This window comes from Phalacrocorax aristotelis, chromosome 1, assembly GCF_949628215.1.
Source record: "Phalacrocorax aristotelis chromosome 1, bGulAri2.1, whole genome shotgun sequence".
NCBI classification, from domain to species: Eukaryota; Metazoa; Chordata; class Aves; order Suliformes; family Phalacrocoracidae; genus Phalacrocorax; species Phalacrocorax aristotelis.
In genome coordinates, this window is record NC_134276.1 from 163,848,142 (window position 1) to 163,969,653 (window position 121,512).

The 121,512-nt window shown below is 40.0% G+C and overlaps 3 protein-coding genes and 1 non-coding gene across 11 annotated transcripts; all 4 read right to left on the reverse strand.

Moving 5' to 3' along the window:
* Positions 1 to 4,935: 4,935 nt before the first annotated feature.
* Positions 4,936 to 40,268, reverse strand: LUC7L2 (LUC7 like 2, pre-mRNA splicing factor). Of its 4 annotated transcripts, none has more exons than XM_075078764.1 (11): positions 39,840 to 40,190; positions 31,538 to 31,608; positions 29,784 to 29,878; positions 19,255 to 19,353; positions 18,278 to 18,388; positions 17,493 to 17,636; positions 16,270 to 16,446; positions 14,000 to 14,091; positions 13,081 to 13,110; positions 11,966 to 12,160; positions 4,936 to 5,849 (listed from the first exon to the last, which is right to left on the reverse strand). In XM_075078764.1, the coding sequence occupies exons 4-11, from the start codon at positions 19,348 to 19,350 to the stop codon at positions 5,657 to 5,659; spliced, it is 1,038 nt and encodes a 345-aa protein (XP_074934865.1). In that variant the 5' UTR covers positions 19,351 to 19,353; positions 29,784 to 29,878; positions 31,538 to 31,608; positions 39,840 to 40,190; the 3' UTR covers positions 4,936 to 5,656. The 4 variants fall into 4 exon arrangements, with proteins under 4 accessions (XP_074934865.1, XP_074934871.1, XP_074934856.1 ...); XM_075078770.1 differs by lacking the exon at positions 39,840 to 40,190 and adding an exon at positions 39,298 to 39,671; XM_075078755.1 differs by lacking the exon at positions 31,538 to 31,608 and having other exon boundaries at positions 39,840 to 40,268.
* Positions 40,269 to 43,080: 2,812 nt separating this feature from the next.
* FMC1 (formation of mitochondrial complex V assembly factor 1) lies at positions 43,081 to 43,710 on the reverse strand. The gene is made up of 2 exons (XM_075078792.1): positions 43,477 to 43,710; positions 43,081 to 43,328 (listed from the first exon to the last, which is right to left on the reverse strand). The coding sequence occupies exons 1-2, from the start codon at positions 43,612 to 43,614 to the stop codon at positions 43,134 to 43,136; spliced, it is 333 nt and encodes a 110-aa protein (XP_074934893.1). The 5' UTR covers positions 43,615 to 43,710; the 3' UTR covers positions 43,081 to 43,133.
* A 351-nt stretch (positions 43,711 to 44,061) lies between these two features.
* TRNAR-CCU (transfer RNA arginine (anticodon CCU)) lies at positions 44,062 to 44,134 on the reverse strand. The gene has a single exon. It is a non-coding gene; the product is annotated as a tRNA-Arg (tRNA).
* Positions 44,135 to 52,833: 8,699 nt separating this feature from the next.
* UBN2 (ubinuclein 2) lies at positions 52,834 to 102,355 on the reverse strand. Of its 5 annotated transcripts, none has more exons than XM_075078815.1 (17): positions 101,853 to 102,355; positions 97,126 to 97,215; positions 91,510 to 91,611; positions 79,704 to 79,841; positions 78,502 to 78,614; positions 77,114 to 77,612; positions 73,551 to 73,621; positions 72,722 to 72,851; positions 71,314 to 71,432; positions 70,500 to 70,613; positions 68,993 to 69,136; positions 64,861 to 64,911; positions 63,524 to 63,566; positions 61,289 to 62,827; positions 56,001 to 56,247; positions 55,138 to 55,227; positions 52,834 to 53,909 (listed from the first exon to the last, which is right to left on the reverse strand). In XM_075078815.1, exons 1-17 carry the CDS (start codon positions 102,315 to 102,317, stop codon positions 53,860 to 53,862), a joined length of 4,005 nt encoding a protein of 1,334 aa, XP_074934916.1. In that variant the 5' UTR covers positions 102,318 to 102,355; the 3' UTR covers positions 52,834 to 53,859. The 5 variants fall into 5 exon arrangements, with proteins under 5 accessions (XP_074934916.1, XP_074934906.1, XP_074934925.1 ...); XM_075078805.1 differs by having other exon boundaries at positions 97,126 to 97,218; XM_075078824.1 differs by lacking the exon at positions 101,853 to 102,355 and adding an exon at positions 101,323 to 101,685 and having other exon boundaries at positions 97,126 to 97,218.
* Between the last annotated feature and the right edge of the window lie 19,157 nt (positions 102,356 to 121,512).

Sequence of the window (121,512 nt, forward strand, 5' to 3'; positions counted from 1 at the left end):
GTTATACTGGTCAGATTGCACATGGTTGGTATCAAACAAGCCTCAGACACATAGGAATTTTTTTTTCTTTTTCCTGGTGAGCCAGCAGCATCCTAGACTGAATCATTTGCTTACTCAGTGGACAACAGAAACAGCAGCCTCGCTGTACTGCAAGAATATTTTGTATGCTTGCCTTGGAGATCCCAGGCTTCTGCTTCTGATGTCCCTGAAAGCATTTCCCCAGGAGAAAGCACTGCTGTGGTGGCTCTCTCTCAGGCAGCACCACAGTGCTTTACCTTCCCCCTGCACAACCATATGGGAGCAGACGACTCAGAGGCATGCTGCTGGTGATGCCGGTGCTGCTGACCTCCATCCACCCTTCCCAGGCTGCCCACCAAGGACACCTGGCAGCTGGTAACCACTGCCGTCAGGCAGAGCAGGCTGATCCCAACATCGCACTGAAACATACATTAGCGTGGGCCACCAGCAGAGCTTTGCACGGAGTTACAAGCAGAGGCAGAATTTTAGGACAAGGAAGACAATGGCTGTGAAACATTGGAACTAACATCTGGATTACTGTCCCACCCTCCGTCAAGGCAGCAGTTGCCCCCACCTGTTGGAAATCAGCAGTTCTTTACTCCCATTGCTGTGTTGCAAACCAGTTTGAGTTTAGGAAGATGGCAGCATTTTAATAAGTTACAGTAGTTTGATGCAAAGTCCCCAACCCGGTTGTCATCTTCTAGCGATGGATACGCAGAGGCTCAAGCAGGCCTTTGACGTGGGTGGTGCCCAACAGCTCCTGCTGAGAAAGTTTGCAGCCCCTCTGAGCCAGCCCCCGGAACACGTCTAACCTTTGTGCTCCTGAGCATCCCCATCAATACTTTACTACAGTCAGCATTTGCCAGATCATTTAAGCCTGGGGAAGGACTGTACAGCCGCAGCACTTCCTACTATCTGTCAGGCCCTTTTTGACCTTGCTCGTGGCCAGCCCTGCTTTGTTGCTAGCTAATCCCAGCTCCCCACTGTTGCATTTTCTAGGATGCTGCTTGCCTGTGGTGTGCTGTGCAGCACCACTGAGGGCCTGGGGAAGAGGTTTGGGGCCACGGTTTGGGACTGTGGTTTCCCCAGCAACAGGAGGTGAACAGCCAGAGCCAGGAGCAACAAGTCATGAGAGGATTTTCCAGTTGCCCCGCTGACTGTCCACTATGTGCCTGCAGAAGGGAATGCAGGGATAAAGAGGAGAGCCTCTTTATCAAAGAGACAAAGAAACAAACATTTCTTCCTCTCTTCCCCTGTGTTTCCAGCTGCTGGAAACCCCTGCCCCGCAGTCCACTGCTTCCCAGTTTTGCAGGCTACAGTAAAAGCCAGATCTCTGGGTCTTACTGAAAAGAATTAAAGAATTGCATGAGCAGTAACAATGTAAGAATTTATTAAGAAGCAAACAGAAAAAAATTGATCAAAGCAAAAAAACAAAGACCAAGAACCATACAGGACTGAATGAAGATCGCATTAACACTTTTTATAAGCCACTGCATCAGGAGAAACTAACCTCTACTGTTTTCTGAACAAAGGACAACTCTACTGAGAAAGGTGGGATGTGAAACGTGGGATAGAGAATAGTAAACTGGGCGGAGGGGGGCTACCAGGTGCTGCCGACCCTTACGCAACACAGTGCACACTGCCATCACCTCTGGCACGTAGCTATTCTGCATTTACACTTTGTTAAATGCTGGCTGCAACTGCGATCTGCTTGAGTTCGTAACAGTCGTGCAGGAGACAGCACATGCTGCTGATTCGTCTTCAGCACCACAGGATCTTCTTGTTCCTACAGCTGAAACCATTCCCTCGGTTGTACCCACCCATGCCTTTAGCTGTCTTGTGCTGGCCCCAGGTGTCTTAAGGCAAGTCGCTATCATTTTTCCCTTCAGCTAAATAGATAATGCCTGCTCCAAGGCTAGTTAAGGTTCGCATAATTATTCATTTGCATTGGCTTACGCCATTGGGTCACCTATTTTCTCCCACTGCCGTGGAGCAGAGTGGAAGGTGCCTCAAAGGCACAAACTGGTGCAAGATAGATTGGACAGAGAGAAGGGCTCCGGGGCTAGGGTTTGCACTGTAGCAAGAGACGGATCAATCCCAGATTGGCTATGTGATGGAAGGCAAGGGCACAGATAGGAACAGCCTCCTCTGCCAGCTTTGCTGGCAAGTCTGATGCTGGGTAACGCGATACGGCTGCACTAGGCCAGGCACCTCTCTGCTTGGAAATGTCACCGCTTCACTGTATGGTTCCTCCTGCTCCAACAGGAAAAGCAACTCACGTACGCTCAGGAGAGGACCTCATTTCTGGTAGCGTGCCATCCTCCAGCTGCTTACCGTCTTAATGTTCTTCTGTTTTACACTCCCCTGACTAATTCAGACCCAGAGCTTTCGGAGAATAATGCTTGCAGGCTGGCTGCATTTCAAACAGCAGATAAATGAAATAATCTACCCTTTTTGCTCAATTTGTACACCTGCAGTCTGATAAAAATTGCTATGGAGGTACCACAATGTCAGCAAAACTTCACAGAGATGCTCAGCTACAGCTCCCTCAGGAGCTCCATCCCCTTTCCCAGGCCACAGTAAGCCTCCTTAAGGGAGAGGGAAGGTATTTTCCTCAAATAGGAAGGGCCTCAAGGTCTCTCAGCACTCAGGCCCCCTAAGGGACCTACAGACCTGCAAGAACTCTTGGCAAAGTAGTAGCAGCACAGACCACTGCACAGCATGCCCCAGGGACCCCCTGTGGGTCTAGCACCCCCCCACCTCCAGCTCTCTCAATTGCTTAAGAATCAATGGTTGAAAAAACAACTGAAGGGAGAAAAGCCGGACAACCAGGCTTGGTGTGGGAAGTCGTAAGCAGGGTGGACAGATGATACTTTGTGTGATCCAGGCCTGTAGGACATACTTGATCCAGGTTTGATCTTCTGAATGAGCTCACCCTTGTATTTATGATCTGGTTCTAGACAAGAAATCAGATTTAACAATTGCGGAACCATTTACTGAGAACTGGGAAATTAAAGACCACAAGTACTGAAGCCCCCACTATTTGATTGGCATCAAAGCTTTTTCCCTTATATGATGCAGCAGAGATGGACAGAGATTTATTTTCCCCAGACCCCTTTCTTAGTTATTTTGACCATGCAAATCGATGTCAGTCAATACCGCTCTTCAGCAGCTGAGCAGGAAACACACAGGTGATGAATGTCTCAGTTCCACCTTCCTGGAAATTAAAATAGCTTGGTTCTGGTGGAAGGGTGGAAGATCCTTACTTAGGCACAACTAATAAAGGAGTCTCCCTTCCTCATAGATGTTCCAGATCTCTTGCATCAGAAGAAGGGTTTCATCAATCACCTTAATTCAGTTCTCTTCCTAACTGCACTCCAGTCCTCATTCCAGGCATGAATTTCTACATGTAATTTGTATGATTTTATCAGGATACTGGGGTAAGACTTACCTTCTCCCTGTTTAACACTGGTGTGGTACTTGGATACTATGAAGCTCAGCACCCCACAAAACCCTATAAATAAGGAAAGGCCCCAATCCAATCCTCATAACTGAATTTAAGAGCCATTTGTAAAACCAATGGCATGTTATCCAGAATTTGCTAGTAAGAAGTCTAAGCAGTGTTTTGTCACAGTATGCAGATTCCCACCCCCCACCCCCATACCCAATTTCTAGTTGCTGGCTGCAGGGGGAGACAGGTTCTCAGTATTTCTGGAATACTTTTACTCCAGAAAGGAATTCCAAAGGAGTTAGCAATAGACTCACTGTCAATTCTGCTATGCAAGATGCATCTAGAAGTGACTGTTCACCTTTTGTCACAGCACTAGAATTCCATTAACAAAGGTGTGACAACAGACATTAGCAAGCGCTTATACAGTGTGCTCACACCGGAGGGACAAACGCTGGTAACACACATTCATTGCGCAGCTGGGCCACGCAGGAAACTAAAGCATTCCCAATAAGGAAGCTCATTTTCAGATTTCAAATGGGTCAATAATAATAATTAAAGTGTTCAGTCGGCCATCATTATTACAGAATTTTTTTAGGAGCCTAAAATGACATGAATTCTGAAGTGAAGGGTATGTGCTATGTTGAATACAAGTCCTTGCTGCGACGCAAAGGTCCTGTTCTAGCCTTTACTGCCACCCAAATACTGCTGAAATATCCACTGTGTTAGAATTATCACCCATGTATGTTCTGACCATACTGAAGAAGCTACAGAAAAGACACTGAGGAAAAATGCACACAGTGAATTTATAGTGATATTACACACCCACGATGAGCGGGCCTACAGAGGCACTTGGACTAGGGAGATAGAGGAGAGTCCACAGAACCTCTGAGAACGCCAATAAATCATTACAAACGCTGCTCTTACACATCACTGTTAAGCAACTCAGTGATGCTACCTCAAGGAGAACTTACCAATCTCTAAATTCCTCTGTGTGAGGGCAGGGCATATTTTAATAATTTATATGCCCAAAGCACTTTCGATCCGACAGGACTGACAGCAATCCTGTTATGTTAAGGCAGTTGCGCCTAAATGAAATACTGCTTTTTGAAATTGAAGTCATTAAGGAGTTAGTGGTTGTGCCATGATCATTATGATTCCACATGTTTCTGGCTTTCAAGATCTTAGGACAATCAGGATTGCAATCTGAGAGACTGCTTCTCCTAGAGCACACGTGCGTGTTTAAAACTCTTAATAACTAAATGCTAGTTTTTAAAGGACTGAACTGCTAAGTAACCACCTTAAGAGACCAGTATATCTTTAAGTTATTGGACAATGTGGTTTCTTTTTTTTATTTTTTTTATTTTTTTTGTTCTTAGTTTTTGTTTGTTGTTGCTGGTTTTTTGTTTGTTTTTAATACAATTAAGGATGTGCCGTTTACACCCCACAAGAAAAAGCAGAAAGAGTCCTTATGGAAAAAAACAAATATATTGAACACATACCAATTAAATGGTACAGATATGGGACTGGCTTTGATTTCAAAATTTAAGTAGAAATAAAAAAGATTTAATGCAACAGCTGTTCAATTTCCAAGACTAAATAGGCACTGTAAAAAGACATTTCCGCTTTCTCCAGCACACATTCCTGTCTAAATGCTCCCACTGTAATCAACTCCTAAGTTCCCAAACAAAAAAAAAAGTCACTGGGAACAAAACCTTAAAGTTAATATCCATCCATCCACCCACCCTCTTACAAAAAAGCAAACAAAACCCCCCCAAAAAATACAACCTTTCAATGCTGCTGTTTTGACTGGAGCAGAATTGGAGAATTTATAAAGGTTCAAAAGCACCCAAGGCAAGTAGTACAATATAATTTGTTCACTAACTTGTATTGGAAAGGAGATTAAAAACATTGAGATCTGCATCTTGGTACATAAAACTGTTGTCCTGAATAAAGAGCGATCTTTCAGAAAAGCTTTACAACTTGGTGGAAGTCCAGGACCCAGCTTTAGGCATCATTAATTGATGGGGTTTAATTCTGACTTGGTTATAACCACTTTTATATACTGTACATCTACCCTAGTTGGATCAGTGTCTGGAACTGCTCACTGGTGTCCCTTTGAACAACTGTAAACTAAACCATAGTATGCAACTCCATAGGAAGCTAGAAATCAGGTGAATATACAGCCAGTTATATCTCCCCTGCTTCACGCTCTTCTGAGCTCCTCGGGTCTTCCGATCGGCCATTAGCACTTTCATAAGAACGTTTCTTGTCTTTGAAATCGCGCGGTGACCTCTCTCTTGAGCTTCTATCTTTATCACGTGATGTTCTATCACGATCTCTTGAGCGTTCTTTGTCTCTGGAAGACCTTTCTTTTGAGGATCTGAAAAGTGCAGTGAATTTGAGAATTCAAGTCAGTCATGATTCTGTAGCTATCAAACAGCATTTTGATTTTACATTTTCCTTGTTTTTCCAACTAACTTTAGATTTATATATATATATAGGATTGTATGAGAAGACGTCAGAAATCATTCTCTTTTCTCCCTTTCCTACTTCCAATTTCAAAACACAAGTATTGATAGAGGCAGATTTTAATCTACAGTTGTTACAGACCCAGATTAAGGTCAACGTGCTTCCCTCTTATTTTCAACCTCCACTCTGAAGCTTGCATTAACAGAAGTTTAACTGAAATTTCTCATCTATCTATAGTCTCTAGCTTAAGAAAGTCTAGCCTATCTCAGACATAAATTACAAACTTTAAAAATATGTTTAAAAATGGGAGTTTGATTAAAAGCAGGGGGAAAGTAACTTGCATAATTCTGGAATGAGACTATTACATGCAAATAAAAAACAAATCTGGAATCTGTGCTACAATTAATTCTTCTAGCAAAACCTATCCCTTGTGTGATTCTGCAGTGTTAGGGTGGTGTTATTTTAAGATACTTTACTCTGATGGCATCTTCAAAACCTTTACAATGGAGCCAGAGAAAAGCTGTTCTGTTAAACAATCTGCATAGTTTTAAATTAAATGAGCTACCTGTATTGGAAAAAACCTGGATTAGACACCCTCCTCTATATTCCCTCACAGAGTGCACCTAAGCCTGTTGCTGAAAAACATCACATATTCATTTTAAGATGTACTGCAATTGTAAAAGGATCTAATACATACTTTCACAGAAAAATCTTAACAGCATGCTATAAAGCTAGCCACTAATTTCTTAATTGAAAAAATGGTGCACTGGACAGTGAGACGGTACTGTTTCCACTTACAGAAAGTTACTCTCATCACTTCAAAGCTGAAGTCCTGCACTAATTTCCTTTTCTAAGCTTACAAAGAAATGACCTTTCATTTTAGTTCCTCAGCTGGCAAGAATACTTTCCCTACAATGTATTCTATTGGAAGACAGTATTTGCGAACACTGGGATCCACAGGCACTGCTCCTATTCCACAAACCACACGCCAGACAAGAAGAGAAGCTACATGTAACACTGGAGTTAGTATAGTTGTTCCACAAGTAGCTTGCGCTCCAAGTCCCCTGCAGAAGTAACAATGCTTCCAAGCTGATTGACTCAGGCTAACTCTAGTAACTAATCCTAGAACAGGCAGGCAGATAGGACGTGATGCCATCCACAGCTTTGGCTTTTCATTCAACACACTTTTGGGGGAATGCAAGATGCATTTGTCCAGCTGTCCCACCCCTCTACAGGCGATTCTCTAATCAGCTGACAAGAAGGAAGACTGGCTTTAATCAATCACAGAATAGTGATGTGAAAGTCACTTTAGCAAGCAGCATTACTGCCAGAAGGCTTAGAACTAAAATACTATTCCTGCCTTTCTCAAGGGCAAGGTATAGCCTTTAGAATTAGAACCTCTACTAGATTTGTATTATCTAGAACGCTCAGAAAGCATTACTTCCTAATTGATCAAGTGGATTCTTCAGCAGAAACCACCCACATCACCAGGTATGTGGGCAGCATCCACACTGTTACATTCACCAACTATGAATCGTGTTATAATACATGATACTGGTTCCAAGACAGTATCTGCGGATGCCTGCATTGGGCCTGAGGACAGAAAAAACTAGTAAATAGCCTGGGACAAAAATCCTAGGGCAGCCTTGGCAGTCTAGGAAAATCCTAGAGCAGCCACTCAGATCTATGAAAGCAGAGAAAGATGTGGCTACAGTTTCAAACCTTCCAAGGGGTAAGATGCTTGACTAAATGGGCCGGTGCTTTTCCTGGCTTTTAACTTGAAATAAACACAAACAAAAACAAACAAAAAACCCCACACAAAACAGAAAACCAGGAAAACAAAGTCTGTACTTCTCTACCACAGCAGAGAATTAGCATAGGCCTAAAATACCCTGTTGTCAACCAGGATCTGAAGGATATTTAGAAAAAAAAAAATAATCTAAATACTGAAAGTGGGATCTACCTCACCCAGCTTTAAATGTCTGCAGCATAGACATCTACGCTAATCAGCCAGATTTCCTTAACAGCCAGCAGAATAAATAGATACTTTAAGACCTGATTTGTCTCATCTTAAAATAGACAAAAAATTATGTCAGATAAGTCTGTAATACAACTCATGAGATTTACATCTGACCTAGTCATCTAAAGCCAGGTGAAATGAAGCCCCATGTTATGACTTCAGGTACTCTATTTATCCATACAATGTCTATATGGGAGTACATTAGCCCTTGTCACATGAATTCTTGCAATCAGGCTCAAGCATACTGACACAACCGTTTCTAAATTTACCCACATTTAGCTCTGCTGTCATGAATGATCTTACTGAGTATGCATCCCAAAATCTAACTGCAAATATTCAGTTCCCCACTGCAAATCAAGAACAACTAATTAGGTATTTTGTTTCTAATGAGATGAAAGATGATTCGTTTTAGTTATTTGGAACCTAGAGCTAACAGTGAGGAAAAGCAGGACCTGCTCTTGATAAGCCAGTAATCCAAGCCTGGGCAGACCTAGAGTTCCTATTACCTTAGGTACATTGCTGTTATTACCAGATGCTCTCCCATTATCTTGGATTTTCTACTATTGCCGGATACTTTGTATACATTCAGTTGTTGCGCCCACAGAGTGTGGGGGTCCGCTCCTTATACTGATGAATTTGAAACGAGATCCCAGCCATCAAGAGATTTAAATCTATCCACAGGGTGAATGATGATACAGATTAAAGAAAACATGTTTTTCAGACAAATTTAGGAATTTGTAGAATTTATCTCAGATATAGACATGATAAACATCCCTTTACTTTCACAGAATGGTAGGGGTTGGAAGGGACCTCTGGAGATCATCTTGTCCAACCCCCCTCCTTGAGCAGGCACACCTAGAGCAGGGGGCACAGGAATGCATCCGGGTGGGTTTTGAATGTCTCCAGGGAAGGAGACTCCACAACCTCCCTGGGCAGCCTGTTCCATTGTTACCTGTCACCCACACAGTAAAGAAGTTTGTTCCACCTCAATATGAGAAAAAAGAAGTATCTTTCAGAACAAAAGTATCTGAGAGGTGGCAGGTTTTCATTTTATGTGAAAGGCTTTTTGGAAAATACTTTCTGAAGAGAGGTGGACAGGGAAACAAGAAGGAATTGCATGGTTTGCTGCAAACACCACCCAGCATGTTTCCCTGTGATAATGCTGTTATACAGAACAAAATGGGAAAATGACTTCCAGGAGAAGCACATCAAGAATTTCTCCAGTAAGGAGTCTAATTGTCTAGTATGCTTACATGTTGAAGCCATAATGGATGCTATCAAAACTGAAAAAACCCAGACACATGAACAGCTTTTATAGCAGGATTCAGCAGCCTACAATAACTGTATCTTACAGTACTTTAACCAAGCCCTTGCCCCCCCACCAAAAAAAGAAAAAAAAAAAAAATCACACTGAAGGCTTTAGGTTAACATAAAATGATGCAACTCTTCCCACATCGCAACCACCACTTCACACTTCCCTTAAGGCCCTAGAAGTAGTGACACTATGGGTTGCCACTGCTGCAGCTTTCACCTGTCTTTCTATTGCTTCTGCTCTTCTGCAAGAGTTTGGCAAAAGCACCATGCTCCCCAGATCTCAATTTATTTGGTTATTAAAACCAAAAGGCTATGACTCCTTCCTGAAGAATTTAACTTGCTGGAATGTGTCTTTTATTTTCCAGAGTATTCTTGGCCAGAATTCCTTGGACACCTGAACGTTTCAAGCTTAAGGAAGACATGCTTAAATAGAAGCATTTCACATCAGAATTTTAAGAAATTCCTCAAAAAAAGCCAATCCCAAAACAAAACAACCACACACACAAAAAAAGTCCCAAACACCAACCCCAAACTTTTAAAAATAGGATTTGGCAACAAGTACTCCCCTGGACTAGAAAAAGAGTTCTTAGGAGACACAGATGTATAATATATTTGAGTCTGCAAGTTCAGGTTTATTCTGGTTACTGGCATTAACAGTGATATGGTATTCAACAGAAAGGCTTCTCCCACATTCATGTGAAAAGCAGCTCTAAAGGCTAGAAGGGCATCTCTAAAAAGGAGGTATCCAGCCTGGCTGGAAGTTCAATAGCTGTCCTGGTCCCAGTGTGGCAAGATCATAGCTGAAAGATTCCTTTGGTCTCTTGAAAACACAATACATGTACTTTAAGACCAAAAATTTTGCTTGACCTCAGAGAAATAAGAGGTAAGACCTGCTAATGATGGCACAGAAATTTCTTCCCTCAAGTTAACAGTAATGCAAAACTCTTATTTGTACCAAGGATTCTTCCAACCGAGGTGTGTTTGGTTCCTTCAGGGCAGGGACGGACATCAGGAGAAATATTTCCAGTACTGAATATCGTATGGTTGAAATCTTGTGCCCTGAAGCACATTACATTTTTTTTAACTCATCCACACAAAACAAAGCCTGAAGGGCTTATCCTTTTACAGCATCTTGCAAAAGGACACTGACTTCATCTTCAAATTGCCTTGTGCTTTCACTTTTGGCAGTGAAACTGACATGTTTACTGCTGTATGGAGAGCACCAATGGTGCACACTATTTTCTTGTTCTTACATATTTCTCTGCCAACCTACAGAAGACAATGCATCATTTGCATTGCGTATATCGTATTGGAGAGTTTGAACAACTACAGTGAGAATCCTGGAACAATCAATCAGTATAGTTTTCTTTGAAGGACTGAAATTGAGCCTTGCACATTGAAGGATTAAAGGCAATTTGAGCATAAGCTCTATACATTGGTTCATCCAAGTTAACAAATGTGTTGATTCAAAGGAAAATGTCTATTCTAAGACTTAAAACCTACAGGTTTGAAGATTTGCTGATCTGCCATTGTGAGTGCCTTGAAGAGGCATGCTCTTTAGGATAACTGTGATGACAGGCTACAATCAAGATGGAAATTGCTGAGTCTGAAACGTTGACTTTAGGACATTAAAGAACACCCTGAAGAATTTTAAATACCAGACATTACTGATTGTATCAACTAGAGTGCTGGACATTTAAGTTTTATACATCTGCAGCAGAAAGAAGGAAAAGACAACCTGAATCAACCGTATCATCTTCTTTGCTCTGTTACAGAGCACAATGGGACTAGAGTCACCTACCTACTCCAGGAAGAAAGAAGTCCATTTTTAGGACAAAGAGACGACAGATACTTGAACATACTCAACACATATTTCTCCATCCTTGGTGATTTAAATCCTAAGATAATTCGAATTATATACCCCTGCATGTGCAGCCACTTCAAAACCAGATCTTTTCTCTTCTTGTAAGTCAACAGTCTGCCACGGTTTTAAGGCCTGCACTTAACTCAACGCCACAGTGGCTGAGCTGTACAAGAAAGGAACCCTGCTTATGTGCCGACCTCCCTTCCAGATGCCTTGTGTAATTCCAACACTCTTCTAAATTACACTTACCTCACTCATCTAAAATAAGCCAGCAAAACCTGAGGAGCAGACAGCAATCGAGACATTCAAAAGCAACAGCCCCAGACTGCTCTCTGCAGTAATCCTTCATTCAGGAGTTGAGCCACTTCCCTTGCAAAGCAACATCTTCAGATGCAACGCAACAAGTTTATTTTCAGGCATATCTAAACTTGTTTTTATCTGGCCCAGTACAAAACAGATGGGGTTGAGTGCTGGGAACAGGAGCCCAAGGGAAAAAACAAATGGATAACAGTAAGACTGCTGATATCCCTGGGTTCAAATGGAGATAACTATTTGACTTTCTACACTGCAGGAAGCTGGTAGTATTATCAACTTGACGCTAATACCATATATCACTCCTCCAAAACAGAAATAATACATGACCCTATTATTTTTATTAATTAAAAAAATATCACTACTGTATGTCAAATCATAAATATGCTAAAGGTATAACTGAAATCTGAGACAGTCTCAAAATACGTTTAAATTACCAAGTGCTAAATGTAAATTTAGTGCAAAAATTCTCACCACACATCTAGGAAAAGCCATTTATTTCTAGGCTAACGTTTACCTCTTTTTGGAGCTGCGTTCTCGGCTTCTCTCCCTGGAACTATGCCTGCTTCTATGATGGCTGCGACTCCGGCTGCGGCTGTTAGAGCGAGACCTGTGACGATGGCGTTTCTCACGGGATTTGGAGCGAGTCCTTCTCTTTCGTTCCCGGGAGGCTGAGCGAGACCGATGTCTGCGGCGCTCTCGGGACCTAGATCTAGGAACGGAAAGGACTTAAACCAGACATTGCATTCACCTAGCTACTCTATCAGTGTACTTTAAATATTATGGACTCTATGCATAAGCAAATCTGTAGAGAGAATGACCTGCAGCATTCAAAGCTATTGCATTGTCCTATCACAGGCAAGCAGAGATGGGAAAGCAACATTATAAATCTTACAAACTCCTTTGACCAATGCAGACAATTTTACAGTTAATTCATGACTGTATGTATGGTGACAGCATAGCCAATTCAGACTTCTGAAAGGAATTAAAAATATGCAAAAAACCTACTTTTTCATAATTTTAAAATATTGTCTTTATGAGCCAAAGTTGCAGAACTTTGTGATGCAGTGATAGGGATCATCTGCCAGAACCTACGTATTATAGTTCTGAGAAAGCAGGACTATATCCTTCCCCATAGCTACTACAATAAAGCAAGTCTGGAAGGCTCTAAACACTGTACAAGTTAATGATTTTCTTTGATTTTATTTTTTTTTTTAAATCACTTTGCAATAATACCTCTTGTGATCTTCAACTATGTAAGTTAGGAAGAAAACTCATACTATTGATGGGTCATCTCTTGAGAAGTAACATGGTGCTTAGGATTTTAAAACCATGTGTTTTCACCAAAAGGTATGAACCACAAGCTTCTGTTCTGAAGAAAGAGTAATTCTCTGTGTTCTAAGAATTACTTGGGACAAAAAGTTGCATTGTAGTAGCCACAAAACAGACATACATGTATAAACTCAGCAGCATTACGATAAATACTGTATAAACACACAGAGATGACTATGTAACAGAATGCTTTGTCTGTAAAGATGGACATCTTAAACTAATAGTACTAGACAATCTTATGTTTCAGCTTGTGAAAGGCCAGCCTCACTGATGGTATTCCTCGTCTGGAGATATATATACCTTTTGGTATGCTTGCTGTGGGATCTCGACCTGAAATAAACGGAAAATAGTAAATCAATTTTTCTTACAGAATCTTATTATCAAATGAAGTAATTTTAGTAACTATAAACAAAACTGGTTGACCTATTATTGTATTTCTTATTTTACTAGCAATTAGTTAAAGGCCTTTTATTTGATGTTAACATCTTTTAACATATTTACCAGGAAACATATCCCTTTGACAACTGTTTTGTCTTTGTTGTCTTTTTTTTAAAAAAGTTATTAATTTTTTATTTTTTGAGCCTACCATACTACAAACCCAAAAGATACCTAATCTGCTTTTTTTATTCCCACCCCTCCCACAGAAAAAGCTTATAGTTCAAGTCAGTACTCCCTTATTTCTTGTCAGCCACATTATCAGACTGTAACAGATTTCAAAGTTTACACTGTTAACCTCTGAAGCTGACATGTCAAGAGAACTGCAGTTCAGATTCCATTCCACTCTAGCCCCACAAGGCCTGGAAGCAACTATTTCATAGAAGAACAGGGAGTTAATTTCCTCAGCCACACGTTCAACTACTTCCAGTAAGGAAGATTTCTAACATCTGTAAAGAAAATATCTAACAGATGTTAGGAACTCACATGTGTGTAAGCTGATATCTTCAGGTCTCAAAACAAGGTACCCACCTGAAAATTATGTCATTTAAAGGCCATTTGTTCAAATATGTAGACACACTTCTATCTGTAGTTTTTACAAAGGCTTTCTATGAAAATTCATTTTTTAAGAGTTAGACAAAATTCACTCAAAATCCTTTTAAGTTTCCAAGGAATGCAGACTATTGTGATTCTGCAGATTTAAAAATGTATACGAACTACATCATAGTTTTCCCATTAAACTTAAATAGGTCATTTTGTATATGCAATTAAAATAGATGCCTACCTCCTTAGTTTCTCCCTTTCTTCTCTTTCCCTCTCCTCTCTACGTTTCAGACGTTCCTGATTTCGTTTCTCCTGTTTATCAGCCACAATCCTCTAAAAGCAAAGGAATGTATTTATTAAGTTACATTTCAAAATTTCTCAGATGAAGGTGCTATAAAAATAATCTAGACAGTTAATATTCAGTTCTTTCCCTCATGTATATTCCCTTTCCCTTGTGTATATTATTTCCTCTCTCTTCCTCAGTATATATATTATTTTTTTCTCCAAGAAACAGAGGCTATTGCAGAACAGCTGCAGCAAATAGAAGGGTGTTACACGAAGACCTGAAATATGTAGAGTTATATTAGGTTTTCCATGAAGGGGAATTCAGAGCAGTAAGTCATGCCTTTAACGTGAGAGTTTCCATGCCAATCCTATCATTTTTGGCCACTGGGAAAGGTAGAAAGGAATCAAAACTGGGAGTTAATTGTTTTATCAACTCCTTCAGCTGTGACATAAAGAAATACTTAGTCTTAAAGGACTTGGTTGGGCTGATACCTAGTTTTGAGGCTACTTGTTTCTGTATTGTGAACATGAGACATATAATTAGAGAGGATGTTTCAGCTGATAGCCCCCAGATTGAACTCACTACTACTGGGGACAAGGCACGCTCAGTAGAGGGCCCTCAGATGTGGAACTCACAACTGGAGATCTGGCCAAACCCAAGTCTCGCCACCTTCTGGACATGATGCAAGAAATTCAACTCTTTGTAAAGACCTTCTTCTGAGATGTGGAATTGCCCCAGCAGCATCTTGATTAGATCTCTGAGGAGAGCTCTGAGGAAGGAGGGGATAGTTATTGTTTTCTTTTTTTGTTAGCGAAGTACTTCAAAAGATTATTTTATTGATGCTTTGGGAATGTGAAATAATCATCCATGCATTTTTTTCCGAATGGTGTAAATAATCAGTTAATTTCAATCCTTTATGTCAAATTATATCAATACTTCCTTTCACAATATCAATAATTTCACTACAAGCAAGGTTTCTTGTTCAAGTGACTCTGCATAATTTCACAGAGGGATGAGAGGAAGCACACATGATCTACTCTAGGCATCTAAGGTTTAAGTTACAGCAGCTATATTTAGGAGTCTAAATTACCATTATAGTCAATGGAAAGAGTTGGGCTTTCCACAGGGTAAGTCACAGTATCCATGCAAGACAGCTGGAATATTATGAGATATAAACCAAACCAATTTACTCACTCAGTAGCAGCATTTTCTGCTTTTAGGGCTTCAACTCATTTAGCTACTGTCTTTAGTGACTTCTACAGTTATAATTTGCATATTAAGTCAAATGGCATCTATGTCCAAAACCATATTCTAAACTTTTGGTGTTCAAGAGGATAATTCCAGTAAATCTTTCTTCCAGCACAAGATTTCTGGTCAAGACAGTGTCGTTTAGGATAATATTCCAACTGGATTTCACATCTTCAAGCTATAGAGGACATGCAACCTCCCCATAACAATTATTTTAATAGCTAGCCTGACTTCAGGATATACATCTTTTTGTATGCTGACTTTGGACAACTGCAGCCTTGCGTTGTTCGAACTTACTTAATCTATTGTCAGTTAAGCTTAAAAGCCTCTAAAAGTTACTTAAAAAACAAAAAATCTTCTTTAGTTGTTGGTACCTATAGAATGAAAGTCACCTCCTAATCTTTGTCTGGATAAAACAAATTGTTTGAGCTCCAAGCAATTCTGTAGATCTTAGTTTGAAAACTTCGCCATCTGTTATCATCCTCCCTATGTATTAGTACCAAAAATGAGGATTACAACACTATTAACACTTTAACTACCCTATTAACACTTTATCCTAATTAAATAAATAAAATTTCACTCAGGCCCACTACATGTCCTTGTATTTTCAAGAGTCTCATTACTTTTAGCTAATTACCTGGCTAGAAGTTCATTTGGCTGTCTCCTATGACTGCTAAATATGTTTCAACATCACTGTTGTTCAAAATACAGTTCTCCATTTTACAAGCAGAATCGTATTCCTTTGAACATGTGTTTTAATCGACCTCAGTGCGAAAGAGGTCATCCTATCAAATTATCCAGATAACTGATATTAAATTAGAATGTTTAGTGTTTTGTAGATTAATGAAATCCCACATTTTAAAGTAATATGAAAAAAATTCACATGCCCAAAAAGAAATATTCCATTATGGTTGCCTGGCAAATAATTAAGTAGGAGCATACACATATACGCACACAAAAATATAAGAATGATTTACCCTGAGTTCCTCAAGCTTCTCTCTTATTTCAATAAATCCTAAATGTAGTTTTCCTCCAAAGTGGTCAGCAAGTCGTCGGTCATTGTCATGGAGGCCAAGATAAGCTGAGCACACTTCACAAACCCGTAGCTTCTGCTGCTGAAAGCTGGAGGCCGGCATAGAGTTCCTGTATACTTCCTAGAAAAAAAAAACCCACATTTGCTGTTACTTCTCAATGCACAGAAATACCAGGACAACACCTTACCAAAGAGATATACTACAAATGGAAAACTGAATTAAATGTACACCAGCACATCCTTTAGTTAATTCACACTATTCATAAATCACCTGTCTCATTAAGATACAAGGCAAGTTCCTTATTTTCAAGAATGGACATATTTAAGTGCAGGACATCGGCAACTGCCTTGCTAATTAAACAAAGTGGGGTGATTACTGCCTTTACTTAAGATCATACTACTTAGAAGGATGAACAACTTTTTCATATGGAACAACAAATACACGTTAACACTACAATTACTGTATTAACATATTATGAAAATATCATACCAGTTTTAATTCTGAACCCAGTTTAAAACAGCAGTAGTTTCCTGAGAAATCTACCTGCATTTTAGATGCTAATTAAACAAGTTATCTGAGCAAAATTTACCTACAGACACTCAGATGGCAGAAAAGCAAGACTGCCAGCAACCCCTCTGGTACCATTAAAACAACTGCAGATGTTTGTTTCTATAAGTTTAAGTATCTTGGTGAAATATTATATGCAAAAGCTCCTGGTGAGCTCTGCCACCTGGACATTACAAAGATCGTTTTGACTTGCCTGATACGGAAACCCTTGACTAATTCTCTTTCACTGAAGCCTTCCAGTACATGCCACGTCAGGGCACCTCAAGGCACTGCAGGGTCGCCACAGCAAGAGCCATGAGACCTAACCACGTAAGTCAGTCCAAACACAGACACAACTGTAGTGTCCACAGACACAACTGGCCAATACAGCTAAACTAAGATAAAGTGAAAGTGAGTAGAATTTTAATAGCACAGGAGTATATTTATAAGGTAGAAACTTCAACTGTACAGGATGCCGCAAAGCAAATTCTTTAATTTTATACGAAGCAATTAGTTAATGAAACAACAGCAGATAAGACATCTTGCATTATACAGATGCCAACCAATTAAATATTGGACCCTGCTCCCTCCATCCCCCAACCCTTACACCATCAACTTACTTCTGCTTCTCTCTTCTTTACCCGAGCCTTCTCCACTTCATCCATTACTTTTTGAGATTCTTCCACATTCCCATCAGCTCCAAGCTGTTCTACTTTGGCCAGCAGTTTCCCAATTTCTTCATTCAATTCATGAACTCTTTCAGCCTTGAAAGACAAGAAAAGGCTTAACATAGGAAAAGCTTTTAATTATGGAAAACCATCTGAACTACTACTGAATAATATGCAAATTCAGTAGGATAGAATTAAACGAAACATGCGGAGATAACTTCTTCAGGAAAAGTGAAACCAAAGTTGCCTCATGTGAAAACACACAGAGAAAGGCTGAGTTACCAAGTCTATGTACCAACTCCAGAGCAGGATTTTGTTTGCAAACTTCAAGTAATTCACACTGTTGTCTATACCACAGTCTTGCAAAATTAGTATTTGTACAACCATTCCTCCTAGGAAGTGCATATATATGCCGAAAAATGATGAATTTTTCAGTTAGAAGATCCAGTGAAAAGCACATAAAATTTTGTTTACTTTATGGATGAAGTTTTGATCAAAAAGTGTAGGAATTACTAACGTTTATATGGCATGGTATCACACACAGTCAAGTTTCTTGGACTCAAAAATATAAGGTCTCTTCCCTGTGTTCTCCTCTCTGTGCTTTAAAGGTAGTTTTGGGAAGGATAAAAAAATTGTCATTATGAATTCTCAGACAGATAGCTTGCCAAAGCCTTAAGTTGGCTCCTTAGAAAAACAGACCTTCAAAGAGACTTCAGTAAGTAATTTTAGATGCTTACTTTAGCTGCAACTTCAGCACTGATCTCTTCTTGGGTTTCTGCTAGTCTCTTCTTAGCCACTTCTGTTCTCCTGTCACAGTCTGCAATAAACGACTGCAGGTGGTCCATTGCCTAAAATATCAATAAGAACACTAATCAATGCTGTCAAGAACACAAATATTTCATTAGCCTTAACACTTTCCAAGTTTTTAAACACTTAACTTTTGTAAGTTTTTACTAGTGAAACCTTTGTAAAACAATTACCTAGCAGTTTATGGTGACTAATCACACATTGATACACAAGATTTAAAAAATCATAGTCTACATCTTGTCATAGTTAAGTATTTGCAGGCATGTGGAAATAAATCCGTCTTAAGTTTTCTCCAAGTAGTAGTGAGAATTTCTAACATGCATTAAAATTCTTTGAAGGATATTCAGGTTTACCTCACCCAGCCAATACATGCAATACTGTAACTTTTTTCACTAGGGTTTTAAGCATATTAAGCATATTAACACCATCCCTCCAAACAAGAAAAAAAAAACCCAAACCTTTTTCTCCTAGTGAAGACTAACTTCCTAGGTTAGGGGTTTAAAACAGTATTACTCAAACTATGGTGTACTGAAACAGCATATGATTTGTAATCCCCAATACAAAATTACTTTCTTCAATAAGCATAGAATTTAAGATCCTCTTCAAAGCATACACAGTCTTAACACTTGCTTGCTATTTGATAACACTAAGACAGCATCCTGTCCTGTGGAAGAATGTTAACAGTTCTACCTAGAGATGACTACCAATACAAATGAAATACTTGTATGCAATTATTAAGTATGTATCTTTTATGTAACTGTGCAAGGGTTTCTCTGCCTCCTTCTGTAAAATTACTTTCCAGAAGTTTTCCTTCTGTGTGTACCAAAACTTAAACTTCTGTTACTCAGTTTATCCACCTACATACACAAATTATGCTGTCCCTCCACCTTTAAGACAAAATACATACATCAAGCTCAAAGAAGAAATCTTGATCTTTGGATGCTATTTCATAGTCTGCCCTTAATGCCAAGTCATGCACCTTCAGACATTCTCCAAGGTCCATTCTCTGAAAAGAGACAGAGGGAAAGTGATATAACTGTTCAGGAGTGTTACACAGAATGAAGTTAGCATGATTTTCTTTAACAGTCAAATGTTCTGAAGCAAATCATCTCCCCTGTATGAATGAATGGACAGTTTAATAAAGATATAAGACAATACCAGATCTTTAACAAACATGCACAAATGTGGAAATATTAGAAGCGGACAAAATGACCAGCTTATCTTATCATGATGGCTGTTTGCGTTACAGGGTATCATTAATGTCCTACAGAAATGTTGTTTTAATGAAAGTTCAAAAAGTGACTAAAAGGGGACATCTTGTATTGAATTAAAACAGCTTTGGAGAACCAAGTTCCCTGCAAATAACTGGTAATTAAATGGTCAAGTGCTTGATCTGAACTCTCTGCACACCATGATACATATTCCAGTTGTATTCATTACCTGAAAGAGCTACAACCACAGCGCCACTGTAAGTGCTACTTAAAAAAAAAGTTCTCAAAGCATTTCAAGAAAGATAGCCAAAAATCAAATCCCATCAAAACGTTTTGCAGATGAGTGAAGATGTGCTGAGTATCGGACTGTGTTCAAGAATCGGGGAAGAAAAAGTGTAGGTATTTTACTTGTAATCTAAAACCATTCTAGAATGGACAGAAAGGAAACATGAATTAAAGCAGACCACATCACTAATCTTGTGTACAACACCACTGAGAAGAGTGCCCAGAATCTTATTAGGTAACAAATGCTGGTTTTAAATTGAAATTTGCCATACTACATAGTGTAAGGAATTCTAATTCCATCTGTTTCCCTAAAAGTTTGTTTGGCGATCAAGACAGAACAATGTGCACATGACAAAAAAACAGCCCCAAAACAATAACCACCTTCCCCCCCAACAAAACAAGCAAACCCCCCAAAACAATTTGTAATGGAAACAAAATTGAACAAAACCAAGGTACCCTTTCTTCAAAAGCACAGGCTGACGTAAAAATCAGTGAAAGTGATTATTATTTGCATCACTTAAAACCAGCACAGTTTCAGTTAAGTCTGCTCTTGGCACTGCTCACTTTAAATATTTAGAAAAATTAATCCTTTCTTAACATTGAAAGCACATAATGAAAGTTGAACTCAGATGGAAAAAGCTGTTACTGTTGTAGTTTAGTAACAGTTTTAGAACCAAAACTAAAATAATTAATAACTTGTGTCGTGGGTTTTGTAAACTGCTGCAAGTCACTTGCTACCTGAGCCAAATACGTGCTTTATTTTTAAACAAAAAAACTTTAAATATAAGTAGCAATTCAAACTTTGCCTGTATAGTTAAAAAAACCAAACATCAATTGCTTTTGATTTCTCAAGTCATCAGTTAGATGTTTCAATAAATCCATTAAAGAATTTTTTACAGAAGTTGTTGGGTTTTTTCCAAATGTTAGAGACAGAAAAAAACATCGTTACAATACAGATTTTTGAACTTGTGTGAGTTTTTTAAAAACTGTAGTTATTTAAATACCACCCTTCAGCCACCATAAATCTGTTTTCTCAAAAACATTTGATTGCAATAGAGAACATCCAATTGCAGTGCTAAAGAAAAATAGTATCTTTTTCTTCTGCAACTACACAGGGCCTCAGCAATTTTGTTAACTGATGCAAATCCACAAAGACCTTGAAGCTGAGCAATGTGTCACACAGTTATTTCCAAGTCATTAGATGCTGCATTATTTAAGCTGCAGCATTCTTTCAGGAAAGTGCTTCAGTACTACGAAAGCAATATGAACAAACATTTAAAAAATTATCTGAAAATTAGATACTTAAAAAATCTCCTAAAACTGCAAAAAGCTTGTCTTTATGCTGACTTATCATTTCTACTGATAAGGTTTTTAAGATTAAACTGTAAAACTCAAGGCCAATCCTGTTTTAAGTGAAGCACTCCAGTTCTAAATGCGTAGATAAGGCTAATGACACACTTTAATAAATCCGAATACAGTGACAAAAAGCCTGAAACACATTTACCATAGCATCAGAAAAACGCTATTTTAATAAACAATCTACATAGCCTTCGAATAAATGCATGAAATAAACTTCCATCACACTAAAAAAACTAGAATTCACAGTACACTACCATGACACACCTCACTTTACATGTGGTTTATACTTTTCCATCTATTTGGACAGGATTTGCCCTCCTCAAGACAGTACATTTTCTGGTTTCTTTTCTTCTTACTGGGAATTGTAAATGCACAGTCTGAAAGAATGGTGATTACTCTGAGCCAACATTACTACTGAAAAGTTTTCTGTCCTCCCTTTACCACTGCACTGTGCCACCCCATGCTGGCACATCTGCCTGTTCAGTTGAACACAATCTGGGTACTGACTGGGTAAAACGTATCTTAGTAAACTAAAAACAGAGACAATTTTTCAGCAGTGTACCTTTGTCCAACTTGTCAGGCAGCCACACAGATGTCCTGACAATATGTAGGGGGCAATGTAATAGGGGACTTAAGCAGACAGGAGCTCTTACAGTATCGAGACACCACTTCATAAACTCTTGAATAACTTTCAGTAATATTAGTGGCATTTTGGGGGATGAAAAGGGTGTTAGAGAGATCTGTTTTTGTTAGGTGTCTCAATCAGAAGACAGGAAATTTTGGCTCCCCTTTCCTTCTTTGATCCAACAGAATGCAGCCTTATAAATACTCACGTGGCATAAGAGACAGGGAGCAAGAACCACCAGGTACAAGAGAAAAGGATTCTTTTTCATTAGCTTCACTGCTAAAGAAATTATACTGTTGTTGAAACTACTCCTGAACACAGCCTGTACTAGTCTTGGCTAATCTTTTGAAAGCATCTTTGCAGAAATATTACTACTAAATGTCTTTAAGAGGTTTATTAGCAAATCCCATTGTAAAAAGACACAAAAAATCAATTTAAAACTCTTAAACCAGTTTGCATATTATATGCAAAAATCAGGCTAGGAAGTACTTCTGCTGGTGTAAGTTATGCAACATTAGGCAAAGACAATTCATCTTGGGGATGATTCATTACTGCCTAAAGTCTATGCTGGATCAGGTTTGCTGAGGACCTTAAAATGCACAGAACAGCTCATGTTATAATTTAGCTCATATGGCTAGCTGTAGAGGGACAGCAGATAGAAATGGACAGAAAATACAGTAAGACACATTAATTTTTCGTGTGCCCACCTTGCAATTTGGTGCCATACGTGCCCTCCTCCAGAGACAAAGAACAAGCACTGGTAGTCAGCCATTTAAATATCAATAACATGCAGAAGATAGCTATGAGGGAGACTAATATTTAGACATTGAGCTACTAATGAAGGCTTAAAAATAATGCACAAAAAATGTTTTTCCACTGTCAATACATTGGCTTTTAGACAGACTTACAATAAAGTGATTTATAGAGCAGTCCTGATGAGTAAAGCAAATAAAGAAAGGTGAGAACATCCAAGTCCCCAGGCTAGACATAACCGAAGTTTACTAAATATGTGAAGCCATGCCTTGGGGCTTTTTGCAGTGGCTGTACTTTTACTGAAGATTAAAACCAGTAAATCCCTACATATTTGGTGACTCTTTCTTACAAGTAGAAGCTATTGCTGAGGATTAGTCTAGAAAATAGTCTAGGCAACCACATGCAAGGCAGGATATCAGGAGTCCTTTTGCTATTGCTGAGCTCTGCTAAAGAAACTAGTGCCTTCTACTAACAACTTCCTAGCCATTTTCTGTAACACTTTTTATTTCTCAGTTTTAGATGGGCAATTAAAGCTATTTGGTTTCCCAGAGCTGAGGTCCAGACAACTGGTCTTTCATCCCAAACAACCTCACACTGAAATTATTTAGTAATAATTTTTTTCATCCCATCCACAAAATGGATAGAATGCTTTTGGTATTAATACAGAAATATGGGTTTAGTTTAACAATGATGCATAGCTCTGCTTCAACCACATCAGGTACCAAAAAAAAAAAAAAAAGAGGATCACGAGTTAAGTATGAATAGACAAGGAAGAGCTGGCTAAGGACTTACGCAATACAGAACCTGAAGAGCATATCTGTAAAATAAACGTGCACTCAGAATTGCTGATTACAACAGCTGAAGCGGAGACTAAACTATGATGTGATGCAGTTTCTGGAACATGAAATTAAGACGGCTTTCTTTTCAGATCTTGAGCCACCTACAGCAAAATTCCCATTTTGGCACTTTGACAACTACTACACATTCCTTTGACATCAGACATTAGAGTATTGAATGTGTTCTATATGGAGTGCAAAAAGAGCACAGAAAAGCCAAAGCTACTTAAAACATGGAGGGCTGATGTTGAGCCAGGTGTCACATAGTAGTGCACACTATCAATGCTTCTAAAAACAGCACACATCTTTGGTAGGTTTTGAAAGAAGATATTCTGGGCAGTGTTTACGTAAAGAATTCGTTCTAGCTATAAAGATACCTGTACCAAATCAGTTCACATTCAGCAAGAGGGTTTTTTGTTTGCTTAGGAAGATCTAACATGACTGAAAAATTTATATTGGAGGAACCAGATCTCTCCCTTTATCAAACAGCCAAGGCAACTACTGGGGTCTGTATAAGAACACCCTTGCTACTGATTAAAAAAAGTTGCAGAGAGACTCTTTCCTGTCATCTTCCTTATTATGGAACTCACTTTTCATCTGCACTAATAATTTTGTTTCTGACACACTTCTAGACTTGTGATAAAGCCTGTCCTTTCTTGTAGGCAACACATGTTCAGAAGGGGACCCTTTAGGATGACATAATAATGCATGATTTAAGTTCTCTGACTCCACTAATGGGGAGTCCTTTTTTAGGACTTCACTAGCAAGACAGAAATGCTGAGCTAAGCTAAAAAGAGGCAGAAATCAAGTTATTAAAGTCCTTAGCAACTACTGAACATTCCAGGTATCTTCAGAAGTATACTACTTCTTTAAAGGCATCTCTCCCTTTAACCATACTCTCACTTCTGAAGACTTCAAGTCCTTTGAACAAATCTTCACTGAAAGGCAAAGCTAGCATCAGCTTATTTTTAAATATTTCAGAGTGTACTTGGTATTTGGTCTTATAGTCTGACTATATATTATATTAACATTGACATTAGATAACCATACAGAGAATAATAAAAAACCTCTTCACCTAGATAAATTAAACCCATTAAAATGGAAGATGGTACAATGGAGCACTTCACATCACCACTGGGCTGAAGGCTACAAATTGAGGTAGCTTATGCAAGCCTAATTTAATTTGATTTGCAAAGTTGAAGCAGATCACATCAAATCAGTCCTGAACTGAAAAGCTGATACCCTCCAGCAGAATGCCTACTTTTTGTAGCACAACAGCGAATAATCACACTGGCACACCTACGTTTCAGGCACTGAATCCACTGAGCCAATGGGACTACTGGCAAAGAAAATAACTCCAGATTAAAACACCTTACAAACACCTATCTGCAGATGTGTGAACGACCCAAACTTCTCTTCCACAGTAAAAGGAAATCTAGACAGTACAGTCAGTGAACCTAAATGGATTCATCCCACCTTGAGAGGGACACCTAGTGGCGGATGAATTGAATCTTTCTTGAGGCTCCACTGCCTATACCCCTTCTGACTCCAGCACGAGCTTCGACACCCAGCTTCTCAGCTGAAACCTAAATTTAGATGTCTTAATCTGAAGCTGAATTCCACCCCTAATAAGCTTAAAGTTAATCCCACATTAAAGTATATTGCTAAACCAAGGTCTCGATCAATACAGTTTTAGTCAGCAAGAGTCCTGAAGAGCTGAGTGCAATAAATTAATGAGCACCTCAGGATATGCATAACTGCAGGACTGAGCTGACAGAGCATACTTCGAGGTCTGTATAAATAAAATGCAAGAAGCAATAGTCCTCTAAAAATGCACATCAATACAAATACAAAGTTAATCCACTGAGCAGAAAGCAGTTTCTCAGCCATGGTTTGCAAGACCACATACCACATTCACATATTTGTGAACTTTTTTTCAATGGGGAAGCACAATCAAGCTAATAAAAAAAGCCGGATTGCTGCAGAAGTACTGAATTGCTTGGGCTCTTCAAAGATAGCTAGCAGGTTACTCTAAACATTCAGGACATTACTACTTTTCACCTTATTAAAAGGTATTTGCTTTAAATCTTCCCATCCTGTCATTTTCATTAGTACTCAGCTATTGATTCAGAAACATACAAAGAGAAAACATATTCTTATACATCTTGTAAAACCTGCCAAAAGACAGCACAGAGCTTACAGCCAGAGTGTTGCTTAGTAAATTTGTACCATTACAGGGGAGTTATCTGACTCCTATATATGTAGCTTCAGTCCTAATCTCATAATACAGATTTTTTTAAAAAAATTTGTAAGGCTAATGAAAAATAACTCAAGAACTATGGTTTGGGGAAAAAAACCCTAACACAAAAATACAAGCCTGATCATTGGCAGCTATTAAGGATTAAAAAAAGCTAAAGAGTGCTAACCCTTTAAGACAAATTTTAAATAAAAACTGCTAACTTTAAGGGGTAAATTATTCAGTGTCCCAGTAGTGACGGTTTACAAAGTCTTACTAATCTCTCATAATAAAATTCTCAACCTGAAATGAATGAATAAACTCTTAAACCACTGACTTATGTATGTGAACCAGTGCCCAAGCGATCATTACGAAAAAGCAGAGCACCAAAAAATGAAAAAAGGTCAGTTAAAAATAAGCTTTTGTGAGAGGCATTGTCAAAAGCAGATTCTAAACAGACACTGTTCTACAACCTTGAATGCAAAGTCATTTCTGTGATCTTACCAATTAGTTTACTATGTGCCTCCCACAAACTTCAAAACACATTTCAAATAAAAAGATAATCACAAAGCACAATAGATTTGGAATCATAATTTAATACACTGAAAGCGGATGCTATAATTTTATCTGTGTTTAAATTTTTGCTGTTGGGACTCACTGTTCTACCTATGTCTTCTGTGTAGCCCATTATTCCTGTTGCACTTAGAAGCAGACCACAAAAAATCCAAACCCATACTCTCCCTGTCTCTCCCCAAAGTGACACAAAATCATCTCCTGCAGGCACTGAGACACCTGACTGCGTGACTTCGAATTTTCAAGTCTACAAAACCAGAAACCTGGCAGCACAAACACACGTCCCTAAATAAAATGACACAAAATAGGAATATGACCAAAATCTCCTGAATTAAGTAGGTAACAATTGAAGCTCATTAGCAGACAACTAGACAAGTCTATCCAGAAAAGTAGAAGAGGAGGGTAACCGATACAGAATGAGTTGTCCTGTTGGAAACAGCAGCCAGAAAAAAAAATTTAATTTCAAAATACATCTAATTCTTACGGCTTTATACTCCTAGGTCAAATATTTAGGGTTCCTTTAAAGACAACTTTATCCTCTTAAATACAAACTTCTCTGAGGAAGCAAGACACAGAGAAGGGCAAAAGAAAGCTCAAAAAAGTAGGAAGCCATGCATTGTTGCCAGTCTAAATAACATATTTGAGTAAAACTCAAAACTTTACTAACTTGTATGGATGTTTTTTTCCTGAAATGTTAACTAAAAGATAAATCTGATCAAAGAAACTTGAGGTAAATACCTACTGCCAGTGTTCTGGAGAAGTCTAGAAATAACAGAAGACTTCATACAGTATTCTTAAGAACAAGCACACACTTCATCTAACAAGAGAAGAGATAATATATGCAGAAATTTGGACAACAAAGAGTGTCTCCAATCTTCTAAGAAAAGTATACACGCACTACTTTTATCAATACATACTGCAGCCTGGGGAACATGATTTTATTCTCAAGGGAAATAAATTCCTTGGCAGTTTTGGGTATTTGGCCATTAAGGAAAAGAACACACTAAATTAACAGAGCCTACTCATATGAGTCATTTCATTTGTCTTGCATTATCTGCGAATGTCCTCCTTGAAAGCTTTTGAAAGAGTGGGTGGACTGCAATAGCATAGAAGTCTGCATTTTGCAGCCGGGAACAGTAACGTGCAGCCCACAAGAATTACACAGATTATCTTGTGACACACACAAAAAAGGCAATTTGTGTCCAGTATTTTACTGATGATCTAGTCAACGAGGAGATTAACCTCCTAAGATGTCCCCAGAGAACTTATTATTTCAGAAGTATAAGATTCTGGATTTAAATTTAAAAAAAAAGATCACTCAATCTTTGTTACCTACGGATCTTGAACATGAAGATGCAGCAAAATTTTCCTATGAAAACTCTGGAGAAAGCTCCACAATCATCTTCCAAATCAACAATAAACTGTTCAGTCACACTACATGCTTCTTGCCCTTTTAAAAATTGTGCTATTAAGACAGATGGTCCATTTCTTCAGACCCATGACTAGGTGAACAGCGGAACATCACATGGGTCTGATAAAGTCTCTCTTTTATGAGTCCCTTTCTACTACTCCTACTAAAAGGATTAAACTAGTCACTGTTTTTTCTGGACCCAGAATTGCATCGTGGAACACATTTTGTGGTCCAATGACTAACTGCGTTATGAGGAAGGGAAAAAAGAGAGAGTAATATTCACTGATTAAGTAGCTTAGTTTAGTACTCCAAGAGGAGCAGCAGCAGAATCCAGTACAAGACAGATGAGGACTTTCAGTGAGGACCAACAAACTAGGTGCAACAGGCCCAACCTACATGCTTGGTCTGCACCGTAAGAGGCATTATCCCATGATACCTACAAATCTACAAATTTTATAGTTCTAAAGATAAACACTTCTCACTTGCTGAAGACAGCCATTCTAGAAATCTTTGCTTACAGAAATCAGATGAGAAGCTGCCAAATAACTCTTTTAACAGTTTCTTCTTGTGGATTCTGAACAATGACTTTGTAGTCACATGCTATGCTTTTATAGCATACTGTATGTGCCATATCTTCCCCCAACCATGAGCTATTTTGCTCATCACACAACCAAAACACTGGACAACATAAATAGGTGGGTGAAGAAGAATACATTCTTCCTCCCTTCCCTGCTCCCACTCCCCCCCCCCCCAATTTTGTTTGGGCAGTAATGCATAGAACAGTTAAAAATAAAAGGATAGGAAAAAGATTTAGGAAGCCAGAAAACTTATGAGAAAGCTCAACAAGTGGGCCTTTTCTATGCCGTTGCCTTTTTTATTAAGACAAATGCCAACTTCTCTAGTTCAGTTCTACTACGTATTTTGCCTCTTTTTCAAAAGTTTTATTTCTTTTTCAAAAATAGTTGTGCCTACTTTTGCAGGGACTCTTCTTAAGAGGGAAGGACAGACTAACTATTGATCTGTCAGTTCAAGAGCCAAAATTAGTAAAACAAAATTAGCATGTGCATACATGTTTGAAGCCCTTTGATCAACCAAAAATGTTACGGTTAATTTAAAAATCACAGCTAGCTGGAAAGCATATTAGAGGCCAGGTGACAGATCAATCAGTTACCAGGTCTACACATTTCAGTTTTCAATTTTGCAAGTGAACTTCATTCTGTCTTTCATTAAAGGCTCCAGTCAAGTTCGCAATTTGGAAAGCTACCGAAGTACAGCATTAAGAATGGTAGGCACACAAGACACTGCATGTCATCATACCACATCTCTCTACTGTTAATTCTTCTATCACCATGGAACATTAGGTTAAGTAATCAATGTAACGTGACTTACCTGCCTTTCGCAAAGAATAAGCTACCTTAATCAGGCTCCACAGGTAAAGCACAGGCACACTGACAAAACTACCAGCGTGCAAAGCCCCTTGTTTGCTATGCTCAGGCAGAGGAACCTCTAACTATAGAGTACACAAAAATCCGAGTCAAAAAAGTGAAGGTGTTAGTATGTCATAAGGCAATTTGAAAATCTCCACATATAATTTGTGAAAATGGCACAGTCACTGGATGTTGTACACCAAGTGTCACTATCATGCTCAATGTATCTCAGCTTCCAGAAATGAAATTATTTGAACTTTCAACTGTTTTCACTAAAATATTCGAGGAAAGATCACCTCTCTTCCCTACACAAATATTTGTGGGATAATTACTCACTGCAACATCAAGTTTTAAGAAAGTAACTTCACAGTTTATGCATAAATTATATTTCCTTTTTCTTCTACTGACTGCAACAGTACTAGCTTGAAGCCACTTTGCTACAGCACAATTCATTTAAATAACCTTATGTATTTTAGATTTTTTTGTTATAGCAAACAATGATGAATTTGTCAGTAATAATTAGCATACAGAACAGGAAACATCTAAAAAAACCCTCCATAAACCACAAATTAGTTGTTTATAAAAGTTCCTCTGAACTACCAAAAAGCACTAGATAGATACTTGCTGAAAAACATGAAATTAAAATAGATATTACTAGGAACAAATATAATTTAATTTCTCCACTCTTATCTAAATAGAACACAAGAATCAGCTACATACAGTTCCAGAGAGTACATCATGAGGGCAGCAGTTGAGAAGGTGGCTCTTGCACACTCTGTCATCACTGAACTTGATTCGCTGACGGGTCGTGTCACCTGCAATATAGAAATCAACACATTCCAGGTTAGAGATCTGGAGAAGCCAGACACGTTCTGCAGGTTACATGCAAAGCGTTAACATTGCCCTGTCACATAGTGAAGGCCTATGGAAATTAGAACTTAAAGCACTGTATGCTTCTTTGCCAAGTAACACCAAAAACAACAAATAAGTGTTTTAATGCTCTATAATGCTATTTTAAAATCCTCTCACACTTCTTCAAAAATGCAGCATGAAAAGTGCTTGAAACCAGAAAGACAGCATTAACTTAAAAATCCTTTGCTACAACAGCATTTGTTAAGTGAGCTATATAATCTTCTATCCAGATTTTGCATGAAATAGTGATGTATTTGTATGCAACAATTAGCATATAAAAGCAGCCTCATAAACCAAAATTATACACATTGAGTCTTCACTGAATCCCACCTAATACTCATTTTATGATTTTGCTCTTGGATGCTACACACCCTCCTATTTCTAATGGGAGTAGCATAAAGAGTTGGCAGAAGAATGATTTTAAATGCTTACAAACCTGAAAAAAAAGTCAAACATATGGACATAGCCTATATATAAAATTATTTTGTAGATGTTTGCATATCTCTATCATCAGCCATTTTTTTTTCCTTTTCTACATGCTGTTTGTTGGGCTGGGAATATCTTAATAGTATCTTCATCATGGCAGGTTGTAGTTCCTGCATCAGCAGAAGCATCAACCTGCCCACACACTGAGGTCCAATTGCAAGTTTAAATAATCCCATCTTGGAGCAAGACCTAAAGTCTTCAGAACAAAGTAAACAGCGGGTATTTTTGGGATGAGGGCAGGAATATGCTTTCCTTCCAGTCATAACATAAACGTCACTATTTGAGATTTGGAAGAGAGACCACTACTACTGCTCTCTTGTCATTAAGACACAGGCATGATAAATAACCCTTAATCTCTCTCAGGGTGTATCTAGTAATTTTTTTAAACCTAACAACTTGTTAAAATCTCTAATCATTGAAAACCTACTGGTGAATTACTGAAGCAAGGAGAGCTGCCAGGGTTAAAAAAAAGAGACATACAATGAGTTCAGATAGCAGCCTTTTCCATTTCATCAAATATTTTAAAAGAATATAAATATATTTTGCAGTTTAAGTTTTTTAAGGCTTCATGACCTGAAACACTGAGAATTTTTAATCTAGTAAACAATTCAAGAAGCCAAATTCATTACTGAGGTAACTACAGAGGGGAATAAAAAAACCTGTATCATCTTAGTCAAGCCTTTCTCACTATTATGTAATCAGATTTTAAAATATCAGTTCTATGCGTAAGATGCTAATATAACATTTTCAGATGGGCCAAGTTTCAGATTATTAAGCAAGCAAGTTTCCAAAACCGCTACGTGCTTAATTTGCCTGTAGGATTCAACAGTTAAAACCCGTAATCCACAAGGTGAAGACAGCTTCAAAGCAGTTCAACAATAGGTTTTCCAGAGGGTGGTCTTACTGCTTAGTTATACTTACACCACTAAAAATTTCGAGCAATCCCTTTATAATCATGCCTGCTACTGCAGTAAAGAGTTTTTTTCTTTTTAGGAGGTGGATCCATATTTTTTTAAACACATAACTGCGTTTGTTCCACATTCATTAACACATCTGAAAAGTTATTGATAACTCACGGCTCGGCGAATGCGGGGCCTTTCTGACACTCCCTTGCAGATTGATGTAGGCAGGCAAAGATACATTGAACCTTTATAAATAAAACAAGGGGCCAGATTGTTCAGTTTGTATAGAAAAATAGACTCCGCCAGCAATTTTAACACAGCATCTAGAAATACATGTTGACTGTAAAGATTCTTCTATATAAAGACAAATGAACAAAATAAAGGAAAGTATTTTTTAGAGAGACAGCTGATGGCCTAATAGCACTAACCTATCAGAGTCAAGGAGTTAGAGACCAGAAAATTGCTGAAAGACTCATGGTTCCTCAGGTAAAGTTGGCAAGTAGTATTTTCACAGACATTACCTCAACATCTAAATGTAGCTTTTTTCATACCTCTACCACAACTAGGAATGGATGCTACAGCTGCAACACAATCTTTTTTCACCTAAGTGGCTAGCATGATATTCGCAATTACCAAACTGAGATAAGACAACATAGGAAAATGGGAGAAAAAAAAAAAAAAAGGGTAGCAGAAACTGATCAATGACAACCTCAAGTAAACATTCCACGTTTACATTTTAAACACTTACACTTTCTGCACTGCGCTTCTGGTCTAGTATTTAAGAGACTTTCGGAAAGGCTCCCATACATAGAACATTCAGGTATTTACCTTTTCCCTCCTATGAAAAGGAGTTTCATACATCCGTATTTATTTCTAATCTATGCTGTTTCAGCAGGAGAGGTTTATCAAAAAGAAAAAATATCTAACAATCTTCTGTCCTAACAATGACTGAATTCTGTGTCCCTCTGGTATCTCATTCCAGAGTCTGATAGCCTCAGAAGAAAATGTTTTTATTTCTTTGTGAATTTTGTGAGGTCCAAATACCCCTAAATAGAGCAGACCTGTTGACAAGGACAGAAGATGCACTCTGCTGCTGACCTATAGATGAATCACCCCGAGCAGGTAATGGCCTGGGGTCTACATGGGTTGCCTAAGAGGTCAGAATAAGATCTACATGTCCACTATACACCTGACATTCAGCCTACAGCAAAAGAGACTTTTGCATCTCCCTTCTAAGAATTGAAATAGCATGAACAGGTGTGTTCTTAAGCCAAGGACTTCAGTGCTACATCAGATAACCAAGACGCTACCTCTCTTTGTCAAACTGTACTTAGGTTGATATACTCTTTGTATGGTCAAATAAGTGAATGCTAAGAAATGTTTCTGATTATTTTAAAAAAAGGCTTTATACATTCTGTAACAAGAAAGTAATTCATCTAGGTACCAAACAGCTGCAGTCATCTATATTTTAGAAATATCCTTAAACTTTTATAAAGGGGACACTATCACTGATGTTTCAGACCTTATTACAAATTCTATTTGAATAGGTAAATTACCTCAGAATAGTAACTTATTTAACCCTGCCTCTGAAGGGTAGCAGAGCATTCAACTACTTGATCTTTAGTACTTAGGCTCATGAAAGAAATCAAAAGAATTTACCAGAGCATTACAGGAGTCAAAATCTATTACTATAAGCCATCCCTGTGTTTCCAGTTAGATTTTCTCTACTATAAAAAAAATAAATCATAAGATTTATATGGAGATTAAAAAATTACATTTTCCTCAAGAAGCACCAGCTTTAGTTTTACTTAAAGTACCTGGCCCAAACCACATTTCTGTATGAGATTACTCTCCAGATCAATTAAGAACTTTGAAACAGAATTGAAACCATTCAAGAAAAAAAGCCAAACGTCAAGGAAATTTCTACACCTGCACATCTCATACCCTTTATAAGCATAAGGAAACTGCACACTAGAGACAAATATTAAAGAGATGACAGCAATAATGTAAACTTTCTAAAGGAAGTTTTCTAGTTCGTATTAAACATGCTGACTACAAAAGTAACATCAGTATTTAAGACCAATGCATACTGCTGATTAACGAACATCCAGAGGTTAAGATCACTTGTACTGTACAATCCGCTTTGAACTCCCAAGTCTAACCTACTAACAAGCCTCCTCAATGTCAGTTCTGTTCAGTATATTTCAATCACAAACCAGAACGAACACTTATGTGTCAACGCTCAGCATTATAACATGCTTATAACAATGGTTTATTCGATCCAGCATCTCTCACTGTCCTGATGTAACCTAATACACTACTAACAATCCCAGTGCGCTGATGAGAATTACCCTTTAAAATCCAACCGTAACCTCCAATCTCAAACTAATGGTGCAATCCATACAAAGACAACAACAGGCATTTCCATGCTGTTGACTTCCTGCATTAAGCATCAACCAAAACCGGTTAGCTTGCCACTCAAATTTTTGAAGCATGAGTCCCAATGTGTTGGCAAGGGACTCTGAAAGCTTTACTCACGAAGAGCTACCAACCGGGTGGAATACCAGGTTAAAGACTGCGTATCAAATTTCATTACCAAAGCAAGCCCTGCAAAACAAGTATTCAACATCATTATCTAATTGAGGCTTATGCAGTCACAGAAGATCCTGTTCCTGCTACACACTGAACGGGCAGCTAATTCTGATATTCTTGTCACTAACACCAGATGAGTCTTTACCATAACACATTTAGAATACACTTCTAAGCAGGATTGCTTCTGGTTTACACAATGACTGAATTAATACTTGTGAATGCAGCATATAATGAAACCATTTTTTAGCTAATGCATTACAAGTGGAACAAATACAGGAATGATTTTCTATGAGGTATGAATATGCCCATTTGTTTTTTCATAAATGCCATTTCATATAGTGTCCAAAATCCAGAGTAGAAAAATTCTTCAAGTCCTTCATTGTTCCCCTCATTTTTAAGGGCAAAAGTACCAGAACTTTTTAACAAAGGCAGCCAATACACACAATTCACTAAACATGATCTTAAAGCCTTCTGTTCACTCCTGATTGACAAATAATCTTTTCATGAAGTTTATGTGTTGCTACTCCTTTCAGATTTGGGTCTGAACTGATCAATTCAACATTTTGTGTAGGTTTTGCAGAAATTTGTGTATATGAGATACTTGTTTCTGCCTTTACTTTGCTGTTGATCCATATTTGAAAGAACAGCTCTCCAAGAAGGCTCTTTGCTCCCTAACCTGGCTCTCAGCCTGAAGCTACCCAAATGGCTAGCAGTCCTCCAGTAATGGACAACAACTTATTGAAAGCTGACTTCAAAAGCACATACCACCTTCCACCTACAAGGGTAAAGCAAAGCTGAAACCAAAAGCTATGTACCCTCAAAACACCAACCTCAACCTACCACCCATCCTTAAGTACACAGAGAACTCTTCAATAATCCTATTTGGAAACAAAGAAATTAAAAAATGTGTTACAAGTTCTGGATTAGACCTCTGTTACTATATAAAGGGTGCCAACAAACACAGGATGATTTTAAGACAAGTACAGGGGTGTCACTTCAGCTGCTCCCAAATGAGGACAGAAATCACACATCAGTAACCGCTACTAAGGATAACTGAAGTGGCTAGGGTAAAACAGAAAAACTGATTAAAATGTGAACAGATGTAAAAAGGATATTTTAAGTTTCAATGCCAGAAGATGATCTAGAACAAGGAAAGTGCTTTGCTAGTAACAGCTAAAGAACCAAATTAAGGACTCCAAACACAGTAGTTCAGCTCAAAAAGCTAGCAGGTGAAGCAAGAGGTGCTGATCAACACCTCATACATACGGTTTCTGTATATTTAAAGGCTCCAAAGATTTTTCTGCTAGTCACACAGCATAGTATTTGTTAGGATGCTTGGGAGAACATTTTCATGACCACATGTAAGTCTCCGAAGCACGTACAAATTTACCTGTCTCTTAAGAAGACTAACTTTGCTGGTTTTTCATATTTCTAGACTATAACCTAATTTTGATGTAGTGGCAATTACTAAAAAAACCCAAAACCACCACCACATTTCTTTGCAACAGTCAAGTCTTGGCAGCTTCAAGATGTTGTGTTGTTCCAGGGCCATTTGGATCTGCTCTGTGTCTGCACTACTGTCAGAAGTGATGATCCTGCTCCACCCTCTGCTTCTAACCAGTTCCTCACACTGACTCTAGCACTCATGTGGCAAGGCAGAGCAGATAACTGACCTGGCAGAAAATAAACCAGTTGAGCAAGATAAGCTAATTTAAGATAAAATGGGATCTTTACAAGCAGGCCTTTTAAAGAAAACTTAACAATCTTTTCTCATTTCAGCTATATTCTAAAATAAATAAAAAGATAAAATTCCTGGCATAGTAATATCAATAGTTAACATTTCACCCAATTTGTAAATGACTCCATTTATTTAAAAAAGTTATGAACCTATTTGTAAGGATCACTCCTTTTTCTAGAGTATAGGGATGGCAAAACCAGGGTTTACCTAAGCATACTACTAAAAAAAATGTTTAATCAATTGTTCATTTGAAAATTGTATTAAAAAAATTAAAATCACACTTTTCTACCAGCTTATTACTAATAATTCTGAGTGACAAATTCCCACAGCTGTTGTCAACAACAATAAATTCAACCTGAACTAACCTTTTAACTATTGAACATAAGTAATAATAAGTCCTTTAGTTTTATTGCTAACAGTAAAACACCAACGTGAACAAAACGTTCATATATAAGTACATAAGATTAGCACCTGGTCTTCAGCACTCCTTATTTCTCAATATTTGGGAAACCCACGTTTCAGTACTACTATAAACTATTCAGTAGTTTATATTAAAGCCTCTCTAAGTATGTCAGGTTATCAGTACTTGGAATGACATACTTCAGAGATTTTTTTCCAACCTGCAGCCATGACTATATTAAATTAGTCCAGCTTTTTACTAACATCAAAATCTAAGCCACTTTTTCCTTTAAATTTTAGCAGGGTTCACATCCAATCCAGTTTTCTACTTCTTGTCAGAAGTCTGCAAGAGAAGTTAACGTTAAGTATATTTAAAGTATTAAAAAAAAAGCCACACACTTGTTTTTACATAATGTGCTTTTCCAGGTGCATAACAGAACCATACCTGCCATTTACAGAACGACTTAATTGATTGACATTAACAATACAACTGCTTTTTAGATATCCCAGATGAATTCTAAGAACTGCAGCTCACTGGAAACGCCTAAAGAGCATCTGCCAAGTCCCTTCTGTTTGTTTCACTTCTCTGTCAGGTGTCTGCCACATGAGCAAAGGCAGGTGCAGCGCAGCAGGGCACTGGGCAAGTTTTGCCTCAACACCATATCCTAGCAGGTACCACGCAGCAGCTCATCACACATTGAGCGATGCCATGTGATTACAAGCGCATCTATCCCACTGCCAAAATTCAGCCAAGGGAGGAAGCAGGTTGCCAAAGCAAGTCACAAAGCTCTCAGTTCTCCCAGCCCGCAAGCACAGGGCCCTCTGGGAAAGGATACGGCAAGGGGCAGGCCCAGAGCCGCACACCTAGTTCGAGACAGCCACATGTTGGGCAGCTCCATCTGAAATGAGAAGGCTCCTGACCAACACAGTTTATTTTTCATAAATATTGTTACAGCCAGGGGGTATTCAAAATTAATTTGGCCAATATGTAACTGTGCTTTGTAGGTGTTCTCAGAGCTTACCAGCAGATCCATAAAAACATTTAATCCTACATCCTCTGAGCTTCTCCATTCCAGCCCCAGGGACACCAGTTATAATGTGTGCACAAAATTCCACAAATTACAGCCTACAGCTCATCTCCTAAAACCATGTTAGAGCATCTCATCATGGAATTTTCAAAAGCATTTTCAGAGGATGTTCCTGTGTGCTAGAGATGATACTATAAGCTCCAAAATAGTAATATAGACTACGTATTCAGGCACCAGCACTGGCTTTGAATTTACCTCTGAATTTGTTCTACTCCCAATAAAGAGATCAAATATTTGATCTGCCTTTTCTAATATAGGCAAGAACTTTAAACTTGCACATTCTAGGCTCCTTCAAAAACAAACAAAAAAACCCAAAAAACAAAACCCCCAACCCCCCACAACCCACCCAAAACAAAACAAAAAACCCCAAACTGTGTAAAGTATAAAATTTTGTTGATCAGGAAATTAAAAAGCTTGGTAATTTTGAGCAGCATAAAACACAAATATCACCCAAGAATGATTTATTTTTTTTTTTTAGAAACATTGTAAAGTCTATTGTGCTGCCAGGCAGAGCAAAATCAAAGGCAACAGGGACAAGTGGTGAAATGACAGCTATGATCTACCAAGAAATGAAAAAATCGCCACATGCTAATGAAAAGCTCTGTGATTTGCATATTACTAGAAATAGAGTATTTGTCACAGGTGATAGCAACATGAAAAAACCAAACGACCCTAGACCCCACTACTCTCAAGGTTAGCAGTATTTCAATGACCTTGAGCCTGGCCTTGAATTTAATAAGTACTAGCTCTGCAGAAAAGGATGATTTTCAATACCTGTGCACATTTTGATTTAAATAATGTTCCACTGGATTTTTATTTTAAAAAAACCCAACACTACAATGGCATTACACTAAGATCCTCAATTCCCCACTTAATACAATAATGGAAGCCAGTTTTGCAAGCAGTCTGTTCTTCTCATCCTTCCACATCCTGCCAGTTTCATTTAAATGCTTCCTCTCTAGCTAGTTAGTTTCTAAACAGTTCAGCACATGCTGTTTGGGAATTACAGGGTGGGTGGGAGAGGGGAATACGATTATCAATAAAATAACTGCTTTCTCACAAAGCTAAAGGAAATCTAGTCTGAAATTGCTTTTCCTGGTTTAGGTCTTAGTCACTTAGCATTAAATGACAGGTAAATGACAGGGTCTTCTCCCACCACTCAATCGAAAATACATTCCTAAATTTAAACACCCCACCCTCTTTAAACCTTCTGTGTAGTCTTAGGTAGCTCTGAGAAAGAGATCTAGATGCCAACACTGGGAAGACTTGAGTTTCACAAGCACAACGTTACTTTGCCAAGCACTTAAAGAGACATGCAGCCACAACAGGAAATATTTTAAAATCTTCTGGGGCAAGACAAAAAAAAACCACCCAAAATCAGATCCTGTACGATGACTACTCACTAACCAGCCTTGCTCTGGAAGGCAATCCCTGCAGAACAGTAATTTTCCAATGAGACTGTCACACCCCTGTTTAAGACTTAAGCACTTAGCAGAAAGCATTTGTTACATACTGTGTATGTGAAAACTAGTTACATTCATTTAAAAATTCTAGATTATACTAAGGAAAGCTGTCAGGTTACCCCAGTATCAACAGATGGCCAGCACACACAAGGTACATCCCAGTTCATACATCCTACTCAGTGCATGGGATAACAGGAAACCACTAATTCAGCACGAAGCTTCAACAAACATGTAACACATCTGCAAGAGTGAGTACAAGATGCAGAACATTTAAATAATCTCTAATTGCTGTCTACCCTCAGGTGCAGTATTCTCTTGTTTATGAATAAACTACTACACAGCAGATCAGGAGCTCCTCTTTTCTAGCGGCCCCCAAACTACCTGGACTTACAGACAACTGCCAGTTCAAACTCTCCTGCCGACCGCCACACACACTGACAAAAATTCTGAGATTTACACAGTGGTAGTCTTCAGTTCACTATGCGACTGCAGAGCGATCTGAAACCTACTATATATCTAGTATCTCTCCCTCTTGAGATTACTGCCGCTAGATGTTAAGCTTTTAGTTGACTCTTTGGGACTTGTTTGTTTTTAAACGAGTTTGCCCACTGGGGTTAACTACACTTTCTTTCAGAAAGCAAAAGCCGTACCCACCTGCTGACTGAAATGATGGTTTGGGTCAGACTTTAGACAAAACTATAATAAGACAAAAAAAAAAAAAGCCAACCCAAAAACCGAAGTGCCTGTTAGTTTGGGGGATTTTTCGGTTTGTCCCCGCCGTGGTCCGAGCCCAGCACGCTGCTGCTCCCCCAGCGGGCAACGGCGCGGGAAGGCTCCGCGGGCGCGCCTGTAACAGCGTGGTTCCGCCGGGAGCCCCGGGCACGGCGGGGAGCGGACCTTAAACCGCGGCTGAAAGGGCAGCGCGGCCTCCCGCCGCCCAGATAGCGGCTGGGAGTGGCGCCCGGCTACCCCGAGCCCCAGAGGCGGCAGCGCCGAAGGCCCCCACCCCGCCGCCGACCCACGGCCCCGGCAGGCCCCGCCTCGCGGGGGGGGGTGGGCAGGGACCGGGCCCCAGGCCTGCCAATCACGGTGACGGGCCGGCCGGCTGCCCGGTACCGCCGTGACCTCGGGAGCTCCGGCGGCTCCGCTTCGCCCACCCCTCCCCTCCCCGCCCCGGCCGGCTGGGGGGCACTTACCGTCCCGGGACGTGCCCATGAGCTGGTCCAGCATGGCGCGCATCTGGGCCTGCGCCGACATCTTGAGAGCGTGCGGGGGGCCGGCCCGGCCCGGCCGAGTCACGCCAACAGCGGCCTACAAGGCCCGAGGCCCAGCGCAGCGCTCGGCCCTCCCCCTCGCGTCACTGACGGGCCCGGGCGAAGCCGCTCCCCCGACGCCCGGGGCGGGGAGGGGTGTGAGGGGAAGCGGGCGCTGCCTCCGCCTCGCGCTCCCGGTGGAAGGCGGAGCGGGAAACCTGCCTCGCGCCGACCTCAGTGCTGCCGCTGCCGCCTCGCCTCCCCCCTCCGCTCCTCCCGCTTCCTCTCACGCCTGCCACGCGCGCGCGCGCCGGCGGTAACGGAAACCCGCGCGCACGCGCCCTGGGCCCCTCTCGTCCGCTCCCCTACGTCAGCGCGGACGAGCCTTGGCGCCCGCTGATTGGTCGCGCCCTGCGGTGTTCGTCCGGTGACGCACCGCGCGGCGAGGGTCCCTGATTGGACCGTCGAGACTTTCGCCGGGCTGGGCCGCTGGGGCGCGTTGATTGGCCGGGCGGCCCCGCTTAGCGGCTGTGACATCACGGCCTCCCTCAGCGGAGGCCTGTTCGTTGTCGGCAGCGCCCGCCGCGAGGCGCCCCTTCCAGCTGCCGGGAAGGAAAAGGCGGGCAGCGACCTGTCCGGCGGGTCTGTCCCGGGTTGTTCCCGCTCTGAGGAGGAACCCGACCGCAACGGTTTCACGAGGGTTCGTTCTAACGTGCCCAAAGCACGTGGCCGAGCTGAAAGTGACGCAAAGCAGGAGGGGGACCGGGGCTACGTAACTGACACATCCTGCAGCCCAGCAGCCCGGTCCATCTTACGCATCCACGGGGCGGGCGCCTCTTCCCTTCGCTGGGGGGACGCTCACAGAGCGACGGGAGCGAGCTGAAATTAAACAGCTGGCCGGCCGCACACATCTGGGCTGGGTAGGCGCGGGCATGAGAGGGCACAAACGTCTGAGCTAGCGCTGACGGGGCGTGCTTGTTAAAGACAATTACCTTTGCCATTTGGCTGACATTCAGCATCTTTTTAACGGCTGCGTTCTTCTCTGAAGCTGTCAAGGGCAGTCACGGTCGAATCGGTGAGAAAAGCTCCTGTAATATCCGCTTTTTAGGCAACCTCCCTTAAAACTGAAGTTACCGTTATCCGTTGCAGCTAATTCAACCTACAGAGCACCAAGACCCAGACTCAAAAAGAATATTTTCACAATTTCTAGCTATCTTAACGCCTGCATTTTGCGACTATCCCTTTCTTAACCATCCTGTTGCCACCTAGTGACCAAAAGCCGTTAGTGACGGTCACAAGGATCAATTTAATCGTCCACGACCGCGGTCGCGTTCAACTTTTATGGTTAGCTTAATACGAGTGAGAAAAGTCAACATTAAAAGCCACTAAAAAACGCACCGCCGATTATCTCGACTTGACAAGGACTTGCAGAGATGATGCAGTCCTCAGACAGGAGTCTTCTGTAACACATTTAGGAAAAGATTCCCTGCCCGGTGCTCCTCAGCTATTCAGAACATGGCCCAGCTTTGGTTTTTTTTTTCTTTTAGCATAGAAATTTACTTTTATTAGTCATTAAATTGCTTTGGATTGAAGGGGAAGTAACTGGAAGAGATACAGTCGAAGGTTAACATTTTCTCTATTTAGTACCTTAGTACGTTTAGGGAAAATCAGGAAATTTTAGTTATTATTTGTACCCACACCATACAACCTTTAGCTCTAGGTACCCTTTAAAGACCACCTATTTCTGGCCAGTTTTCAGCTTTTCCAGAACTGATTTCAGTGAGCCACTTATTATTCCTTCCAGAGCAATATACTACAGGCTTTGGGCAGAGTGAACCTTTAGTCCATATGGAAAGTAAATTGCAGAATGCAGCAGCTGCATTAAATAACTCAGAACAATAAATATATCACAGCCATTCTTAGGGTCTGATGACTTCCCGTAACTGTCACCTACTGAGCTACAAATAGGTTGGTGCTTTCCCACCTGTGATATCAACACTTTTCCAAAAAAACACTGCTGTTTAACTGGTGAGACGCTGCAAGCATTGCTAACTGGATTTTTGGCCTACAGAACCTTAAAACTTGTAGTTCACATCTCTTTACCTTACCCAAGCAGCCCAAATCTCACCAGTGTTAAGGATTTATTGTGCCCATCCACTACACTTTGGGGATTAAACTATCCCTGACTTTTAAATACAGGGGAAGGAGAAAATATAGATTTAACTGAAGTGATTCTATTTGCAGTGTTTTTCTGACAGAATACTTTGTTTCCCTGGTAGTAAAAAAACAAAACAAACAAAAAAACCCACAAAAACCCAAACCCAAACAAAAAAAACCACCACACACAACAAACAAAACAAAAAACACACACAAAAAAAACCAAAAACCAAACAAGCACTCTTTTGTTGTCCTTGCTCCTCCCCATGTAAACAAACCTCACATTTTTTAGCCATTGTAAGTCATCCTTATCACAGATTTCTTACACATCTTGCACAATTCAACTCTCTTCTGAGAGGAGAGCAGGAACAGTTCAAACCAGTATTTATTTTCTTATAAAAAGAAATTTGTTGATCCAGATTGCAAGACAAGAAAATGGCAGCGTAATTTGTGTATCTAGTGTAACTGGCAGTAATCAGTTCACTTCAGTTTTTCTGAGATTCACAGAGCACAAGAAGAGCATAGGAAGCCTACAGTCGCAGAGTCGACCGCTTAGAGACACAAAGAAACACATAATCCATTAAATCTCTTAGAATTATTACTGCTAGCTCACCACTACAGGGGAAAAAAAATCTTCAAGATGAAAAAGGTTCACGCTACTGCAGTCCTTGCCAGAATCTGCTAATGTTCCAAATAAAGGTCCTTCACTCTTGGGAGTAGAAAATTCCCCATACACACGAAGTGGCTGGAAATCCCTGCACTAGAAACAACTTCTCTTACCAGAGATTCTCAGAGGGGAGCCAACAACCCTCGCAGCTCTTCAGACAAAAGAGTTTAGCAGTGAAGGCTGTCACGTTTTCCCACTACAACCAACCTTCCCCTCATTCGGTGTAGGTTGTCTATCGTACCACGCATTCTGATTGAAGGGGGGTGTCAGGTGTGCTTAATAAACTGAGAAGATTCCTGGTTATGGCTCTTTCGCATCGCACCCACAAACTAAAATGGACAGAAAACACAACCTAAAAAATCGTAGTGTAGGATATTTATTCAGGAATAAATAGGGAACGTGACACAATCATCCTAAGCCTTCCCTCCCGGCTGCTGGGGCAACCTGAAGCCCACCAGGCCGGCGACCTCCTCAGGCGAGCGCTCCCCTTTGCCGTGGTACTCCCGGTGAAGGGCCGCGTGCTCCCGGACGCTGCGGAGCAGGCAGAGGTAGGTGGCAGCCTGGAAGTGCAGCTCCTGCTGGGCCCGGCACAGCTTCTCGCTGGTGACCTGCCGAGAGGAGGGAACATAGACCCACAGTGTTCACCTCCCCCCGCGGCCGCGGGCTCCCGCCGCCTGGCCTCGCATCGCATCGCCTCCCCCCCCCGCGGGGAGGAGGCTGGAGGGAGGGAGAGACACAGGGGAAGCCCGCGCGTACCCGGTGGGCGCGGAAGGCCGCCACGATATGCCGGTAGGCGGGCATGTCGCGATAGGAGCGGCCGGACCGCTCGTTGGCGTGGCGGAGCTCGCGCAGGAGCCCGCGTAAAGTCCGCAACGGAGAGCCCAGCGCCGCCATCTTGCACCACCTCCACAGTCTCGCCGCGGCGGCCAATAAGGAGGCGAGCGGGGTACGCGGGCTCCCACCCTCGCGGCCTCGGCCTGTTGGGTGGGGGAGGAGCCACCCGCCGCCAGGCTGCGCGCGGCGCGAGTTGGCCGTTGGGGCCGGCCGAAGGTAGCGGAGCGGGGTCACCAGGAGGCAAGCTAGGGGCTCGTCCCGCGGCGGGAAGCCGGGCTGGGCCGTGGCCCTTCCCCTCCCCGAACAGCCCACGCGTGTTTCTGAGGTCTCCGGTCTTATAACGATTTACAACTCGTTAGAACCCACGGGTCGGGGGGACGGGACACGCGCTCAGAAGCCCCAGGCGGCGGAGACCGGCGGCTCTGGAAGGGCGGCGCGTTTCGAACGTTGCTGACCCCTTGCGGGTCGCGGCCGCTCCGCCTCAGCCCGCGGGAAAAAAAAAACGCCCACCCCAGATGGGACTCGAACCCACAATCCCTGGCTTAGGAGGCCAATGCCTTATCCATTAGGCCACTGGGGCTGCCGCAAGAGGGGTGGGTCGATGCGGGTACTTCTCTGCTGACGCCGCCTCTCTCCCTTTTATGGCAGGTGTCAGAGGCCGCTGACTGGGCTCGCGAGCCGGAAGGCGCCTGCCGCGCAGCCCCCTGGGAGCGCGGGGAGGGGCCGGGGAGGGAGCGGGAGGGCTCCCTTCAGCCCCTTCAAGAGGGAGGGTCCGGGGAGTGGGCGTTGAAATAACGCACCCGAAAATGGGAGCGTTCCCTTCTTACAGTAATCTTCCTGTAGCTTTAAAGCGCTTCTCCTTGCTCGCAGTAGTGCCTGTGCCCCTGCCAACCCCCCAGAACAATGAGAAACCCAACAAAAAGCCCCAACCCTTCAAGTGAAACCTTTTTACATCTTCATTTTTGTGAGAAATCACAGAGACAAGGCTAATATGTACATTCCTCTTTATTTAATACAGCACAGACACATGACATTAAAAAAAAGTACACTCATGAAAAAAGCCTGTCGCAGTTAGGGACAGGGAACAGCTACGCCAAATTGAGTAAGGCTCCTACTGCAGAACAGGGGTCTGCTGGCAAGGTTGGATCCCAGAGCAAAGTCTGCTGCCCAAAAAAATAAAATAAAAAAATAATCTTTGCACTCCTTTCAGGAAAGCAGAAAATAAAAGGGCAAGTTCCTCTCAGAACAGGTGGAGGCAGTGTTATCTGCAAGGTTCGCAGGATACAAACCATATTACGGTGTTTGGACCAAAGCACTGATAAAATGAGAAATGCTCTCCAGCTATTCTTGCAGAGGGCCAACAGTCCTGACTGCTGAAAGATCAGACTTCTCAGGGATATCAAACCTGAGTATCCAGAAGGAGTGAAAACATCAAGTAGTCACAGAGAAGAGAGTTAAAATTAGTCTCCCTGATAGGGCTTTGCTAGCCACAACTGGGAATGTGCAGGGGAACAAACCAGCTTCCCAACTAACAAAAGACTAACAGCCATTAAACTGACCACAACAATATACACATTCGGAACTGATGCGGGCTTTTGCGGCAGCAGCTTCTTCCTTTTCCTGCTTCAGTTCAGGATCGAAATTGAGCAGGCACCAGTTCCTCTGGCAAAGAGCCTTACACACTTTTAAAAAAATTAAAATACAAAAAAGGGAGACAGGTGTATTTACAAAATCCATGGCTGGTACAGTACATCATTTTTAAGACACACTAAATGCTACAATCTTTCAGGTCCTGAGATTATTACAAAAAAAAAAAAAACCAAACCAACCAACCAACCCCAACAACTCAAAACTTGTGTTCAGGTCCAGTTTTATACGGAAACAAATCACACACTTAGAACACAGTACCCCTTGAAGTTATTGGAACACACCTCCCTAAAAATCCAAAAGAAAGTGGTGCTAACCACGCAAATGTAGCTGCATTTGGTTGTTCAGGCTTGTTGTCACAAGAGGGGAGCATTTCACAGCAGAGTTTCTCTGGAGAGCTCATCAGGTAAAAGTACACAGCTGTTGGGATCCTCTCTCCATCACTAAGCCCTATGATCTGAAATATGTGAGTATTAAAAGGAGGAAGGTGACCTTGTAACAAATTCGTGCTGGACTGAGTAAAGCATCACAGGAATCACCAACTCAAACAGGTTTGCCATCTCATAGTAACTGCACACTCCTTTGTTTGAAGCTGAGGAATGCAAAGAATTCTAGCTGTGATTTAACATTTGTTTATAACAAAACACTTGGCCAGCTGTTTGTTCTGAGCTACCTAGTGAAAAGCGGAAAATACTTTGTCCATCTGTTTCTCAGCCTTTCATTGTCTTGGGGATCACAGCAAGTCAGGTAGAGTCAAGCTGGCTATATCCAAACTTGCTAAAATATATATATACACACACTCTAAATGTGACACCAAATAAAGGCTACTGAGGCCAAACCTCTGTTGAGGGGAGGATCCCCACTAACATTAGCTGTGCAGGCAGTTATTTGGACGCTCTGTTCTTGACTGAGCCTCTTTATCAGGCAGAACTAAAGGGACTTGCACCCACACTTGGTTTTTTTCCCAATGAAATATTCTGAACATAGTGCGTTTTTATCATCAGAAGTTATCACAGATGCACTTTTATTATAAGCACCTGGCTTTAAGCTAGAGAATGCCAACATTTTAGTGATTACTCATGAAACGCTTCTAACCCTCAGTAAAAGAAGACTATAAGAGACAAATCACGTAACAAGGGTACTAGTTTAACTGCTAAAATATAACGCTGCTCAGTAGACTTTTGGGGGTAAAAAATAGTAGTTAATGTTGCAATTTTTTTAAAGAGTAGTCCAAAAAGAAAATTTCTCCATCTATTTCCAGTATGGATCTTGAGAATTATGCAAGAACATGGTACTAATTGCTACATGATGGAATCACCGGCAATAAAACACACACTACAGTTCTCACCTCTGAGCTAAATTGTTATTTGTAGTTACATACAACAAGACTAAAAGATCAGTGAGAAATACCTGGGGATTGCGATTTAGCTTTTATTTAAACATGCAGCTACTGTGTAGCCGATAACTCCCCGTTTAGAAGCAACTTCATTTAAGTGAGAAATTGATTTAATTCACTTCAGATACTGGAAGGAAACCTGGGATGTCTCATTAGTTTCTCCCCAAATCCAATCTGTACATTAAAAACATTGCTCCAGCTTCTTAAACCAATTCTGAGAGCTGAATATTCTAAAAAACTCTCAGATTAAAACCTGTCACAAGAGGTGATTTTAGCTTCCCTCTCGAAGCAACTTCATGACACTTAACACTAGGTGTTGCACCAGTGAAAGGGTTTCTTTTTTAAAATACAAATTTCTTTCTTCATGTTAGCAAAAAAGACTTCTGCAGTACAGACATTCAAAAAATATTCCATTTTCTTTGGGTAAAACTTCAACATGTCTTAAGAGGGGTAGCTGGGGGAAGGAACGCATGTAACACTGAAACACGTAAATACTTATCTGCATAGTTGATATTAGTGACTACTAATCAAACTAAGGCCTTAGCTGGAAAAAGCTGAGAACACAAAAGTTTCTTCCCCCACTCCTCTGGTGAAATCTGGTAAGTCTCACAGCAGCTCTGGCTGCCTCAGCAGCTACTTGGTTTGGCCTGCGATGGTGGTATCTCCTGACTGGTTTTGGTTGATTCTCTCCCTTTTTCTCTTGGTACTAGACAGTAACAAACATAACTATCTGTTGATAAAATACATCTGCACGCTCTGCTGGGGGGGAGTGGGGGGAACCAAAACAAAACCAAAAAACACCAAACCAACCCGCCAAAAACAAACCAAACCCCAAAACCCCCCAAAACCAAACCCAACAAAACCCCTCAGTATTGAGTACAATAGGAGTCAAACAGCGTACACTACTTGCTTTGGATTACTTCACCATAAAGAAAAACTTACTAGTTAATGGTTATTATATAAGCAGGAGATGACATCAAGGGAAGAGACTGAAATTCACTTCTAGATACAAAACATGTATTTGTTTTTTCCAGAGTTGCTTTGTAGAATTATAGCTGTCAAAAATGGCTACAAAATACAGACCTATATCCTTGACTACTGACAAGATTAGCACAGTTTTACTTATGAGGAGTGTGCAAAAACAGCTGTAGGGAATCTTTGTACTTCCCCAGTTTTGGGCCAGTTCCAGTCGATGCTGATCTCTCAGCATAACTCATAGCAGCAGCAGGGCTTTCTATGGCCCCAAAAGGCTATTACAGCAGCAAGGGATCACCAGGTCATAGAAAAAGGATGATGACACCACACCAGAAGTTTCCACAAACAAAGCATTCCCCTACACAACAGTTATCTTTCAGTGGCCCAGTAAGCATACTTCTGGCTGCTTATTTTGGCAGTGATTTCTTAAGCAGTAGACAGACAAAAGATTTTCACAACAGCTGCATTTGTTAAAAAAAGACTGCAACAGTCAACCATCATCACCAGCTACAGATTCCCTATCTCACAGATCAGCCTAGGATAAAAAGCATGTGTGCCCAAAATTAATTAAACAGCAGCAAAGGAGCCAGGTTAGGTCAGTTTACTGCCACAGGTGGATGTGGCAAACTCCACTGAAGTAACTTCACTAACACACCTAAGGCAGATTAAGCAGCACCCTCACTATCACTCCAAGTGGCTGAGCTACCAGCAATAGTCTTATCCTTGACTGGCACCATTAGATTGGTAGAAGAAATCCACCTATGGCCTAGTCTACATAAACAGGTTCACTCAAACACCAAGAACTGAAATAGCAGTTAGGCTATTATCTGTCACAGGAACATGTTGTATTTGATATCTTATTTTCTGCTCTCTAGATGGGTTCTCCACTTATGAAGGACTCTTCTGTTCTGGAAAGTAAATACCTCCTTTTCATATTGCAACTCAAAATTAGATCTTCCCCAGGGGAAGCACATCACAGAACTAGCACGGTCTAATGATGCATATGTTATGTTAGCACTTGGTCAACAAGTGAATTGCTAATTTCAGGTATGCATGTTTATAATAATCATAAGTTAGATCCTCGGCACAGAATTGTTAAAATCACTAGATGATCTATTGCAGATTGCTAATTTTGTCAGAGGACAAGGGAACAAGCACAGACACTAGAGTAAGAGGGTTCACTTGCAGCTAACACCACATGAACTTACTGTTCATTATATTAAGAGACCAAACCATTAATGAAATCTCAATAAATTGAGAAAAAGTACAACTAGAAAAGTACTTCATGGTGAATGATTTAGGCAGCATGTGAAGCGTAGCCAGGTTTAACTTCAATAAGCAACTGCACTCTTAAGAGGTTTTACTGAATTCCTTCTTACGTATGATGCATGGTAGAAAGTGACAACTTTGGTAAACTCGAGAATCCTTGCAATAATGGGCATCAGGCAGATGGGACTAACCACACAGAAGATTCCTTGCAATTCACCTCAACACAAGCTTGTTACAAGCTGTTCTTTTAACCTTCTTTCCCCACCACCTCCTTGGGGTTGCCAGCCACATGTCTTTGCCTCAGACTCAGCAATTGTGTGAAGTAGTCCAGTATTTAGTAAGGTTGCCAAACAGGGCCTATGATGTTTTTACTTGTGACCTAATTAAGATCCAAATTAAAAACCTTCTGAGAAAAATGCAAGAAGTTTCATTCCCGTTAGCTACTTCCTTTCTCTCATGCACATTTACGCACACTCACACACACACACTCTTTTATTGTACTGCCATCTTTGCACAAACGTTCACCTTTAAGTATTTAACAGAGCCAGCAGAATGTAGGATGATAAACAGGTTTCTCAGGAATATTGCTGTTATGTGTGTGTGTGTGCGCACGTGGGTTAGTGTGAGAGAAAGAACACACAAGCACACAGAACCAGCGCCATGATACAGCAGCTATGAAGTTACACACATTACACTTTTTCTTTACAAAAGGGAAAAAATAGTATAACAGCATAAAGCCATCTTGGCAAGCTTAAGATTTTCCTCCAAAATGCTTTCCAGCACTTCAGGATCTCTGAGAACAGTTTAAAGGGTAGGGAAATAAAATTAAAAATAAAAAAAAAGGCACTTAAACAAAGGACAAAGGCCTGAATCAAGTAAGTCATGGAGGGTAACAGCCATTTCACCAGAGCTAGGACCAATCAAAACCTACCAACCTTTTTTTTAATTTCTATAAAATTAAAATTGCATAAAGTGTTAATTAATCAGTCATTTACCTACTGCTTTTACCTTCTGGTTCATTTTATGGAGAAAAAAAAACCCAAACAAAAAGCAAGTGTCCCTTTAATGATTTCCTCCTGATTCTGCAGAAGTTAGGTGTGGGAGGAAGCTTTCCACAGCTTGTCTTGGCTGCAGGTCTTCCCTGCAATGCCATCTTCAAAGAAGTCCAAAACAAAAGCAGAAGAGGGACCACTGTGCCTTCACCAATTCACTCAAAAAAAAAAAAAAAAAAAAAAAAAAACAAAAAAACCAACCAAACCAAAAAGCCAAACACCAACACTTCTAACCCATCTGTGGGAAAAAACTACTCAAAAGAAAACCAAACAAACTGTAAACTAGATTAAAATTTGCTAATAAATACAGCCAAAAGTTCGTTTTATGAATGTAGCAGCAAATGTGATAAAGTTAGTTGGAGTCCAAGATGACTCCCAGAGGGTTAATGGTTCACACAACTGATGGCAGCTTGGGAGAGTTGCAGGATTTCTCTGTTTTCATGTCCTCAAGGGTCTTGCACCAAGTGGAGAAGGAGTGTGGAGGAAGGGTCAGGTGATGGGACACTGGGAAGGAAACAGGCTCTTGGCACCTGTCCCACCCCCAAATCTGTGCATCAGACAACTTTGATCGGATTCAAACAAGAAGCAGAACCCAGGTAATTAAAAGTTACTTCTGATTAGCAGAAAACAGATGTGAAACCCACAGCATCCACACTTGTGACTTAGTTCATCACTATTAGTCATGTATCTCAAATCAACAGAGAAGGCTGGACAAAGTGATGTAGGCCATTTGCATCTTGGAGTGGGAGAACACTGCAGTTATAGTCCAAGGTATCAGGAAACTTTGCAGCCTGTGTTACCTCTAGCCTGCCTTCTTTCTTTGCAAGTGTCTCAAAAGGATTTAAAATAGCTACCAGGACTTTTGGGACTTTGGATCATGTAGCAGAAAATATTATGCAGATGGTTTTAACATCTAAAAACCTGTGTTTGAAATTATTGCTTGCATTTGTTTGGAGCTTTCAGTGAGCTTGACATGTTAGCTCATATACAGTCCCCAAACCAAGTTCAGCCCTGCTGCCTAGAAAAGACAGCTCTACTTGGCTTTCTTATTGCTTGTGAATACTGAGGGTTATTTAGTATGTACAACTACAGTTTATTTATTAACAAAGGCCCTTAAAAAGTAGTAAAAACCTGGGGGGAAATGTCTTTTGAAGAGCTGCTGTGCAGAAAATAGTAAAACATTAACCTAATTTTGCATTTGGATGTTGCAGAGATCTTTTACTTCCCCATCCTGTTTATGCTACCTGCAAAGGTCTCTGGGAGCCACCCTATTATTTCCTTTGATTTGGCCTTGCTGGGTTTAACCAGGGAAAACAGGGGATGTAGACCCTTTCATTGCTATGTTGCTAATTCCAAAAAAGCTCAGGAGTGTAATGGCTGAAAACAGTTACCCTCGGGGGGGCTGTTTGAACTGGCTTAATGAACAATGTATGGTCAACTTCATTCTCATCACCTACTACTTATTTCCATAGTAAGTATTGGTTTACTTGTTTCCCAAGACTGAGAAACTCAATAGGCCACACAGACAGGACTACTCCTACCCTCCGTAAGATTTACAGAGGATACTCCTCAACTGGAGAGGAGGCATACTTCCAGGAAGAGAGGAATGTTGAAAGGAAATTTGTGCTGTGGTTAAAGGGCTCCAAGTCTCCCAGTCTAAAATTTCATTAAGTATGAAGACAAAAGATGGCAATTTGAATGAGATGCCTTGATGAAGAAAACACAGAAGAGGTAGAACTCTCTTAGGACAGGGTCTTTTAAATATATTGCTGCCTGATGGCTTACTGCTGCAACTCCCTTAGCTACATGCATTGTTAAAAAGCATCAGGTTTGACACAGTTCAGACAATCAGCATCCTGCCAGAACTTAGGCCTCAAAAAACAAAAGTTGTCTTCCTTCAACCCTTCCTGGAGAAACAAGAAAAAAAATCAGATAAAGCTTGCATTCTAAATAGTTTATGGTATTTTGACAGAATTTGCACAGTATTAAGAATGCCAGAGTCTACATAGCTGTATGTTTCAACTCTAAATAACCTTGATGATGGAGGTGCAAGCTTATCTAATCAACACACCACATACAAAGCATTAGCACTAGCTAAAAAGCATTTAATTGGCAGATGCTGTGGAGTGAAATTAACAAACTAATGCATCTTATTTTAATTCAATCTGTCTTTCACAGAAGTGTTGTGCAAAAACATTTATTGCTGAGCTCAACCCAACATTTTTATACTAAATACACAATATATATTATTTTAAATTCACGTATATATATTTATATAAAATTAAAATGAGCTCTAAATAGAAAAGAAATTGTTGTCTGGTCTAAGAAAAATAAATCACATGTAAAAGAAACCTGAAAGCTATAAGTTAATCTAGCAAAAAACATTGAAGATGCATTATCCATGAGTCAAAGTCTCTCTGGAAGGTGTGAGATAACCAGTAGTCACTGGTTCGATCTCAAATCAAATTACTGGAAAGACTAGCTACTAGGAATTTCAGCATCTCTGATCAAAGGAATGTTTTGGGGTTGAAGGAGAAGGGCATCATGTTATTTTATTTGCTCCTTTCCCCTATGATTTATTTCCATTTCTGCCATTCTCACCTTTTATCTGACAGCGCAAGGGACTCAACAGCAAAGTTCCATCCTAGTGTCGAAAGTGCAATGTGTGCTGGATACCTCCTAACCTTAAAAATGAACCAGTCGATGTATTGCTATCCCAAAAGAAAAAGGAAAAAGCCAGCTTTGCAGTCTTGTGCTACCATGTAAGGAAAAGTTCAGGTCAGGAACTCCCCAGGCTAGCAGGGGCTGGAAATGCTGGAGACAACCCATTCTGCCCCCAGAAGAGAAGGCACCTCTGGTCGCTTTTGAACGACTCCTCTTTGGCTAATGCCTGAAGCAGTATTAACCTGGCTCTGGAATAGGTCGCAATCAGCTTTCTTTAACTAGCAAATCAGTTTAATGCATGGCTTTTGGGAGGAGTTAGATGAAAGATGAGGAAGATCTAGAAAGGGTAAAGAACTGGTTGTATTTTATAAAAGTCATGAATAGAACATTACTTAATTTCAGCAGCAGATAAGCACAAGGCAAACGAAAAGAAAGTTTAACAAATGGAAGGACTGAAAAATCAGTGTGCTTTAAAAAAAGATGTGGGAAAGAAATGCTAGTCTGACCAATAAAATGTAGGTTTCCTTTTCATGTAAGTGGAAAAATTTCCATCCCCTTCCTCCCTTAAATAAGAATCTTTATATTAAAAAAAATATATCAAACAAGGAGCAAGGGATTTCCCAGTAGTCTGTGTCTCACATTGTGATGTACCAGGAGTGTTTTTGAAGACAACTCTCTAATGATACTGCATACATCTGTAGGCTCCCTAAAGCCAAACAGCCTCGTAAAGCTGGAAAAATGCCCGCATCAGAAACTGCATTTGTGTAAGGGTTTAATTATAATACAAAGTATCCCAGCACCACCTCTACTCTACATAAACTTTGGTCCACAACCATATAGTACACTCAGGACCTACACAATCTTGTACTGGGCACTTTGGGCACTAATGAAGCAGATCATTCCACCTTACACAATGGATGGAGAAACCTATTCTAGCTCCTCTCAGACTTTCAACTCTTCACTGGATATCACCTGGAGGGAAAAAAAAAAAAGAGTTTGTGCTGCTGTGGGTTTGACGATCAATTTTTTTTAAAAGCCAATCAGAGCAGATAAAAAAAGCTTGTTTCTTTAGGCAAGATCAAACTATGACCAGTCTGCATGACCAGGAGGACCAGTCCTCCTTTTCCTTCTCTCTTTGATCAAGTATTGTTTTCTTTTTCTTCTTCCTCTCACCACAGTGCTTGGGATCAGAATATGTAAACATCGACAGAAACAGCAGCCCTGTGACAATAAGCACTTTCCCAACTGGGCAGATTCTGTCAGCCAACCAGAACTGCTTCAGCTCCCTTGCTTGTCCAGAAGTCACTGGTTTTTCCGCTGTAGCTTAGTGTCCCCTTTACTTTGGCCTCCATCTGTAGGTTAGAGACAGGAAAAGAAAGGGAAGAGTAAAAGTGTGAGTGAACTTTTATAACTTACAGCAAGACAGGTATTTGGCACATTCAGCTTTAGCATCGCCAAAAAGTACATTGTCTTTACTGGGTGGAAGACTTTGCATCTTCTCTGTAGTTGATTTAATAGAAATAGCACTGTTGAAACCTGAGATATCATGCTTCATACCAAAAGATACCATCTTTCTAAAGATTAAGTTGCAGCTTGAGATACTGAAAAAAATTTTTTAAAGCCAAACCTTTCTTTAGAAGCCTTTACATTTTAATAAAAGCAATTTTAGTATTCAACCCACGGCATTCACTATGACAAAAAAAAAATCAAGGTTGTACCAAATACAGCTAATTGGTTTGTTTTCACAGCTTCTTAGAGCAACACTGCTCAGTTTTTTTGGTGCTGAGGACTCTGAGAACAGGATTAAGAACCTCCACCAAGCCACTGCCACCCTTCTTGTTCTTTCCTGTGGCACAAACAAACAACCACAAACCCAAACACACAAAAAAACAAACCACCACAAAACCAAAACACCACCAAAAAAACTACACAAAACCCCCTAAAGGTGTCAAAGAAAAGAATACACTCTGAACTGCACCTTCCAAAGCTTTATGATAGTTTTTCAGCTCTAAGCCTTAAAAAGAAAAGGAGATTTCTACTTCAAGCTTCTCAATCAAAATATGCAACTTGATTTAACAAGGATAAAATTCCCAGGGAAGGCAGATCTTCCATTAGGAAACCATCACACTATTTACACATGTATACACTCTTACAAGAAACAGTAAGAAGCTTCTAGCTAGAAGGTCAGTTTCTCCTCCAAAGAAATTAAAACTGAGTGAAAAAACATCTTGCCAATACAGACTTTACACAGCCTGTAAACAATCATGTTAGCGTCCAGTAAGTATTATTCCTTTTTCTCCCACTAGTTGAATTTGTACATTTCGGTCTAGAGCTGTTACAATAAAGTACTTATGAAACTTTTAAACTTTTTTGTTCCTGACACTGAAGACAAGTAGAAAAAAAAATTGTTCCACTTCCAAAAATACTAAGGTAGAACATGTACTGTCTGCTGCTACCAAAACTTGTCCCTGTGTTGTGTCTTCTCTAAACCAATTTCAGTTCTAGCGTACATTTTATTTCAGTCTAGGGCAGAAATCTACCTTTTAAGTTAAAGTAGTAAGAAAAATACTGTGTCTTTACCTGTGTAAGCTTGCTGCAAGTGAGCAGGCAGAGGTGAGTGAGACAGCGTTGCTGCGTGCTGAGCACCTGGCTGTAAACCCTTCAGTAGGTCTAGGAAAAAAAAAAAGAAGAGCAACAAAGATGAAAAATTAGTCTTAAGGACAGAGGCAGCCTTTGTGAAATAGGAAGTTTCTATTTTTATAGTGTAGCTATACTAGCATGCTAATTTGTACAGATTTCTGAAGATGTATCTCAACAACAACAAAATACCTGATAGCACTCTGGTGGCTGGAATAAGGCAACAGAAACAGACCTATACAGATATGGTTAATCAAAAGTCAGAGCAAGAACCATGCCTCACTGTTGGGATGCAACTCTTCATGTAATTTCCTTTGGCAGAAAGGCCAAAAATTTATAAAAGTTAAAAAACCTAAAGAATATCTTTTTAAGCAAACAGAAAAATTAAATGCCATCTTGGTTGATATTTCCCCATAGAACAACTGTTTGATATCTTAGGTTACTGACCTAAGAATATTTTGAGGTATCACCACATTAAGTCTTACTTGTATTGTGATATTTGGAGACTTTTAAGAAGTATTCCTTTCTGAAGAGAAGGGATTAAAAGTTAACCCAAAAAACCATGTTCAAAACTAAGTATGTACTGTGAATGTAACAGTGAAGTTAAGCTTATCGAAGGTGATTCATAACATTTGGATAGTTGCATAAACAAAGTTTTACCGGCAAAGTAGTTACATTTACTCTCTTGTAGGGATTTTCATGAACCAAGTTTGAGCCTCTCAGAACTTTCATTGCTTTCCTTCTTGATTTGCATTTTCAGGATGCATCTTTCCTTATAGCACAGTTTGATAACTAATTCCACTCACTCTGAGTTAGGCTGTGGTGGAAAGCCGCTGAGGTAGATCCCGAGGTGGTTGTCACTCCAGCTGTGTCCGTCCCAAAGCCAAGCAGCTCCAAGGGAAACTGGAAGGGCACGGTCACAGGAACAAGGCCACCCAGCATCCCAAACGGAGTTAATGGTGCAGACGTCACATTCTGACTGGTTACAGACAGGGGTGATGCCATGAGAGTCAGAGGTGAGGCGTTAGCCAGTAATGATGCTCCTGCTGTTGACTGTACAAAGAAAAGTAGTACTTCAAGATTTTAAAGCTTTGAGTTGTATTCTTTAAGGAGACAAGAATTGAATATTTTCTATTAAGTGTGGCCCTGTTATGAAGTATATTAAACTATTAATAAATAGCCACTTATCCACCTAGGAGGTCTTCCCACCGCTCATCTGCTAAGCAAGTACAATTATATCTCGGATTCAGACATGACAGTATGGTTCATATCTCATGTTTTTCTCATCAGCCTTGCAGGTAATTCCCTCTGTCTGCTTTCTAATTATGCATTGGGTCTACAGTCACAATCTAATGCAACATCTTCTATTAGATTAATAATAGAAAATTATCAGATGTAGATCTGAAGTTCTTTAGAAGCACAATGTTACTCTCCTCTCTCCCAATCTGTGTCTTATCAGAACACTAACTTTATTTCTAAAGAGGTTGCTTAGAAGCAATGATTTCTTTGAAACTAAAGATTCATACATAAGAACCCCCACACTTTGAAAGAAGTCAGATTACCAAAATGCAGATATACATATGTATGTGTAGATGTGTATGCACATGTCAAAGCAAAAGGCAAAGTAAAATAATCTCTCCACTCTACATATATCACGAGTTAAATTCACTGTAGTTTAAAAATGAAAATGCAAGATTAGCCAGAACATTTTAGCTACAACAGCTCCCAAATCACATTAATTCCTCTAATATTAGAACAGCTTGTTCTTGTTTAACAATCTTTCATTTGCTATGCATATAGTAATTTTATATGCATATATTCAATTCTCTAATGATCTAGTACAAAACAGTTAGTATAGAAAGCATTTTTAAATCACACTCAAGCTCAGATATTTTAGATATTTGAGTTAAAGACTCAGACTGAACAGTACTTCAAATCTGTGCACGTATACAAACAAGCCTTAACTAAAACCAAAACTTAGAGTTATTTTAATGAACATGGGAGCTTAAAATGAAAATGAAATCTCCTTGAGTTCTGTAATATCAACTTTCAGAAACAGCAAAGTAAATAAAACTCTTCGCAGGGATAAAGTTTCTATTACCAGTTTTGGTCTTAGGGTGTTCAGACGAAAGCAGCTCAGGAAAGGTTAGTTGCTGCTCACCAGAAAACACAAAAGTTTAAAAAGAGTAACCCTGTAAGTGTAAACAACTACAGATATGATGTTTGTAGCAAGTGTTTGTATTGGTCATCTTAGGAGCAAGGGCTAAGACACTCCATCCACAGTAGAAAAAAATGTATTAAAACCCGCAACATACGTGATTATTCTTTTGCCTTTAAAAGTGCTAATGTCACAATAAGCCTACGTACAAAAAATTACAACTGTTCGCTGTCTTTGTAATCTTCACTGTGCAACAAAATAAAAGCCATATAGTAATCACTTGCAATTGCAGATCTGTAAAATGCCTGAAAACAGAAAGCAGCTTTGTACTGTGCTCTGCCAAGACCTTGCTTTCTCTTCCAAAAAAAAAAGAAGAGAGAGTTCAGGGATGGAAAGAGCTACAGAGAACACCCTAAAAGAGCTGCAGTTCAGATATTTCTATTTATCTCATCTATGATAGCCCTTCATAAAAAGGTTCATCCTGGTCATACAAATCTGAGTCACTAAGATTCTTAGAAGTCTAAGCCAGATTCTGCTCAGGAGTCTAATGGTAGGTAGAGCTTTTTAAGGAAATCACATGTGATAATTGCTGAATTTTAGATTACTTTGGCTTTGCGTTCTTAAGATCTAATTCAAGGTTATTCCAGAGTAAAATTTCCATGGAGCTACAGCAGGTGTAAGCTTATATTCTGGTAAATAACTGAACTGTGTCAATCAAAAGGGAAGGAAGAAACACTTCTTGGAAACTCTTCCTAGTTAGGAACATCTTTATTATCATCTTGAGCAGAAAGTGAGGTGGATTGAGAACAGGCTGAACAGCAGAACTCAGAGGGCCACAATCAACAGCTACCTGGTTGGAGGCCTGTAACTAGCAGTGTTCCCCAGGGGTCTGTGCTGGGTCCAGTCCTGTTCAATATATTCATCAATGACCTGGACAAAGGGACAGACTGTAACCTCAGAAAGTTTGCTGCTGATACAAAACTGGGAGGAGTAGCTGATATGCCAGAAGGCTGTGCTGCTGAGATCTGGAGGGCTGGACTGAGGGGAACCTAATGAAATTCAACAAAAGCAAGAACAAGGTCCTGCACCTGGGCAGGAACAACCCCATGCACCAGTACAGGTTGGGGGCTGAACTACTGGAAAACAGCTCTGCTGAGAAGGACCGGGGAGTGCTGGTGGACAGCAAGTTGACCATGAGCCAGCACTGTGCCCTTGTGGCCAAAAAGGCCAAAGGTCTCCTGGGTTGCATTAAAAGGAGTGTGGCCAGCAGCAGGTCAAGGGATGTTATCCTCCTCTACTCCACCCTAGTGAGGCCACATATGAAGTACTGTGCCCAGTTCTGGCCTGCCCAGTTCAAGAAAGACAGCGAACTACTGGTGAGAGTCCAGTGGAGAGCTACCAATATGATCAGGGGACTGGAGCATCCCTTTTATGAGGAAAGGCTGAGAGACCTGGGTTTGTATAGCCTGGAGAAGAGAAGGCTGAAGGGGGATCCTATCAATGCTTATAAATATCTAAAGGGTGGGTGTCAAGAGGATGGGGCCAGAGTCTTTTCAGTGGTGCCCAGTGACAGGACAAGGGGCACTGGGCACAAATTGGAACACAGGAAGTTCCACCTAAACATGAGAAAACTTCTTTACTGTGTGGGTGATAGAGCAGTGGAACAGGCTGCCCAGAGAGGTGTGGAGTCTCCTTCCCTGGAGACATTCAAAACCCACCTGGATGCGTTCCTGTGCCCCCTGCTCTAGGTGTCCCTGCTCAAGCAGGGGGGTTGGATGAGGTGATCTCCAGAGGTCCCTTTCAACCCCTGCCATTCTGTGAAATCATCTAGTCTGATTTTCAATGTAAACAGACCAGGATATTCTAGTAGCAACTTGGGTACCATTCTCATTTTCTGACCAACTAATACCATCTCAGATAGGAACTAAATCCCTAAACCCTTAATGGAAAGGAGATTCAGTCTTATCCAAAGCTATAAGAGGGGTAACTAACTCCTTAATGCATTGTACCTAACAACTAGTCTGGAATTGCTTAAGTTCAGCAGCCAGCCGTTAGATCGTTAAGGCTAAATAAAGCCCTCTTATCACAAATCTCTTCCCCTTCAGTGTACTTGGAGTGGGAGGTAATTTGGTTCTAATCTCTTGAACGTACTCCACTGACTAAGCCTCAGTCTGCACAGTAGCAACAGCCTTATTCCATGGTTTATCTTCCTTGCACCATTCTTCTGAACCATTTCTAGGTTAGCAAGGTAACTTCTGAAGTATCAAAATCACCCCACATGTAAAATCACAATAACTGTTTTAGTGATACTGTATGCTGCTCAGTACCTCTACCTGACTTCCCCCTTCTATATACCAACACACCTTATTTAGCTGTATTACACTATGCACTCATGTTACTTGATTATCCACCCCCAGTCCTCTTCAACCTCACTGTCTGCCAAAACGGATTTCATTCCCAATTGATCAGTGTTCCCAAAAATATTACTTGCCTTTCACTACAGGAGGGTTTGCAAGAATTCATCTCATCATCCGATACAATACTAATTTCCCTTATCTGTCATCTTTAAGAGCTACTACACCCATTTCACATTTTCTTCTACATCACAGCAATTGTATCCACTGGATTCTGTTGATTGCACCATGAAGAAACAATTCTCTTCCCAGTCCATTGACTGTAGCCTTTTTTGCCTCTTCCAGCTACCTTCCAGAGTACCTAAACTGCACTGTATCTGTCTCTGTTCTTCTCTAGGCCCTACGTGGTACCCCAGGGGCCCTTGCACAGCATATGGGTTGTGTTTTTCATTCGAAGTACCCAAAATAATGAGAAGGCTGTGACAGAGCCTGCCAGACATTTCTTGTTTACTGTAACAGACTTAAGGTACAGTAGGATGAAAGACCATAGAAATGTCTCGTAAAAATTATCTTCCTCCCGTTATTCAGCTGCATTAAGAAAAACTTGACAGCAAGCTAAAATATTATAAACCATCACTAAAAGCTGAGTGTACATAACTACCACGAATAGGTATGTAATGTACATTGTGAAGAAAAACACAAAGCTTTTCCATTTGCTGTACACCAAGACTCTGATTTACTGCAATATTGCTTTTCTTAACTTTACTTAAGTAGTGAAGACTTCAGGATAGAGGGAGCAATACAGAGAGGGGCAAACATCAAATCACCTCAGTAATCAAATCATTCCCAGTGGAGAACACACAACTTGGGAAAGCAGGATGTCTTCTGGGTAAACAATAGGTTTACATTGGTTTTAGAACAACAGTGTTTTCAAAATACTATTTTGTATTGTTTTATCTCCAGTGAGAGAGTTCCACATAAGCTCTCTCACAATTTCTACAATATTTATGTATGAACAAAGTGTCTTAGTTTGACTAGTGCCTATAAAACATGTATTTAATAACAAATTCTAAAGAAAAGCCCTTGCAAGTTTTAATTTTAAATACAAGTCTTGCATTATACTCAAAACACAAGCAAATGAACTCTAGTTTTGCAAGTTAATCATAAAGGTTGGCAAAAAACATACCAAGACACCTTTTCATATGACGACCATCATTACAGGTAAGTAAATATGCACGAATACACAAATCCAGTAATGCAAGAAAATACCACATCCCCTGAAAATATGGCGACACAAAGCTTACCTTTTCTAGTGCTCTTAAAAAAGTGAATTCTGTTCCACAGTATAGACCAAGCAATATTTTACAATGAGGATTGATTCAGTGTGGACTGATCCTTGCATTTCACATCAACTGGAAATACTTACTTCACTAGTACGAAAACCTGGGATTAACGCTTAGTAAAGTATAAAATTAAATTTATGACACATTTTCAGATTAAGATAATGCAAGAAAGAATTTTTACAAAATAAATATGATAAATATTAATGTAAGGTTTAAATGTAAACTTGTTAGATGCATACCTGCACACTGGCTGCTACAACTGGAGACCCTGAGGCAGAAGATGGTCTGTGTGGAGTTGACAATTGTTTAGTAGCACCCTGTGTTCCACTTCCTGCTCCCCCAGACAGACTAGTCCTACTAGCTCCACTTGAGTTAAGGTTACTGCCTCTGCTGGCAGGTACATTCATTCCAACTCCACCCAAATTATTTTTACCAACAGTTCCAGAAGGAGAAGAGTTGGGCAATTTTGAAGAAGCCTGAGGGTTCTTTGCAGGCTGAAGGCCTGAGGTGCGATTAGAGGGCAGCAAATTCATTGTGGGAGACTGCCTGCTGATATTTACACCACTGGTCTGTTTGTGAAGGGGGTTGTTGCTGGAGTGACTGCTCTGGGAAACTAGTGCACTTGAACTGGAAGAACTGGGTGTTGCTGCAGGCCTGGGGGATGAGGTGGACTTGGATGAAAATTTAGGTGATGCATTGGGCTTGGGTGTCACAGAGGGCTTAGATGCAGTGGGCTTGGGAGAGGCAGCAGGTTTGGGAGAGGCAGCCATGGAGAAGGGAGGCTTGAAACCCTGGGAAGAAACTTGTGACACCATAGCCTTGGCTAAATAGTTACTAGAGGTAGAGGTGCTGGATGTTGTCCGAGAAACCAGTGGGTGAGACACTTGAGAGCCACTTCCAGATGAGGGATTAGACAAAGGCAGGCGATATACTACAGACTTATCTTGAGCCTTGATGACTGGTGATGAGCAAGACAGTTTGGGATTACTACTCAGTTTCACCACTGGATTGGTCTGTGATTTACTAATAGTTGCTTGTAAAGGAGATACATATTTCTGCTGTACAGCGGAATGCTGGTGCACCTTTGTCATTTGTGATGTTGAGGAAGAACCACCTTGAGCCTCAGAAGATGATACCAAGATATTAGCATCCTTGGTTCTTTGAGAGGAGGTGGAAATAGCTGCTTGGGTCTTAGAGGAAGAAACGTGAGTCTGTGAAGAGGAGGAAGCAGCTTGGATCTGGCTTGACCTCTGTAATCCTTGTTGAAGTAGTTTGGCTGGCAAAGGCTCTAAGGAAACCTTAGGATTTTGAATTGAAGATCCAGCAATAAGGCCTGAAGAGATACCAGTGTGAACTAGGTCCTGGGGTTTCTTTGGTACCGGCCCTGTGTGACCAGCAATAAGACTTGATGAATGGGCTGTTTGACTGGGCTCTACTTTCTTTGAAGTTGCCAGGGGCAACTTACTCATAATGCTTGCTAGTTTCTCTTCCCTCAGCCCAGGACGAGGTCTGGATGTTGGTGTGTCTATGGTGGACCCAAGAGGTGATCCCTTGGCACCATTATTGATAACTGCCAGAGCATCAGAAATAGAGTCCAGTGAGGGTGGGTGGAAAGAAAGGTCTTCATCCAGTGAGTCATCCAAGCAGATCGTCTCTGGAGCTGGTGTGCAGCTAGAGCTGGCTGGGGTGCAAACAGGTGTGCTGGAACTCAGTACAGTAGCACAACTTGAATTGACTGAAGACATACAGGTTTTCTGTTCTTTCTTTGGACTGGAGTCCTGGGAATGAAAAGATAAGAAAATACATGTTTAATAACCTTTTTGGAGTAGATCTGAAGTCTTCTTTAGTGTAATACTATTATTCTGTAAACTCAGATGAACCAAAGATCTACTATTGAAATTTTCATATTAAGACACCTATGATATATCTAGGTGTTGGAGTCCTGTGTGCTAATTCAATATTTGTATTCAAAAACCTAGTGCTGTTGCTCCACATAACTAGAATTGCCCCACACTTCTAAGTCTAACTGCCTCACAGTTAAGAATAACCAATGCTGTGAAGAACAGCTAATCTGATTGCTAGGTAAAATTGCTACTGAACTAAGACAACACTTAGTCTAATAAGAACCTCTATCAACTTACTATGTTATCCTCCCAACCACACAGTTTTTCCAGTGTTGCCAAATTTAATACAAGCTGAAAACAAACACAAAGCACATATTAAAAAATGTGAAACTTTACTGGAACTAGTACCACTTTGTAGTCCATTTTCAAAGAGTTAATATAGCTTAAAGTTACAAAGATATACAGAAGCCTTTTGTACTAGTTTCTATAAAGTAATACATCACCAAGTCAGTAAGCTCTTATAGCATTTCCTGATGGAATCCTTCTGCCAGGATTTTTCTGGATCAGAGGCAGGAAAACAGGTTGTATGAAATGGTCATATAAAATTCAGTTATCTAAATAGGCATTTACCTTCACTTTGGGTTTAGGGGCCAGAATCACCTTCTTCTTTGCCCTAAAACAGAGGAGATACACTATGACTACTGGATTCCAGCTTTAATAATGAAACATCCTTGAAATAGAAAATAGGTTAAAATATAAGGGGGGAAGAGAACAAGTACACTTTTAATCCATTTTTTTGTCACGTATCTCTAAGTATGCAAAATTCACTGAATTGCTGATATAACCTGATATATGTCAGGAGAGCTCTTTTTTACTTTTCCGATTTAGAGAGACTTCAAAATATCAAGTTATTTCAGCCTCTTATAATCTTAAGAGTTTGTCTACTTAGCAGAGCTTTGTCTAAACTCGTCACCTGTAATAGTTACAGAATTTCACTTTACATTGATATTTTTGTCACTGAGGAGTATACTTTGTGCTCTCATTTATATTTCAAACCACATAAAACCAGTTGCTTTCCCCCCTCCAAAAAAAGTGCTTTGCTGGCTATCAACTGTGAGAAAGTTGTATCTAACTTCTGTTTGTCACAAGAAACCATTTAACAAACTTCCAGGTTCTTTTACACTGTACGTGAACACCATAGCACCAACTGCAGTTACGCAAGCAAGGACTGCATTAAGGATTATCAGTCATCGGCCTCAACTTAGAAGTTAAGCATTTCACACCTTTTCTCATTTCTATTTCTTCAAGAGGATCTCTAGATTTACATCCTCTAGGTCATTTATTCCCCTTTCCTAGGCAACTAGGAACATGCCTGGTTAAAAAAAAAGAGCTTCCTGTAGGTGGACCATGACTCAGTTTTGCTATTATGTAGAAAAATATCCTACATTAATCATATTTATCACAGAGGTGGTAATTGGGGTGTTATTTGGAGTCATAATTGTTTATTTGACTTCTGACTGAATGCAGGCATCTCCTGAGAGGGACACAGCGTTCTCTGAAAATCAAGAGGGTAAAATTCAACTAAGATACATAGCCTTCTGTGGTTACAGAGATATTTATGAGGAAAAGTGCAAGAAGTACTGCAGTCTGAGTTCAATTTAATATGCTGCACAGGAAAATGTAGGTAGTGTACAGTGCTTTGAAATACTCTCAGTAAAAGGCTTTAATCCAAAAATAATATAGACTTACCTAGGCACTTCATAACTGAATTAAAATATAATGCCACAAAAACATTACATCTATATATCTAAATTAAAGCATTAGAAAAACACATTAGTGTTGTACATCTCTTCAAACAAATCCTAAAATATCTCTTTCCTCCCCTCTGTCCAAAAAAAGGTAGTATGAAGATGGGAAAAGATGCTATGAACAACCTAGAGATACTAAGTTGTCAATATTATACTCACGGAGCAGAAGTGAGGTGATTGTGAACACTTCGGCTTTCTTTAAAAAGCATCCTAAAAGAGTGGCAAGAAAAGAAACATAAAGTGATTTTACAGGACAATCGGCACATGACCACCAAATCTGAAAATTCAAGGATTCTTGCATAACCACCCTTTCATTATCTGTCCCCAAAGTAGCTAGTTGGTAGCTTGTCTGTATTGCTATCATGATATACTTTCAGGCAGCCATGAACAGAAGAATGCTAAAAAAAGATTTCAAGTTTACATTCAAAATACCTCAGTAAATGGCCAAGCAGAAGTCAACATAAGGGAATATTACCTCCTTCAGCTGGACAGAAGAAATACATCTTGAATTATCTCTTACTCAAAGGCTAATGTAGTATTTTAAATATCAAATTAAGGATTATTGTGAACTCTTCATGTCCACACATTGATCATCAGTTTGGGTTTTGTGGTTAGTCTGTTGTGTTACTTTTGTGGTTTTTTTTAAAGCACTGAGGAATAAAGTCAGAATACAGTAGCCAAGCTAGCGTCTAATTTTCTTCAGTGTTTTTTATAGGCCATTGAGTACCATTTCATTACTTCAATTACACTGGACTTACACATTTTACTACAGAGCCAAAAAATGGCAAGGGTTGGTATGACAAATCTCAACACTTCACGTGGTTTTACTTCCATGTTATCAACTCCTGAGCTGACAAGTAGGAAGTGAAAATGATTCCTGGCCTGTATCTATCCTACAGCTTGCTACCCAAATGCAGCTATACGTACACAATTAATGAGATGTTAGTCCCATTCCCTGTTTCCAGGTAGGCAAACTAAAACAGACAAGATTTTCCTACACCACTGCCATAATACTAACACCAACCATATCAAACAGCTGTCTAAACAAGAGCTTTTCACCACTGATAACACATCCTGTACAGCTGCAAGCGTTATGAAAAATCCAAGCATCTACAAATCTCACATAACCTGGTAAGAAAACATTGACATCTTCTCACTACAGTTCCAATGCCTTACTTATCAGATTCCACTTTCACATTTTCTTCACCATACTAACCTCCAAATCTGTATTACATTGCTCCCCATCAGAGACTACTGAATGCCTATGAAGAACATCATGAAGTAAAAGAAACATTCCTCATCACAAGTTCATTGTGCCACTTTCTGACCTACCCAGCTTCTCTAGAATATTTCCCTCCCACCTCCTTCCTGGTGCCTTGTCTGTTCCTTAATCCTGGGGAATAAAAATCCCAAGGATTCAGCCTTGAGAAAAGGAGGCTCAGAGGGGATCTCATCACCATGTACCAGTACTTAAGGGGTAGCTACAAAGAAGATGGAGACTTCCTTTTTACACGGAGTCACATGGAGAGGACAAGGGGGAATGGACACAAATGGCTCTTGGGGAGATTCCGATTGGACACCAGAGGGAAATTTTTCACAGTGAGAATAGTCAACCATTGGAATAATCTCCCCAGGGAAGTGGGTGACTCAGCCATGTTGGACACCTTCAAGAGTCGTCTGGACAGGGTGCTGGGCCATCCTTGTTTAGACTCTGCTCTTCCTAGAAAGGTTGGACTAGATGATCCCTGAGGTCCCTTCCAACCTGTGATTCTGTGAAAATGAATCTCAGGCCCCAGTAATTTGTAATATCATCCGTAAAGGCTGAAGACAAAAGCGAAAGCTGAAATCAAAGAGATGGTATGAAGAAAGGACAGTGCAGTGTGTGTTCCAAAGCAGGAATGTGCTTGGGAAATAATCCATTGCATACGTATATTTAGATGTAGAAGTTGGTGAAAAAGATCAGTTTGAGATTGTTTCTCTCTGATCATGATTTCAAGTCAAGTGTGCTGTTTGATCTGCGCAAAATAGAAGTGCTGCAATCCTACTTGCATGACCACCACCAAAGATGACAAAACTCTTGGAATTAAAGGAAACAGACCTCCTGTTCCTTACATTTTTTTGAACATACACATATTTAGGTTGCAGGCTTTTTTCAGACACACATGGAATTAATATGCAACATAGTTACAAAAAAAGTGGGCTACAGTATTTGAAAAGGCTTTGGGATCATTTAGGACAAGAAGTATTTCTCTAAAGCCATGAATAATAAAAACACAATTTCTTGGGGCAAAGTATGGAAGTTACACACATAGAAAATTCACATGACAAAGGCAGTTGTGATACACATGCACAAATGAACAAGGTGCAACTTAAAGTTATGGTCGACACCTTACCTCACTTCTATATTAAGCTATGAGGAACATTAAATACAGTTAACTTTGAAAGAGCAAGACATTTTTCCTCTGGGCTGAACCCACAAAGTTCTGGTACCATAAACCCACTCTGATTAATAAGAATTCCTTATGAAATACATAGTCAGTAGGCCATTTTTAACATTAAATGTCTATTTTTTTTCCAGTTTACATAGCTCCTTTTCACTTGAGGCCACATATGAAGGTAAAAAAAATTATAAGCCTTCAGCATGATAACCCCTACCCTAACATCCCAACAAGGTAAGCATTCAGCATACAAATAACATGTGCTGTATTAGGAGTTACTACCATCAGACTTCAAGAAATACTTGCTTTTCCTCTTTCCATGCATAACTGTGTGCCTACAAATTACAATACATCAGTTTTTAAAGAGAAAGCAGGGAAGCACCTCCCCATACATACAAGACAATTTGTAAATCATCATGGTACCAAAACTGCCCAGCTGGTAAATGAAGTCTTGCTGGGCAGCAGAAAGTTGCCATCAGGCAGCTCTTGGGTTTGTTTGGCTTGCTGGTGGTTTTTGTTTGGTTGTTGTTTGGGTTTTGAGGGTGGTGGTTTGTTTTTTGTTTGTTTGGGGTTTTTAGTTTGTTTTTTGTTGAAGCCACTTTTATAGATAGTTTAAAAGCTTATGTAAATTTTGAGCACATTATATGGAAAGGAGAGAACCATATCTCTTATATAGCTTCCAAATACAGTGTTTTAGCATGCTTCACTGCTATGTATTCTTGGATGATGTCACACTATCACTTAACTATTTTGCAACTATCAGTGATCTCCATAAGCTAAAGTGGGATTCCTTGGCTCATTTACTTCAATAAAATCTTCAGAAGAGATAGCATCTCATTCATCAGCATACTTACTATAAAAAAAATAATCCTTGAAGAGAAATAAGTCAGCTGTATGCCAAGAAGTGTAAAACTTAATTTGTTCCTTTCATTGCTATTTCACAAGCAGCTTATTACACCCTCATTTTCTACACTGAGTATTGTAGGAAATCATCAGTAGTTATTTTTATAGCTTGATACAGATTTGACCAATGTACAATCAAAGTATTCTTGAGCAAAATCATCAGTATTGTTGTATCATTTAGCTTTTACAGTTAGGTCAAGAATTGATGGGAAATTGTCTTTTGCTATGGGTCTTACAGAAGGAAAAAAACTCACTTCAAAGCGGGAGAAGCAAATAAAGATGAAGTGTTTGAAAACCTTGTCAAATTTGCATTTCACAATGATTATTATTGCTCTCATTGTATTCTTCCCCTTTGTGTGGTTGTTTTCTCTTAAGTCAGTAGGAAGCAAGTCTAAGTTTTCATTAATAAACTGGCGTATTTAACTGCAGCATCACAGAGCACCCCAACTGCATACAAGAAATAAAAAAACCAAACCTTAATATTTTGTGAACTCTGGTGTTGAAATTCCAGCTTACAATTTTAAAGTTTATGCCACACTGCATTATCAGACTGCTTATAACATATGGGGCAAGACTGCTTTCTCTATCAGTATCACTTTCTATATCACAGAAAGAACTTCCTAAGCAGTTACCCCCTACCTCTTACTACCCTGTCAAATAAAGCATCACGCACTGTGTTAGAACTTCAGTAAATTCAGTCTCCAGCAGACAACAAAAGTAAATAGTTCTCCAAGGGAAACAATGGGGTTTTAGCTCTCAGGCTTGCAATCAAGATAGAAAATTAACTTCTGAAAAACATTCATTCTTTTAAGATATTCCAGTTCCACTGATATGTTTTGAAGTTTTAACCAATATTAATAGTACTTGGTTGAGTCAAATGTATGACAACAAATAAGATCCAGGAAAAAGTTAACACCAAAATTAATAGATATATAAAGGAGGTATCTTACCTTGCCTGCATCCAGCCTTTAGGCCAAAGTGGTTTCACTTCTGTTTCCATAAAGGTTTTGAGGTAATCTTCAGCAGACTGACTTCTATTTGGCTCTAGCTCATAGCATCCCAGCTTGATCTTGACAAGGTTACACAACAGAGACCTGCAGAAACACACACAAATATATTGAAAGGAACAATAATTTCAAAATCTCAGCAGAAAAGGCTGCAAAATGAAAGCACTGATGCTATACAGCTGCTGTCCATTGCCAGTTGTAGGAACAGCTTAGTTCCAATCATGTTTTTTGGGAGTTTGCCACTGCACAAGTTTGCTACTACAACTGGTATGATCTGCGCCACTGTCACTTCTCCATTCCCAACAGGCCATATGACTCAATTCTTTTTTCATCCTTATTATCCTTTTGTAACCAATTTTACATTTTCCTTGTGATTTTCTCAGAGCTGAAACATCTCCTCTCACTTCGCTTACAGTGACATCCGTCTCACTTAACAGGGAGAGTGTCTGAAGGCAAGTGAAATCCATTCTACACTGAATATTTTAACAGATGATTCTTTCTGACAGGGATGCTGTCTTTTACTGCCCTTAAAAATACAGAAGTGCACAAAGTAACATTGGCCTTTCAGAGCCTCTTGAATAAAAAAAACCAGATTTAAATACCTCTTTTTTAAGTATGGGGCCCCCCAGGTCAACCCAAGCTATGCTGGTCATATATATTCCATGAAGCTTGCTTCCCAGTTGACTTAACATACTGAAAAGACCCATCACAAGAAGTTCACCACTTCATTTCAATAACGTAGACTTGTACTAAAATCAGCTTAGATCTTGCATGGGAAATTACTAAGTTAGAAGTATTTGCTTGCTTAACAGCCTACCTAGATTATTTAAATAATAGTAATCTCAGTTTTTCAGTAAAATCTATTCTAGGAAACAGAAAAGTGTGAATTCATAATTTCAGACAAGAATCGGTGTTGCTCTTGGGAAATAACATTGAGTTTGTGTTCAGAGGGGATGGGGGCAGGGTTTAAGATTAATGCATTCTGGATGCTTGCTTGCCCAAGGACTGGAGGCTTGCCAAACCAGCATAGCCAATTTTGCTGGTCTGCCCCTATTGTGGTAGAAATCTTAACTGCTCATTGGGTGATAGTGTTTTGTGATCTCTTCCTAGAATGGTGGGAAGCATGTATAACTCTGCTTACACCTCTGTTCTTTGCTTGAAGAAGCTCAGAGTCCTAGGACCATGAAAACTCTCATGTCATTTGATAAAGCAGATAAACAAGCAGTGAGAAAAGGGCTGGACATAGGATGATCTTGCCTTTCAAGTTAAAGAAAAAAGGTGTTCTACCATTGCAACATTCTAGCTTGCCTATTTAGCCCCACACTCCAAAACTTGAGGTGTACTTCTGAGAAACATTATTTATTAAATAGTATCATGTAATAACACCCCTTTGGAGATCACTTCATGGAGTTAGTGAAAATTCTTGGTAGAAAAGGTAGTTTTGTCTTACCTCACTGTGTCATCCCAATGAAACTTCTTCCTGGGTCCCACAACTCTCTTTCCAGGTTTCTCATCATCATCTTCCTCCGATCCATTTTTCTCTCTTTCATCTTCCGCTTGCAACCTATGGTTAGAACAATTGTTTTCTTTATAGATATACAATACAGACAAAATGTTGCCTTGAGAAAGGAGTGTCATTTTTGGTGTTAGAGGAGGAAAAAAAGGAAAAAAAAGGACCTGTCTTCAGATTCTTGTTATAGCCTTTCTGAAAGGGTAACTGTTCATCTTCCTCTCCCCACCACCTTCATGGTCCTCAGAGACAAATGAAAAGGACACACTATGGATGCTATCAAGGATGCTGGCTATAAGGTTCACATAATGCCTCTACATGAACCTCTCCCAGTAGAGGAATCTTTTCCCTCTACTGGAAAATGGCAGGATGTTTGTCAATCTGTTAATGTTCTTCCAAGTCTAAAATTAGTTAACTATATGGGGAAACAGTTACAGTGAACAAGGACAAAATATATCAAGAACTGGAACACACCATACTCCCCCATTAATCCAGCATTTTGAGAATCTCCAGTATCCTTCTCACACTTTATAATTTCTTTCTCTCAAGATCTATTTCATTCAGCTAATGGAGTTTCTTTCTAGAGTCAGGTGATAACATCACTTATACAAAACTAAGTACTTTGTACGATTCAAAACTTAGACACCTGTAAACTGGAGCTGAGTACTTTGCTAAGCTCAGGGAATGAACAACATGGAGGGAAATTTCCAGCCGGACTCTAGAATGGGCATGCACAGACTCCAGCAATACCTACTTGGCATTCTTGGCTTGATTGCGGGCCTGACAGTCCTCTTGGTACTTGCATAACTGTTCAGGCATGACGTTACTGACAGCCAGTTTCAGCTTTTGCAGTGGTTCTCTCAAGCGGTCATCCTGTGACAAGAGAAAACACCAAACCAGTCCTATTAGATGCAATGTAAAGAATGTTTCAGATAGTTTCACAAAAATTATTTCCCGCTCACTCCTGAGGCAATATTCCCAGTAATAACTATTGACTGCAACAGCCGTTTCCTACATGGTACTTGAATCCTGTTAGGTGAAACAGCATTATAGAAATGGACATATTTGAAATTTTTCATACAATTCCTAAGTCTTGAGACCAGAAACAACGAAACAGTCACAAGGAAGCATATCAAGAATATCTCAAAACATTATAGCATGATCTCATTAAATAATACTTTTTAATCAAAATAGGGAAGGGAAGAAAACCTGAGGGGAAAAAGCAAGATGACTTGACCGATAAGTATCTCAGCACTTGCAAATAAGCATCCAATTAACCAAGTCTCCAAAAACTCTGTGGCAGAAAAACATCCTAGGTAATGAACAAAATATACGTATTAGATTATTATATGTAGTTTAGTACCTCAAAGGTAAGGACTATGTGTTTAGAATGGTCTCTAATTATTAAGAACTTCAAACATTAAAGTAATAGACTATATACTTCCCTACATCTTTTAAATTCTCTTTTACTTTCTATCTTCTGACTTTACATTCTTATTCATAACTGCTTCTTGAGAAGAACTAGAATACTATGTGCTATTATATCTTACTGCTTAGAAATAGCATATTAATCTGTTTGCCTTCTTAGCAAGTTCTGAGATCTCTCCATTCATGATCCTAAGATCATGCAGATCCTCTGCAAGATTTAGTCCAGGATACTTCAGATCACAGATAACTTTATTCAATAGGAAAACAGATGCTTTAAGAGAAAAGCAACTGCAAATGACACAAAGTATTTGTAAGACCTAGCCACAAAGGCAAATTTGCACAAACTGTACACCCTGGGTCATCTCTTATCCATCTAGCCTTGCTTTTTCCTTGACACCGAAGTGAATGCAATAGTAATTTCTTTTTTAGCCTGTCATAAAACCATGATTATTGTGGCTTTCTAGTTCTGCTACTTTGATATGCACCCTGTACCAAACTTTCAAGATGAAAGCACTTCAATTCTCAAATGAAGGGTCTGAAATTACTTAAAATATTTGTTCCTAAAGGAGTGACATTAGCAGGTAGGCAGAAAAAAAGCTTTTAAGCTGATCTAGCAGCTGATCCAAAAATCTTTTGCTTTATTGGAGACAGCGGCTGTTGCTCTACTTTCCTGCATTCTGTCCTCTCGCTATTGCATAACTGACTCATGCTGGAGCTAATCTCCCTGTCATTACCTGGACATTGAGGTGTAACTTCTTCAGACGCTTTATCAGTGTGTCCTTATTGCATGGCACAAAAGCCTCAAGGTGAGAGTACACTCCATTGCGGATGGCAGGATTTATCTCCTGTAACTGTAGCTCAATACTGACAAACAAACAAGAGAGAGTCAACCAGTGAGGCATTCCAAGATGAAGATGACAGCTCAACAAAAACCTAAGGAAGCTTTGTATGCATAACAGTCTAGCTATGCATACTAAAAATAGCAGCTTGGGACATTTTCAGATAAAACTTGTTTTTACAAAAGGAGGAAGTCTTAATGGCAAGAAACTAATCATATACATACTTCTCCAGCCATTTTAAACACTGTCACTCAAATTTTATTTACACCCGCCACTGCACATCAATCTTGACACAATTTTGACTGCTACAGTTTTCTAGAAATTACTTTTTGTTTCTTAAAATACAAACATAGAACCTTCTATGTTAAATGCTTAGTTGAAGGATTACAGAGTAAAGAGAGTTGGCATTTTCCTTCATGAAAGCTGAAGGTGTTTTGAGTTATGAATGTGAGGGACAGGAAGAAATAATGGCAGTTTTGTTGAATTTAACACATGAAGCCAAGGACACTTGACAAAACACTTTACACTGGATAAAGACAGACAGATAGTCATGACAGGAATTGTATTTTTATATAAATCTCTTTAGCTAGTAACTAGCTTAGACTGATCTACCTTCATTGACTTTTAAGGGCTTTGTTGGAACAACCTCAATAATATTTCCTCTTCTGTACTTTTCCTCTCACCCCATTTCCAAAAAGGGAAGGTTGTACAGATAAGCACTTACTCCAGAAGAATATTATTCATGTCTTGTGTGAAAAACTTCTTCCTGCCTTCTTCATCAAACATCTTGGCGGCCTGAAAATACAGCAGTAAAGAGTATCCAAAAGTTCGTAAGAGCATTTTATCCCAACAACCTTTGTATCTTTACTTTTACAGATGTATCACATTATTTTCCAGAGAACAGCATTACTTGGAAAAAAATTAAAAAGCCAAACTATACTCAGCTGTTTGGAAAAAGATGAGGATTGTTATTATACTCAAAAATCCCTTGCTCTAGGGCAAACAATCATTCTCTTTAGAATCTGTTTGGATCACTGATATTAATGTATTCATATTTTGAATAACCACAAAGAAAAATTGGTAGAGATGTTCTATTATCTCACCACCAGCAACATTCCACTACCACTGTTTGCTTTAAAAAGGGGAGCATTGCTTGACAAGTCAAGCAGGCAAAAGCATCAACACATTTCTACTCTCAAGTCTCTGAAAGGCTCCTTTTCTCTGTCACATGCCTCACCCAGTTACAGTTTCCCAACCTTCTTAGATCCATCTCAATCCTTCATTGCAATTTCTACAAAGGAATTATGCTACAGAAATAACTCATCCTTCTTTTCTGGTACTGTCCAGCATTCTCCCCATCTTTAGACTGTTTCTCTTTTTGTCTGGTCTCTTCCTGAGTCTGTCTGGGGTGGGGGGGTAGGGGCGGGGAAAGAGACAGCCATATTCCTATACATACTTCCTTTTATTAGAAGTTTTTACTGATCTCGCAGGAATTGCCAAGCAGAATCCTTTATCTTTGTTCTTATCACCTAGACTCTTATTTTCACAAACAATGACAACTTGTAGAAGAAAGCCAGTTCCCTGTACCATTCTACAAAAAAATCAATAAGGTCTTTTCTCTAGTGTTCATCCACTCTGCAGACTTACAGAAATCAAGAGAAAAAACCACCACTTTTAGAGGCTTATTGTCATCTTATATTGTGGCACTGGGACCAGACTGTGAATATCTAAAGGAGCTAGAGACGGATATGCATACAGAAAAGTAGGCACGTGTGGTATCATCAGTGACTGACAAACATTAGAGGCAGCCAATGTGCTACGAGGCTGAATATTCAAATAAATTAAAAATTTCTAATTCTGCCTTTTAAAAACAAATTAGTGACAACATAACTAAAAACTACAAATAAATGCAAGCGTTAACTTGATAAGATTCCGTTATTACTATGAAATACTCTCTGTTCTTGCTCTTTGTAAATGACCTATTTAAGTCTGAAAGAAAAATATTTTCCAGAATTGTGTACTCTACACTGCACAGGAAAACAGGAGAAACCATAAGGTAGCCCATTGCCTGAATGCTTTACCACTTCAGTCATGAACATTGATACCAGAGTTGAAGTTCCTGTAAGGACTGCATTCTGCTCATTACTTTCTACTGTAAATTCAGCTGATGAGGGGATGCTACTATGTGTTTAAGAATATTGAAGCATTTGCCCTGCTAAAAAAATTAGAAAAGATATAAATGTTTACAAGTTATAGGAAACCAGAATGCCAAGTCTTAAATGCAGTATCTTCAAGCATAATTAACACAAGGACTATCATCATCTTCTGGTTTATACAAAAGTGAAAGGAAATATGCACTTTGACATTTTGGTCCAGGTGGACCTTAAAAGGCAATTTCAGCATTATACTATCATACTGGATAGCATTGCTGGCTTTTGAAGAGAGCAACATTGGCAGATTCAAAAACTGCATCGCTATCACTGAACTGTGGGGGTTTTTTTTTCCCCACAGACAGATTATCTTGACAGCTACCTTTGCAATAGGAAAAAAACCATTTTATTACTTTCCTGCTTGTATACAATATTGCCTTGTTATGGTAGCTCAGAATTGCCCACTTAGGGAACTAGAAGACATTAATCTACAAAAGGAAGTCAGGAAGCTTTTATTGTATTTAGTCAGTGGCTTTCTAAAATTTTATCTAGATATATCATACTTCATTCATGGAACGTCTTCTTTTTCCTACAGCTTTTAGCTTGCTTTGTGCTAAAGAGCACTACAGCTGTGAACCTGGTAGGTATTTGACAAGGCCCGTTTCTTTTTGCCTGCTTTTTAGAAGATGTTTTCCCCCACTGATAATGTGTCAGTTGACTGCAATTTGCAGAAGGTAAGGAAGTTGCAATTGAAGTCACAGTGTAGTTTTTCCCCAGCTGTATGGGTAGACTTGCCCTGCTCAGCCAGCACCAAACTTCTAGAAGACATTATCAAAAGCAGAGATAGAAGAGTTAAGTTTTCCAAGAGCCAATGAATTAAAGCTTTCTTCCAACTAGGTGTGGCTTGTTATACAGTGAAGCAGCATGAATTTGGGGCACGCCACTAACACTTCCTGACTTCTGGCTTAATCTAGTTCTTCTGCAGTTTTGCTAGAAGCTTGCTGTTGATTCATAGCAAAACCTGAATACTCAAAGGCAGACAAAATCATCTCTCTCACTTCAGTAAATATTAACCCTTTGGCTGTATTTAGGCTTGGTACTTTTAAGAATAATCAAGAACTCTAAGACATTTACATACAGGTAAGATAAGCATTATATTCTATCATTACTCTAACCTGTAGCAAAGAAAGCTCTGCTACTGTATTTTTTTCCCAATAAGGTCGTAACTTCAACTGCTTTTTCAAAACTTACTCTGAGTAAGGAAAAGCTGCACTTTATTCTGAACAAGGAAATGCTTTATTTTTACATAAAATTAAGATTAATTGATAAATATAATTAATACTATAATATTATATAATTATAATAAATATAATGATAAATAAAAATTAAGATTAAATAATCTTACAAAAGATTGTCCAGGATCTGGGCAATCAAACAACAAGTTTATTTTCAACTTAAGATAACATCCACAACGGAAAGAAGGAGCATATAATACCTTAACAGCTCTGATCCCTTTCAATAAACTATTGGGATGTTTGTAACCTGTGGATTTAATACTTTTCATCAATACTTTTGACAAGTTTGGACTCCAGTCTAACCTTCCAAAAGAAAATGCTCAGTTTTGTGGTTGGCTTTTTTTTTTTTTTGATAGTTGGATGGTGGATTTTGGTGGTTTTTGTTATTGTTATTTTTTTTTTTTAACTGGCAAGTTAGCATGTATGTTACAATGCCACAAATTCAAGACATTGATTTATAAGCTGCAGTCATATTTCAGGTTTCCTCCTCCAAAGTAAGAGTACACCCATCCATTTCACCAACTAATAATTCAAGTTAAACTAACACTGATATTTCCATTATGGAAAACACCCAAACAAACATTACAAGTTATTGTACACAGAAGATTTAGAAAACCTTGTCTCCACTGTGAAACAAACACTGCTTTAACAATTGACCTGCATCACCTCTGTGCCCATTTTCATCTGAGTATAAATACAGCCATTAAGATTGACATTAAGATCAATTCTACATTTTTTAGAGCTTCAGCCAGCATTCAAGAATGACCACTTAGGCCCTAATTATTATTCTTTGTTCTCTCAGATTCTTGAATGCAATCTGTTACCAGTGAATTCATACTTACTGTTCGAAGGTCTCCAATGCGCTTTTCAAGTAGCATAGGCAGACCTTCTGGGAGGGCAGGCACCTGCTTGGGTGTCATGACCTGAGAGGTGTAGGTTGCCTGAGTGACATTTCCATTTTCTCCTGACAGCTCAGATACTGGGCTGCCATCAGAAGTGCCATCAAGCAACTTGTCAAAGTCAATGTCTCCCAGCATCTCCAGGGCACTTTCAGCTTCTTGGAGGAGCTCACGTTCATTTGTGCTACCAAAAATGGAGAGGACAGGATCATTGATCCTAAGATTCAAGTCAGAGATATCATTTCCTGCACTGAGAGAGGAGGAAGGAATTTTACTAGGGGTAGAGGTTGCAACAGTCACTGGAGGTTTTGGACTAGATTCCTTCTTCCTCATGGCTTCCTTCTCCTTTTGAAATTTACGGATCATGGCAGCCAGAGAGAGTGAGTCTTTATACAATTTCTTTTTCTTCTTTTCAGACTTGTGTGAATTTAAGGCCATTACTCTGTAGAGGAAAGAAATCTTTCATTAGAATGTATGTGACTTTTAAGGCCTTAGTAACATGTAACAAAAATCTGGGAGTTTAGTACAATTAAAATTATCAGGTGGAAGAAGCAAGTACTTTGTACCATTGCTGGTCATGTGATTTCATGCTCCCCAGCTGATTATTTTTCTAATTTTTGTACACATTAAGGCAAAGGTAATCTACTTTTGACTTGTCCATCTAATTATGGAGAAATTGGCACAATTGTTAATTCTCTTCATTGCTAAGAATTTTGACATGGAGGTTCAACATCTATATCCTGCTTAAACTGAGAATTTTCTACCAATTCATCACCTTGATGAAAAATGCTATCAATAAATTTTCAATACCAACTTGAATATTCATAATCAGACAACTTTCACTCAACGACAGTTTTCTAGAAGCCAATTAAAATTCCTACCACCTTAGTCCTTCCATCCTAGCCTCAGAACTCAGAACACACAAAGTTCATAAGAAAAATGTAGTATAATTAACTATGTTTGTATTTTCCAGATTAGAAACCAAGGAAGAAAATAATTTTTCATTAGAAGTTGTAATTCTTAGTGCTATATAAGACCTTGGGTAGAACAGTGATGGATAACGCTATTCATAGACTCAAAGTTTCTTTTCTGTAATTTGTTTTTCCTTGTTTTATTATTCCTTGTTCAAAATTTTGGGGGACAAAAAAATTAGCTTGCAGGACTTATTTATGCTACAAATCCACAGAAATTCCAAAACCAAAATCTATTAGCTAATAATTGTAGTTTAAAATACAATACTCTAAACAGCTGTGATAATCTTGCTATGACACACAATCTTGAGACCAAACCTCACATACAATTCAAGGGTTCATCTAAAGATAGCAACGTACCCCAACTGCTTAGGAACTTTCATTTTCCGAGGCTTCTTCTCCTTTTCTGTCCCTTCATCTTTCCTCTTGCGCTTCTTCATTCCACGATCTTCACTTTCTTTTAACTTTGCTATCTAGAAAGGAGATTAAATAAAGGACAATGATTCTTCTACCCTAAAGGACTTTTTATAGCAGGAAACATTTAGTTTTCCTTACACTTTCCAATTCAGAACCAGGAAAGATGTGCGTAAAGGCAAACAGCACCACTGGATTCCTAGTACCAACTACAATTACTGACAAGTCTCAGTCATTTATCATTTTTAAACAGTTACTGAATTCAGTATTTTCAACAAGAAGAATACTTTAAGGCACACACAGACAGATGGCCAGCCACTATGAGCAACGGTCACCTTGGAAGACTGAATCACCCCACCTTTTTCTGCTACCACAGTTTCAGTGCTGAATATGAAGTTACACAGTATGGCACATCCTTTTGGGCAATTCAGATCAGCTGTCTTCCCTCACAAGTTCTTGCTGATCCCTAGCTTACCTGCTGGGGCATCATAGGAAAAAAGAAAGTCCTCACACTGTGTAAACATTATTCAGGAACAGACAGAACTTTGGTGTGTTATCAACACTATTTTAGTCACAAATCCAAATCATAGCACCATAAGGGCTGCTATGAAAAAAGTTAACTCCATCCCAGTCAGATCCAATACAAGAACCTTAAAATTATATTAAATATGAAGAGTTATAGAGCAGGAAAGGACATCAGAAAGCAGGAAGTTCTTGGAATGGTATGGAACTTGTGGATGTCATATGCAAACAATTATGTTCACATTGATCGTAACTTGCCAAATTGTATAGAAGAACACACTGTTTGGGAAAGACTATATATATACTTTTTAATATAGCTATTATGTGCCACGTTTATTTTAACGGATATTTTAAGTGTTATTCTGAATATTAGGAACAATTTCAAATCATGCAAATCTAAAATAATAAAAGCAGTGTTGGAGAACTTAAGTTCTCCATCTCATCAAATAAAATTCCTATAGAATTACAGAATCATCTGTCACTTCAGGATAGACAGAAAACTTGTTAGCTTGTCTAAACAGATGGTTAGGCTTACAAGACCAGACAGCCTGCGGACATCCCGAGTTATTTGCTGATGTCCATCTAGCTATAAGTTCTGCATAAAAAGCATAATTAAGATTACTCACTTTAGGTGGCCTATGCTTTTTGTCTTCTGCAAAGTCTTCATCCTCTGAGTCAGATGCCTGGCGGAACTGCAGAGTACCAGTGTTGATATAAAAACCTCCATACTTGGTTGTCAGGGATGCAGGAACCAATTCATCATACTGGGCAGGAAAAAGATTAGTTTATCAGCATTTCTTAATAAAATGAATATGCAGTTCATTTAGCAGTCCCTGTACATGAAAGATTATATACAAGTACACAATAGAGCTTGCTAGAATAGAAACAGGATAGTAAAGCTATTGCAAACTTACTGGCCAAGGCACAGAACATGACTATCACAGAATAAAACCTTTCTACTTTCATAACACCACCCTTTTTCTTGGAAAAGAAGAGAGGATTACAGCATTAAAGTACTGCTTTCTGAAGGAAATGAGGATGGGCACAGAGGTTTTTCTTACCCCTCCACCCTCCAGAAAAAAAACCCAAACACAAACCAAACAATTTTTTCAACTCTTTTTCCCCCAATATTCTGTCTCTGAGAGGATGCTACATTATGCTAGATCTTAGATCTCAAGATACATAAACCATATGAACAAAGATACACCACCTGCCTATGAGCAACTTCACTTGATTATTAACTGGGTTTTTTTGGCCAGGAAGTCTTGAACCCACCAAACAAAAAAAACCTAAAGAAACCACCAAACACCTGGCTCTTATTGATTTCAGATTTTAACTTTGATACTTCTGTTGAATGCCTTTCAATTTCATTAGATGATGTATGGCTCAAATTACCTTCCGTTAGTCATACACTTTTACCACAGGCCCTTTAAGTTATCTGTAAGTGATAGCTACAGTTATTTCCAGAACCTATTTCTTCCATATTTTCAAAACAGATGACAGTCTGCACAATCACTGTATTGCAGTAGAAGAGCCCAATCCATACCAGAATTTTACAGAATTTGATGTTATATCCAGGAAATAGGACAGAAGATAGTAGAGATGTTTTTGTAAATTAGGCATAAAAACCCTTCTCAGATTCTATGCTTTGTTTCATTAAGACTGCCAGTTTTCACTAATATCGATCTCTGCAGTGTACTTGACATGTTCAGATGTTCCAACACACAACACATTTAGTACCAACCCCAACCACGTCGCCCTGCACAAAAACCTACTTAAAGTTCTCTGAAATTTTCTTCTGTTAAAAATGCTATCCCAGACATGACAGGCTTAGCCACAGTATCTGTTCGCTTATTTCTGATTTTAGGTGTTGAATATGACATTGCCTCTTATACAAATACCACAATGCCAGGACTTGTTTCATTGAAAGTCAGATATATTCTCACTCTGTTAGACAGTTTTAAAAAAACAAAAGGTTTCAAACTCATATACTTTATTCAAAAAGCACTTAGTATTTATGAAGGGATTTCCAAGTCAGCATTACAAAGCTGTGTCTCAAAAATACTGACATCCAAAGACACAGGGAAAGTGGTCAATATTAAGTATACTGGAAGACAATATTAATTCTATTATTTCATGACCAGCAGACTCATCAGAATGACATTCGCTCCCAAGTATTACCAGAAAACTGTTAATCTCTAGGAAATATCTTGTTGACAGCAAACTCTCAAAAAGGATGGGAGGATGAAAATACTCATTCTAGCTCAATGCATTAAGTATCAAAGCAAGCCATGGAAGTGTTTGCAAGAGAACTGAGGGAGGGTCGCCTTGACAATGCCATTATCACTACATGAAGGACAATGTTGTCCTCAACTACTACAAATTTGAACTACCAGTCTTAGTATTTGAGCTGCTCTCCAGCCTCTCGTTCCCCAGTCTGTATGTACACCCAGGGTTGCTGTGCCCCAGCTGCAAGATCTGGCACTTGCCCTTGTTAAACTTCATACAGTTGGTGATTGCCTGGCTCTCTAATTTGTCTAGATCTCTCTGCAGGGCCTCTCTGCCCTGGAGAATGTCAACAGCTCCTTCCAGTTTTGTCATCAGCAAACTTAATTAGTATTCCTTCCAGTCCTACTTGAGAAGGAAACAATGTGTTTGTTATTTTGAAGTTTGAACTAGCAGGCCTTCCACTGCAAGTCTGTTAAGACAAGAATTCAACAGGCTGAATAAACTAGTGATCAGTTTTAACTGCCACAGCATTAACTGAAGACGTAAGATCACCTACATGAAGGAAACACACAGTGCAATGTGTAGTGTCAGCTACCAGCTTATTTCATTTCCCCTGCATGCCATGCAAAACATACTGAAGATAAAATGTTAAGAACCAAAAAGTCTGGGCTACCAAAAGCATTGAGACAGGAAGAAGAGTTATCCAGAAGAGTAAAACAGTGAACATATACTTCAACAAGGAAGCTGATGAAAGAGCCTGAACTGGAGACCCATGTGGATTTGATCTGAATAAGTAGTTAGAAATTTCCATGAGTCATCACCTTTTATCTTCCTGGAATGGAAGGCTTAACAAGCAGTACAGAAAGACAGAAAAAGAAAGAAAAAGTGGTGACAGGATCTATGAAATACCCTAAGATCATATGAAAGGCCAGTGCAAGAAAGCAGGAAAATCTATTAATTGGACAAAATGAAAGCGAAGTGGCTTAGCTGTGGACCTGTCATTCATCTTAAGAGACCAGGACAATCAGGCAAAGTAGAGGCAAAGTAAACTTGAGAGTGGAGGCTGGGTAAAAATTTCAGAGGAATCTGGTGTTTTTCCACAGCTCTCAGAACCAGCTTCATTACGTACAAGGAAGATGAAAGGGAAAGAAAATAAATTCCTATCCACAGTGCTTAATAGACAGAGCAGACATTTCCCTTTTGAGCTGACAGGTTGTGAACTGAATTGGTGAGGTTGGGGCAGTACGAGATCAAAACAGAAGAATACAGGAGTTGCCAAGTTTGAAGGAGAAAGTACACAGTCAAAGCTGGGGCCATTATCATTAGAAGTGAAGAACAAGTAAGGGGAAACAGTAAAGACTTGGCTGCAGAGCAGTAAAGGAAGCCCTGGAGAACAAGAAAAAGTAAGGATTCAAGACAGTCCACAAGTGAGGAAGCCATGGGTAACAGCAGATTATTAGAATGATCAACATGCTATGTGGCACAGATCCATAGGAACAAGGCAACTAGAAAGGCAGAATTTGTTCAACATACAGATGAACAAACTATCCCACAACAGTAGGCAGGCAACCAAGATCAGCAAGATGTGGATGTGTAACGTACACCAGTGGAGGTTTCAACAGCTTCCGTTGAGGACTATGAATTTAGTAAGACTTCCGAAGACCTTTTTGATATTCTGTTACCTTTAACCTTTGAGAGTTTACTTTTCCTCACCAAAATGTGATTTATTCTCAGCCTACTGAACAACGTATAACTTATAACTCAATGTTCCATTTTATTTTTAACTTACCTGAAACTGGGGCCTGCAGACCACAATGTACCTAGTACCAGCTCCTTCTAAGTAGACTGATTATTTTCTAGGGCCATAACTGACCAGAAAATTTGAATATGATTGTATAAAAATATTGGCAACAGCTAGATTAACCTTCATCTTAAGGTTTCTTCAGGACTCTCAGTTAAAGGGAACATGGCTCTTGCAACTTCTAAAGCTTCTGATGGATTGGTTTCAAGACTTTTGCTTTGCACTAGCTTTTTCTGCATATGAAGTTGCAGGAATGATCCTATTAAGGAAAACAGTTTAAGCCCTTTAAAGTGCTCTGCTCTGCCTCATACATTCCAAGGTTGAACGTTAGAATTCTCAGACCTACAGACAGGACTTTGTATACTACTGACTCCTGTGAACACAGATTTCTCCCACAAAAGATTATGGAATCATTCTGCAGATAACAAAATAAGACTGATATACTGTCTGATCATCTAAAAGCAAATCAGATTACGTTATTTTCAACTATTGTCCTTGAGCTACATTACTATGCTTCTAGTGCCATTAATCTAATTAAATGTTTAGGTGTGAAAAATTAAGTTTTGGGGTTTTTAAATAAATTAACCAGTTTCAACTTCATTGTTAGACCAAGAACAACAGTGAAATCTTACAGATTATACCAGATTAGTTCTGAAGCCCACACCTGCAGCAAATAGCAGTATCTTATATTGTCTATTCTTGTTTTAAGGTATTTTGATAATGATCCTCCTCATTCAGCTCCCTTCCAGAGAACAACTTATACTATAAAAGGACAAAACCCAGGACAAATATACACGTGAAAAGGCTTTTTAACACTCCTGTGTTAAGTCCTGGAAATGAGATTTCCTGCAAACATGACCAATTGTTTTAAGAAATGTAGCCTGTACATTATTTGTTGTGAAACCAGTATTACTTAGATAAAAGATAAGCTGAGATAATTTCTGTTCCTTGTTCAGTTTAGTTTTGAGATGGCTCTAACCAGCTTGGGGGGAAAGCTGTTTATTTTTTGATCATCCTTAGCCCACCAAATAAGGTCAAGCTCCTGACATTATACTGAATATGGATATACTGAATATAATGAATATGTTTCTGTCAAATGGACTGAATATCCCACACAGTTCACTACATACTTCAAGGTCTTTCAAATATAGTTGATCGATCTCTGTGCTTCTTAAAGACACAAAGAACTGAATGCACTCTTTGGCTTTGCTATCTTGTAAGGATAAGTTCCCAAACAAAAAACCACAACTCTCTGAAAAATAGCATACTAGAATATACAATGAAATCCCAAACAAGATTAGGTGAAAACAATACATGGCTTCTCTATTCCAAGAGAACATAAAGCAGCTAGCACAAAAGAGTTTTCCTATCTTTCCTATGGTAAAGAAGGTTCCTTTTCCACAATGCATATGCAAGTTGTTTGTATTGGGTTTGTTTTTTTTTTTAATCCTGGGGCAAATGACAGTTGGCAAAGCACAAAAGTAAAAAAGCACAACAGACTATTAAATAAAGATATAACACCTGGCTCAGAGTAGTCTAGACTAAGCCTAGATAGTCTCGTAGGAGAATCCTAGTTTAGTCATCAGGTTATTGTAATCCATCAGCCTACCAGAGTGCCCTGAGAGAAGTACCTATATATCTATATCTATCTGTCCCTGTTTTGTTCTCACCACAACCACCATGTTTTATACTCTTCCACCAGTCACCAGTCTCAGGGTATTACCTTACGTGACCTTTAGTGCAACAAGATTACATTCTCACCACGTTGAAAATATTTCAAAGTTATAAAATACATGACCACCTGTATCTGTTCAACTCAATTCTTTCAGAGATTGAGCTTTGACCCACACTGAAAATATAGTTCAGTGTTTTTATTAAAATACAAATTACTTAACCTCTCCAGGCTTCATGTTACAGAATTACTAGAAGATTCTGTAGAAAAGTTATGCTTTCTTTTTCCATTTATTTAACATGAACAGACCACATACGACACTTAAGACAAATGCTCTTATCAAAGATCTGTTATTTTGGCATGTTATAAACCCCCCTTTATATTACACTACTAATAATATTGTTTGTACATTTTTTGGAAGACACTTAAGTTCTTTGTGCTGCTTAAATAAATTAATCTATTTGTGAAGAATAGTTAATCTCAGGCAATGATCTACCCCTCTAGTAGCTCAGATTACTTTCAAAAGTATTTTGTGTACTTCAAAAAAGGAAATTCAGCAAAAAGGAAGAAGTTGCTACACCTAGTATGATTATTTTTTCACTCCTACGTTCTTGATGTACACAAATTTAAACCATGGTACTACAAAGGCCAGGTATGTCTCAGGTTTTTTTCAAGTACCTATGTAGATGCCGAGTTTTCCGTTTCTCAGTTGTCCCACTGAGGTTATTAAATACATGAGCACTCCTAAACTACCTGGTTGAAACCTAGGCCAGAACATGGGATTAAAAAAAAATTATTTAAGAAATTCCGTCCTAAAAAGGGATATGATATTTTGCAGAAGGAGGAGGAAGAGAACATTACTGTTGCTTTAACAAACATCAGACTTGTTCTGCAAATTCAACAACCTTTGTCCCTCTAGCCACAATGGTTCTTGTACTAGAGGACTGCCGGGTATATAGTTTAAACGTGGCTGCTCTGCATTAAGCAGAACAGCATCTGCTTTATTTGTTGGTACTCCACTTTACACCTTTATCTATCTTGGGGTGAGAAGGGATAAAAAGCAAAGAAATAATCTCCTAGTTGAAATTTGCCCTTGTATTCACTCGAATGCATGTAACATGTCAGGTGCCAAATGGCAGATCTACCTTGAAGATCTGGGAAACATGCAAGACATCTTTTATTGAAGGTGACATGATGCACTTAGCTAAGTGAGCACTATTCCCCAACCACGCAACTTCCAAGACTGGGCAAAGTAACAATGAACAAGGAAGACAAGACCAGTAACCTAAACATAAAAATCCATAGCCAATGAAACAGTAAGTGAATCTCAAAAAAAGAAAAGCTTTAATGCACCCTCACGTATTCAGTGTGGATCAGGTTTGTGATAGAGGTCTACAAGGTAGCTTTTTCCACATGAAACTGCAGCAATGTTAAATTTATCTCTCAATCCAATGTGAAAGTATGTTTAATAATGAATCCTTTGTAGCATTTTTCTGTATATGCCTCTAGCATTGGTGGGTTAATTTTTTTTGAGACACATTTATCTCTCTCAAGCAACAGTGTTCTCCATAGCTATGCATAAAACAAGCTCCTTTGAAGGATGAAAGACCAACGTCAAGTTGGCCTAAAACACCACCTGGCCCAGAACCCCACAAAAAGAGTTAAGAATTACCATCAGCACACTGAGCTGTGCCGTTCCCCAAGTAGATACCATTCTCACAGGGAAAAAGCATCTCAAATACCCAAGTGTCTTGAGCAAGATGCTCTTATTTGCAACCCATCAGCTTCAAGTTTTAGACCACAACAGCAGAAACTCTTGAGTGGAAGCAAGGATGGGAGAGAAGAGGATATTAAATCTATCACACCTTTAGTAAGCCTGGAGATTACGAGATGAGGTATGGCAACTGTATATCATGACAGAATTCCTGCAAAGACTAAGCCCTTAAATTACAGAAAGTATTCTAGGGAACACAGATTGAGAAAGAGCAACTTTTTTACAAATGTGTTCAGAATTACTAAAAATCAACATACAATCCTTGAAAGGCTGTCTTCTAAGAGGGTCCGAGCTCTTGAGGCAGGATGTAGCTAAAGAAAAATAAGTTTTTCCTTTAAGTTTAAGTACCTGTTTTGGAAAAGCTTCCCATGTATGAGAAACCATTGGTAGGCTTACACCAGTGTTCAGAAGACTGCCGTGGATCCACAAATATAGTTGACCGGGTTGAATATTGATGTGCAGCCCTGGGTGTCCGAAGTACTGAACTGCATGCTTCCCATTGCTCTTGGCATTTATGTTTTGCTTCAGTTCCTGTCAGTGTGGCTACCTGGTATCTATGGCTGCTTCATAAGACAGTTTGCACTGCAGATTTCTAGGTGGATGGTTCTTCCTCTGCGTTCATCTACTCAACACGGGAAGGTGCTAGCTGGTCTTTGTTTTGGATGTGCAAGTCTTATTACCTCAGAGTAAGAAAATTGCATACTTTTTTACTAAGCACCATGTGTTATTTCAGATCCCTGTTCTATATTACATAGCAGCACTACAGAGAGCACTGTATTCCCCTGAAATCTCTATCTATATAAAACTTATATTGTCAGGAAGGTATTCAAGCGACTAAATATTCAGAGGTCATCACAAGAGCAAGTAGTTCAGCCAAACCAGGCTAATATGCAAGTGTATGCATATGTGTGCATGCAGGAAGGACAGAGGGGAAGCAGAAATCTACAGGAAAACCATTCCACAAAGAATGTAGTTCTGAGCAGTTTACACTATAGCAAAACCTATTTTCAAAATCAAAGCAGTGCAAACACTGAGGAGGGACAGCTTTCTTTGCAGGTTATTAACATATTGCATATTACTACCACAGATGTCTGTTAAGATAAGAAAATATAAGGTATTTCCATCAGACTGACCACTACACAGTGATTAGAAACAATACTAAGATGGTCTTGGTTTATGTTTTTTTCTGGAATGAAGAGTTCCCAACCCACTGACTACAGTCAAAATACTCAACCCAAAAAATATCCACTGTATAGACTGACGGATGGATTTCCCTCTTACCTGCGATTGCATTCAGATAGGAAAAGCCACTTCTTCCAAACAGGACGAGCTAAAAATTTTCCAAGGAGGACAGCAAGGTAAAAAAAATGAACCACATATATATACCAGATATACCCAAGCAAACAACTTGTAACTATGTACTTATTCCTGTAAGAGGAGACAAGTCTGAAGATAGAAGGTAGGAACTGACTGTGTCACTTTGGGTAACAGGTACCCAAGAACCTTTCTCCAATATTTTTGTTTAGTTGGCTTCACGTCCAAGTCCACTGAATGGAGGACCCCTTACTTTTCTGTGTTCGGTAGCCACAAGGACTTTGATGGTCTTAATGCAGCCGTGCTGCTGAAGTCTTTACTATGCTGTAGGAAAGTACTGATTTTTTTCCAGAGTAAATAAACCATGAAAGCAAATATGTAAGAATCTCATGCATGGTTTTCATTTTCACAGAAGGTAAACAATGGCAATCTAGCCTACTAAGCAGCCCAAAATTTACCCTACTTCATCAGGGCAGGTACCAATGCCCTTTGACAAGTCTGACAGGAAAAATGGCTTCTATCAGCACTTTCCAAGAACCTTCCGCCAGAAAAGTGCACCCTGTACCTGTCTGTACTCCAGCCCCATTAAAATCCATAACCTGAGAATCATGCCATTAGCAGATTCCCTGCACTTGACCTTGATCCCTGCCCTCAAGAAAACAAGCAGAACAATTGTCTTCCCGGATCCTTGGAGGACTCAAATGCTCTGTTACACATTCATTTATGTTACGTTATCGCCCTCTACAACTACCTGAAAACAGGTTGTAGTGAGGTGGGTATTGGTCTCTGTTCCCAAGTTATTAGTGACAGGACAAGAGGAAACAGCTTTAAGTTACATTAGAGGGAGTTTAGATTGGATATTAGGAAAAATGTCTTTACTGAAAGCGTGGTCAGACATTGGAACAGGCTGCCCAGAGAGGTGGCTGAGTTGCCATCCCTGGAGATATTAAAAAAACGTGTAGATATTGCACTTCAGGGCACGGTTAAAGAATGGTAGCGTTGGGTTGACGGTTGGACTTGATGATCCTAGAGTTCTTTTCAAACCTGAATGATTCTATGATGCAAAGGAAGTAGAATTCATTAACTCACTGCAATGCCTGCTAAAAACGGGTTTAGTTTAATTGGTTTGATTTCTTGAATAATATTTGATGGCATTACCTCAAAATCTCTTTTTAGAAGGAAAATCTCTAAAGCTATGGAATAAATCTGTTTCAGTGCCAAAGAGGTCAGTATTTCTTTCACACCTGTAACAAGAAAAAAGACTAAAATTTCAATTATTTTTTCTGGGATACACCAGGAGATAACAGGACACCAATCCTGGGGCAATTCCAGAGGCACTCACGCTCATTTTTCAAATGTTTGTGCCAAGGATATTATAGTTTTTTGTGTGTAAGAAAGTATCTTCCAAAAGAAAGTAAGCCCAGGCTGGGCCTGCCTCTGACATTTCTCAGGGTACATGCTAATTTAATAGCTGACCACACAGAAGATGAGCAAGTCAGGTACACAGACTTTCTTTCTAAACACTTCCCACTTGCATCCGAGATGGAATGAGAGCTTTTGTTGAACTTAACTCCTACATTACAGGACCCTTAAACTCTGCAGCAACAACTTACACTACAGTGGCATGCAATGCTTTTTTTTTCTTTTCTATATAGAAATGGGGATAAAAGCAACACAGAGATGGCCTCTCACTAGTCTGTATTTGTAATGCAGACACAGGCATAATGATTTGTTCAGGAGAGCAATCTTTAGAGAATACACCATTCTCCCCAATAGTTTCCACAGCTACCACATGATGCAACCATCTGGTCCTCCAACAACTGCCTTTTGTATGTTCTTGCAAGGAGTCTGGCAAGAGATATCAGAAGTAAATGCTCTTTCAAATCTAATGGATCTGCTGCTGGTAACAAGAATAGCACTGGAAGGAGGCAAAGTATGAGGAGTACTAATACACCAGTGAGTGTCCATCCCTGCTAGGCTCACAAACATCCTTGATAGAGTCCTGTACTATGAGTACTGAAAGTTATCTGAATCACATATCAGATCTGTGACAGGTCACAATAAAAAAAAACCAAACAAGATAAAACTTGGGTCCTGTATCATAAAATTTCAGAACTGAGGATGGTTAACTGAAGCAACAGTGAGAAACCAGGTAAGCCTATAGGTTTGTCAGCAGCATCAAGTGGTTTCTCAGCAGGAGTCAAGCATATCTGTTCTTACTGAGCTGAAGATCAGAATCTGGCCTTTGGAAACAATATACCAAGGCTTATGCCCCAATATTGTTCCAGCGGCACAACCAAAAGTTGAAGGATAATGATAGGACAGTTTAATATTGGCAAGTTCAACTAAAATTTTAATCCAGACCAAGGACAAATTTATACAAGCTACAATAAGCATCTACAGCTAACTCACTTTTCATGCAACTTGTTCACATGCCTTCAGACCTACTTCAAAAACTAACAATACACACAGAGGAGCTCAGCTTGCTATCCACTGTGGTTAACAGCTGAACTTTTGCTCAGGAAGGTATCAGTCTTGCAGCACGCCTTGTGTGCACCTCACATATTTCTTAAGAGCAATATTCACTGCAACTTCTATATGATAGTAACCTCACAGTTCAGTGTTCACAGAAGCTCTTTACAAAGTTTTATGATTTCCCAGTTCTACTACTAGATTCAAATGGAGGCTTGACATAATGTATGCTAAGCAATGCACTTCACTTCTGTGCTTTTCTTAGTCTTCTCACACGCTTTTTCATCATTTTTCCTCTCCCAGACTTTTAGCCCCCTCCTCTTCAGAGCAGACTGTTAGTGCTTTGTCCAGTGTCACTCAGCAGTGGAGGAAATTGAAGGCTGGCTGAAGTGTCAGCTGTTTTTTGTTGGTTTTATTTTTTTCTTTTTTTTACTTGACTAAACAGTACACCTACTTCTTCATGACTTCTAATAAAGGAGAATTATAGGAGGTCTCCAAGCTTTTATCATCCACTCTCTCTTCCAAGCTTCTTCCTCATTTTCATAATTTCAAATATCACCTCTAAGATATCTTCAAATGTGCTCTTGTAAACCTCCTGATATGCCTGATGTTGCCTGCACTTAACTAATACCTTTTTCTTCTATCTTGAGATGTGGTTTCATTTCTGAAAGCTCTTCAGGCAAAATAAGCTGTAATATCCTGCTGTTAAACCAAGCTGGTTTGTTTCGGTATTTTCAGATTCTAAACATTCACTGAATATATAACTACCCTATTTGTATTGGGTTTTAAGAGCAGAATAGCTTCCTGACTTAATGCAGGAAACCTAACACCAGTAATCTACTAACAATCCATATAGCTAGTACAAGAAACTGAACAGAGCCAGTGTAATTTCACTCCACAGTAAACAAAAGGCACAAATAAAAATAATTTACTTTCTAAAGCAGGAACATTACGTGATATAGCAATAGCTTTCTTAATTATTGCAGCGCATAATATCATCTGAATAAGACTATAAAAACAATCATTCATTGAATTCCCCAAGTAGTATGCCCTTTGGATCCATACCAGTTATACACAGGTACAAAGTATTTTCCCTTACCTTTCTTCTTTATAAAAAAAGAATAGAGCATTGTCTTATTTCTCCTTGCTGCTTTGAGGAGGCTTACTTACCGCTTCAGAATTATCAATGAAAGGGTCCGTTTCATCATAACCATAACCTATATCAATTAGGTCCTGCAGACGATCCTTCCGATGTTTGTGGGGCTTTCCACCCTGAAAAAAAAGCAAGCATTAGACTATTTGGGGAACAGGGGAGCAATGTACTAAAGGCTACAAAACATAAGGCATTGGAGGGATGGTCATGGGGGTAATTGGCAGTTTTGTTTTCTTGGATGCTTCCTTGAAGACGGTCTAGATGACTAATAAAAAACTGTCACACAGCAATGAGTTCTGGCAAACGTGCTTTACTACAGCCTCACCAAAACCTTCCCTGAAAGGTACTCACTACCCACTTGGCTTCTGCATGACCAAGATCTTCCTAACATTTCCTATTTAGAGATGTTTCACTGTCCTATGCCTTTAAAACATAGTGATAGGACTGTTAATGATAGAAGGACTGAGGTAATTTAGAAAGTGTTTACATTTTTCAGTATGTTACAGAGTCATTACAAAGGAAAATACTGGTAGCCTAGCATTCAGTGAAGTGTTTCCCCACACAAGATGAATTGCTTTTCTATAGAAAAGTGACACCTAAGTCAAAAGAAATATATTGATCTGGTACTTGCAGATACAGTGTCTATGAGTTTTCAAGAAGCTACAGTATTCATAGGATATAACTGAAGAAAAACATATTAAGATAAAATCTTCTGAAATGCAAGAGCCATCACCTCAGTTGATAGGGTTGGACATGAAATGGTTACTTGAGTAACTTAAAAGCCAAAAGCTGCATCACAGACTGTGGGCTCGCTTACCTCCAGGAGACAGTAAGCTTCAAGGTTTCATCCCTGTTCTTTTATGAGAGGTGTAAGCATCTGAACACCTCCATTTTAACAGTATTTTGCAAGAATTCAAATTTGTAACTGAGTAAAGCATGTGCTCTTGCGAGCACACAGGAATCTCTCAAGTATAATTAAATAAATAAATGCAATAGTCCTAGGAGAAAAACCTCAGAAGTGAGTTCCATTTTTAATTCAGCTTTCCAAGCTAGATTCCAAGCCAAGTATTTCTAACTTTTCCTATCAGTCCAATCATCCCCTACAGTCACCTACCTTGTAAAACATCTGAATGGCTGCACGTTCCCAAAACGTGCAGTACTTTCTTTTTAAAGAGTTTGGATGACAGAAGAAACAAAAATAATAGAAAAATAAAAAGTAGTACTTAAGAGTTCTGTTTAAACTCCAGCCCAAAAACTCATGCAATTCTTATGATTCTGACTGAGGCGCCAGCAGGCTGTCTGAGGAATGCTACATAACCTATACCTCTACTGATCTCACTAATGCGTAATGCAATCCATCTCTATACCACATCTCTTGCTAAGCCCAAGAAACCATCAACATGCTTGTTTGTGAGTCCAAATTCTTTTTGCAGCAATGATGCTGATTTCAGTGCATGAGCATTAAAAGTTTTTTTTAAAAAAATTCTCTGTACCTTCTGACTGCCTGTTGTTCTATGTCTGCACTATGTTTTTGAATAAACAAAAAAGTCTCATAATAGCTGAATGAATAAAAGCAGGATTAAAATAGTAACCTGCATTCAGACATATGAAGGATATCTGAACCACTGTACATATAGTTAGAAAAATTCCTTCAGGCCTGGTTGTATCTAGTAATGTTTAAGGAAGTGTGTTTAAAGTCCATATGATCAAGATGTTCAGGATGCAAGACCACAGCAGAAGAACTGAAGGGATTGTCTGAATCAGTGTTTACTATGTAGCACTTCAGGGAAGTTATACCACTGAAGCTTTTTACCTTCCCCAACAGAGTGCCTCCAACCTTTCTGCTCCAGAACATAAGCCGTCATGATACTAGAGCAAATCAAGATGTCTAGTTCCTGAGGCTGCAAGTAGTACTCACACAAGTATTTGGAAAACTCAAACATGAGTTCAACAAATTAACTTTGGCATGTAGCCTAAGGTTTAAACAACTTTGCCCAACAGGACTAGAAGGTGGCAAATACAACACCAATTTCTGAAGAATCTTCCAAGGGCTACAGCAGAGTCTATAAACCAGTAAACCCTATCTCTATCAGGCAAGTTAACAGAAGTCATAAAGAACAGAACCAGCAGGCACAAGAATATACATTCCAGAGCAGGAGAGAATTTTGGTAGAAGGCAGCAGTACTTCAAATGCTTTAAAAAAGGTACAAAGATCTTTAAAGACAAAAAACTATCATGGGATAAGAGGGAAGGTCCACACGAATTAATGTCTAGTTTAAGGCAAGGAAAGAAAGGGTAGGAATAAATATTTCATTTTGGCAAAGAAAGTAATCAGTGAAATCACCAAGGAATGTGTATTCATTCATCTTTAGAAGCAACAAACAGGGCTAACAGTTTGGGGTGGGGAGGAAGGAGACGCCAAATTACTGAGGATAGTAAATAAAGACAACTGAATAATTACTGAGACACCTTACAGTTGCTCTGAACTTAGTACGACAAATCATCAGCTGAATTCAGTATCAATAAAAGCAAGGTAATCCACACAAAGGAAGTACAACCCAAACAAGAAAAAATACAGTGTGCTCCCAGTTTGTTATACTGCTCAGGAAGCACTGGAGTTGTTACACACAGTTCTATGACATTTGCTCAACAATCAAGAGTGGTCAAAAAAGAAGAGAATTGGGCCTTATGAAAAAAGGAACAGAGAACAAAACCAGAAGTCATCATTACAACACTGATAAATCAGGGCATCCTACCATTAATATCCTTTCATTTAAAAAAAGAAATTAGAACAAAAAAGGGAACAGTAATCCAACAAGGATGTTTAAAGGTAAAAACCCCACTGCTTCTGTGCAATAACAGAATGCTAAGGCACTTCAGCCGGGGAATGAAAAGGCTGAATTTAGATTATAGCATTGGAATCACATGCAGCATGCAGAAGAACAGGAAATATTTCACTGTTTCTTACAATACAGAAACTACAGAACACCAAGGGAACTAATCAGGTTTAAACACAAACTAAGTTTTCATACGACAATCATCATGGTACTCAGTGCCATGAAACACAATGTGAAATTCTGTGAACTCAAAATCATCTGGCAAATTTATGACAAAGCTATACAAAGGGCAAACACGCAGCCTTTGGCTTTGGGAGAAATTAAGCTAGATAACTAGACAAGCGCAGTGAAGTAATATCAATGCACACTTACTCTGTTATACTTTCAAATATGAGATTCCACTAGTGTCAGAGAACCATGCTACCATCCATTAGATGGACCTTTGCTTTGATCCAATAAAAATTCTTACATTAGGTACAATATCCTCTGAGATTCAATATCATGCTTTTAAACACGGAGTGTTTGATTTTGTCTAGAGAATAACAGTAATCAAAAAATGAAAATGGGAACCTTTCAGAAAAGATTTTTATTCTGGTGTTTAAAATGCGCAGCAATTGCAAAAAAGTTATGAATAATCAAGTAAACAAATGGTACATTAACTTTATGCATCTTCTTTTACAATAATATATTTATTCATAGGCTTTTTCTTAGTATCTGTAAGACTTATCCAGTACTGTACTGATTTGGAGTACAGGAATTCATCTGAAAAGAAGTAAAAAGTCTTCAAGGAAGACTGCTCTTCATGGATCAAATTTTTCAGAAGTACTGCCACACATGCTATGATTAAAAATATTTACTTCATTTTAAATCGATATAGATAAGTAATACCTAATCAGTTTAAAAAGGATATAGTACTTCCTACAAATTTGAAAAAACCTCTACTATTTTCTCATACAAACAGTGATTACTTTTACACTAAAGTGCTTTTAAAGAGAAGAGAATGCTTATCTACTTCATGGGATCCCTGTTCTAATTTAAGCTAAGGAGCAAACACCTTGCCACAAGAATCAGAAGATGCCTGGATGTCATCAGAACATGAGCAATTGTACTGGGTCATTGTACAGAGATGCAATTCCTCTGAGCGTGGTTAGTAAGTAGAGACCGATGTTCTTGTATTGAAAGAGAAAGGACAGGGAGTATCTAACACAAGAACTAATAATCCCTCACCACCGTCTATCTTAGTGGCCCTAACCTATTAGGTTGTTCTTTATACAGAAGACATTCCCCTTCCAGGAATTTTGTGGGGCTGAGGGGCATAAGGTATGGCAGAGAATGAGAGAAAGGTGAGAAATCAGAAGTGTAAATAGTAATCAAGATACAAGTGCACCATGAATTTAAACTGCTGTAAAGTGATAGATTTTGTTACCTACTGCTTTCTGGTAGTTAAAAGCATCTATTTGCCCCTTTTTATGACTACTAAGCGCCGAACTCAAGTTTTCGTAAGTCTAATAAGTCTAATGTTTTGCCCATAAATGTACATGTTTAGCTTTGATGTATGCATAAATTTACATGTAAAATTAGACTGCTTCCACTAGCACTCCCCTCCTACGTATATTGCTTTACATACTCTAAACCGACTTTCATCTGCTGTAGTTCCGCAGCTCATTTCAGGACATTATAAAATCCTTAACTTATATTATGGAAATAAGTTTTCTAGAAAAGTACAGTTGAAGCGTTTTTCTCTCACATTCAAAAAATAATTTATCATTCAAATGAAAAGCAAACAGTATTCCAGAACTGCCTTCTCAATTCACTAGGTATACTGGGTTCTATCAATCCTTCCAAAAGATGAAAATTATTCTTTTCATTTTAAGGGTTTCTTTTGTTACATATCACAGCTAGTGTACCCTGAAATAGTAATTATTTCTACAGAATGTATAGACTTGGCACTCTGAGAAGTCTGCCTTTGCAAGAAAAAAAATCCAAACAAATCAGACAAGATTTTAATATGTATATCAATAGCAAGAGATACAAACGATTGCTCATTTCCCTTTTTTATTATTGAGGTGCTCTATTAGTAATCGAGAATATCAACATGCCTAAGCATGATGATGAGTTTTGATTGCTAGCTCAGAATTAATCACCCAACCCTACCCATATGAATTCTTGAAGACCTGTCTGGGTGTGGTTTTAGTCAACATTTGCTGATTTCTACCTTCATTTACTAGTGAAAGCCTCTTTATGTTACTACCTAGTGTTGGTTCAAGTCAGTCATGCTACACTTGCAGGAGTCAGCAGAGTATTTTTAAGCAGCTGGCAGCTACAAGATAAACTCATCAAGCAATGACCTATTATTCAACAACAACTTCCTATGGAAGCATTCCAAACTAGTCTGAAATTCTTCAAGATTCATCAGTATTTAGCCCAAACAGAAGAGCTGTTCAATAGTGCAAAACAGCATTACATAAAAAAATTATATCCTCCAGCACTGGTCATGAATATTGACCTGCATCTATTACTCAGCTGTATTTATATAGGAATCTTTTCCAAAAATAGCTTCACAAGGTATAACATCCTATAGCAAATCTATTTAGTAGACTTGTCTAATAAGCTTGTAGCAGCTTCAAGCTGCTTAAACAAAATATAAGACGACAGTCAGCTCCGAAATGTACAGAAGTCATTTGACATTACAGTAGAAACCCTATTCAGGAAAAAAACTGATGTTAACATCTCTACAGCATCGTAAGTTATCACTATTAAATATTCATAGATTTTAATACAGGTACGGTAACTCACATATTTTGCCTCGAACTTCTTGGCTAGCATTTCTACTTCATGCCGCTCACGTTGTTCATCATTAAATGGATCTTCCGAGTGAACTGACTTCTTCTGAAAAATACAGAAGTTAAATATTCATTCCATAAGCCACACACAGACTACATCTAATAAAAACCTATTAAATGTCAATAAACAATGCTGTCATGACAAAGTGGTCAGAATTTATACTAAGAGTCCAAATACTTACTTTATTCTCCAAAAAATAGTTTGATCTGTTCAATTATCATTCAGTTACTTTTCTTCTAATGAGAACACAAGCAGAAAAGTTAAGAGGAATACTCAGATTTATAGTCTCCCAAGCATTCCATTACAACTTCAGCTGAAAGTATAAGCATAAGAGAGAACTATGGCCATTTGAGGTTCAAAGAGAAAGAACCCTAAATAACTCCTTTTCACTTCTGCTTCCACTGGTGCCTCTTACTGATGATGTGGTCCATCTAGGTACAATACAGAAGATGTACTCGGTACAATAATCAGCAGGGAAGCAGACAGAAGACTAAAAAGCTCAGTAAGTTACAAGCATAACTAATCTAACTCCTTTAACTCTTGTACTGTTGTTTTTTTCTTCAGATAACTTCAGTTACCATGGCATGAATTCTACAAGATTGCCACTGTGACAGCCACAAGGACAACAGATATTTAATATTCCAGCTGTAGAAATAAGCAAAAAGCACCTCCCTCCCCTTTTTTTTTTTGAGAAAGATTTTCACTGACATGAAGTCAATGAACAGTAATCAAGGGTATACATAGGTTTATTTTTTAAAAAGGTATGGCAGAGAAACAGGGCTGCCTTCTTCACACGAGAGTTCACATAAAATACAGTAACTGTTGGAAGGGAGTGAAGGTACTAGTATGCTAAAATATGGTGGAATGGAGTTCTATTTTACAGAACTTTATAGATGACAACTAACTTTACTGTACAGAGACCACTCAATGAATAAGCAAAAATTTATGGTAGACTAAGACAGAGCAAAAATCCAGCACTAGGTTCAGAAAAGCAAGATCCTTCCTCCACAGTATGAAAGCCAATAGATTGGCTAAGTGGTGACCAAATAGTGAAACTAGCTCAACAACAGTATCAAGACCAACGTGATAAGTAAGGTAAGTTGATCAAAACTGCAAACACCACATAATTATCTTATATTTTCTCAACTAAGTATTTAGAGAAAATATTAATAGAGGTTATAGTTAACCCTGAAACATAAGTTTAAGCTACATACATATTTTCTTCAGGCACAATTTAAAATACAGCTCCATTCATGCAAGACTTTTTCTGCTTTTAGCTGGGAAAACATATTCCACATCTTCTGCCAGGCAAATTTTTTTTAAATTGTGAAATGAGACAAGGTTGAGGCCAGAGGTCAAGCAAAATTTAGTACCTAAGTGTTAACTTGCCTTTCGCCACCAAACTCTCAAAGCTGTAGCTGACTATCACTTTGATTAGTTAAGTGCTACTGGCATCTCAAATTTAAGCAAGTTTTGGTGGTTTCTGAGGTCCCTGATGAATGGTTCTCAGACTTTTGCTGCAACTTTAAGACAGTACTACTTCAGCACCTTTGCAGCCTGCTTGACAGAAGCCAATGCAGGCTTCTGGCTCACCCGCTTTTGAGTTGTTTTACTTATGTACCAACCTTCAGCTGCACCATCAGAAAAGGGAGCGCACTTTCACTTCTGCCAGTTTAAGAGGCAGAACTCTTAAGCCTTCAATCACACTAACTTTACATAAGTAATTACTGCCAAAAGATTAACTTTACCAACAACCCTATCAAAGGATGTTCTCTTTACCAAGGCAAAAAAAGCAGGACAAGGACAGCATGAGATTCTGACATAAACATTTCCACTAGCTTCCGATTCAGGCTAGAAACCCAAATTTGGAGTAAAAAAATAGAAGTTGCTTTCATCTTGTTAAATAAGTTTGGGGATTCGCTACTGTTTCGTAAAGAGAACTATTGAAGCAATGTTTGAAATTACTTCTGTGCACCAGCCTTTGCCTTCCCAGAACAGCCTGCCTCCAGAGAACCTTTCTTGGTTGCTCCAGTTCCAAGCAACACAACAAGATCGCAAGACAAGCTCCTAATTTTGCAATGTTGAACTTCAATGGGAATAATTACAAGGAAGTCGAGCAACTTCTTAGAAGGGATAAGGAGTCAACAACACCTTTCAGAGAACCCAATCAATATTCACCCTACAAAAACAGTTTGCATAGCTAAGTTCATAAGAACTTTTCATTTTAAACTGAATCATTACTGAAACAACAACAAACTTGGAAATCCAAAACTCCATTTAAAACCACAGCATTGACTGCAGACTAGTTACTACCTACTTGGAAAGAGCAAATCTAAGATTCCACAGAAGAGTAGTTGGAGGCCAGGCATTTCTTGGTCAAGCTTCATTTTAACAAGGTAGTTTTCTCTGCTGCATTAACTGGTAAAAATCACCACATCTATTCTACTCCACAAGCAAGATCAGTTTTCGTTTCAATTTTTTCCTACTTTAGGACGTCCAACAGGTTACATAATTTGTTGGTCTGAGAACTAGTAGGGTAAAAACCAGACTTGTGTCATCCTAAGCCTCCTGCACTGTGCAGAATAAATTCTCCTCTTGTATTGGCTTTAACTATGAAGGAACCAGCATTCACTAATTTTATTCCTGTCTAAAATATATTTCCCCTCTCTTTTCATACTGATTAATATAAGATTTTAATTCCTTCCTACCATATCAGAGCAGCTTTTCCAGCTTCTACCACATAGCAAGCAAGAAGCTACTGACAAGCCAAGTACACAACAGTTTTTAAATGAGAATAAAAGTCCAGAATAACTTTAAAAGGATCAAATTTATGACACTGTTTTACATAATGAGCTGATTGTTCCACACAGTCCAGCAACAGACAGACCATTATAATCCGTTCATTTCAATATGCACTTTACAGAGAGCTGAAAAACATACACAGTTTCTTATAAAGCACTTCTATAGCTATTTCTACCTGAAAAGCTGTCTCAACCCAACTGTACCAATAATCCCCTAATTCAATGCTCCCCCCAGAAGATGTGGAATTTGCATCAGAACTACATAAAGTAATTTTATTAAGTCATTTATACTTCATAAAGTCATTTTATGTGATTATGTCATTAGCATATTACCAACCTCCAGAAAAAGGCAGTTATGGAACTGGGAATTGCCCGTGGAAAAAGTCAGCCTCCACATATTAAACCACTTAAAAACACTACTACAGTTTTCACCTTCATATAGGAACTGCTCAGAAAGGTGGCACTTCACAGAGCAGCAGAGTACTGCTAGAATAATTCAGAGGAGTCATAACTGGCACTGTTTGCCCAGTACAGCTGTAGGACAGGATGAACAGAAGGAACCTTTTAACTTGCATCAGAACATCTCAGAGGGATTAAAATCAGAGTAATTTGATTTTTCTGTCTTCCACATTTGAACACAATCTAGTTCTACATCCCTCTTACTACAGAACAAAAAAAGCAAGCAGGCTGATAAGTACAGTTATGGCCTCGTCATCAGCTAGTAACACCTTGGTTCATAAAACAGAGGTTTTAATTATTGTTCTGTTTGTGCTGGATGTAAAAATCCAATGGCAATATCAGTACTAGTATTTGAGGTTTGCTTTAATCACCAGACCTACCACAACCTTCTCAGTAGTAATTATTCCCTTACCCTTTGCCCTGTCCAAGATGATGTAAACTTTCTCTAAAATTGTCGGTACACCAGAATTAAAAGGAGCCACAAATACCTAAACCAAGTGCAACCTCAGTATCCTCAACTCACTAAGAACGAGTGCGTCCAGGTTAAGGACATGTGTCTCTCCTTCCTACTTCAACACTGGGTCCTGTTGATTAGCTAATGCTGATTGCTTCTTCAAGTTGTCTGCACAAGCTTTTCTCCTTAAAAACCAAAGCAGTTCGAGTACCAAATATTATCTGGTTGGGAGGAACAGGAAAAGGGAAAGTACTTCTTCACCGTGAATTAAGTTCTTACCTGTTACAGGTAAAGTTCTCATTTTAACATTAACTCTCATCCATCCCTGCCCCCCCACCCGCCAAGAGTGCAGAAACTCATCTCCAAGTCTGCTAATGCTCACTTCACTGCTTCTCAAGGCTGGTAGCAAAGCCGGGCTAATAGCTCCTCGTTTACCTGCACACAGCCTACTGACAATCTGGAACACCGACCGGCATGATAACAGTTTCGCTTAGCTGCCAGAAAAAGCTTCCAGGAAGGAAGGATGCAACACTACCGCTCCCCGGGCAGGCAAGGTGAGAGGAAGGGAGCTGGGGTAAGCGGGCCACAAAAAACCGGCGCTCCCGCGCCCCTGCTCGCAGCAAACGCCGGGAGCTCCCGGAAAAGCCACTCGGGATCCCTAGTCCAGCTCAGGGCCGACAAGTGCGAAGTCTCCCCTTCTACCGTCCCGTCCCCCCCCTAAGGGCACAGACGCAACCCCGGTCCCAGAGGAGCCCGGAGCGACGGCGAGGCCGCCGGACTTCCCTCCAGGGCGCCGCCCCGCCGGGCCGGGACCACCCCTGAGCAGGACGGGCCGCCGATAACGTTATCGGCGAGGCCGCGGACGCGGGCAGCTGGCCCTGGGCGGGGAGGGAGGACGGGCGGGCGGCGGGGCCCGGCCCGGCGGGAGGGGAGGGGGAAGGGGAAAGGAAGGGGAGGTCCCGTACCCGCGAGTCCCCGCACAGCAGCAGCTCCGGGTAGCTGAACTCCACGCAGCCCTCTTCGGTGGGGTCCTTCAGCACCACCTCCAGGCGGACCGTCTGGCGGAGCGGGAGCGCCTCTTGCGGCGGCTCCTGCCGGCTGCTCTGGCGCGGCGGCGGTGGTAGCTGCTGCTGCGGCGGCGGCGGCAGCGGCGGCGGCTCGGGCCGGGGGGGCTCCCGCTGCGGCTGCTGCTCCGGCCGGCCGGTCTCCCGGGGCGGCTCCAGGCGGGCGGCGCTCTCCCGGGGCGGCGGCGGCTCCGGCCGGGAGAGCTCGTGCGGCGGCTCTGGGGGCGCCAACAGCGGCGCCTCGCGGCCCGCCGCCGGCGGCTCCAGCTCGCGGCCCCCCGGCTCCCGCTCCAGCGCCGGGCTCTCGCCCTCGCGGCGCCTCACGGGTGACAGGCTAATAAACGGCACCCGCCGCGGCTCCGCCATCCTCCTCCTCCTCCTCCTCCTCCTCCTCCTCGGCCGCCCCCCCACCCCCCGCCCGCCCGCCGTTCGCCGGCCCCCGCCTCACGCGTTCGGTGACACCGCTCTCCGCGCTCCCTCCCACCGGCTCCTCCTCCTCCTCCTCCTCCTCTCCTCTCCCCTCCCCCCACCGCCGCCCGGTCGGAGCTGCCCCCTACGTTCTCCTCGCCGCCTCCACCCCCGCCATCTTGGCGCCCCCCCACATAAATAGAAGCAGGCCCGCAGGCCGCGCAGGCGCACCGCGGGCGCCGACACCGGCGCGCCGCCCCGCGTCGCTGTTGTTATTGCTCAGCTTCCCCCCGACGTCAGCGCGGCCGCCGGCGCCTACACGCCGCGGCGGCCGGCGCCCGCCCCCGGTTGCCTTGGCGATGTGCACGCTGCCCGCCGTCGGCGCCTTAAAGGGCCCGCGGCCCGCAGCCTGCACCGGGACTGCTCGCCGGCCTGGCGGCTGCCCCGCCCGCCGGCACAACCGTCGCGGGGCAATGGCGGCCGCCCCTCCGCCTCCCCTCTCCTTCCCCCTTCCACCTCGCGGCTTCCTGAGGGCGGCCGTTGGCTCCAGGGGAGAGGCCTCGACTGGGATCGCCCCCGTCCCCTGAGGCGCGGGGCGGGAGGAAGGGGCAGCCCCGGCCCGGGCTTCTCGGGGTTGACGGGGCGGCGGGAGCACTCGATGGGACGGGGGCTGCCCCCGCCGCCGGCAGCAGGGGTGAGGGGGCTGTGCGATGCTCCTCCGCTCGGGGCAGCGTGGGGTGGCCGCCGGGCCCGCGGGCCTGCTTAGAGGAAGGTGCTCTGAGGCCTCTGGAATTCAGCCGTTGTAGGTCAGTCACCACAGAAAAAAAACCACCCTTAAATCCAAAACACGGTCGAGAGTTCAGTTGCGGGCGAGACCGACCGTTTCCAGGCTGGAGGGGCGACGGTACGAAGGCGCCTTTTCTTGGTGGCATCAACTCACACCGTATGAAGCACCGCTGGATCGGCTGAGATAAGGGTTTGACAAAATTGATCCGTGAGAGGTCAAGCCCAGCGTGCTCCTGCAGAACAGCAGGCGCTGCTCTGGTCGCCAGGCTGTCCTCTGAGGACAGGCAGCTTGTCCTGCGGCCGTGCCTGGGCTTCAGGGTACCGGTTCTGGCTGTGGATTGGCGAGAAGAGTTGACCTCTAGACAGGACAACGCAAGGAAGGCAGGGTATGAGCAGCAGCGAGACTTCCTTCTTGAGCAGGAGCTGCCTGGAAACAGTGCAAGTGTTTCAGTCTGTCACCACCTACACTGACAGACTGATGGCTGGTATTTCCAGATGGAGGTGTGCCACCAAGGCATGGCTAAGTTTCAGGAAGATATGAACATCTTCACGTGCATTTTGTTCTCCAGCTTCATTGGAGCGGAGAGAAAGGCGGTAGCATTTTTCGCTCTTTTTTAGGCTCAGAAATACTAGGTAGGAGGGGTTTTGTTCTCGTTTTAAAAATGTACTCAAGTTATGCAAAGCAAACATAATTTACATATGTATATTATTTTGGATAATTATAGCAGACCATTCTGTGCAGCACATTACTCTGCTTTCCAGACTGCATTCATCACAGTGCTTGATGTTTTCCTTTCATTGCATATGAAGTCTTTTGACTTGACTGCTTGCTTTCATCTAGGCTCCAGAGAAGATCCATGACACTAGAATGGTGTTATTGAAAGTTATGATTTCACTAACAGGGAATGGAGGACATTCCGGAATACTGCTTGCAGTAGGAAGTCAGTGGAACAACTGACCTGATCTGAGAAACATAGGCTGTCTCCTTTTGAAGCTTGAAAGGCTTTGCTGAGTTAAAGGGACTTGTTTTGTCTTCAAACCTTGCATGTTCTATTATGACTAGCAAGCTCAGTAGAGGTATGCCTCAAACATGTTTTTACTTTCAGCATCATAATAAAATTATTTGGAAATCCCACTTGTTCTGTTCAGAATTTTCTACAGCTGATGATGCACATAATAGGCAATGTATTTCTGGATTCGCACTGAGTAAGTATTGCTAAGCTCCAGACCTGTAGATCCTGCCAGGAAGATTCTAGTTCTCATCAAAGTTTCTATGTAGTCTACATCATTAAACCTTGTGATGGTAGAAAGGGGGCTTTCCTCAGCAGAAGAGCAATTTATTGCTCAACAAACAAAAGTCTTCTGGGGAAATCACAGGCTCTTCTGCAGTTCTGCTGAATGCTTTTTTTCAGTTACAAGGTGGGAGACTAGACATTGAAATAATAACAGGAATACAACAATTTATGTTCGCAGGTAATACTTGGATGTATCCTTGGAAAGGTGTGAAGGTAAGCTGTGCGTTTTAAGTATCCAGTTAATCTGTTCTGTTTTTCAGTCCCCTAAGATATGTATTTAGAAGTAATGAATGTAGGACAGGTACTCCACAAGAAAATTAGTTTTGCAAGTGTCTGCATTCAGTACTTTAGATTATCTTGGTTGTAGTGTAGAATACAACTGGAATCACATCCTGGTCAGATTTTTAACATGCTTTTTAAGTAGGAAAAAATAAGCTGGATAGGAATAACTTATCTGACCCATAATAGGGTTACAGAGAAAAACAAAAGTAGTTCTTGGAAATGGTTTCAGGTAGCCATTTGTTTTAAGTTTTGAGATTGCAGACTTTGATAGTAGAAGCAGCCTTTTACATCTAAGGTTTTCGTAAGTATTTACTCGTTTGTTTATATACCCCCTCTTCCTCTCTCTCCTGGGAGTTTAATTAGATAAATAAACCCTCATATTTATGTGTTATCTAACCTCTGAACATCTTGGAGGACACATCTATTTTTTTTATGAGTCTCAACATTTGTTTAGCAACTAGACAAACGGTAGTTCTAGATCTTTGAATTGAAAGTGAAGTTACCAAAGACAGCTTGCTCTGGACCTGAGTATCTGAATTAAATCGGAAGGAAACTTGGCAGCAGATCCAAGCGTAGCAGTTACTAGAATATGTTATTACATCTGGTCTAAGATACTGGAAGCACTCAGGAAAGACTCCCAAGAAACAAATCAAATCCACTAGATCTTAAGCTCTCCAGGAATTTAGTTCTGAATACACCAGAAGAGTTCCAGGCTTGTGCTATATGAAACAGTTTCAAGAGGAGTTAGCTTTGTATTTTTTTTATAATTGTTTTTGTGTTCTGCTACCTGGTTTGTTCTCTGGCATTAAGTGTCTGAGGTATTGTTTGGACCCAGTAAGACGTGCTGCACTTGTCAGAGGAGCACAAAGTAAAACATATACAATTAAAAAAAAATAATTGGATATGTTTTGACAATTATTTTGCTTACTCTCAGGATATGACCATGCTAACATAGTCCAACATAGAATACAGATTCCTTCCTTTTGCATGTTATCTGAAGGACAATTAATAATGAAAGTCTCCCTTGAAAGAGGCACATTAACGGTTAAAGAAAAATGTAACAACTGCAGAAAAAGTAATTTTGGGGTGAATTTGAACCTGCTTTTTAGTTCACTGGTGAAAGCCAGTGTAAGCAGATCACAAAAAGTGGATGCTGAGAACCATAGGTGCTACCACCACAGCAGTGAGTGGAAGTTGCTTGACCTGGCTTTGTTTCAAATACAGAAAACAATGGAGACAGCCCAGTCAGCCTCTACCCTGGTGCGGCTGGGATCTTCCTGCTCTGCCTTGGGATGGCTTCTCTGTCTGGGAGACAAACCTCTAGCACACTCTCTTCCTTTTGGGCTGTTAGTGTTTGTTGTGTTAGAGTCAGAGCTGTACCCTGTTTCATCACAGACCAGTGCTAGCTGCAATCCTGGACCTAATGGAAGCTGCTGTTCTGCCTGTATAGCTTCCCCTGTGCTGGATGGCCCACAGCAACAGGCCCATGGTCCCATCAGAAGGCAGAGCTGTCCTTATGATCAGTTGTGTCCATCTCCAGGGAGCTTGCTTTCAGTTTCGAAGGCTGAATACTTCACTTCCATGAGTTGTGAGGCTGTTGCCATAGGATGGGAGTGTGGGGGAAAACATGTTCTGCTTATATCAATAATAAGTTTCCCTGCTCAAGCCTAGCACAGGATGGCAGTTTGTCTTCTGCTTTGCCTAAGGTGAGTGCTGGGACCTACATTGAGGTAGGAGCTATTTTGGTAGCCACCTCATGCCTGTGCCAGTCAAATCTCAGCCACTCAAAAGTCTCCAGGAGATGCTTCTACCAGGTTTGGGCTTTGGTGGGTTTTTTGTTTGGTTGGTTTTGGTTTTGTTTGGTTTTGTGTTTGGTTTTGGTTTTGTTTTTTTTTTTCTGAGAATATCCTCATTTTCCATGGGTTCCTTCCTCACTATATCTTCCTGGTATCTTGGTTTCTTATGGTCCAACCAGGCATCTTGTTGATCCTCATGGTCCTTTCACTGAAGCTACTGCCACAGCAGCTGCAACTTTCATTGCTGTGTCAGGGGATGATACAGCTGCAGGTAGGATGGTGTTTGTGTAGCTTCTGCTAGAACTGCCGCTGCATCACAAGAATCCACTGCACCGACAATGTGGCTGGCATTCCTGGTTTTCTATTTAATGAGGCTCTCTGAATTCAAGTGTGGTTTTTTTTTTTTGAACTTGTCTTCCCTCCTACAGTTTTACTAAGTTACTTCCTGCCAGATCCAGAATCAAGGAATAAAACCCCCCCTCTCTTTCCAAAACCAAGTACCAATGCCCTGCAAACCCTTTGGAAAACCAGTTTCTTTTATTTACAGGATCCTTCCCCTCATCTTCTTTTTTTTTTTATTATTATTCTTTTAACTAAAAATATTGTTTTCTGCAGAACATACCTCTAGCTTTCTCTGATCAGGCAGGTGTGCTTAGAGTTGTAACCAGCTGCTCTGCCACATCCTAAAAAGGTCCAAGTACTCTATTTGGTGACATAAACAGTAGTTTAGAAGGACTGTAGGCAGGTAGAAAAATGCCAGATGTTGGGACAAGGAAGGGTGCATTAGCTTCAGGTAATTGGAATATACTTTACCAGGGCAGTAATACTCATTTATCACAATTTCAAGGCAGAGGAACTGTGACTGTGGACTTTATCCCATGCATTGGTCTACTGCTCCCCGTGAACTGGTCAAGCCTTACTTCTTGGAGAATTAAAGTTTGAGCCTATGAAACATTGGACTCCTTTTCAAGAACTTAAAGAAAAGCTTTGAACAAACCTGATCAAAAGTTCAAGGTTTCAATGACAATAGGAAGCTTTAAGTGTAGCAATAATTTTTATTCAAAAGGTAGTTACTGCTCCTGTAACTGGAAACATTTTTTACCTTTAGAAGTGGATTTAGGTATATCTTTTGTTCACTTCCTGAAATGAGGAATGGTCTTCCAATACGGTATTACGTGCTAGGACAGCATAAATGGCAGTACTGGTATCTAGCAGGTAGCCAAGAAAAACATGATGTTGGCTTTTATCTCATGTTAAAAATAAGCTAGAAACCAGAGCAAGTCTTCATGTTAGAAAAGTAAAGGGATTTACAGGACATGGCAGTGCGAGGTCCTCAACCAAAGGTGGGGATGTTATCTATCTGTGCTGTTCACGTGGCATTTCTCAATGACATGTCAAAAATGACACAACTTCTGTATGACTAGTGATTTTTATGATCTACAGAGTATTGTAACATTCTTTAAGCTAATAAATAGAATAAGATCGTTAACCTAAAGGAAACTCAGAGAAAATGGAAAGCTTCAAATGATGCATTTGCATGGAATAGCAGATTAGGAAGAAAAAGGGATGAGAGAAAACTCCTGAAATAAGAACTGCATCTTGGCCAAGGAGGAGCGAGCTGCTCCAAGAAGCTGCTGTTGGGAACAGCTTTTGATCCTGGAGAGGAGGTGAGATATTAAGACATTAAACATCAGCTCTTAAGCGGGTGCATTTTCCAAGCAGAATGCTGGTAATTTGTGCCCTCAGATAATGGTAGCAAAGTCAATTCTAACTAACAAGATAAGAACACTTTTCTAGCTACATCCTATTTTTTACCTAATTCTTAATAGTTGCTTCTGCGTCTGGTGTCAAGATTTCTTGCCAGAACAAGCACATGACTTTCATCTTTAAGCTTTCCTAATGTTAAGGGTGAACTCAGTTGAGGCTGACAAATAAGCTGTAAACTTCTCTACTTCTCCAGTAGTAATGATTCTAGGTTTAAGTGGTGTGTGGCCTCCATGTCTTAACTGAAATTAATTTGGGAATGTCAGCACCTGAAAGGTTTTCTCTGCCAAGCAGTGAAGATTAGTTTGAGGTGTAAAAACACTAGGAAATTCTTCCTTGCAGGTGTACCCTTTACTTTTCTAAGAAGAAGGGAGAAACAGAGGCAAAAAAATTAGACACCTGCTAAGTGGTCACAAGAAAATGAAAACCACCGAATTACTAAAGATTAAATAACATTTTAGCTAAAACCCCGGAATTTTCTTGTATATATAAAGAACAGCAAGAAGGGATAAATCGGAAATAAACAGAAGATTTTGTAGAGGAGTACCCAGTAACACCCGCACACAAAAACTTAAAATACTTAAAAATACAAATATCTAGAAAGGGATGGAATTCAATGAACTGGTGAGGAAACAAATTGAGGAGCATCTGCCTGTCACATGTTGATTGTGTCTAACAATGTCACTTAAACCATACTTAAGCTGAGTTTAAAATTGAAGAGGAGCTGCTTTTGGAAAGAATAGATTTCCTTAATGGTAGCTCTTTTCTGATTCACACCTGTCCATTTGACAGTGTAAAAACACCTAGATATTTACAGAGATTGAAAGGGATTATGTGCTCTGGGGATTTGTCCCTCATTTTTTTCCTCATTTGCACCATTTCTTTAAAGATACTTGCAGTAAGGGATGCTTATCTCGATGAAAAGCTTGTTCCATCAGGCCAGCACCCCTGGAGGCAGTTGAAGATTACCAGCTTGTCTGAAACATTGGAGTCAGGTTATTGTCTTATCTCTGATGGTTTTATTCTTCCTGTCGTAATTAAAAACACACAAGGATATATGAGTCACAATTTCAAGTAACTACCCCACCCACCTGTAACATGAATAAGAAAGATGGGCCCCGTAGGGAATTCTCAGCTTGAATGACAATTTCTACAGTAAAGGAGTAGTAATGCTGTTTAATCAGGTAAAAGTGTCTGGAAGTAACTCGGCAATACAAAAGCTGATGTGTCATGGGTTTGCTCTTGCCGAGGGTTTCTTTTGTGAGTGCTGGCCTAGGACGAGACAAACACTCTCTCAGTGCCCATGAAAATGGAGCCAGTCAGCCTGCAGGCCGGACTAGCCTCCATCACTCACCACTGTGATATTTTCTGGGTTTTACTGAAATAGAAATAGTTTAATAATTATCAGAAATTTATTTCATTTATTAAATACTGTAATATATTAAAAATTAGTATAGTTATTGTTCAGGAAACAACTGTCAAGCAATGTTCACCCTCCTGAAAAGAATTACATATAATACATATGTAGATTGCAAAGCAGCCTTCTAGAAATCATAAAGATATACAACATAATATTTGGCTGTGACCTTGGAGGAATTTTACCTCAGAGGAATTTTTTTTTTTTCTGTAGTTCCTCCTTTGACTTTCAGACTGATTTTACAAAAACTCCAATATCCTCACCATTTTTTTCAATGCCTCTCAGCACTTTCGAAACTGCTTTTAATATAAAGTTCTACATCTAAATAAGGGCACATTATCACAGACAGCTGAGGCTGATTGCATAAACAAATTACCGCGTTTTTAACATTCATACAAGCTTACAATCAGAATAGTCAGAAGCATATTTTGCATGTGCAGTTCAGCATTTTCGTAGTTCCATGATTTTATTTCCAAGCCAAATTGCCTTCAAAAAGTAAAGCACATATTCATCACTGAGAATTAACTACATACCGAATTTGCAGATTCAACACAAAGCTGCTTCTGAGTTGCCAAAGCATTAAAAATAGCATCTGAAAAATTACATATGGAAAACGATTTTCCATGCATGAATATTTCAAATAGACAAATGGAATTTTATTGAACTGTTTTCTTACCACCTCAAGTTGTATTTTGAGAAGACATATGAAATTTAAAGATTTTTGAGCATATTAAAACAAGCATAGAACAGCAGCAATAGCAATGATGATTTTAAGAATAGAGTGGATGCTATGCATCAGAAATGCATGTGAAAACAAGCTACACTTTCTGTACAACAGCTGTATTTCAAATGTAATTTTCCTGGCTTTAAAAGGATCCCCCTTACACTGATAAGTAATTGTATGGTCAGATTTAACTTATATTGAGTACTTATCAGAATACTTCCTCACCGTTTTAAGAGACTGAGTTATTTCTTAGTGTTGTACCGATTTCTAGTCCTCCATAGACTTAGCATATTTTACAGATTTTAATAAATCTTGGCTAGAATGCCTGGGAAGCAGAGAAAGGCAAGTAATGGTTAGAGGTGGGGCAAGGGGAGGCAGAGATAAGCAGAAACCAGCAGTACTTCGGCAGTATTTCGTGGTAGTCCTGCAAGGTCAATCCTGTCAGTGGATAGATGGGAAGGGAAAGCACTCGGTAGGGAAGGAGAGCGTGGGGAAGTGTAAAGTAGACACGGCAATAGAACCTGTTTGGGAATAACTAACTAAAGTGAGTGGGAAGTCTTGTAAAGCTTGCCTCAGAAATTACTTTGCTGTGACCTTGATATAGATAAACATTAACTTAGTTGACTTTACCCTAACAATACTATGGCACTGTGAAACAGGATCTCTCTATCTCAGAACAAAAACCCCAAAATAAATGACAGCCTGCTTTGTCAATGGCCCGTGAAGGACTGCTTAGTGTTGCCAAATTTAAGTGAAACTAGAGGAAAGGTAATTCCGGCAGGGGGAGATCATGACCACTGACTCAAAGACCACCCGCTCAAAAAACCCGCTGACCCAAAAGGTTAAAGAAGTAAAGGTCTCAAAAACCATAGTGGGCATGTGTAGTTATTTACGTGGGAGGTGAAGAATTTTAACCAATCATTTATCAATGAATAAATGAGATTATTAAATATGTTGATATCTTGTGTGTAAATAACCGTTAGTTTATATCAACGGTGTGCTGGTTTGTATGTTGCACCCATATCTGCACATTTACATAATAAAGGAAAGTACCTTGACTCTGGGTGTAAATTGGGTGAGCCAAATTTTTGGGAGAACAACCTGAAAATAGCTCTTCTGCCTTTAAATGGTGGGGAAAACCACCATTGTTTTATAGAAATAACTAACCTCCCAGTTTGTTCAATGATGACTAAGTTCAGGACATGTGGCATCATGAATAAGTCAGACAAAAGTAAGATTAAACTTGTAGGATACCAATATTATGATAACCATCAGTACTGGGAACATATCAGGCAGTTTAAGACCTGGTTTAGCAGTTTTTGTAGTTTAATTTTTTTCTAAAGTTTTCTTGGACACAGCTATCACACATGGGTTGACATTCAATAGATACATTCACTTCGTGGGATATGAATTAATTCACCCGCTCTGCAATGTAAGACACTGTGTTTTGTCACATAATGGCTACCCAACTAATGGCCTCACCACTGATGTAAGGGAAGAGAAAGATTACCAGTAGCTTTAGAGTAGACGGGCATAATGATCCCATCACGCTTAAAAAGGACAAAATCATCAAAGAAAATTATAGCTACTACAATGTGCAATGTAACTGTTAGAACTGAAGCATGGTTCTTTTCTACATGACATAAGCCATCTCAACATTATTATACGTATTCTTAAAATATGTTATCATATATTCTATAATTCTGTATTGTTGTGTGTGGTTTTTCACAGAACTCACCACATGGAAGTTGCTTACAGTGATCAAGGAACAGATGGTGGAGTCTGAGGCTCATTGCTCTTCCCTAGTTAAGGACCAGCTTAAAGTGTGGTTTGCAGAATCCAAAAAAGCAATGCAATTCCTAGGTCCATGAAAGTGCGATGCAGAGACAACAGCATAGGTAGTATCTCACTTTTCAGTTAGATTTAGCTGTGTCTGAGATCTGCTACAAACTATTCCATAGCATATTTCCTGTCAAAATAACTTAAGTCCCAGGTTCTCGAAGAACTACTTGTAAAAGCATTTTAAAGACCATTACTTATTTCACTCTGTTCATTATTTTAAATTCTCGTAAAGAATCACTAAGAATAATATAAATTGGAGCAATTAAGCACAATACAATGTGTAAGGATGAATTGAAACAGAAGTTCACTTTTTATTTGAAGAATACACTGCGTCTTCTCAAAAGTCACAGCTCTTACTAAATATAGATTTTTACTTTTAATTCTATAAATAGATGCTAGTGCAATTCATCAGTTAAGCAAGACCTATAAGGACTTTAGGAACTGTCCCTTGCCCAGAGATGTGAAATGCTTGCTTTATTTCTTCCAAATGAAAGTTTAAACTCTACAAAGTTGAGAATGACAAATGGTGAAAAGTAGCCATCAGTCATCATTAATAGAATGTTTTGAGGGTTTACTTTAGTAAGTCCTGGAATGATAGAGGATCCAAGATATCCCTTGATGATCCAAATATAGATGTAAAACAGCACTAATAAAAGGCTGCAGAGAAACAGACTAGTAATTAGTGGGGATAAGACAGTCACACAGAGTGATCTGCATAAGCTGGAAAACTGAGCCCACTAGGACAAAATATACTTTTTGAGAACTAAAGGTAGGCTGTCTTTTCCGAAGGGTAGACTGTATCCTGGAAAATACCAGTTCTAGAAAAGCACTAAATGTCATGTCACAGTTGAGAAGCAATTTAATGCAAGGTCCGCCTATGATAATAAGGCAAAAAAGGCTGAATGCAGTCTTTGAGTACACGTGTAGGAGAATAAAGAGCAGCAGTATGGAGAAGCATATTCCAGTGTCACATACAGTGATAAATTATGCCCAGTGCTTCATGGCCATGTTTTTTAAAAAACCTGTTGACAAACTGATTACCAATTTTCCATCCTGGAAAATATCCTTAAAAGGGATGCTGTCTCCAATGCAGACAGTGACTTGCTTGCAGTTTATGAATACCTAAAGATGGGGGGGGGGTGGGGGTGGGGAACCAAAACAAAGAATGCTAGGCTTTAATGACTAACAGCAAAACAGCAAAGATGAACATTGGAAGAATCAAATATTAGATAACGAGGCCAAACAAACTGAATTTAGAATTAAGGTACAATTTCTAAAAGAACAAAGGTCATTTAACCATTTGAAGAAATTGCTTTGCAGTTTAAAACTATGGATTTTTCATTATCCACCTTTGAGTTAAGTCTCTTAAGTTTTTCTGGCAAATATTTTTATGGAAATCCAAGTTATTGGATTTAGCACAAAGATTAGCAGATGAAATTTACCATCTTGCAATATCTAGGGTCAGGCCAGATTATCTAGTAGTTGATTAAAGACTTGATTTTAATGGTTACTGATGACACTTTTATGCAATTATTTGCTTAATCAGTGATAATATGAATAGACGAAATGGGGAGAAGGAAGTCTGGAAATTAAACTCAAAAAAGAGTGACTGGAAAGTACTTCTGGCGATAATACAGGGAAAATTATGTTAAAGGGTAAACCAATGGGCAAAACCCAGATGTGTTCCTCAATGTATGTATAGGTCCCATCTAGTGAAGGTACACGTAGCAACAGCTATACATGTAGTTATTTATTTTGTGTCTTACTAGCTAATGACCAAGTTCCTTATTCAACCTTAGGTAACTTTCTTATGAAGATCAATGAGCGATCTTCGAGCTGAGAGAACCACATAAACCTAAATACCTGCTACAGTCCACAGAGTTGGAACATAACATGACTATTCCTTCACAGTGAACTTGCCATCTCCAGTTTAATATGTTACTTGGCTCTAGCTGTTCCTGCGCTTAGAAGTTATATGCTGGATTCCAGAATTAAGCCAAGAAGGTTGCTGCTATATTGGATCAGTTCAGATACTGGCCAAAGCGGATGTTATGCTGGAACTTGCAGCAACAGGATAAATGTCCTCCCCTGCACGGTAATTCACTTAGATGTTATTGGCATAAATGTTGTTCGGGTATTACCTAGTTTAACTAAAGGTCATCTTCCTTATCTATCAGGAATGGGTCAGTGCCCAACTAAAAGCAGTTCCACGCTGTTTTGAGTTTGGCTTTCTCTACCAGTCACTATTATTGATATGACTGCTAGCACAGTTCCTTCTGTGCATTCTCTATAGCTTTTTTTCCAGAATCAGATGTTTTTTCAGAGTCTAAGAAATAACTATTTTCCATATTTTTCCTTGAAATTCTAATGATGCAGTCATTTCTTTCTGCCTTAGTCTCCCTTCCACTATATTATCTGAAGTGTCACTGTTTCAATTTTGTATTCACTTACTCCAACCCAATGAACTTACCCATTTCCCTGACTCTGTGCGTGCATGTGTATGGGGTCTACGTGGCAAAGTTTTGGTAGCAGGGGGGCTACAGGGACGGCTTCTGTGAGAAGATGCCAGAAGCTTCCCCTATGTCCAATAGAGCCAATGCCAGCTGGCTCCAAGGCAGACCCACCACTGGCCATCAGCGGTGGTGGTAGCGCCTCTGGGATAACATACTTAAGAAGGGGAAAAAAGCCCTGTGCAATTGCAGCCAGAGAGAGGAGTGAGACTATGCGAGAGCAACAACTCTGCAGGCACCAAGGTCAGTGAAGAAGGAGGGGGAGGAGGTGCTGCAGGTGCTGGAGCAGAGATTCCCCTGCAGCTCGTGGTGAAGGCTACAGTGAGGCAGGCTGTCCCCCTGCAGCCCATGGAGGTCCACAGCGGAGCAGATATCCACCTGCAGCCCATGGAGGACCCCATGCCAGAGCAGGTGGATGCCCAAAGGAGGCTGTGACCCTGTGGGAAGGCTGCGCTGGAGCAGGCTCCTGGCAGAACCTGTGAACCTGTGGAGAGAGAGGAGCCCAGGCTGGAGCAGGTTTGCTCTCAGGAGTTGTGACCCCATGGGGGGACCCACACTGGAGCAGTCTGTTCCTGAAGGACTGCACCCCATGGAAAGGATGCATGCTGGACCAGTGGAGCCTGTTGGAAGGACCTACATTGGAGAAGTCTGTGGAGCAGGGAAAGAGTGTAAGGAGTCTGTCGTCCATGTGTTGGATGAAGGCAGTAAAGGATGGCCTGCTTGCCTCAGAGCTGTGGCTGCAGCAGTGATGTTGATCGAAGAGGCCAGGAAACTGACTTTGTGACAACATATAACTGTATTTGTACCCCATGCTGTGATCTCTCTCCTAGAAAATGAGGGACACCATTGGATTTCTCCTAGCATATTGGGTGAATACCAGGCTGTTTTCTGGGCAGGATGATGTCTCCCTTTCAATATCTACTACCTTAAATCCTGCAATTTTACTGCTGATTTCAGAACAAAACCACTTACAGCATGATTGCTTGACAACAATTGAACAAGTTTATTCTAGCAGACCTGATTTACAAGATACTCCTCTTTCAGATTTTGATTTAGAATTATATACAGATGGGAGTAGTTTTATGTCTGAAGGAAAGTGATGTGCTGGATATGCAATATTGACTGGAGACTATTCTGGAAGGTGAGTCTTTACCTCATAATACTTCAGCCCAGAAAGCTGATTGATTGCTCTGATTCAAACTTTATAATTAAGTACTGGAAAGAAAGTTAATATATACACTGACTCAAAATATGCTTTGGAGTTGTCCATGCTCATGGGCAATTTAGGAAGAAGGGTTATAGTAAGGGTTAGTAGAGGGTTTTAGTAAATGGGGTTACATCGGGCTGGCAGCCAGTCACTAGTGGGGTTCCACAGGGATCCATCTTGGGGCTGGTACTCTTTAATCTCTTTGTTAATGACTTGGATACAGGTCTTGAAAGAATACTAATTAAGTTTGCTGATGACAAAATTGGGAGGAACAGTTGACACTCTCAAGGGCAGAGAGGCCCAGCAAAGAGATCTAGACAAACTGAAGAGCTGGGCAATCACCAACTGTATGAAGTTCAACAAGGGCAATCGCTGGATTTTGCACCTGGGGCACGGCAACCCTGGATGCACATACAGACTGGGGAACAAGAGGCTGGAGAGCAGCTCTGCAGAGATGGACCTGGGAGTTCTGGTCGACAGCAAGTTGAACATGAGCCAACAGTGTGCCTTGGCAGCCAAGAGGATCAACCGTGTCTGGGGTGCATCAAGCACTGTATTACTTACTGGTTGAGGGAGGTGATTGTACTGCTCTACTCTGCATTGGTGTGGCCTTACCTCGAGTGCTGTGTGCAGTTTTGGGCCCCACAGTATAGATATAAAGCTACTAGAGAGTCTCCAAAGGAGGGTCATGAGGTTGGTGAAGGGTTTAGAGGAGAAACCATACTAGGAGCAGCTAAAATCACTTGGTTTGTTCAGCCTGGAGAAGAGGAGACTGAGAGGAGACCTCATCATGGTCTACAGCTTCCTCACGAGGGGAGGAGGAGGGGCAGGCGCTGATCTCTTCTCTCTGGTGACCAATGACAGGACCCAAGGGAATGGCAGGAAGATGTGCCAGAGGAGGTTTAGGTTGAATGTTAGGAAAAGGTTCTTCACCCAGAGGGTGGTGGAGCACTGGAACAGGCTTCCCAGGGAGTCAGTCACAGCACCAAGCCTGGCACTATTCAACAAGCATTTGGACAACACCTTGAGAGATACGGTGTAAATTTTGGGGTTGTCCTGTGCAGGGACAGGAGTTGGGCTTGATGATCCTTGCAGGTCCCTTCCAACTCAGGACATTATATGACTCTATGATTCTATAAGAAAGGGGCCTTCTAAACTCACAAGGAACTGTTAAATGTGGCACTGAAATTATTAAATTGTTACAAGTTGTTTTACAGCCAGAAAAATGTTGCAATAACTCATTGTAAAGCACATAAAAAGGGAAACAACGAGGTAATCAGAGGAAATTAGAGAGCAGATGCAGCTACCAAAGGTACCCAAAGGTAGAAGGAGCTCTAAATCTAGAACGTTGCCTAGAATTAACTCCTCCACAATACACAGAATGAGAATATCAACTGGCTGAACAACTAGACTGTACCAAAATCAAACAAGGATGGTGGATGACACCTTTAAAACGACTCCTAATTCCTGAAAGGACAATGGAATTTGTATTGAAGAAATTACACCAGGAAACACATATGGGCTCTGATGCATTGGATCTTTTTGCAAAAAAATATGTCATAGGACCAAAAATGCAAAGCCTTGCAGATGTAGTGGTAAAGAAATGCCCAGTATGCTGTGCGAATAATCCAAAACTTGAAAAGACACCAGGAGGAAACATAACACAAGGAATAACATCCAGAGAGTATTGGCAAATAGATTTCTCAGTTACCTAGGTGTAATCAATATAAATATCTGCTAGTTTTAGTCGATACCTTTTCTGATTGGCCTGAAGCTTTTCCCTGTCACACCAATAGAGCTAGAGAAGTGGTTAAGCTAATATTAAAAGAAATTATTCCAAGATTTGGTATTCCAGAGGGAACATCTATGGATAATGGACCTCATTTCGCAGCAGTAGTAGTACATGGAGTATCTAAATTTCTAAAGATAAAATGGGATCTCCATACTCCATGGGGACCTCAGTCTAGTGGTAAAGCAGAATGAATGAATCCGACTCTTAAAAGACAAATTTCAAAATTATGACAGAAAGCTCATCTTAAATGCATAGAGGCCTTATCTCTAGCCCTATTAAGGATCAGGATAACTCGAAGAATTAAAGAAAAAGTAAGTCCGTTTGAAATACTATATGAAAACCATAACCTGCTAATACAATCATAATAAAAGGGGGTCAAATGCATATTAAAGGACAAGAGACAATCAAAGAGTATTTAATCTTTCTTTCTCAGATTTTATCTTCTTTACGTAGATATTTAAACCAGAGAACACCGTTACTGTTGGATACACCTGTTCATCCCTTTCAGCCAGGAGACCTAGTCTACATCTGGACTTGGAAGGATGAACCATTAATGGAAAAGTGGAAAGGACCATATACTGTGTTGTTAAGAACTTAGACCACAGTAACGGCAGGAGGAGTGGATTCTTGGATTCATTATACAAGAGTTAAGAAGGCACCACTCCCAGAGCAGAAACAGTGGACTTCAGAGTCCATGGGAGAGTTGAAATTATTAATCGTATTGGAGACATTGAAAAATTCTTATGCTGAATTTGATTGCATTCAAAGAACATTAATAATAATTATAGCAGTGTGTTTGGTTTTACCAATTTTGATATATATATTAAAAATTCATGTTGGATTTTGTAAGGGAAAATCCAAACATGATAAGATTGAAGATAGCATTAGTATTACTGATTCATCAATGTATGAACATTTGGCATAGCAATTTAGGTTTGCAACTTGTCCAATCTTTTGGGAGATTCCACAACGTTAGCCAGATTGCCGCATGTTTACCATTACCGAAATTTGCTGCTTCCCCTTTAGATTGGGGAATTATGACTATTGACCTAAGTCGAACTTTTCATACCATGTTAACCAATGGGACAGAAATATTATGGTTTAACTTAAGGAAAGAGAAAGTATTCGGATTAGGAAGACAGAAAAATTTTGGGAAACGAATCAAAAAACTCATGCTGGCATACCAATGAAATGCATCAGCCAGGAATAATTAAAGAAGCCAAACCCAGTGACCGATTCCCTTGAGGAATGCAGTTTCCCTCTGTTTGGAAAATAGCTGAGGAAGGAGAATGGCGTTATATGCAGCCAACTCCTTGGTGTATTGACTGGACAGGAGACCAATCGAAAGAAAAGATACGGAAGTTAATTCTAATTGCATTTGAGTCTCTAATTGTTTGGCTAACATATCAGAGATTTAGAGAGCTCGAGCTCTCTAAGAGCTTTAAGATTAGGATGTTTATGTCAAAATTATTCAACAGTCCTAAAGGATGCCTGGACAGGAACAATGATCAAGGCTAAGGTAATCAATTGTGAATGGGAAACCATTCTCCCCATTGGGCATACTGTCTGGGTAAGTAGTGACGGATCTTGATCAACATAATTGGCTCTAAAAGGACCCAGAAAACAGGTGGCAGTGGGAAAGCTAACTTTGTGTCCTTTGTGGAGAAAATCACCCTTAACCTCCAGATTATGGGGAAAAATTAAAAGATCCAATGTAGATCCATGGCAACACCCATCAACTGGAACAACAGTAGGGTGGATATTAGAGTCCATGTTTAGCCCTCAGATAATTTCTTTTAGAAATTGTGCATATTTACACAATTTGACCAGACAAATCGAGGCATTAGCAAATGATCTAAATGTTCAGTTACAAATCACCTCAAGAATGACCCTCCAAAATCATCTAGCTTTAGATCTGTTGCTTCTACATGAACATGGTGTCTGTGGGTATGTGTTTGTGACTGAGAATTTGGAAAAACAACTTGATATTATTCATCAAATAGCCAAATTGACTTGTGACTTGAGAGAAGGAATGGAAACTGGGTGGCTTAATAAATTTTTCATGGCCTAGGATTCTCCCTGACAGGATGGTTACAAAGCCTATACAAAACTTCATATTTTTTTTATTATTAGGATAATTGGCTGTATCATGTTTGGATGTTTAAAAACCCGTATCACTAGAAAACTATCTCAATCATATGTATTAGTGGTACAAAATGGAGTGGTACTTGTCAAAGATTAGGACTTCTAAGTCTCAAAGGGGGGAATTGATAGCTATAAATATTAACTTAGCTCACTTTACCTTAACAATACTATGGCATAGTGAAACAGGATCTTTTGTTAATGGTCTGTGAAGGACTGCTTAGTATTGCCAAATTTAAGTGAAATGTAATTCCGGCAGGGGGAGATCAGACCACTGACTCAAAGACCACCCGCTCAAAAAACCTGCTGACCCAAAAGGTTAAGGAAGTAAAGGTCTTAAAAACCATAGTGGGCATGTGTAGCTATTTACACAGGAGGCAAACAATTTTCTTGTGTATAAGTAACTGCAAGTTTACATCAATGGTGTGCTCTTTTGTATATTTCATCTGTATCTGCATATTTATGTAATGAAGGAAAATACCTTGACTCTGTGTGTAAATTGGGCAATGCACACCAGGTAATGGACCCAAGTTTTTGGGACATGATGAACTTTTCCCCTGTGCCACTGGAGGGGAGAAGGTAAACAGATCCTCCTAGAAACTATGCTAAGGCACATGGAGGACAGGGAGGTGATCCAAGGCAGCCAGCATGGCTTCACCAAGGGCAAGTCCTGCCTAACCAACCTAGTGGCCTTCTGTGATGGAGTGGCTACATCAGTGAACAAGGGAAGAGCAACGGGTGTCATCTACCTGGACTTCTGTAAGGCCTTTGACACGGTCCACCACAACATCCTTCTCTCTAAACTGGAGAGATACAGATTTGATGAGTGGATTGTTCGGTGGATAAGGAACTGGCTGGATGGTCACATCCAGAGGGTAGCAGTCAATGGCTCAACATCCAGATGGAGACCGGTGACAAGTGGTGTCCCTCAGGGGTCCATACTGGGACCAGTGCTGTTTAATATCTTCATCAGTGGCATAGACAGTGGGATTGAGTGCACCCTCACCAAGTTTGCAGATGACACCAAGCTGAGCAGTGCAGTTGACACGCCAGAAGGACGGGATGTCATCCAAAGAGACCTGGACAAGCTGGAGAGGTGGGCCTGTGAAAACCTCATGAGGTTCAACAAGGCCAAGTGCAAGGTCCTGCACCTGGGTTGGGGCAACCCCTGATACCAGTACAGGCTGGGGGATGAAGGGATCAAGAGCAGCCCTGCGGAGAAGGACTTGAGGGTACTGGTGGATGAAAAGCTGGACATGAGCCAACAATGTGTACTTGCAGTCCAGGTAGCTGTCATGGTTTTAGCTGGGATAGAGTTAATTTTCTTCACTCTAGCTGGTATAGTGCTGTGCTTTGAAATTAGTATGGAAAAAAAAACCAAAAAACAAAAAACCTGTTGAGATAACACACAGATGTTTAGGCTGTTGCTGGGTAGCGCTTATACTAGTCAAGGACATGTCTAGCCTCCCATGCTCTGCTGGGTGCACAAGAAGCTGGGAGGGGGCACAGCTAAGAGAGCGGATTCAAACTGACCAAAGGGATATTCCGTATCATGTAACGTCATGCCCAGTATGCTACCTGGGAGGGGCTGGCCGG

Coding starts and splice junctions, on each gene's coding strand:
- LUC7L2 (XM_075078755.1), bottom strand. CDS start 39,900: ATGTCGGCGCAGGCCCAGATGCGCGCCATGCTGGACCAGCTCATGGGC. Junction 29,879..39,839: donor CATGGGCACGTCCCGGGACG/GTAAGTGCCCCC, acceptor TCTATATTGCAG/GTGACACGACCCGTCAGCGA. Junction 5,850..11,965: donor GAACGCAGCTCCAAAAAGAG/GTAAACGTTAGC, acceptor TGCACTTTTCAG/ATCCTCAAAAGAAAGGTCTT.
- FMC1 (XM_075078792.1), bottom strand. CDS start 43,614: ATGGCGGCGCTGGGCTCTCCGTTGCGGACTTTACGCGGGCTCCTGCGC. Junction 43,329..43,476: donor CGGCCTTCCGCGCCCACCGG/GTACGCGCGGGC, acceptor TCCTCTCGGCAG/GTCACCAGCGAGAAGCTGTG.
- UBN2 (XM_075078805.1), bottom strand. CDS start 102,317: ATGGCGGAGCCGCGGCGGGTGCCGTTTATTAGCCTGTCACCCGTGAGG. Junction 97,219..101,852: donor TGCTGTGCGGGGACTCGCGG/GTACGGGACCTC, acceptor TGTATTTTTCAG/AAGAAGTCAGTTCACTCGGA. Junction 72,852..73,550: donor ATGAATAATATTCTTCTGGA/GTAAGTGCTTAT, acceptor TTTGTTTGTCAG/TATTGAGCTACAGTTACAGG.